General features: G+C 36.0%; 3 protein-coding genes across 5 annotated transcripts; all 3 read left to right on the forward strand.

Moving 5' to 3' along the window:
* Positions 1–397: 397 nt before the first annotated feature.
* LOC126810030 (MLX-interacting protein) lies at positions 398–49,386 on the forward strand. 3 transcript variants are annotated; one of them, XR_007675033.2, is made up of 7 exons: positions 398–793; positions 43,756–43,920; positions 44,606–44,693; positions 45,253–45,352; positions 46,165–46,282; positions 47,203–47,332; positions 47,984–49,386. XR_007675033.2 is itself a non-coding variant. In XM_050534949.2 (7 exons), the coding sequence occupies exons 1-7, from the start codon at positions 34,798–34,800 to the stop codon at positions 48,166–48,168; spliced, it is 936 nt and encodes a 311-aa protein (XP_050390906.1). In that variant the 5' UTR covers positions 34,615–34,797; the 3' UTR covers positions 48,169–49,386. The 3 variants fall into 3 exon arrangements, 1 of the variants encoding a protein (XP_050390906.1); XM_050534949.2 differs by lacking the exon at positions 398–793 and adding an exon at positions 34,615–34,947; XR_007675034.1 differs by lacking the exon at positions 398–793 and adding an exon at positions 43,550–43,637.
* A 13,671-nt stretch (positions 49,387–63,057) lies between these two features.
* LOC126809493 (acetylcholine receptor subunit delta-like) lies at positions 63,058–67,414 on the forward strand. The gene is made up of 3 exons (XM_050534106.1): positions 63,058–63,265; positions 63,761–64,000; positions 67,406–67,414. The coding sequence occupies exons 1-3, from the start codon at positions 63,131–63,133 to the stop codon at positions 67,412–67,414; spliced, it is 384 nt and encodes a 127-aa protein (XP_050390063.1). The 5' UTR covers positions 63,058–63,130.
* A 1,718-nt stretch (positions 67,415–69,132) lies between these two features.
* Positions 69,133–95,920, forward strand: LOC126810021 (guanine nucleotide exchange protein SMCR8). The gene is made up of 26 exons (XM_050534932.2): positions 69,133–69,246; positions 71,395–71,627; positions 72,327–72,415; positions 72,855–72,924; positions 73,419–73,501; positions 73,668–73,713; positions 73,924–74,008; positions 74,491–74,627; positions 74,842–74,980; positions 75,204–75,268; positions 77,100–77,216; positions 77,462–77,519; positions 78,881–78,947; positions 79,272–79,332; positions 79,467–79,570; positions 80,725–81,179; positions 81,733–81,769; positions 82,765–82,829; positions 84,132–84,294; positions 85,083–85,200; positions 85,697–85,753; positions 86,230–86,306; positions 87,888–87,965; positions 89,718–89,817; positions 91,824–91,884; positions 93,550–95,920. The coding sequence occupies exons 2-26, from the start codon at positions 71,418–71,420 to the stop codon at positions 93,606–93,608; spliced, it is 2,601 nt and encodes an 866-aa protein (XP_050390889.1). The 5' UTR covers positions 69,133–69,246; positions 71,395–71,417; the 3' UTR covers positions 93,609–95,920.
* The last annotated feature ends 48,259 nt before the right edge of the window (positions 95,921–144,179 follow it).

Genomic DNA, 144,179 nt, shown 5'->3' on the forward strand with positions numbered 1-144,179 from the left:
TTTAAAATTAAGATGGCGTGCGTTTTTATGTCATTAGTTTGATTAAAGCATCTACTGAATTTCGCCGAATAATAACTAGCACACCATTTATTTATTTTGTTTCCTGTATCGAGCTTTGTACAATATAATGTAGGGTCTTTTAATACACTATTCCCTTACTAAACGTGTAAATGTAATCGCTACTATTTATAGTAAGATAATATGTAGATTCACATGATGCGTCCACTCCAAACACGAGTGCAGATTTTTCCCCCCCGTACGCTAATATCACAAGACGTTATCTTTGAACTTCCGCGCTATATTTATCGGATTTTCCCATAATCCAGATACAACACTGCCAATAAGACAATCTAGTCAACATTTATTACTGTATTATACCGTGTATTATATTTTACATTTACTGGGAATTACAAATACCGTTATCATTTGCATTGTATTTATAATCTACCAAATATATCTATTGTTTTTATTCTCACGAGAAAGGCGGGAAAAGTTTTTGGTATAAGTAAACCAAAAAGTGTGTAAATTGGAAATAGTTTTAGACTTTGTTGTGCAAATTATGGAATAATGTTTTCAAAATTAGTGTGATCCCCTTTTCATTGGCATTTGTGTATTTTTAAAATGAGAATTGCCTGTAAATACCTAGTGACAGTGTGATTCTATTTCAACACTGCTGCCCACGTGGGTGTCTCAATTTGAAAGACGTTATTTCATAATATGGATTACCACTGAAGAAACGCAATGGATTATATTTGCTGGATACTATACTAATATTAAAATGAGACTATTATTGGTAAATATACTATTTTATATATCATACAATGAGAAAGACAATACAAATATCGGAAAATACTTTAGAAGGTATTCAAGTCTCCGTAAAACCTAGCCGCCGTAATAATTTCTTATAATGTCGAAGGATAAATATATTTGTTCTTAATAGATGCGGTATAAAAGCCCAAAACAGCGGAGACGAATGCTGCATATCTCACTCGACCAATTCTTCCCAAATTTTTAAATATATATCCACCCATTCAATGTAAAGGTCAAAATAGTTTGAAACGCAGGCGGGGATGCTCTCCGTCAGTCCATCACACACCCGGCACCGTCATACAAGATATTTTTATACCCTTCGTTTAATGTCAAGGCCTCGTACAGCATCATATAGCAATACCCAAAGGGAGTTATATTTGGTTCTACAACTATTATCTTCAAGTTTCTTAAAAAATTGATTTCTGCCAACGGTTCGACAAAGGTTCTCTCATCTTTATCTTTGCTTGATGTAGACAAAAGAACCCTCGTCGAAATGTCGTCAGAAATAAGCTTCACTAGTTTCTTGTATTCTCCCGCGGAGAAATGTTTGAATCTACAGTCCCTGAAATGCCATTTCCTAGACTTTGGAGGAAGATTTTGCAGAATTCTGATGGCCAGAAAACATTTATAACGTCTTAAAACCTCCATATATGGAAACTACACGAACTTTTAGCGCGTATTGTGAATTTGATACTCAATCAAAGCAATCATACTTATACACAGATGTATTCATTAAGTATTTGGGATTTTTTCCTTCTATTTTGGCATTGTTTGTTTACCTCATTAATTCATTTAGTCACCCATGCATAATTTGGAGACGGGCAGCAGTGACTGCACTTACACAGGGACCGCGAAAGGGCGAACCGGGCCCTGGGACAAGCAACTCGGTGAGGTGGGGAGGGGTCTCTCCGCCCGGGTTCGAAATTGTATGAAAGATACATGGTCTGTGGCGTCATTTTGGCGTATATCTGGTGTAACTGGGGGTCACTTTGCTAAAACACAGAAACTGAGGTTTAACACAATAATATAATATGACTACCAAATTCATGTACTACGTTTTGGTTTTACTGATGTAATAATAATCAGATGCACACGACTTTCACAGGAAATTTTACGCAAACAAACAAATGAAAAAACAAAAAACGTAACCATCACATATTGGATTAATATCCAAAATCATAATTCTTGTGTGGCATTTAGCGATAGAGTACGTTAAAAAAAACCATGTAAAACAATCACTGGTTTATACACATATAGCACGATACGTTTCGACAGTTATTCTCTTATCGTTTTCAAGTACAAATCATGTTCGACTGGATTCAAACCGAAGGGGATCGGATAAACCGGCGCTGACGAGGAACGAGAACCGGGGCCCAACAGCGCGAATTCCCGGGCAGGTGGAAAAATAGTTTTCAATTCAATAATTTTTCCCCAAAAAAGTGGACTGACAGAATCCGATTCTAATACTAGGTACCCACATTTACAAGGTTTCTACCCACATTCACCGGGTTTTTCTATACTTTACGAACCAATCTGATTATTGTTCAAAATTTTGTTTTACTTGTCTACACAACACTAGGATCTGAAAGAGTTGTTATATAACACGCGTTCTGGTCGGAGTGAGGAATTAGACAATAAAACGGTCTGTTCGGCCAGCTCTTGGTGTGCGATGCACGGAACTGTGGGTAAACCAATAGAAACGTCAATGCTGATTGATTAATCAATGCCTGATGTCATAGGGTCAAAAACCGCTGATACGACCCCTGACGCGACCTTCTACTAGAACTCGTCAGATCTGTATGTAGCGTAGGCCATCGAAAGTATAAAAAAACGAAACGGAATATAGATCAGTATTTAAATAAGATTGTTTACGAACAAGTAACAGTGGAATTGTTTCTTAATTTATACCAACAAATTTTTAAAATTAGGCCTATTCGGCATACCTCCGGGCCCTTCGGGATCCGGGCGCCTGGACAAGTATTCAAGCTACCCCCTCCCCTTTCACGGGCTCTGCACTTACTAATACCACTACTATATTACTAGTGTTTTACATCCGCCCCCGTCTTGGGTGGTATCACGAACATAGAAGCGCCAGAAGAGTGGTTAAATCATTGAGCACCAGTTTCCCCAAATATAGCGGAGGTTCGCTTTTCTAGGTACCAGTAAAAAAAAACCTTTGACCTGTGCGTGGGTCTTTTATGTCTAATATTGTTCGTTTCATTTTAGTTATGGACTACAATCTGTCGATTGTGGCCCATCCGTTCTCTTAAATGAAATCTGCAACTAACTTTAGTAACTTTGCATTTTACTGAAAAATATAATATCCATTAGTTTACATCTAGAAGAAGTCAGTCATCATAGACTTTTATGTATTGTGTTACATTAAATTTACCACCCGTTACCCCCCCCCCCCTGGATTTGTCAATATTCTTTTCACTTATAATTCAACAAGAAAATATAGAGTTGAACAAAAAACTAAATGAAATAACCCTTCACTTTTATGATTGTATCATTATTGTTTATTACTTAAAATGCCCGTTTGTGTCTTGTCCACGGGTTTGTCTTCTGAGTTTGGGCTTGTGGTGTGCTATTATTATTGTTATTTGCATTTTAAAATAATAATGTTGAAAAAAGTATTTCCTCTTTGTCGGTTACTTTATAATGGTAGAAATGAAATAGCGTTTAACGCCCTGCTATTCGGCACCATTATGGTAGAAATAAAATGGCATTTAACACCGTGCTGGTCGGCGCCATTATGGTAGAAATATAAACTCAAATTACTGAACAAAACAGTTCGTGGGGGTAAATTTACTTCCGTAGAGCTGTCATGTGGTAAACGGGACGAAAAAGTGTGGGGTTTATCCAGCTCTATCCGAATACTGAACATTAGTCTTTATTGGGGCATGTGAGGCAGAACTTCATATAATTGCTTGAGACTAGAAGAAACATACTCCTCGCAGTGTTTCGTTTGATTAGAGCTAATCCCACTCAACACTGCTGTAATGGAAGCAAATTTCTGTTTAAAATTATGACTGGTCAATAGTCCGATAAACAACCAATAGCTGACCGCGTAACAATATCATTACGCTTTAAATATGTTTATATAACGTTACGTCATAAGTCGCGTTTTTATTATACCCAATTAACCAGTGCATAGCAGAATATTGCATAAAAACTAATTGCGTGACAAACGAGGCTATCAATACGTATACAATGTAAACAATAGTGTTTGGAAACGAACAATAATTTCACCGTTTTAATACCTTAAATCAATGTCCAAAGTTTTAGGAAAGACCTCCGATCAAACGAAGGGCTGTCGTTTTGATAGATTTGATTGAACGGGAAGAATAGACACACTCCCTCAAAAGCTCAAGTATCAGAAGCCAACCCAGCAATGGCCAGAGATGAATTTCTCGGGCCATTGCTTCAGGAATATCAGAAGAAAGGGTCTTAAAAAGTTTTTTTTGCGCAACATTTACCAGATTTATTCATTGAAATATATCTGGAATATTTGTTTTAAAGACAAATCCACATTATATATTAATTCTCATTCGATTCTAATCATTTTTGTGGGGGTAGTGTGAATCCATATTGACTTAATGTTTGGTATACTTTGGCGCATCTATCAGATATGTTATATGTATTTTGCTAAATTCAGTTTTTAATCGCCTCTCATTTTGAAGCAGAAGAACATTATTTTTTTTTTAATTGTTTTTTTTTTCGGGGGGGGGGGGGGGGCGTTAAAATATTTATGGGCAGTTTATAAAGAAATGAAAATAAAGATGGCAAGACTATGAGTTGACGTCACCACGACGCGACTTAAAAAAATGAAATTACAATTTTGTATCGAAATAGTGTTGGACAGATATTGGTCGTCTGTCCTTTTATTTTGGGTGCCCATGGTAGTGATTTGGAAAGGATTCTGTTTTAGTTAACATTTTCTTTCAACAGGCAAGTGAAAATCCTGAGGGACTGCACATTCACAACGACACACTCCTGATATCCCGACTTCTGTAAAATACCTCTCAAATATTTCAGACGTAACATAATTAAGAGAAGAACAAGTCCATACAAATAAGTAGATACAAATAACACCGACTAAAGCAGGCAAATTATATTACAATAATAGGGAAATTGAGGTAAAGGTCCAATTTTTCTAAAAAGTTAAATAACTAAATCTATGTCGTCTAGAACCTTATTTCGGAAAAATGTTCATATTAACAGTTAGGTTATATACATATGTTTGGCAATATCAATACGCTTTGATCATATTGTTGTTATCGCTGAATATGAAGCGCTTCTATGTACACTATTCTCAATTAATTGTTGAATAATCTGAAGACTGAAAGACCGCGTTTGTGACAATTTGTAGAAGTTACGAAGACTTATACATTTGATGTTTTTTTTTATATTAAAAATATGTGCCCTAAATTACAAATACAAATATTTACAGTCTGAGCCGGATAGAATGTTTAAAGGGCGTATGGCTCCATTCTTTGGAACCTTGAAATAGACGAAAATGAGTCTAAAACCACATATTAATGTAATATAAATGTATATAAAGTGATTTACATTCAATTTTTTAAAGTATTATTGTAATTTCTAATTAATTAGAATACGTCAACAGTCCAAATTGAACGAGAATCGATTATGCCTACTTTTAAAGTCCATTCCACAGGGGTTTTATCATATTATTATTTTATCATTACTAATTACTTCCGCGTTGTCTTGTAGGACATGTTTTGTGTTGTTCATTACAAATGGCACCCGAAACCATAGAATACACGACTCGTGTACTGATTATATTTGTTTTTTTTTATGTCTTAACTATTGGATATTTTCACGGAATGATAATCACATCAATATTGATTGAAATAGACCAATATTGAATTCTAATTCGTGTTTTTAATTTCCAATATTATGGAGAATATTGAGTAAGAAGTTTGGCTCCTTTAAAGTACTCAAGGCAAAGAAACGTTTCATATTTCCGGTAGACTTCAACAGAATAATATTTCTTTAATGTCGTGTCAAATACCTCAAGCGTATAATTTCGTATAATGTAACTATATTTTTGTCACTATAAACATTCTATAAGGATATATTTAATTCCTTGGTCGATAGTAAAGAGCCCCCCCGCCCAAAAAAAGTTTCGTGAAACCCGATCAAACTTATTTAAATATACTTATTATGTGAAAGCCATAATTATGTCAATCCTTAAATAACATACGCATACCAAAGAAGTTGTTGGGTTCTCTATTTTTTTATTATTTTTTTTTTAAGATAAACATAACATTACTTTTATAATTTTATTTTTTTTTATTTATTTTTTTTTTTTTTAAGATACACATAACATTAATTGTATAATTATGTTTCTTTGTGGAAAATGTAACTACAGTGTGGTATTGCCGTGGTAAAATAACATTTATTTTGAAATGAGAGTAACCCCGTGACTGAAAGTATATTTTTAAAAATTCTAATATTTTAATATTGGGATCCTATAGACAATGTCATTTCGCACAAAACTTTGCCTGTAGATTTGGTTGGATGTTGACTATTGTGATACACCCAGTGATCTGTGATTCACATTTCAAAGATAATCATAGTCATTTTCTCTTCAAATATGAATGACACTGATATTAAACATAATAATAACTTTCACATATCTCTTACTACACTCTATAATAAATAATCGCAAAGTTATTAGTTCATTCTCCTTTAAAAATAAGCTTATATAATAATACATTATTTTGGGTTAGGTGATTGCTGAAACGGGAGTTGCCAGAAGACGTAATTTAAAGATGCATTATGTAAGATTTAGAAAAAGAGTTGATAGTTCACGCTATAATAGTTTAAAATAGATAATGAATAATGAATATAAATATTGAAAATTTCAGTCAAATTGCTTCATTCTAAGCGAAGTTATGTAGTCTCGATTTTCATTGCTACCGCTGTTACGACAATAAATGAAGTCTCGATTATCTTTTTCTAAATTAAATCATTAAATGAATATCTTGTTTCAATAGATTAAAAATCACGAGCATACGTTGGTCTAGATAGTTGATTATGGTCTTGCCATGTTAATGTCTAATTACTAATTTCTATAACATTTGAAGGCAAAATAAAGACCCGCAATAGGCAAATATAGCTCTTACATAATGCATCTTCAATAGAAATCTTACATAAAATGTTTTTGGAAGATTTAAATAGATGAAAATGCATATTAAAATAACGGCACATGTAAAGATAATCTTTCGTATTTTCTGACACACGGTAAGATCAGTTTAAAATATTAGTGTTATAATGAAATGTATTCCATCACACACATCTCATCAAATAGAACTGTACCCCAAATCACGGACTTCAGTCGATTTTCAACGAAGCGTGCAGTTCTATCATCTGGGGAGGTCTTCGAAATCTGGATTGGAGTTTTGTTTAGAATGATATTTAGATACTATTATAATAAGTTGACAAAGTTTCAAGCCAAGTTATAATACACAGGTTAATTATCTTATCCCAGTAATAAAGACAATAACAGCCTTTGAGTACTGAACGTAATAGATATATTCTAACACTTCTTGTCTGTAAAAAAAAAAAAAACCCAAAAAACGATATTCAAACGAGGGTGTATGCAAAAGGGATAAAATTTTGGATTTTCGACCTATCGAGTTATGCCCCTTGAATAAGAATCCGCGTTAACATTTTAGGGGGCCACATTTGGATAATAAAAATGTATTTCTTGTCCCATTTAAATGGTGGAGGATCCCTGTCGAAATTCAACGTGGCGAAATCTGTGGTAACGCTCCACATGCGAAAGTTTTTGAGATTATTTTTTCAAACTTGTTGAGATTGTACATTTGTACGGCTCGAAATTCAGACCTGCCCATTCATTTTGGTTATTATCACACACTTCGAAAGCTACCATTCACATAGGAGATTATATTAGTAACTTGCAAAACTGTCTTTTTATTGCTTTTATTTAGTATAATGAAATAGCTGTGCACTGTTTAATGGGCACTAAGATGAACCCTAGTTGCACTTGCAGTTACTTTATCGTTGGTTGTTAACGCCACATTCTCAACACATTTCATCATAATGTAGACACTCATATTTTATCACTTAAAATTAAGTAAAAATCATTGGCAATTATTTATTCTTTGAGTTAACGAATTACAAAGTATCGAAGTGCATTTTTCATATTATGTTACTTTTTTTTTAGTTTGGTTTGCTGCTCATTGAAGTTGATACACGTCTCCAATTTTTACATAACCGGCTGATTACAAAATTGCTTCAAAACTTGAACCCGCAATATTAATACAAGATTGAACCGAGCGTAACTTTGGGATCAATTTGTTTCCGTTGTAGAACAAAACTTTTTAGTAATAACAGGTTTAAAAGTTTTCCACTATCAGATCTATACAGACGCTTGATGCACTAAGGAATCTAAAGGAAAATCTCCTTGAATTTATTGATGGCTTATTTATAATGCTCATCACCCTACCTATATAATATCTAACTTCATTCCCATTATAAGAGTCGTGAACGCGATACACATGTACGTATGGGTATTTAAAGCTTTAGATTATGTTTTGAGATGTTGTTGTATAAGTTATTCAGGTATCTGAAAAAGATAAGATTGAAGGGAGACAAATCTCGACTTTTTACAAAAAAATTTGAAAAGTGTATCCGATTATAAACAAGGGGGAGAACTCATTTGATACTCTTTGGTAACTTTAGTTTGTACATAATGGGGCTTACCAGTTATGTGGCACTATGTCGATTTGCTTATTTCGATTTGATCAGTTTGTATCAATTACTATCTAATGAGGTTATCAGTTCAGTATTGGCCAACGCACAATTGTTAGTTACTTATTGCATATTTTGCGCTCCGTTTTACTCTTGTCATATTATTTTAACTATTTTATAATGATTGTCCAGAACATAAATTGTACGGCAAATTATATTATAGGATCTTTCCATTAGAGGGCCACGTCACTTTTTTTTTGTCATTTTGAGCAAACAGAACTCATGTTTTGAACAATGAATGTCGATTTTTGGAGTATGTAATCAGCAAAAATAATACATTTTATCCGCCTATTTGTTAATTTGGTCGTATACTGTCGTCACCCCCATTTACTTATCCCGAGTCTACAATTTAGTTCTTGGCAGATTTTAGGGAATAGTGAGTATTTGGCTAACGATATTCCCTATTTGTTTTGGCAATATCTTATATGATTACCTGTAATCGTTCTACAGAGTTATGTGCTTGGCCAAATTTCATAAACTTTTCTGCCATTGTCAGTATCAAGATAAAGATGATTACTATCGATTTTGGAATTTTCATACGTCCATATTTTACTGCAATGTTTTCATTTTTTTCTGCCACAGTAGTATGTTTGTTTTGTTTTTGTATTTTTTTTTTTATAAAGAAGACGACCCTTTGACAAAAATATTACAATTTTGTTGAATTGTCAGTTAAAGTTGTCAAAATGTATCTTTGTGCATTGAGCACTTTGTTAATAGTTGAACCTTTACAGCCATATTTGAAATAAATCCAAACATTGATGTAAATGCGAGAAAAAAAATTAAAATAAGTACCTACCTGTCATACCGCGACGCGATTTTGCAATCCGTGTTCCGGATTGCCTCTGCTGTCACAGTTGCCAGAAACACGGTGTGAGTATACCGTCCCCTATAACGCTAAATTTTGAGGCATAAACACGGGAAACAATAAAAATCATGACATAAAACAGTGTGGACGTCAAAGTCGCTGATGGGCTTATGTTTCCTTGACGGGCAAACTATGTTTAAATTCTAGTAATGTCCGAAATTTCAAAAGATTTATGTTACGAATATCTAATACAAGAGAAACGCGTGAATTTTTAATTCATCTGGTATAAATACTTCGGAAGCTAGACACAACAAATTTTGTCTCATACGAAAGGGTTCATTTCAGATTTAATTGTGTGGATTGGTATATATCTGCCAAAATGTATTATGAAATGTTGTCGGGTATATCATAATAATCATAATAATTATGTGATGTGATATCTTGATGCTACCTATAGTAAAAGTCGTTCACGGTAGATTACTTCTGCATTAGGAGATCAATGTTCGATACATCTACATTGACCTCATGTATTCAAAATTACCATCAGTTGAGTCTTGTTCTTAACAGATTTGGAACACACATATTTGTCCGGTGGTTTTAATATAATTTTCAGCATATTTAGGATTTTGACTATTGACAAAAACGAAAGAATATATCTTTAAGTAACAGATGTATATTATTATTTGCGGGCTCAGTCTGGGTCATTGATGTCGTTCCGTTCACCGAGAAAGAACTAAACATGCCAAAACTTTAGTTTAGGTGTCACATGGTTTTATATCTAAGCAATCGCTTACGTCTTTAGGTTTAAAGGTTATAACGCGAATTATAAAATAGTAAGTAATTGTATACTGGAAAATTTTCGAGAAGTTAAAAAACCCTTGGGTCATATCTTGAAAACGAAAAACATTTAAAATATTATGACAAATTCTTTCTTTTTTAAAGCTTTTTTATTTGACTTTCTTCTAGAATACCCAATTAGCCATTTTTGCACACGTACTTTGCTTATTTGCACCAAAAGCAAGTGTCAACAGAAGGCAGCGACCACAAAATGTACTTTGCAAAGGGAAGATTTTTCTATACAAGGTTCATTATCTACTTTGAGAAATATTATTTTTGTGTATCAATATTCATGAAATAATTCAGTTACCATCATTAAGAGGAATGTCTTTCTTTAACGATAACACTTCAGTTTAATATATATTCCACACATCCATAGCTTAGCTTAATTAGATTTCATTTCTATTACTTTAGAATTGCATTGACCTGTTATTAGCTTGGAATTCCATTGACTTGTTTTTAGGTTAGAATACCATTAACCTGATTTTAGCTTAGATTTCCATTGAACCGTTAGCTCAGAATTCCATTTACCCGTACTTAATGAAATGGTGTCTTGCCTTTCTACACCAAGCGGCCTAATGAAGATATGTCCCGAGAATGTGCTACAGCATACTCTTGTTTCGATCTCCAATTGTCAGGGAAGTTTTAATGTGCTCCCTATGGTATACACGGGACCTCGGTTCTTCCGTCCAATCCGAACGATTGAATCTTTTCGTTGTTAGGGTGCACAGTGCTGCACCACTGAATGGAAACCTGGGTTGAACCCCGGCTCACCTGGTTAGTGAGCCACTGTCATACTCGCTGAGCAACCTTGCCTATACCTACCTGGTTAGGTTCAAAAATTAAGCCAACGGCTAACTCTAACCCCAAATCTAGCCCTAACTCTAACCCACGATCTCGTCAACAGTCACGTGCCATAGCCCTGTTCACGTCTCGCGACCTTGATGAAATCAGCAGTTGGCTCACTGGAAAATTAATTCAGTTTAGTGCAATAAATGATATCGTGTGTATACATATGGATACAACTAGAATATGATGTTACCATTGAAAAACTTTTGTTCGGTCATTCACTTCATAGTCAGACTAAAAATCAGTAATTGTATCACAAGTGCATAAAACTTTATAAATCAAACCAGTTTTTAGTTTAATATACGTGTGTGGTGTACGCGTGTGGTATCAAATGTTCTCCATAACATTCATATAATAAATGATATTATATTTACAATGTATTTACAATAATACACATTATAATTTATGGAGTCATATAATATCATCTATCTCTGATTATTTCTACCGATTGTATCTTTGTTGGTTTTCTATAGAAACCGATGTAGAGCAGTTGGGTAAAATGATATATCAGGCATTTGCCACAATAATATGATATGGACATTTAGAACTCCCTTTCATAAGGAGTTGTGAAATATGGGAAACCTAAAATTATAACCACATGATATTTTAAATGACTTTCGTTTGAATTCCTAGCAGACATGCTGTATTTGTGTTATGTCATGGAAACCCATTAAGCATTTAGAATTTTAATATTACTATAACTTGTATTGATCTTCTTATTGTAAGTCAATTACGTTTAAAATACATTATCGTTGTAAATTACAATAAGGTATTTTTGTAATTACGGTAATGTATTTTAAACGGCATAGTAATATAGTAGTAATACATACTAAGCAAAAACACACTTTTATGGATAACAATTACTATGGTTTATTTCACTGCGACGTTTCAACAAGGTTTCACAAGTCGTTATCAAGCATACACACAAATAGACAAAAAATGATTCGTTCGTTCGTTTCTGGGCAATAATGCTCCTTCCCAAACACAGAATTGAACCCAGGAAATGTTCTCAAAAACGCAACCTGACTTCTGAGATAGTAATGTATTCTCCATGATTTTCATGTAACTCATGCTGCACCTGCTGTTCACAAGGACCAGCCCTATAAAATGCATCCCCATACCTGGTTGAATTATTCACACTACAACGTCAGCAGCATGCCACGACTCACAACAGCTCAGAGGAACCAGGCGCTTGATAGACTCGACGCTGGCCACACTGCCTAAGCCGTTGCCAATCACTTCCAGGTCAGTGTTCGGACCATCTACAGGCTTCAGCAACGCTTTCGAGTCACCAACACCACGGATGATCGCCCCCCGAACTGGTAGACCAAGGGATACCACAAGGCGACAAGACCGCCATGTTGTGCGACAGCATGTGCAGAATCCCTTCACACAGGCATCTGAGACAGCACGTCAGACAGTGCGAACACACGGAAGACCCATCAGAACCGATACAGGGGGCCGACGTCTCACCAGAGAGGACATCCATTGCCGCAGACCTTATCGTGGACGTGAACGTCTACAGTTTGCCCAACAACACCAGAAATGGCGACTCAGGCAATGGAGAACTGTTCTGTTCATAGATGAGAGTCGGTATTGCGTATAAATTGCAGATAGCAGGACCAGAATATGGCGTCGACGTGGCCAGCGTTATTCTGACCAATGTGTCATGGAACGAGACTCATGGAGAGGTCCAAGCATAATTATTGTTTGGGGTGGACTCGGCCTGAATCAGAGAGTGGGTCCTGTGGTGTTCCAAAATCTTGGTCCATGGCGAGGAGGCGGCATCACAGCAGTGCGCTACATCGATCAAGCTCTCAGACCCCACGTCATACCACATTTCGCACGTCATCGAAACAACGTTTTCCAGCACGACAACGCCCGTGCTCACACCGCCAGAGTTACTTGGGACTTTCTACAGCAGAACGGTGTCAACGTTATGCACTGGCCGGCCCTTAGTCCGGACTTAAACCCGATTGAACATCTTTGAGATGAAATTCAGAGGAGACTAGTCTAACGTCGTACCGAGACCAAACACAGCCGATCGATTGGGCCTAGCTTTTCTGAGAGTGTGGTTCCAGGTGCCAATGGCGTTCATCAATCGTCTGGTCCACTCCATGTACAGACGCTGCGCTGCTGTTATTGACACTCGCGGTGGACACACCAGATACTGATGTGTAGACTGTGTACAGACTCTAAGCCTTCTCGTAATGTCTTGGAATTGTGATGAATTAATCACTAATGTTCACAAAAAATTGCTTTGGTCCATTTAGTAAGCCGTTTTCTAGAATGATTTGATTAAAGTGCCTCTCTGATTTTGAAATCGTACTGACGTTTTTTCTTCTTTTTTTTCTGTTTAGTATATATTAACATAGGAAATTAAACGGGGTTTAATGCTTTAATATTATGACATAGGAAATTAAACGGAATTTAATCCTTTAATATCTTGACATAGGAAATTAAACGGGATTGAACGTCATCTCTTTTCTGCACCAACCAGGATAAAGAAGATGAGCATACGCCATGAAGTGAGCTGTGTACTCGTGTTGGATCACTGCGTTGTCCGAGAAAGCTCATCGGGAATTTTCCGGTGTTATTACTCTTTACAGTGGTACAGGACGGAGGGCCTGGCAGGGAATAACGTATATGCTTTTGGATGGGACGAAAAATCGAGGTTCTGTGTACATATTAGCGAGCACGTAAAAGACCCCCTGACAATATAAGATTAGGCCGTAGCGCCGCTATCCGGGCAAAGTTTCCCTCACAGTAAACTGTATAGCGTATGCCCGTCTTCATTAGCCCAGTCAGATCAGAACAGTAGGACGTTAAACACAATTCCATTTCATTCAATTTTCCTACTTTTCTGCACCAATCGGGCTATAGAAGATAGGCATAGGCTATGCAGAGTGCAATGACTGAAATTTTCAATGGACCGTGGCACTTCGTCATCGAAATTCAACTGTGAAGGATTCTTTTATGTGCACAACAATGTGTACACAGGAGCTTGTTTTTTGTCCCATCTACACAACTAGACACTGTACTTTGCCAGACCCTTTGCCCTGCACTACCGACATTGACAAACCACGCTGAAAAATCCCGGGGAACTTTCTTGACCAACACCAGGATCAGTAATACACATAGTATTGAGAGGAATATGGCCGATAACCCGACACCACGACAACCCGACATCACGACATCCCGACATTTTAACCCGACAATACGACATTTTTAATGCAGTAACAATACGTTTTTAATTAGTAGGCAAATGTTTGTTTCTTAGTTGAAGTATTTTCCCGAAAGAAGGCAACTGGAACCCGATTTTGGCGCGCACGCACCCATATGAATTTTGGCCCAACGGGCCTGCTCGGTGCGTTTTGTAGACACTTTTCGAAAGCGTAATCGTTTGCATTTCCACATAGGCGTTTTCGCCATTACTACTCCAAAGCTAGCTTTAGAATCTGTCCAATTAACCCCACTGCACGTTCCCCGGCTATGCTTTAGAATCCTAAGCTAAAAGTCTTAGAAGAATTCGTAGACATGACTTTTGATATGGTTTACATCTCATATGGAAAAACTTCAATCAATAATATGACCTGTTTAAATAGAGATATTAACCTTTAGTAGTCATATTAACAAGAAAATGTTTGGTGAATACTCGGCGATTCTTTAGATATAAACAATTATTTTAATCCCGCGAAACGATAATCGCTTATCTGATGTAACCTTCGACACCTTCACAGCTGGTTGCTGTTACCAAAATAACCCAGTCTTCTATTTTTGGATGCAGCAACATTTAATAGGGCTAAATTAGGAAAAAATCTGATACTGATAACACTACTTTTAAACTTTAACAAAAGACTCCTAGAAATTGATATTTTTATTATCTTATTTATAGAAACAAGATGTATAGATATACATTTAATATAGTATTGATATTGTAAAATGGATTATTTATGATACCAGAAATACTTTTTGAACTACATTTTCACGTCTTTAACAATCCCGCTACTCGTGACTCGTGACATTCCTGGGTTCTACTTCCTCACCTCACTGATAATAAAATCCCGAGTAAAAATTAATGCAAAAATAATGGTAAATGGTACAATAGATTACAAAATTTAGATAAGTGACTTTAACTAGTTTGGACCTCTTTTTCGGCCTTACCTACATAGTGTGGCAAATATGGTGTACGGAAAAGGCCTGATTCCTCTTTCCTTTAAGTTGTCTTTTGGGCTGGTAATGTATTGAAACTGTTGACGTCAACAGAGCTAACCACAATGCAGCACTTTGTGTGTTACCATCAGTATGCTATTATCTGTATCTGTATGTTTTGTTGTGCAGTTTTCACATTGCCTTCAATTTTATTATTTTATATTTACCGCCAATCCTTGCATAATCCGAAAAAAAACTATATAATAACCTATACTGCACTACACTTGTCAAATATAAGCTTGTTTGCAGTAAATATCAAGTAAAAATAAAGAAAAGGGGTTATGTATTATTTTATTTCCATTCATTTAGATTTAAATTAATAAATAATATACAAGGAAAGTAACAAAATACATTAAAGCTGTTGATCGGAATTTGCATTTTCGGGCAATATCTAATTTATCAGAGCTAACTCGACCTATTGCAGGTGTATTGTTGGGCTTTGAATGTTATATAAATCATTATTTAAACATGTATTAACAGGACGAGCCCATACTCAGCTCCCTGGGTCTTCGGATGGCCATGGGTTTAAGTAGATTAAAACACCGTCTTTATTTAAAAGGTTAACGATGAAAATATCGTTTCATAGATAAAAAAAAATAAAAATATAACACATACTCATGGAAAAAAACAGCTACTGATTTATTTAGGCGACATTTCGAAGTGTGTTCTCTCAACGTTATCAAGCTAATACAATATAACAAAATGTGAAGCAACATAATATATAGCCAAAATTGAAACCATGCATTATCTACCCTGTTACTAAATGCCGCTAAAAGAATGATAAAATAGATAATCAACATTTATTTTCGTTTGTCGAAAACCGTTTCAACGATAAAAACTTTATAAGCTACATTTTGTCAAAACTTCAAACAATCATAACTTTGCACCAAATAAAGTAATTTGACTGAAAGTTTTCAATATATTCATTTCTTTTTGTATAGCAAGAATGAAAGTTTTCGATATATTCATTATTTTATTAGCTATTTTTGTACTATTATAGCAATAACGACTAGTCCTTTATCTAATTCTTACATAATGAAACTTAAAACCACGCATAAAAATTGTACCAAAATTGATTATTTAACATTTACTGAAGAAGAACAAATCGATATATCAACTGCAGGTAATTTCTGGTCTTTGATTTATTTACATTAAAAAGACGCCCATCAAAAGGTTTTAGCGAAGATTATAGTGATTGCTGGTTTATACCATATCCATTTCTATCGTCTAGAGAGGATGCTGAAAGTTCACAAATGTAAATACTGACAGGGTTGGATCATTTTTAAACTAATATTCATTTTAAAGATTGATCTTTCACGTCATTGTAGTTTGCATGTGGGTTAAAAAAAATTCCCTCAATTGACGACCAGGGGCTTGAACAAATATCGCACTCAGCACATACAAAATGACAATTTCTTATACAGACGAATGACTGTTTATTACAACTGTTATAAAGTCCAATACATTATTTACGATATCACGAACATGTTGATTTAATTACGTTTATTTAAATATGAAGGAAGCATATATGTATGTAAATATGCCACTTTAAAACACGGTGTCAAAATTCGCTGTCTTGAGAAGAGCGGGTGGCTTCTTCGTCAGAATAAAATAAAATTAAAACGCGGGGTGCAGCTTCAAGTTTTTAATCCTGTTAATTAATGTTTAGTCTGCTCTAATATGAATATACCCCAAGGTTCTGTTATAAGCCCGACACCTTTTAATATCATGATTAATGACATTCAGTCTAATAACTACATTAAGTAACTGATTAACGTCGCAGTTTATGCAGAGACAGCTCAATCTGGAATGCAACGAATACCTATAGCACGATGAGGACAAGAATCGTTAGATAAATGGTTTGGTGGCTGGGGATTTCAAATTTCTGATAGTAGAATGGTAGGTATGCTCTTCTGTAGATAACATAGGGGGGGGGGGGGTGCCATCTATGCAACTGGAATCAAACAATGTCCGAATTAAAGTCAAAGATCAGGCAAAGCTTCTAGGGGTTACTTTTGTTCTGATTGTAATGAAATGTCTAACAGACATATCGTTGGGGGCAAATAAAACTACTATGTTAATGATATATGCTAAGATCAACAATTGACTATGACCATGTTGCCTTTATAAGTGTAAATAAAATAGCCCTGGCTAAAATAGACAGTTTACGGTATCAGGCAATAACAATAACAACTAAATCTTCATTTGTCACAAGCAAGGAAAGCTTGTTGCATGAAGTAGGTTATATGCCACTCCGATTGGGGCGGAATGAAATGACACTAAGATGCAATATCTTGTTCAGCATTCAAGTGCACAAAATCAACAAGAACATTTTTAAAGAGATTACATCACTATCAACAAAACAACATATAAACGGGAAAACGTTCAAAATTGTTGATTCATCTTCGAAATACAACTGAAACCGGTAAGGTTACATGGATACCATGTAATGTGGGCTTTTTACGAATAAGTCTGCAGACAATTTTGCTCGAAATAGAGCGTCCAGGAATTTAATAAAATTAAATAAGAATAGAAAAATAAATTGGCAAGAAAAATGAATCGTGAGAACGAGTTTTACAAATATCTTAATAAATTAATAATAATGCATGGAACTACATAATATCTAGTTACACAGAAAGAATCCATCGTGGTGTAGAACAGTACGGCGGTTCAGCCTGCTGTGTGATTCAATATAACAAAATATATAACGTTAGTAAGCTCAGTTAAAACGGATTAAGCAGCATACAAAAAAAAAATATATCGACATATCAAACGAAATAGTGAAGATGACCCACCCGCTCTTTTCACGACTTGAATTTTAACACAGTGTCTTAATGGGGGGGGGGGGGCGACTGGTTAGCACGTGCGCGCTGAATCATAAGGTGTGTCATTGAGTCAACTGGCGTGGTTTCCATTCCCCGGTTGTACGTGACAAGGAATAGGGTCGCCTGTCTAACCTGGTGGGTTTTCTCCGGGTTCTCCAGTTTCCCCCCACTGCTAAAGACCCCTATGCGCAAGCGAATTATTGAAATAAATTGAACCATGTGCTAGTCCCGGAATGACCTAGTTTGTGTCGAGTGGACATTAAACTCTCTCTCTCTCTCTCTCTCTCTCTCTCTCTTAAAGTGATAATTTTACATACATGGTTTTACATTCTTTATGTAATTAATCTTAATTAAAATCAATCTGTCCATATATTAGATGTCATTAATGTAATAAACAACAAAAACCTCACATGGCCATTGCATATAATTTGGCTCAATGTGTGTAATGGTCTTGGACTTTGGTAATTATAACTCTCTTTAATATCCAGCTATATTTTTTACCTGATTTATCAATGCTTAAGTTTAATTGTTGTATATAAAATGTAAGCCAAAGTCTGATAGCGGATCACAATAAATCGTTGATCTGTTTCACAGCCCGTCAAATGACCCAAATAAACGTTTTATAAATGTAAAGAAAAAAGTTTTAGATTTCTCGATGTATGTCAAATATGTCACGCTTGTTTAGCCTCTAAAGATGTGTTGTTGATATTAGTAATTTTATCTGACATTTTTGTTCTTTTTCTTGGATTAGGTAATGTATATCAATTATTTTATTTGACAGCATCCTTACTTCCCATTTACAAGAACACCTTGTTATATACTATTCAAAAAAAGTAGGGGATATTTGATTTTTAAGTGTTATTAAAGTCACCTAATGAAACTGACGAAGAAACAAATGACAAAATGAAATGAAGTTCACATTCATCGATTTATTCCAAATGATCGTTAGACTAAGTAAGGCACAGACTGACCATTATAAGGGTAAAATGATACCCGGGGTCAAACAGCAAAGTTACCACAGCATCACAACCAAGTCAGTAACGGGTAAATCCTCCTCTGTTTGCCAAACAAGCATTGATCCGACGTGGCATACTCCTAATGAGACGTCTAAGGTCATTTTGGTCCAGATTGTCCCATTCCTGTTGCAACGCAGCAGCAAGTTCTTGGACATTGGCAGGACGTTGTTGACGTTGACGTAACCTCTGTCCAAGCATGTCCCAGACATGCTCGACGGGGGAGAGGTCGGGACTCAGTGCTGGCCAAGGTAATGTGGTGATGTTCTGTTGTTGGAGGTAACCTGTAACGATCCTGGCCCTGTGACATCTTGCGTTGTCATCCTGGAAGATGAAACGGCGGCCATGACGTCGTGCGAACGGCACAACATGGACTGCCAAGATGTTGTCCCGGTAGTACTGGCCTGTAACACGCCCTGCAACAACATGTAAAGCCGTTCTTCCAGCAACAGTGATGCTGGAAGAACCACCCCCAAATCGATCATGTCTGATGACGTTAACGTCTTGGAAGCGCTCGTTTCGACGACGCCACACCCTCCTACGTCTGTCCAAAAAATCAACAGTGAACCTTGACTCATCTGAAAACATCACATTGCTCCAGCGTCGATTATCCCAGTGTTGACGATCCCTACACCAACGACGTCTTGCCTGAATGTGATGATCTCTCAAACAAGGGATCACGCGAGGACGTCGGGCGCGAAGGTGACCCCTATGCAGTCGATTCCGAATCGTCTGGCCACTCATTCTCACACCAGTGTCTGTTTGAAGACGAGCGCTGATCTGATTTGCTGTGATGACACGATTTCTCAAGGCCAAGGTACGGATAAATCGATCCTGGGCTTGAGTTGTCGCCCTTGGTCGACCTGAGCGTGGTCTGTCCTGTACAGATTGTGTATCACGGTATCTGGACCATAGCCTGCTTATGACAGACTGAGAAACATTCATCGTCCGCGCCACAACCGCCTGTGTTGTGCCGATCTGTAGCATGCCAAGGGCACGTAACCTTTCATCTTGGGTAAGCCGACGCATATCAAAATTTGTTTTCTGGTCACTAAAACAATTAAACTGATGTTTCCACCCTGGAATTCAATGCCACAATGACTGTAACATTCAAAGTCAGAGTCGTGCAAATCTTGGGTTGGACCCCCATGATGATCCCAAGCATCACCTGCATTCCATGCGGTAGCTATTGGTGCGTTTGGGCGTCACATGTAACTGGAAATGTTTCTTCTGTTAGGTTCTATAGTGACTTTTTTCGTAGTCATTTGCATATTTTAGTATTATGCCCCCAAAATCAAATATCCCCTACTTTTTTTGAATAGTATATTATGTTTTATATTAGTGGCCTTGTACAATAAACTAATTATTTCGTTTTAACATAAGACGACAATTTTCCGCTCGTCACCATACCAAAAAGCAAAATAGCTACGGTACCTAACCCAATTATGATATCAGCTGTATTTTGATTAGGGTGTCTTATCTACAGCGAGTCAATGGTATTTGCAATTTGTATTGTATTCATACACCAGTTGTTAGTATAGTAACTGTTCAGACACTCTTACGGGCTCGACAAGACTACCTCCCAAGATCCTACGTGATGTCGCTGATATACTTAAAGTAGCTAAGTCTCTAACTCAACGAATTATTTGTCAATTTAAATCAACATTGGTGTCGTGATCTTACCAGAAAAAGATGGGATTCTGATATCCAATATTTAAGACGAAATAAACATTTTACCATTGGTATACGAATCGTGTACCATTATGCGTTTCAGCGTCATTTGTAACAAGGGACTCGAAGAATGAGGCTAGACACATTCCACGGTGACGCCATATTCTTATCTGGAGAGCATGCGAAGATATACTATCGGTGTAGACTTGAATAACCAGAAGCTAGAGACTGTCATTCGATTGAGAGTTCTGGTGTATTTCGCCGAACATAACTGATTTGAAACAATTGGATGTGGGTAAATTTATATACATTCATATTCTGACATATTTCGCCGAACATAACTGATTTAAAACGATTGAGTGTAAATCAGTTTATATACATTCATATTACATTATTATACGCGTTGCGACCCATTTGTGTCAATTTCTAGGTTCCAAATATGAGCGATTTAGCTCCTTTAAATCAATTGTAGCCAGTCTGTTTGCCCTATTATGTCTCTCTCGGCCTGACGAGGGAACCGATTTCAAGATCTCTCCACCACGACCTAAATAATGAACTAATATGGCAACTGCGTGTCCATTTTTTCTCAGAATTACCTGAGCGGGGGCTGCTCGTGGCCATTGATGGGTACCAAAATCCATGACCAAATTTGTATTACCTGACACTGGGCGTCACAGACCCAGTTATGTTCTAGGTCATCCAGACAGACCTCCCATATGCATGAAGGGAATTGTCCTAATCAATTACAATGATATATCTATCTATATTATATACCCAGTTCAGCTGTATTTGTATGTGTAGACCACTTGTGTAACGACCCTGATGCATAAAGTAGATAAGTGTATGCACAGACTTGATAACGATAGTACTATACAATAATCTGAGGAAAAAGATGCATTTTGCTTTAAACCCCAGTTACTTAGTGAGCTTAAAATGTATCGCGAGCCTAATTTAAACATACATTATGCAAGAGCTAAATCTGTCTATTGCAGGTCTTTCTTTAGGCCTGAAATGTTATCTAAATTATTAATTAGACATTAATTAACCTATCCAGGCCATAATCAACTCTAGATGGCAGCGCTAGCCTGTGATCTTTAGTGGATTGTGAGCCGATTTACTGCATAACTTTCCTTCTCGATTTAACGATTAAATGGATAATCGAGACTATGCTGTTTATTGTACTGACTTTAGTAATGATGATCGAGGCTAGGGGGAAATTTCAGTCGCTTAGTTCTCGGTTCTTAGTGGATCAATTTGAATGAAATGTTCGGCAAATTCCTTTACATTATCTAGTTTTTAACTATTATAGTGAGAACTGCCAACTCGTTACCGAATCTCCCATAATGTATCTTTAAAGGGACAATAACACTCTTGCTGGCTTGACAGCTCCAGAAAATAAAAAATAGCCTTATTCTAAGTACTAGATGTGTTAGTGTCTTACCTGTTGTGTAAATTATCCATTAAATCCTATTTAACTTGTCCAGAGGGTTCAAAAATATTTTTAAATCCAAGTCACATTTGAAAAGCTTTACGTCAGGCTTTTCAAATCATTTATTTGAATTTTTCCAATATTTTAACATTAGGTGTGTCAAGATGAAATTTGTATCATCAATTATTTGGAATATTGTAAAATAGTGCAATTTATTGACCAGAATAAAGAATGGGACATATTATTCAGTTACAACAAGAGTGGTATTGAGCCTTTAATGTTTAGCGAGCGGAGTGCAATTTTTAAAGATTTCATACCGCCGTAGATGCAATTGGGAACGTCTACCCGGTTTCGTCCTGTGGTAGTGGGGATTTCACTGGCGTGATACTCGCCCTAGGGAGAGGTGGTTGTGCTACGTACATATCTTTCAGTACTTGCACACGGAATTACTCCGACCTGTTTCCAAATGATTTGGGTCTATCACACAGCGTGAACGATATGCACACATAATTCCAGCTTTAGCATTTGCACTTAGAATTCTTTAACTTATTTAAATTAAGCCCCTTAAAAACGTTTGTATTATCATGTTCATAGACTGTTTTCCCAACAAATTTGAACAATTTCAAACTTGTATGATGTTCAGATTTTAAACAGCCTGTTTCATCTTCCCAATAAATTTTCACAACATTTAAAGCCATTAACCCATACATGGCCGGATTAAGGTGGAGGCTGACTGGTCTGCAACCAGGGGCCCCAATATTAAAGGGAAAAACAAATTAGTTCTGAAATGAAATGAAATGAAATGAAATGGGGTTTAACGTCCTACTGTTCTGCTCCTAACCTGGGCTAATGAAGACGGGCATACGCTATACAGTGTGCTATGAGGGAAATTTTGCCCGGGCAGCGGCGCTACGGCCTATTCTTATATCGAATTCCAACTGCCAAGGGATCTTTTACGTGCACGCCAATGTGTACACGGGACCTCAGTTTTTCGTCCCATCCGAACGACTAGACAGCTGCCCTTGTCAGGCCCTCCGTCCTGCATCACTGACAAGGGGAAACCACGCCGGAAAATCGAGAGAACTTTCTCGGCCAATGCAGGGATCGAACACCCGACCTCCAGGCTAGCGAGCCAGCGTCTTACCCACTTAGCCACGTACTCCCCCAAATTAGTTCTAATATTGTCATAGGTTACGGTAGAGCTAGTGGACGTAAAATTAGAACAAATCTTGATATGATCACATGAAAATATGGGACTTTAAAACATTTACACGAGATCGTGAAAATAATTCTTTTTTGTATAAAAGCTTTTCTTTTCTTTTTTACTCGTCTACCGTGTTTATCAGATAAGGTAAAACAGATATCATAAGATTATGGTTAGCATTTGATTTTAGTTGAACTTTTAAGCAACACACGTAAATGTGTCTATATTTACTATAGTAACACACATATTAGATCAAAGTACGCTATCGTTTTTAGATTTATAAAAGCACTTTTAAATAATCTGCACTATTTTTAATATCACTATTTTGAATTTCGTCTCCATTTATTTAACTTATAGATCTTTTAAGATTTTTCGTGATGATCATTTTGAGGTGACAGATAGGTTAATGTAAACAAATGTGATTTGTATAAACAATTACATCCTACTTCTACTCTTTGCCGCTGGCAACCTTTGACAAAACTGTCCTGTTTACTTGCAATACATGCATTAAATGTACCCGTGTATCAGACATGTACAGAGAGAGTACTGTTTATTTCTGATACACGAATACTTTTCAACCGTTTTAGATACCTATCAAGCAATAGGTAGCGGACGTTTAGTCCGACCCAGATCGCAATTGATAACGATGGCTCTATGTACATGAAACAACTAGTCAAAATCATAGTAACAAAACAAAATGGGGGGAATTACATGGCAGTTCAAAAACATATACAATGACATTAAATTAACATAACAACAATTTACAAAAATCAATTATTACAGATATCAATTGGCATCTATTTCATAATTTGGTTTGATTTATATTAATATGCAAAATATATAAATTAGAATATTGAATAATTATTTTAATTAATTGTGATGATAGAAGACACAGTTCTCTTGCTGGACACTTCACAGGCATTGAAAATAAGCAGGATGAAAAAAAAACCACCTAGAAAGTCATAAACTTTATTACAAATAAATTTCAACGGAAGAACCATCTGCCGATGCATACTTTCACCAGGAATGACCCACGTTTCGCATTTCCTTTACACTACATTTAATAATATCGCCGTCCTTTACGCCATAGACTAGTTATTTTGACGATGTGGTCTAAACAAACACGTGATTGTTTTACGCTCAGAGTATCATAGCAAGACGCACGTGTAAATACTACTCAGGTCGTCTCTCCACTGCGAAATCATTCTACCATGAAATGTAACGTGAGGCTCAGAAAGAGATAAATAATGAAAGAGCAGAAAGTATTTGTCACTTTTCGGTTGAAACGACTCGATAAAAAATACTATTTTTCACATTTTGCTTCACAATACTCTATAGAAATGTGATGTAAGTAACTTATTAGCACACTTTTTCCGAGGTGTATCGGTGAATATCAGGACAGTTTTGGTCGGGAGCCGCCTCGGCTACGCCTCGGCCTGGCCCCTCGACCAAAACTGTCCTGATATTCACCGATACACCTCGGAAAGTGTGCTAATAACTACTACTTACCGGTACATTAAAGCTCTGACTTGCAGTCTTTGGCCCTATCCCTGGTGTGAGCGTATAGGAGCTGGGGACGATTTTTCAACCTCCTGGGTGTACTCCGGGTACTCTGGCAGCGGCTTAAACGCACACGAAAGACCCCTGCGCTTATGTTGAATTTACTAAAACAAAAAGTTTTCTGCGATATTACCGAAGTGTTGTGAGTCGCGATATTTAAGACTGTAAAAGTCTTGCTATTTTCATTGTATATTCTAGCTTTTGACGTCAATTGTAACTCGCTGGAAACTAAAAACTACTTTTAAATTTAATCAATAACATTTCGTAAATTTTAGTTCAATTGGTTCAGATGTAAAAGTATGAACTGGCTATAATGATGTATTATGTAATATGAAAGTATATTGTAGCAAATGTATTTTCTGATTATTTCAGACTTTTAAAGTATGAAATAGATATTATGTATTTTTTTAATGTTCGTATAATACAAAAAATCGTTAATCTTGACTTGTTCATTAAATTACATACTAGTACGCCATGTTGTTTTGCATTTTATATCGTTTTTTATTCATTACAATAATCTTAGTATTTGCGCAACAATTAAACTTGAAGATGTGCTGATAACCTTTCATTCAGAACATTTAACACCAGAACAACTTACACCGATAGTAAAACACAAAGCTGAATCCTATCTGATTTTTTGAGGACAATTAAAAGGTAGTGATGATATAGCATAATATTGCGTCAGAAATGTCACGTCACAAAAATTACACTTGAATATATAAAAAATGTAGTATTATCAATTGACTATAAGGGCTTAAGCTAGGCCCTAGTTGCCACTTAACCTCTCCATACCGTTTACAACACTTGAAATACCCCAATGATAACGTTTAATACCACCTATATCTCAAGTATTTAATCTCCATTAAGGGGTTTTGTTTCTGAGGCATGTAATTGATCTATAGTCGTGTTTAATTGTTTTGATCTTGAATATCCAGTTATTCCATCGCCTATAATTTTAATATTTATAAATATCTATGCTTTTTAAAAAAAATGGTTATTATTTGTTCTTCAGATATTTCTGAGAAGAAATACCCCTTTTCCTTGGTCGTTAGAGCTATTTTAGTTTATATCATTGCTTCTGAGCATATTGGGTGTATATGGACGGCGACAGTATAAAGCTATGTGCAAAGCAGCATTTCATACCCGAACTTCCGAATAGGAATGAATTTTTTGAAAAAAAAAACAACCCAAGAATAACGAATTTTGGTGGGGGTATGCAACTGAGAAATGACAAGTGTGATGCTCTAGACCAACAAAAGCGAAGGAATATGAATGGGAACTGATCCAAAGACGTTCCTTTCTGTAACAGGACAGAAAAAAGGCATGTCTGAAATAAACCTAAGAATGGAAAACATTATTACAGCTCAGCAGATGTTTTGAAGACGTAAAGGAAATGAAATGGGGGTCAACGTCCTACTATTCTGCACCAACTGGACTGATGAAGACAAGTGTCTTGGATATACAACAAAAACCATGACCATATGTCAATTTGGATGGTCCGATCAACTTGGATGGAAACTTTGTAGAAAATGGAAAAGTCGCCCTATCTGGGTAATCTCCCATAAAATGAGAGAAACTGACAAGAGAGAGAGAGAGAGAGAGAGAGAGAGTTTAACGTCCACTCGACACAAACTAGGTCATTTCGGGACTAACATATGGTTCAACTTTATTTCAATAATTTGCTTGCGCGTAGGGGCCTTTAGCAGTGGGAGGAAACCGGAGGACCCGGAGAAAACCGACGAGGTTGGACAGGCGACCCTACTCCTTGTCACGTACAACCGGGGATTCGAAACCACGTCAATTGACTGAATGACAGACTTTATGATACAGCGCGCACGTGCTAACCATTCAGCCATCCAACCCCCCAAACTGACAAGGATAAAGCACCCAAGATTTGGATAGCTAGTGCTATATTCAATCAATTTCAACCAATAAGACACGTCCAGGCAAACCACACGCATGGAACCCTATGTGTTTCAGACTGATAGTCAGATTGCATCCAAAGCCAAGGACGAACCACAAGAAAACGCACGTTGCAAGGAATCGGGCATACATGTACCTTGCATCGCCTTCATTGAAACATTACACGTTAGGCATTTGACTAAAACCGTGGCCAAGCCGTTTACTGACTAGCGTGCACGTTGAAAAACAAAATCTGGGCGGTTGGAATATAGAGAAAAGTAGGCAGAGACGTCGCTGTCCGGTCCGATCCTTTTACTTTGATGTGGCATATATCTTATTAATGCACCTGTTTGGTTCTTTAATTGTAATGTTGGGTAAATAATCAAATCTCGAACCGCTGTATCCTTGTGATGACATATTTGATATCCAAACAGACCTATGATTTTTTTTTAATTTCAACATGGGATACGAAAGATATTACCCATGTTTTTGTTGGTAAAGCCGTATTTGTAAAGATCGGCTAGGCGGGGGAAATTATTGTACATGTACCGATAACTGATATAAATCATACATAGATAAAGGTCTGTCATACCATATGTATTCAAAGTAATCTTTGTATCAATACATTCCAAGGTAGCTTGTGTGATAAATTCGGGTTTTATCCACCCCCTTGGCAGAAGTCAATGATTTATGTCATCATTATTTTACAGAAGTGAGTTCGCCAATACAAATGTAGGGAACGCATGCTTAGTGTAGTCGTACTGTTATCGAAATGAAATAGGGTTAAACGTCACACTGTTCTGCTCAAGACGGTAGTATATTGCTGTATATCACGAGAAAACTAAGGCGGGTTTCAAAAGTTGCGTCTCGGATTTTCAGTCAGCAACCCAGATTCTAAAATGATGAACCATGAATGAATTTAAATAACCCACGGTTTTATTTTGTCTATGTTTTTTTTTAAAACATAAATGTTTTACTTTTGTCATTTAATATGATTCATAAAAACACCGAATAGGATACAACTGAAATAAAATATTTAATCTGATTATTATTACAATGTAATTTGATTTATGACATAGTAAAGCATAGTGGCATCCGCTCTCAACGTCATTAATGGTTTATTTTTTTTTCTTCTATTTCTCTCAAAACCTTTAAATGATTTAGTGTAAAAATTTTGCTTAGTGACACCCTGGGCTGTCTGAACGATGCTTATTCATATTGTTTCAACAACGTTGTTCGTATCTGCAAGACTATACTGAAAATTTTAAATAACCAGTAACTGTCGCACCAGTAAACTCACTAGTTTAGTCATATGGCTTTTAATATCCAGATTTTGCCTTGTCGCTGTGTTTTTCCTGGCTCCAGTATAATTGTTTGGTAGATCAACAAATTGCTTTAGAAACAGAAATAACTCGGGACTTATACTCAACATTTCAGAAAATGTCCGATCGCGGTGCGAATAGGTTACGAGTCCTTTTTGCCAATACCTTGATTTTATTATGTTGCCTCATATTAATATGCTTCTTTATCTTTGTCTACTATCAGTAAAAAGTTTAACGTTGCCCTTGACGGTGATCCGTGTTAAGTTATCAAGGTTGACATGAAATCTAGAACCTTGCATTGGTTAGTTAACCGAGCAGTACTGCTCAGTGACGCATCAAGGATTTCCGAAAATATACCGGAAAAAATCCGAAAAATACCGAAAAAACTTTTTTGATACTAATTATCGAAAAAAATCCTAAAAAAAACCATAAATACCGAAAAAACAAACATAATTACCGAAAAACATTAGACCACACATAAAAATTGTTAGACTTTGCCACGCATAAAAATTGTGGGGAACTCTAGGTCACTCATGGAAATGGTACACGCTCTAAGTGGGTAATGCGTCACGCTAGACCACGCATAAATGTAGTTGGTCACGGATCGAGCATAAGGCCTGTGGGGCACTGCAGGTGGGTCACGAGTCAGGCCACACCACTTACAAAAATTGTGGGGCACTCTAGGTGGGTCATGGGTTAATGTTTTTTTCGAACGGCAATTTATCCCGTTTACACTATTCAGCAAGGCATTTTCTTTCTGAACTAGTTATAAAACATCCCAATGCAGGTTTTAAGAATTCTTCAGCGGCTTTTGATCTTTTAGTTTTTAGTCAACTGACCGTCGATATGCCACATTTGAAAGTAACAAAGTTTATCAAACAAGTTTCAGTCTCCTTCTGGTAAAAGGCCATGGCCTACATGTAGAAAAAAACATTCTGCAATCACTATGTGCAAACGTTGGTTTCATGCGCACATATTAAAGACCTACTTCCCATCTGGGGAAGGTGGGGATATTTTAAGTGCGTACATTGTGCCTTTATTGATGACTTTACTTACAACTATGATCGATCATTACCTAGGTGAGTAGATTACTACTAGTTTCATTTGAAACTTTAACTCAGATATTAGCTTTAAAATTTAGCTGAGTACATTACTACTCCTATATGGTCGTTTCCGCATTGATAGGGGCCTAGTTGTGGAAATAATATGGACTTTTACAGTTACCCTACTCACCCTGATTTTAATTATGGAAGCGATATTCAGGCGAATTCATCATCTTTCAAAATCAACTTTGACCTTAGTGGATTGGATTATATGCAATCAGACTACATGTATACCTCCAATTATTTATTTTCCAATTTTGCCAGGAAGCGATGATACCAGTGGTGGATTATGACACAATAGATCATCAGTCGTGGATTGGGCCACAGGCAATCAGTGGACGACTGGTCCACATACCATCGGTGGTGGCCTATGAAACAATAGACAATCAGTAATAGACCATCAGTGGCGGACTTAATCCAGCTAAATTTTATGGCTAATATCTGAAACTTTCACATAGTAGTCGTAATGTACTCAGCTAAATTTTATGGCTAATGTCTGAGCTAAAGTTTCAATTACGGTGAATGCAGTCCTGATCCCCTGTACAGTTTTTCTGCATGTAGGACATGTCATTTTAACAGGAGGAGACTGAAAATTATTTGATAAACTTTTAGGCTTCTCAGACTTTCCTCTCCTTTTCTTGGTTACTTTTTCTCTCGTGTTCTCTTATCTAGTGACATTTTGAATTGTCAGATATTCTCTAACAGTCTCACACAACTAATTTTGGTCTTCGAAGGAATTATTAGTGAGCAGAATTTCTCCCGTTCATCTGTTATCACTCTTCACTTCAGTCAGTTATATAGAGGGATAACTGTTGTTTCCCTTTTGCGTTCGTCACTTCCGATTGTTGAAACCTTCATTACGCATCTATCGTAACAATGATCTCTGTATTAAAATTTGGAACGTGTTTAACGAGTTCTATCACATGTGATAATGGCTGACACCAACATTGTCCTTTAAGTCCCAACTCTTTCTTTATTTTGGATTAAGACCACAAACAACTATGCCGTATTACGGACTCTGGGGTACGGTCATAATTTCATTATCAGTCTGAATAGTGCTCTACTCTTTAGTCTTAACTCTTTAACTTTTAAGAAGTCGTTTTCTTCCTCCCGTGAAACTTCGTCTTAAGAGATTGGTGAACAATTTATAATCCGGACAAGCTCCTTAATGATACGACTGGTACGTCATTCCTCCTGTACCACCCATCATTAAGAAAAGCTGAAATGGAATGAAATCGCATTGACATGAAATGTTGTTAGAACCTTGGAGGCTTTAATTAACTGCTTGGACGACTTAATTGATAGTGGACGTATGTTTCGTCACCTGGCAGCTTTATCTTTCGCAAACCGTTTTAGTCCACCTGAAGATGTCTGCATTGCGTATCTCGACAAACATTATGTATGATCATTTAATTCGATGTTAGTACGCAACAACTGACCGACTTTTAGCATCATTATAAATGTTAGTATTACAGTAAGTCGAACAAAAGTACCCATTGCTAATTTATGGCAACGATTGCTTTACACTTAAATCTCTCGTAAACTTGATATTGTAACGAAATCGCCATTATTGCTTTAAAGTAGCTAAGTCTCTAAGTTAGTATCATCCAAAGTCTTCGACATTGAAAACACAAATTATTTGTCAATTTAAATCGACATTGATGTTGTGAACTTACCGGGAAAAGATGGGCTTCTGATATCCAATATTTAAGACAAAAGGTTTACCATTAGTACACGAATCGTGTACTATAATGCGTTTCAGCACCATTTGTAACAAGGGACTCGAAGAATGAGGCTAGACACATTCTTATATATGGAGAATACTATCGGTATAGACTGGAAAAAACAGACTTTAGAGATTGCCATTCGATTGAGACTTCTGACGTATTTCGCAGAACATAACTGATTTAAAACTAGAGTAAAAACGGAAACGATTGGATGCAAATCAGTGTATAGGCCTATATATTCATATTACATTATTATATGCGTTTCAACCCATTTGTGTCAATTTCTAGGTCCCAAATATTAGCGATTTAACTCCTTTAAGTAAAATAGGTGAAGTGCTAAACTACCTTCCATCTAATACGTATATATCTTCTCGTTTCTGTTCTATGTCGAATCTATTTATAACGTAGTGCGCATTTTTGAACAACTCAATTATACGGAATTGCCATGAACCCACACAAAATTATCAGTATTGATCGAATTGCACAATCTCGTTTTAGGGTTGATTTCGGCACCAAATTAGAAAGGAATAAACCGGGGCCACAGAGCCAGTTCTAGGACCGAGCTTATGATTAATCTAGCAATATAACCTCGTTTCCATATCTACTTCCAAATTCACATAATTTAATTTTCGTTGTTACTTTTGAAACATCCTGTCTACCTTATTAGACAAAACAACAACAATATATTACCTTAAAGTTGTTAAAACAGTCAGCGCCTTAAGTAAAGCTAGCGTCCTTTAAATGACGATTTTGAAAATATCCCGCATAACGTGATACGCCGTGCGCATGTCCGATGTCGAACTTTACCACAGAGTGTCCAAATTGATTTTCCGGTATGAACACCCACTTAACCCCATGCATTCCTAACTGGTCTTCTAGACGTTCGATGTGTTCTAAGTGTGAATGATTCCAAAGACCATTTGAACGGATTTTAAGGATTTGCATATATGTAAACATTAGGACCTTGATCTATCAACATTGGCCAAAATGGCATTTATTCTTATGTTGTGATTCATTCGTACCTGTTACTTCCACTTTTGATTTGGAATACTCGATTAATGTTTTTCAATTTAGATGTTAATTTAAAATGGAATAGTTGTGCAAAATAAAGTATTGCATGAAGTTTTCATAGCAGAGTTTTTCAGAATTATGCCTGCTTTACTCTGCTGCGAAAGTCCACAGTTTCATAATATTTTAAAAACCAGCGTTCCAGTTTATTACCTTGAAGGAACCGAGGGAGTAGATTTCAAATTGTCTTTGAACCATAAATGTTTCGAAAGGTATCGAAAATAGTGAAACCGCCTGCTCTTCATCGTCAATGGTCCGTTTTCGTGTACGTCAATGAATACACATGCGACCTTGGGTTTTCGCCACACCCGACTGATTAGGCGCATATCTTTGTCACGTCCTCCGCCCTACACCACTGACCATATGAAACTAGGCAGAAAAAAACCCGAGGAGCTTTCTCGGCTAACACTGTGTTTGAACAAGTGGCCGTCTGGCAAGTTAACCTGTGACATACACAAAACCACCGTGTCTGATGTATCCTTTTTTTTTTTAAACTGCCTTTATACTTTTTTTTCATACTTTCCTTTCAAATCTGATTATAATGTTTAAGATTACTTGACAACATCTTCATACATGGTTACCCATTTTATTTTTTTGATCAGATATAAAATGACAGTATAAAGGAAGTTACAAATTACTACAGCTTTTCTACGCTACGGTTACATTTACCACTTTATTGTATCCATCATGCAAGAATACTGAGCTTTCACTGCCCTTGATACCTATATTTTATCAACGTATCACTATAAGAACATAACCAATTGTACGACTATCATTGAGCTTAAAGTTTAAGGATATTCTTACGCCTGTGCCATTTGTTTACAACTATTCGACCATTCTGGCAACCTATTTAAGACATCATCCTTGCATGTAATGATGCTGCTTATAGCGTCATGTGCTCACAAATCGCTTAAAATGGTTCGGTTTCCGTTTACTGTACTGGTGGGACTGTTACTACATAGAGCAGGCGTGTTTAGGGGCCAACAGCTATTGTACTATTTTGGAATGTACCGGTTATATCACAGGTGATGCCACGGTGGCTCGCTAACCTGGATCGAGGTTCCGTGTTTGATCTCTGCGGTGGCCGAGAAAGTTCATAGAAATTTCCCTCCGTGGTTCCTCCTTGTCAGTGGCACAGGACCGATGGGACGAAAAACCGAAGTCCGGGCAAAATGTCCCTCATACACGTTAAACCCCATTTCATTTCATTTTATTTCATTTCTATATCACAGGTAGAATTGGGATTTAGGAATTACATTCCTATTGATTTGGATGTATGAAGGGTTTTTGTATGTTAAGAAGTTACAGCAAACAGTTCACGAAAACAGGAAATTTGTGATGATCTGTCAAGGAGCAGTTACTTAGATTACGATGCTGTCTGAGAGGGTCTCGTGTTGGGTGGCCGAATGGTTAACGCGTGCGCGTTGGATCATAAGGTCTGTGTGGTTTCGATTTCTCCGCTTGTACTTGGGTTTTCTCCGGTTCCTCCCCCTGCTAAAGACCCTACGCGCAAGCGAATTATTGAAATAAAATTGAAATGATCTAGTTTGTGTCAAGTGGACGTTAAACCCATACATAATATATTGCAAACGGTATTGTTTTATAAGTTTAATGTTTAAAGAGCTTAGATAAATATCTGAAGTTGATTGGTCATACCTGTTTGATAGAATGTTTACTCAAAATTAAATGGGTATTGTAGTACGTAAGTAAATGGAATTTACATACGTAAGCTGAACTCCATAACTATTTGGTCAATCTATTATATTAAAGAAATTGTAAAGCTCTATAGAACTGAAATCAGTTATATATTTATTGCACATACTAGTCAATAGATCTGTAAACGATTCATACGAGAAGTGATATCGAATATTTTAGAACGTTCGTATAGACTCTGTTGTGTGCTAAACAACCAACAATATTGTACAATCCGATAACATGGGGTATATAGTCAACTGGTTTAAAAATCAAAAAAAAACTACAACAAAATGGTTTAGCTAGATGAACTTCTGAGAGGCGGTAGCCTAAAATATAGTTAATAAAGTGTGTTTATATTTGTTGATCACGGATGATCCAGTTTTCGGCATATTTCTCATTTTAATGCGATATTTGTAAGACTGTTGATCATGGATGATCAAGTTTTCGGCAGATTTGTAAGACTAGAGAAAACGAACCCAGCACGTCGAGATCATTGATAAGGCGTTAGCGACTGATAAATTTTAATGATATTGACAATTAAAAGATCATAAATACAGATTCAAACTGTCCCCCGACCCCCAAATAAGGATATTGATATTTGAGTATATATATACAAAAAGTTATCTAATTGTTGCATGTTATACACGTTATTGACCGGATTGCCTATATAGTGAAATAGTAGGGAGTCGTATTGTAGACCCCTGTTTACTTTTATCTCCTGACATAGGGTCCTGTCAATCAGTCTAGTATTACCTTTGGGTTCGCTTCTCCCAGTCCTACACAGGTTGTTATCAGATTTACTAAATTATAGGTAACTGGTGTCTTATTTTATTGTTGTAAGTTTAGAGGATATATAGTACGTTAGTTTTTCTTCTACGATTACTTACACCAACGACATATATAACAGTTTCTTTTAGACATTGCATTGTGGGACGTAAATACGTCGCTCCTAAATATCGAAAATGGTTCCGTGCGCAATATCAAAGACAGTTAGAAAGAAATGCTCACAAGATAACATAGCAGACTCCAACATGAATGGGGACATGTTCGCCACCCATCTCACATTGTTTGATGAATTCAATTTCGACGAAGAAGACTCGACTTCTACAGAAGTAAGTTTTTTTTAAATGTTATATTATCTGCGTTTTGGTGTGTTTGTGACGTAATAGTTGGTTAACTAGGAATGGAATATTTAAATTTCGTTTTTTTAAAAAATAATGTTATAGTGTTGTAGAAATTTGATTTTTATATTTTTCATGTTTTTTTATATATCTTCCCTAGACAACAATACCGACGGGATACTTTGAAATTGAGAGAAAATAATATCGTCTATTTAGAATGTTCAGACAATTCGGTTTAATAATATTTGTGGTATTTCCAAACCATTTTGTAAACTCTTGAATTTTACTATTTATTAATTGTTTATCAATATATTCATATGGGCCGTAACATGTCATATCCAAAGACGATAACATTAATTATACGATTTAGCTCTAGGGGACTCAGGATTCCGACAAGAGCCGCCGTTGTCGAGTTTTCTTGTGACCCGACTTATTATCAATGCGTTTATACGTTATGTTACTGTACAGTTGACGAAACAACTGTTTAAAATTCTAGTAATATATACAACTATGGACTAGGATATATAGCCCGTGCGTTTTTGATTTGTTCTTACATCGCCTGACGTATTTATTATTATTTCTTTTTAAATTTTTTATATTAGTTTATTTGTATATATTTACTATATTTGTATTTTAATTTCCTACATTTGTTCAGGGCACACTTTGACTAAATGTCCTATTGACGGTGTCAATGTAGTCAGACAATAAGAGCACTGACTTTGAAACGGAATGTGATGGATTGCTATCTTGGGTGAGATTTTGCGCCGTATCATTATGTGGCCATAGAAAAGAGTAACAGTGAGCCAGTCTCAAAATGAGGAAAGTGAGGTGTTGTGTTTCAAGGGACGTTAAAAACCATTCGTTTCTGTTCCTTTCCATCTTTAGGTAAGCACTACCCCAAAATGTCAGATTTATGCACGGATCATCACAATTGATAAAGCCCAAGGTTTGTCACATTTGACCCTTTTCACAAGCAATTTGCACAATATAGATATTGTGAATTTATTTCCCCCCATTAAGGATCAAAGAATTTGTTTAAAGATTATAGCAAATCTTCAGTGCTAGTGCACCAAGATTTACAGGCTTGTGTTTTCATAAAGCATATCTCACGAGTGATCCACGTTTTTGTCTTGGGTTTTATATAGTTTGTTTTAGAGAACAAATAGTATGGATGGTTTATCTCTTTGTGAAATATATATACCCATGTTGGTCAAATAATGATAAGCGTTTTACAAATAATCCTGATACCCAGCAATTTAAAAATGTAAATAATCGTTCCTGTGTTAATAATGACGACAGATCAAGCACGTGCGGTCAATTTCGGATGTCATTCGTCTATCGTCTGATTTTAACAATTTTATATATTTTCTGTTTTGCTCGGAGTTCTGGTTTGTTTGCTTTGGGTTCGTGGTTTGGGGTGGGGGTGGGTATTTTTATGCTTATTTCCGATAAACAATACCAAGCCATAAATTTCAATACCACATTTAAAATTACTTTTATATATAATTAAAATGTCTTCATCTATATAAATCGTTAATAAAATAGTGACAAGGACATAGCCCTGTTTTACACCACGGTATACTTCAAATTCATCAGGGGGGTTGGATGGCCGAATGGTTAGCACGTGCGTGCTGTATCATAAGCCTGTCATTGAGTCAACTGGCGTGGTTTCGAATCCCCGGTTGTACGTGACAAGGAGTAGGGTCGCCTGTCCAACCTCGTGGGTTTTCTCCGGGTCCTCCGGTTTCCTCCCACTGCTAAAGACCCCTACGCGCAAGCGAATTATTGAAATAAAATTAAACCACTTGTTAGTCCCGAAATGACCTAGTTTGTGTCGAGTGGACGTTAAACCCCATCTCTCTCTCTCTCTCTCTCTCTCAAATTCATCAGTTAGATACCCGTTTATTACATTTATAAAAGATCTATTATATTCATATAGAAATGTTATATTATTATAAGACTTTCCTTTCACGTCCAGTTTCATTTGGGCCAGAAGTTTACTCGTTGTCTTAAACTCTATACCTTATCAGTTATTTCTGTGATCAGCAATAGCCAATAAGATAATGAATCAACAAATGCTTTGCAAAAATACATAAATTGCCATGTATATTAATAACCATTGACTCAATGTATGGAATAACAAAGAAGTACACAGTTAAACAGCTGTGTACGGTAAAGCACACTATCATAAATGAGAAAATGTTATTTTAGAAAGTAGAACATAAACTGTATTTATTACACAGGTGAAGGTATGTCGACAAAAAGTCAAGAATTACGAACAAAAAATATATTGACCTTTAAATTTATGTCTTTTAACAAAGAATGTAAATTTATGGATTTACAATTGATCTATATGTATAACAGCAATGGGTACACCGCACTTTGTACTGAATTATAGTACATGAGCACTTCCGTCAAAGGAAGACGCCCAAGTTTATCTAACACTCGAGTCTTTTATTACATTTTAGAACAAAAGTACCAAAATAAGTATACCAAATAAGTATTTAGATTAAAGCCAAGTTGAGCTTTTGGATGTTGAGGTGGAATGAAACACGGTGACATATATGCATGCATTTCAAGAGGGACAATTGGGGATGACACTAACGTGGCCAAAAATCCTTCACCCACGTTTGCAACAATCACATAAACTCATCTATAAATATTTCAAACTTTATGTACGGATTTGCCAAATTACATCCGTATGTGATTTTATTTGATTACAATATTCACTTTAGATACTTATGTGCGATTTTTAATTGCATATATTTCATATCCATTAACAATTAATTTTGTTATGGAGTATACTTTTGTATGTAAATCACCGGGCGGTTGACTATGCTGGTGATCTTTTCTCCGTGACTCTCTTGATCCCCGTAGATTCTGAAATCCAGGTACAAAAATGCGCTTCAGATAGCTCTAAAGATTTTTTTGCAGAGGGAAGGCTAGGCTTATTGGAACATCTTATACCATTTCTTGTTTAAGGAGTTGTATTTTTGTATTGTTCATAGATAGGACTGGATTATCCGTTGTATAGTTTACAAATTTATTTTTTCAGATTATCTGCTATAGATATTTTATTTTACATTGTGTAATCCGACATAGTCGGTGCATTTGACTGGGTTATCCTCCATAGATATCTGTTGTCGATTCATTTGATTCGGTTATCCTCCATAGATATATGTTGTCGATTCATTTGATTGGTTTATCCCCCATAATTGTCTGTTGTCGATTTATTTGATTGGGTTATCCTCCATAGATATCTGTTGTCGGTTATTCTCTATAGACATAATAATAGGCCTATGGTATCGATTCATTTAATAGGGTTATTTTCTACAGACTATGTTATGGATTCATTGGATTAGGTATCTGGAGTCAAAACATTGAATTTGGTATCTGTTGTCGATTCATTGGTTTGGGTATCTGTTATCCTTGGGTTATCCTTTATTAGTAAGTGCAGGAGGGCCACACTACACGCAAAACAAAAATCCACAAGATAAACTTGCGAACAAGACAGAATATAGACATTGCAAAAAAAACAAAACAAATATCAAATCAAGTGAATGGATCCGGGTGGCAGCCGTAAGCATGGTTTACAAAATAGACGTAACAGAAAAAATACGACCGATCTTGACAATGGTCGTCTCTTCTTGTCGACTTCTTGTTTTAATTTAATGTGAAATTAAATCTAAATATTGAATTTAGATATATAGATATTTTTATTATCAAAGTATTTAAAGAGTGATGCTGTATTTGATTGGATCATACTCAGTAGATATTTTCTTTTGATCACCCGATTAGTTGATACACTATATACCGGGTGACAAAAAAAAAACGTTCATCAATAAAAATCGAATAACTTCCAAAATTTTATTTAGATTAACACAAAAATTCAGCTACATTAGGTTAAGTCTATGTAGCAGCAGACATCTCCAAAGTTTCAAGTGTGTACCACAAAAACTCTTTGTTTAACTGGCGCTCAAAAAATGTGCTCTAAATGAGCTCCACGGTGCTGCAAGCACATTTTTGGATCCGGCGGGCAAAGTTCTCGATGACCCTGCCACATTCTTCCCTTGAGATCGCTTTTATTGCTGCTGTGATTGCTGCCTTCAGATCAGGGATAGTCTGGGGGTTGTTGCCATTCACACTCTCCTTAAGGTATCCCCACAGATAAAAATCTGTGAATGCGGCGGATCAGTCGGTCAGGGAAACACTGCTGTAGCCATGCACATGATTCGTTTGAGGTGTGGGGGTGGCACCATCCTGCTGGAACCACTGGAGGTCCCTGACGACCCCTCTTCGTCGACCAAGTTTAGGTGATGAACGCTTTTTTTGTGTCACCCGGTATTTCTTCTTGAGAGAGAGAGAGAGAGAGAGAGAGAGAGAGAGAGAGAGAAATGGAGTTTAACGTCCACTCGACACAAACTAGGTCATTTCGGGACTAACACCTGCTTCAATTTTATTTCAATAAATCGCTAGCGCGTAGGGGTCTTTAGCAGTGGGAGGAAACTGGAGGACCCGGAGAAAACCCAAGAGGTTGGACAGGCGACCATTCTCCTTGTCACGTACAACCAGGGAATCGAAATCACGCCAGCTGAATCAATGACAGACGCTATGATATACAACGCGAACGCGCTAACCATATTTGAATAGATTATCCACCCTAGATATTTCTTAACAATATATACGAATATATAGTATCCATTAAAATTTATAATTATGATTAAGTAGACATGCACTATATATATTATTTTTCTGATTAAATACTTATATATTCAATATTTCTTATTTCACTATGCCCAAGGAGCCACAATGGTACAGTGAGGAATTTCTTGCGTGATTTCCCCATGTCAGTGGTACAGGGCGGAGGGTGGCAAGTACTGCGTCTAGTCTTTCGGGTGGAACGAAAAAACTAGCCCCCACCCCCATCCCGTATACCTTGGCCTGCACGAAAAAGAATCCTTAAGCAGACCATGACGCTACTGCCCAGGGTATTTCCGTCTTCATTAGCCCACATAGAACAGAACAACTGGTTGCTAAAGTCCATTTCATTTTCATTATACTCATTCCAGTCTATACGTGGCGCCAATATCCACTTAAAATTATTCATTTTTAATAACTCTGGAATAACTAGACAGTCATTAATGGTAATAAAATCTAGACACAACATATGTACCACCAGCGTCTGTTTTGCTTCTTTTTTTTTGTTTTCTAAAACCAGAAGATCTATATGTATGATAACCCGATTTTTTCTGACCTCGGATATAATAAATATTTTATTTGAATACAGTATAAATTTGATATTTATTCATAATGTCTAAAGTAATCATTTTAAAATCTTGGATTACATTTCATAAGTTTTGGGGATCATATTCATTGTTAGATCATGGTGAGATAATGGCGGAAGCTGTGGCGACCAATATTGTTTGGCGTATGTTAAATGGTAGGAATCCACAGTGCGGGGTTTGATCCCGGCTCTGATAAGTACCATACTTTGAATTCATAGGGTTAAGGTTAATGCCAATTATCATATATCATGTTTATTATATATTAGATATTATTCCAATATGTTACAATTCTGTATTTCACTTATTCCACTGATATCATATCCCAACCCTTGTTTTGTTACTTCAAAAGTATTAAAACTAATCCTTATAATTTTAGAAATGGTGAATATATTTTGAGGTATAATATTTTGGGCCAGTATCACAGAAAGTGTGAAGCATTAACCAAATAACAGTTTTGTTATGACAAGATTATAATTGTATAAAAGTTGATTTAATAGAGATAGGGAGCTTCGCTACTCTCAGCTTCAATCTAATAAACATCAAGATATACATATCACATTATAATTTATATCACAGGGGTTATAACACCTTTATGTCGCACGTCCATGGATGTCAGACATTCTAATACATTTTATTTACCACGTTAAGTAATATAACCGAGATTATATTACGTATGTTTTATATGGTAACCATGACAATTAGCAATAATACTACGTCATTTAGTTTGGATTTTTAGAATGAATTGTTATTAGTATCATCAGTAATACTCATAATACCTTGATGGACATACTACACGTACTTATTTTATCAACTGGCGTAGTTTCGATTCCCCGGTTGTACGTGACAAAGATGTAGGGTCGCCTGTCCAACCTTGTGGGTTTTCTCCGAGCCCTCCGGTTTCCTCTCACTGCTAAAGACCCCTATGCACAAGCGAATTATTGAAATAAAATTGAACCATATGTTAGTCCCGAAATGACCTAGTTTGTGTCGAGTGGACGTTAACACACACACACACACACACACTCTCTCTCTCTCTCTCCCTCTCTCTCTCTCATAAGGTTAATGAATGAAAGTAAAAAAAAAAACAGGAAACGATTTTCCCCCGTTAGTCCGTGTAACCCTCAAGTACCAATAGAGACAGACAACTGATACAAATCTCTATTTACATTTAATAGGCATATAAATTATGACCAACAAATCAAATACAGGGGTTTAGAATGGTTTGGTTCTGTCTGACCTTGTTGTTTTTGAGTACGGGGTTTGCTGAAAAACAAAAAAAATAAATTTCATAAGATAAATTAAGTTTTAATAATTTCAAAAGTCCACGTGGTTCAGTTTTATATCCTTAAGATTTTTGCTTGTGTAGTAATGATATGACTATTGAGAGGGTTTCGAGCAGCAATTGTTTGAGCTTTTCTGATTTATATAATTAATCGTTTTCTTGTATTTCAATACGTCAAGCTGCTCACGCAAAACTATTGTATAACATAAACTTGTCATGTTTGAAAAAATGTTTTTCACTCTGATTCTGTTGTGCGTATGTTTCTATGTTGGTCTAAGAAATGTTTCCCCCGAGGGAAAAAATAGTCGATCTCAAAATAAGTGCTCACTGCAGTCGGTCTCAGACTAAATGATTTAATGAAGTAAAACAATTCCGAAATAGAAGGGAAACATTCCAAAATCCGTGCACTTTAATTGCATATACGTCACCCTACTCACGCAAAACTATAGTAGAGACTTTGGGCATGCGAAATTTTTCCCATCCGTATCACGTATCCGTAAAGTATACGTGATACGTTGCGTCAATGCAGTTTTTGAGTTTTGGCAGATTTTCGCGTACGTTTGCATCGCTGAGCTGAGCTTAGTTTTATTACAGCATGATGGCAGATATCTACCAAGATCATAATCTAGGAAGTCACGATCAAATTCGGATTAAAATTGTGAACTCTAGAGGGTCCACAACCTTGATATACCATGTTTTACACTATTTGCGTACGAGGAGCGGCCATTTTGGTGTAACGGTGATATATTCGAACCTTTTTTTTGAATAGGATAAAAATTGTGTTCTGTAAAGGGACCACAAGCTAAAAACGCGATTTTTCATACAATCAGGGGTCATTATCCAGGAGGTTTCGATCCGATATGCGCGAATATCGAAAGGGACTAGGATCTTTGGGTTATAAACATACATTTCATGTTTCATCATAATCGGATGAAAATTTTGACCTCCAAAGTGTCCACAAGATAAACACGTGATTTTTCGTACAATCAGAGGCCATAATCCACAAAGTTACGACCCGATTCATGCCAATTTCGAAACGAATTATGATCTACGGGAGATAGACCTATATTTCAAGTTTCGTCAAAATCGGATAAACATTGTGACCTGTAGAGTGCACACAAACAGACGTCTGGACGGAGAGGGGCGACGACAATATACGTCAACATGAAAATGTGGATGTATAAAAAATATTTAAATTATGAAATGTTAAAGCAATCTAGTGAACTTATGAATTTTTATTTGTTGCATATTCAATCCCAGTAGAAATATTAAATCGTATTCTACTTATGTTATAAATGTTTTCTGTCCATCAGAATTCTGCAAAATCTTCCCCCAATGTCCAGGAAATGGCATTTCAAGGGCTCTAGATTCAAAAAATTTCGGGGGGGGGGGGGGCCTCTAGAAAAATCGCACTTGCGGTGCTAGGCTCCTGACAAAGTTACTCGTATTAGGGGCAAGTAGATTAGTCGTCGCAATTTTTGCTACCCCCCCCCTCCAACGAAATCGTTATGTACGCCCCTGATCCTTACACATGGATTTCAGAAGTCTGGACGATTTCATTAATGACCACAAGCAGAGACACAGGTCAAGGTGTATCGATAGAACGTACAACAAAAATTATTATCCATATATATATCGTATCTGGATTCGGACCAAAGCTTAATGGGTTGTTTACGGGGTTGACTTATCATTAAAAGAAACATTGAGGGGTGTCCAGTTTGCGAGGTGAATAATTATCTTAAAACAATGTCTGGAGGTGCTATGCCACCAATCACGCCATGTCCATAACAATGGAAGGACGCAATATCATCGTGATAATCAACTTTAACAAACGTCATTATTCCACTTTTTCATTAGAAATATTACCCGACTATCGTTTAATCGGTATAGTAACATGATATCTATTTCACCTTCCGTGTAGATTGAGCCACCTACAGTTGGCTTTCTTATACATGTACAGGGTTAAACAATACGACGTATTTCATGAAATGGGATGAGGTATAGTTTTGATAAAGACGCGTACATATGAAACGCGACCATTGAAATAAAGACAGTTCACATTTATCTTAATATAATTCAAGAGCATGGATACGTCGTCTGGACAGGAATTTATGGTTTGTTAGAGTAACACTATTCTTATGGAGAGAAATTTATTTTTTGGAGACGGTGTCAACAGTCAAGTTATACTGATTTCAAATCTTATATTTATTTATGTATTTATATATATTTTAGGGACAGTTACCCCCGTCTGTGTTAAGTGGGTGTATGAGGACAGATGATAATAAAGAGCAACCTGTAAAAGTTAAACGTAAATGTGGTCGACCTCGCAACCCAATACCAAGACATAAACGTGTTTCACACATCAATGCTGAACACCGAAGACGGGGTAAAATTCAGGTAAATTCGATAAATATGCCAGTTATGCAATATACGCATAAGAAACAAACGAAATAGAACGCAGCTATGGCCAACCAATAGGGCCAAGAACACCGAAAAGCTGACATATAATTAAATGAAATGCGGTTTAACGTTCGACTTTTCTGCTCCATCCTGGCTAATGAAGATGGGCATACGCCATGCAATGTGCTATTAGGCAACTTTTTCCCGAACAGCGGCGGTAAGGCATACTCTTATCTCGAATTCAATATGTTAAGGGTTCTTTTACGTGTATGCCAATGTGTACACGAGGCCTCGTTTTTTTATCCATCCGAACGACTAGACACTATTTCTTGCAAGCACCCCCCTCCCCCCATCCTGCATCACTGGAAAACCACGCCGGAAAATCCAGATAACATTTCTCGGCCAACACTGAGAGAGAATCCAGGAATTCCTGATTACTAACTGCGCCACCGCGACTTCCGAAACATAACGTAGTGACAAGAACGCGGAAAAGCTGACACATGAACACCCGAAATGAATGTCTCCAAATATTTAGTGATCGGTGAAAAACAGAAGAATAGCATATCATAAGAGAAACCATACAGAGAAACTGTTCCCTCTGAGGAGACTCAATATCCAATCTTGATTCGTAACTGATGTCTGTATTATGTATGATATAAAAAATCTATTACATTTATTTTAGAATTGTTTCCGAACGCTTAAGAATATGGTACCAAAATATGGCGAGATCACGTCCGGTAGAGACAGCAAATCAGATATTTTGTTCAAAGGTAGGATAAAAATTATATAATTTACAACCTTAGTTCAGTACCAAACAGGACAACGTTCCCACCATCGATAGTACTTGTATTACTTGCAGTGCTGTGTGCGAGGATGTGTTTGTCTTGTAGCGGGAGCTACGGTGGCTAAGGCGCTGTGGGTAAGGCGCTGGCTCGCTAGACTGGAGATCGCGGGCTCGCTTCCGGTGTTCGCCGAGAAAGTTCATTGTGATTTCCAGGGTGGTTTCCCCTTGTGAGTGGTGCAGGACATGGGGCCTCACAAGGACAGATTTCTATGTCCCGTGTACACATAGGCGTGCACGTAAAATATACCTTGGCAGTCGGCAGTCGATATAAGAGTAGACCGTAGCGCCGCTGTCCGGGCAAAATTTCCCCTGGAGTATTAGCCCAGTTGGAACAGAACAGTAGGACGTTAAATCCCATTTCATTTCATATTTTCATTTTGTCTTGTAGGCTTGTCCACTGGGTTTCTATTCGGTTGCTATCTCTGTACTTATTATTGGAAACATTATATGTAAAGACTATGATTGTTATCTTTGTTTTTGTACAGCTATAGACTACAGTAAGAAAATATTAGCTGAATCGGAAGAACATAAAACCTCCATTGAATCCCTAAAACAAGAAATCGCCATACTTAGTACAGAAATAGAGTAAGTATTAATATAACACAAAGCCCTTAATGGAATGAACTTTTAATGTACCCTATGTTTAAATGTACAATAAAATAATTTGCGGACACGGTTGATCCGGAAACATTTAAGCAAAAAACATGATTTAAGTACTTCCTTTGAGTTTTATGCTTTTGGATGTTTCATATTAAAGGGACAATAACACTCTTGCTGGCTTGACAGCTCCAGAAAATAAAAAATAGCCTTATTCTAAGTACTAGATGTGTTAGTGTCCTACCTGTTGTGTAAATTATCCATTAAATCCTATTTTACTTGTCCAGAGGGTTCAAAAATATTTTTAAATCCAAGTCACATTTGAAAAGCTTTACGTCAGGCTTTTCAAATCATTTATTTGAATTTTTCCAATTTTTTTTAAATAAGGTGTGTTAAGATGAAATTTGTATCATCAATTAATTGGAATATTGTAAAATAGTACAATTTGTTGACCAGAATAAAGATTGGGACATATTATTCAGTTACAACAAGAGTGGTATTGAGCCTTTAATGAGCCAATAGTGACAGCGAACCATAAGGGGGTTGACATTACATTACATAAATTTCTTTTGTGTCAGTGTAAACCTTAGCCAACTGCGAGATAGAATCCTATTCTTTATATAATCTGCATGTATATAGTTTGTTATGGTATTGAAATATCCCCCCCCCCCCCGAGCGATTTGACTCGTATACCCAGTACCACAACTATATTACTTCAATTACCGAAAGCAGTGTTTTGAATTGTCAATTTTGTTTTTAAATAATGTTAAATGTTAAATGTTAAATTATTCCTTTTGCAGAAGTTACCAAACATTTTTACCAGAAGGAAATTTATTTGACGACAATGTGTATACTTTAAATGATAGATTAGAAGATTATATTCAACAACGAACTCGAGATAATTGGAAATTTTGGATTGTATCCTTCCTGTAATGAAATATTAAAGGCAGTTATCCCCCTTTTGGTGTTCGTTTTGCCAAAGCTTTCTATTTCGTGTTTGTCTTTAACTTTTTAACTATTTTTACATGACCGTTTTGGGGCGTTTCTTTGCCTTTTTAGGGTTTAGGTCGGGGGAACATAATTATCCAAGGTTACCATTACTAATTTAACTGCCAATCCCCAAGGGCGTGTAAAAGCTGTAACATTTCATCTCGGTTATATTAATTGCAAGTAACTGTGACCTGTGGGCAGGCGATACAGTGTAATACTATTGTCCTTGCAACCATATTGTAACTAATCATTTGGTTCACGCTTTCTTTAGAGTCAAATCAGGCGTACTTAATTAATTGAGTGATATATTTATATATAAAAAACAGTGCTATTACGGTAAATTACTTACCATCGTCAAAATATCCATCCAATACCATCTTGTTTATGACATGTGTTTGGTAGACCAAATAAGGTAATGTTCTCCCCCCCCCCCCGCGTTCTATGGGAATGGAAATGGAAATTAACGTGTTAGAGGGGTGTTGAGCAAAATTCATCAGAGCTCACCCAGATATTCCGAGCAGCTATCATGTATGCTTTATTGAGAACGAGAAACATCGAAGCTAAACAGTTTAATAATAAAATTCTAGAAACGAACTAACCTGTAGTTTTAATTACGATCACAAAGGAAACACAACAAGGAGGTCCGATATTGCTACAACAGTCACTTCAAATTTATGGAGCGGGGTGGACAAGTATAGACTAAAACGTACGCCTTAGATAATGGTTGATCGTGGTTTCACCTGCGCTAGCATGAGAAAATGGTTTAATGATATACAATACGTTATTCCCTAGTTTGGATAGGATAGGAGTGTTTTAAATCTTAATATTTTTTCTTAACATTTGATCAGTTCAGTTTTTTCATTCGACCCTTGTTCGATTCATTTAAAAATTCCGTGATAACCACCACGATGGATGGGTTCTATCGTTCTGTTATGGATTGGTCGTGTGTAAATCTGTCTTTAGCTAATTTACGGACAGGTAAGTGTTTACGATTATTGTAAATTATACCATTCTGATCTCTCGGTTCTAATACCGGTATGAAAGGCGTGTCTATAGTCGTTCAAATGTGATCAAAACGATGTCCGGTCCTCAAGTAGAAGTGTATGTAAATGTTCCATTGACAGTCAGAATTCGAAGTACTGTAAGTGGAATCACCACTGCCCGGACCCAAATCAGCCCATTTGCATTCGTCAACAGTGAAATACCATATTATTTTATGCCTCAAAAGGACCGAAGGAAATCCCTTCTCGCATAGCAAACAATTAATAATGATTTATCATTCAGCTTATTACCTGATACAACAATGTATAAAATATCATGGAGGTGAATATTTTCAGTGGAACGGGTAAACGCAAGGCATTGTTTCTCACCACTTTATCTAGGCGACATTGCGGATAAAGCATAAAGCACCAAAGGGCATTGTTATAATATTCGTGGTATAGTGGTATGGAATAAACTACTGTAAAGACTCAATAATCGTATATCACGGTTCCCACCATAGTTTTCATTGCGAAACACTTGTTCATTGTATTGCAGAGATAAATTACTAGAAAAGGGTATAACGTATAGCAACAATAGGTCACCGTACTATCTGTCCTAATATAACAATGTATTTGTTTTTATTTTCAGTAATGTTTGGTGCTTTACGTCAGATAAGTACAGACACATCTATAATGACTGATCCAAACTATATACCACATGAAGCTCTAGCACAAACAGGAAATATATTTGATCAGAACGTTTATGATCTTAATCCAAATTTGAACCCTGATCCCGATTTTGGCCTTATGCAAATGTGTTATACATCTTTGTAGCATTGTACATATGGTATGTAGAGCGTATCATTATAAATATGTAAAACTGAATGACATAAGTTATAATTATGTGTTTCATTGTGGCAGCAGGAAAGAATGCAGTGTATAAGGATGCGTACTCAATTGTGATTTTCATATGTAAAACACTTAAAATCATGGTGCAGTTTGTCCATGCAACGAATCTGAGACCTGTTGAAGTCAATTCTGTGATCTATCTATATGGTTACAAATTACCGGAATCCCAAGAATGGCAATTTGATTAATGGATAATATTAATAAATAACAATGGTGACATGATACTGTGAATCACGAATAAACATAGTAAAGAACCCTTTCGCAAAATGTGACTACATGTTTATAGATTGTTCTTGCCTTATAAGGAACAATACCAAGAAGAAATTGGAGACCAAGATTTAATATGGACTTTATAATGTTTGGTCAGCAGTGCGTCTGTTTTTTGGTCCACTGCTATTGAAATTTATTTGATGGCTCGCGAACCTCTGCAGTGCAGTGGGACATAAAAGAGTCATCTGTCCAAATTTTTAATTTCTTCGATCACATTTCGGGATGTTTTCTCCCTTTTCAGAGTTTTCAATAGTTTTATTTGGTGAAAAGCTCTTTAATAGATCAGCATGAAGTCCAAAACAATTACTAGAAATTTGCTACTGATGGTGTATATAAGTAGGATAGTATGTTGATTGAAAGATATGACGCAGTTGACATGAATATTGTTTTTTGGGATTTTAAGTTATGGAAACTACTTCATATCGCTGACAGTTTCTACAGCTGTTTTATTAAAGTTAATTAAAACTTGATAATGATCTATATAAATCATCCGAGGTGCATCTTCTTTTCCCTTCGGAATCATTCTTATATCATAATACTCCACATATGAGTAAATAAAACCATTTTTTTTTATCAGTGCCAAAGGGAGATAATCTATACTATAATTGCAAATACGAATTTCCAAGACTTTATTTCATGTCTTACTTAGAAATTCTGGTATTTTAAATTCAAAATTCTGTAAAGTTAATATATTACTTACATGCACGCTTCTCAAGTCCATGACTAATTAATTGTATCTGTACTATTTGTGACACTATTTTAATATGTTGAAGACTATTGAATTATATTTTATGCATTTATATATTTACATACTGATATTTATCATCATTAAATTTATCATGATTGTTTTGTTTTGATATCATTTATTTTGTTACCTACACATATCTACTAATAAATTGTTAAATTTTACATTCTGTTTCGTTAGTTTTTATGCTGTAACAATAAATAAACCAAGGGGGGGGGGGGGAGTTTAACGTCCACTCGGCACGGACTAGGTCATTTCGGGACTAACATATGGTTCAATAATTCGGTTGCACATAGGGGGTCTTAAGCAGCGGAAGGAAACCGGAGGCCCGGAGAAAACCCACGAGGTTGGACAGGTGACCCTACTCGTTGTCACGTACAGACGGGGAATCGAAACCACGCCATTTGACCCAATGACATACCTTATGATCTAAACCAGTGGTTCTTAACCTTTTTTGCCAACGGCACACCTTGCAACACATGAAAAAATAGCGGCACACCTGGGTAAATATACTGTATATGAGAGAGAGAGAGAGAGAGAGAGAGAGAGAGATGGGGTTTAACGTCCACTCGACACAAACTGGGTCATTTCGGGACTAACATATGGTTCAATTCCATTTCAATAATTCGCTTGCGCGTAGGGGTGTGGGGGACCCGGAGAAAACCCACGACGTTGGACAGGCGACCCTACTCCTTGTCACGTACAACCGGGGAATCGAAACCTCTTATATACATTTTTAGTTTGTGGACTCTCTAGAACCCACGGTTTTTATTTAATTGTAAAAACCGTTCAAATACATCACTTTAATAACGTTTGAGTGCCAATTTCGTGCAAATCGGAACCAAGCTGCCAGACAAAATGGCCGCTCTTCCTTAAAAAAATGTAATACCCAGGTTCATTCAATTTGATATATCCCAAAGGTCTGGGTTCCTTTCGATATTGGCGCGTATTGGACTGTAACTTTATGACCTCTTATTATACGAAAAATCATTCACGTTTTGAAGAAAGCAGGGGACTGTTAAAATGGGTTCGTCCGTCTGTCTCTCTGTCCGTCCGTCCGTCCGTCTGTCTGTCTGTCCGTCACACTTTTTGGGACACAATAACTCTCTTTCTAATTGAGCTAGAATGTTCAAACTTGGTGTATGTGTTTATTAGGTCAATACCTTGATGGTGTTCGAAGATTAACATTTTCCGCTTGTAAGCGGAGATAAGCAATTTGATTGGTTGATGCTTTGGGACACGATAACTTTAGTTCTAATTAAGTGAGAAAGATGAAACTTGGTGTATAGTTTCATTACATCAATACCTTGACTAAGTTCGATAATGGGCATTTTCTGCTCAGGGTAAGCAGACCGAAAAGCAATTTAATTGGCCAAGATTTTGGAACACAATAACTCTCCTTCTAATTGAGCTAGAATGTTCAAACTTGGTGTAGGTGTTTATTGGGTCAATGCCCTGATGGAGTTCAAAGATGAGCATTTTTGCTAAGGGTAAACAGAGATAAGCAATTTGATTGGTTGATGCTTTGGGACACGATAACTTTAGTTCTAATTAAGTGAGAGTGAGGACTCTTGGTGTATAGCTTTATTACATCAATACCTTGACTAAGTCCGATAATGAACATTTTCTGCTGAGGGTAAGCAGAGCGATAAGCAATTCGATTGGTTGAGACTTTGGAACACAATAACTCTCCTTCTAATTGAGGTAGAATGTTCAAACTTGGTGTAGGCATTCATTAGGTGAATCCCTTGGTGGACTTCGATGAGGAACATTGTCTGCTTACGGTAGGCAGAGATAAGCAATCTGATTGGTTGATGCTTTAGGGGCACGATAACTTTGGTTTTAATGAAGTGAGAGCGATGAAACTCTGAATATGGATTCATTATATCATTACCGTGACTAAGTTCGATTGTGCGAATTTTCTGCCTGGGCTAAGGAGCGATAAGCAATTTGATTGGTCAAGACTTTGGAACGTAAAAACTCTGCTTTTTAATTGAGGTAGAATGTTTAAACCTGATGTAGATGTCCACTAGGTGAATGTCTTGACTGATTTCAATGATTAACATTTCAAGCTAAAGCTAAGCAGAGCTAATCAATTTCATTGGTCGATGCTTTGGGACAAGATAATCTTGATTCTATCTGATAGAGAGTGATAAAACTTAGTGTGTAGTTTGATTGCTCGATACTTTTGAAAAAAATAAATGTGCGATTAATTAATATGTGTCATCTATTTATTTTGGGATTTCGGCGGGGGACATCAGCCTCACTGTTGGCTTGTAACTCTGTAGTAATATCGGACTTCCTTGTTGTGTTTCCTTTGTGATCGTAAATAAAACTACAGGTTAGTCCGTTTCTACAACTTTATTAAAACTGCTGAGCTTCAATGTTCATCTATCATGACTGCTCGGAAAGTCTGGGTGAGCTCTGATGAATTTCGCTCTACACCCTCTTTTATAACTACATGAAGATCTAACAAGTTGTACTCGAAGGTCGTGTCAGGGGTCGTACGAGTGGCTTTTGACCCTATGACGTCATAAATTGATTAATCAATCAGCGTTGACGTTTGTTGTGGTTTACACACAGTTCCACGCATGGCACGCCGTAACAGACCGTTTCATTGGCTTGTCCCCCACTTCACGCAAAACGCCGGTAGTATAACAACTTTTCCAGATCCTAGTGTAGTAAAGACAAGTAAAACGAAATTTTGAACTATAAAAAACGAAAGGAAATAGGATCTGTGTTTTCATCAGATTATGTTTTTTCTATAAATATATAACTAAATTTCAGTAAGTACGTGTGATTTGGCTCTATAGAAAGTGTGAACCAAATAATAAGTTAAAGATACGATGTGGTTGCAAGGACCATACATATAGTATTACAGCTTGTGGGCCATCTAGAGGTCACTATTTTTATCTTATTTTCAAAACCGTTCAGAAATAGGCTTATCACCGTTACATAATTATGGTTGAGACCGAATTTCGTGAAAATCCGACCGACACTTTCAGTCAAATGGCCGCTCCCTTTTACGCAAACAGTATAAAAGCATCTAATTCCCAGGTTGTGGACAATCTAGAGGTCACAATTGTCTTGAATGAAGTTTGTGGACCTTCCAGAGCGATGATTTTTGTCCGATTCATAAGATTAAACTTAAACTATGTGTTAAGGATCAAAGTTCTTGGATGAGTTCGACTTTGGTACGCAACAGACTTTACTTTCTAGAGCTATATCTGCTTTTTACGCAAAATGTGAAATGTCTATGAATTTTGTAGACCCTCTTAGGAAACTTAACAAACATGTTAAGGATCAACAAATCTTGAATGAGAGGATGAGCCCTATTAATTTTACCTCTAACATTTTTTGCAAAATGTGCGTGTATGGCAATCGCGTGTTTGAACTTGTCATAACTGATAGCATTGAATTATTTGATGGATAAGGGGCACAAGGAAAGAGTGGAAAAACTCTATCACGTCGTCTTTTTATTTAATTACCTAATCTGTCGTAGATACAACGGAAGTGAGATGGGGTTGAAATAAAGATCGACTGTTCTGTTAACTAATAGTGACCCTCGCAACTGGGGGGGGGGGGGGTCTCTCAACTCAGGGATCAAAATAGAGCATAGCAGGGTATTCTTCCGAAAGTCTACGTTCTAGAATCAGGCGTTGTTGTATCTAACCGCGTGCAATAACCTGAAGAAGAGTAGTTGCGCCCCCCCCCCCCCACGCCGCCGGGCCTGTATTTTGATGAAAATGGCAAAGTTTAAAATTCCGGGCAGGAGAAGGTACAGGACTATATCACTATAACCAAGGGTTAAGGACGACAGAGTTTGAAATAATATTTGTAAATCAAAAGTGGATAGATTTTGAAATCGCCTCTTCTTTATTCACCACATTTTGTATTACGTTTAGTTTCCATTGAAAAGTGCCATTAAAAGTAATTATATGCTTGGAAAACTGGACACACTTCGGGTATAATAGGTTTATTTGTACGGTGCATAAAATGGCAGGGGCGGTTTCGGGGGTGGGGGGGTCCAAACGCCACCCTGCTCAGCTGCATAAAACAACATTTTATGAGAAAAGTGTAACAGTCGTGTGCTTTATCCTTTATCATCAGATGGTGGGATGGGGTTGAAATTCAAAGCGCGAAATAATGATATAGACATGTGTGATTTCACAATGAATGCTTTGCATCAATGAAATTGAATCACAAAATGATCCTATTAATATATTATAAAAATTGGCGTCAAACGGGGTGTTGTTGGATTTCTCTCTTTAAAAAGCTCAGTATATATGTATGCCTACGTAATTTGGAGACGAAGAGTCAACTGTCAAATTTCCTTAAAGGGAGTCTTGCAAACCTCCTGCAATTCCTTTACTTACTTACAGAAAATAACAGATCACTATTATGATTGTAACAGGGAAAAACAAAAGCTATATCTGAACTAAGTTTTTTTTTTATGGTTCTAAAAGGTAGTCAATGATTCTACAAAATGACTAAAGGTAATAACTCTTGACGCAATGAAAACAAATATCAGTGGTGTCATCGAATGATAAATGTTTTAGTTGAAGTGTCCACAAGATTCTACAATATTTCCAGAAGTCAAAAGTGGAAATTGATGGGATCGCCTTTGTTGCTGGAGAGTTCTTTGATTCTCTTTAATCTGAACATATATCAAGCCGATCGGATGATAACTATTGCTGCTACAGTCCGAAATCTTTTTGTCGTTATTAAACTATTCTGGCTAAAGCATTTACAAAACTATTGAAGGATGGCACCAATATTTGTGTTTATTTAAATGACGCCGCTCATTTGTTAGACAATGTTCTGGACGAATTCAAGACAGAACTCGATACCGGAAAGCATGTAGAACTCCATATGGCTTATATATTTTATTTAACTGTAATGTTTCTCACAAATTTCTAATATGGCAGTTGCTAGAATTTGATATTCGTCTATAGTATTATAGATATGGGCTGAAATTCTCACACATATCACACCTTCTATACACTTCATGGGCACCTGGAAAATAGAGATCAACATTATTGGGATCTATCTGAAAATAATTTTGTAAACACATAATATATGAAAGTTATAAAGACGATGTCGTAACTAAATATGCTTTTAAAAAGTCTGCATCAAAATATTTATTCTTAACTTATAAAAGATGTATTATGTAAAAGCTAAATCTGTCTGTTGCGGATCTTCTTTTGGCCTCAAACGTTATATAAATTATTAGACATTTATCCACATGACAGGTCCATAATCGGCTCTCTATGAACGGATTGAAACACGATTGCAATTTAATAATTTAATTTAAAAACGGATAATTGAGACTTTAATCGGTATGAACGGATTGAAACACGATTGCAATTTAATAATTTAATTTAAAAACGGATAATTGAGACTTTAATCGTTAGAAATTAAAATCGAGACTACGCTATCCTTTAAACATGTTGTGAACGATGTAATTTGACTGAAATTTTCAATATTATCTATGTTTACACTATTATAGTGAGAAGTGTTAACGCTTTATCTTAAATGTCTCACACAATGCATCTTTAAATTCCAACATTTCCAGTAAATAAAATCTGACAGTGTGTGTTGACCTTTACCTCTTAACAGAACCATCGAACTTTCCGGCTTTAGGAAACCAATAACTCACCTCGATATTGTAATCAGTGTATAACATATTTTGTATTGTTTCACCATCAGTATAAGTTAAATTCTTGCTTTTGTTGATTTTCCATGGTAACTTTACTAGTGTCATCGTGCCTTTAACATAAAATACATCCAATACAAATTTTTCATTATTTCTTTAGATTCGATACCATGGCCATAAAAGAAAATCCTCTGTAATAATGAGATGTCATAGTCAAACAGTGATAACCAGATTGATAAAAAAAAACCGGTTAGTTTATTGTCCCCCGCCTTTCGAAGAACGCAGGGGACTATTAAAATGGGTTCGTCCATCTGTCTGTCTGTCTGTCCGTCACACTTTTTGGGACACAATAACTCTCCTTCTAATTGAACTAGAATGTTCAAACTTGGTGTGGGTGTTTATTAGATCAGTGCCTTGATGGAGTTCGAAGATGAGTATTTTCTGCTTAGGGGAAGCAGAGATAAGCAATTTGATTAGTTGATGATTTGGGACACGATAACTTTAGTTGTTAATAAATGAGAGTGATGAAATTTGGTGTATAGTTTTATTACATCAATACCTTGGCTAAGTTCGATAATGAGCATTTTCTGCTCAGGGTAAGCGGAGCGATAAGCAATTTGGTTGGTCGATAGTCTGGAACACAAAAACTCTCCTTCTAATTGAGGTAGAATGTTCAAACTTGGTGTAGGCGTTCATTAGGTGAATGCCTTGATGGGATGGAGTTAGATGATAAACGTTGTCTGCTTACCGTAAGCAGAGGTAAGAAATCTGATTGGTTGATGCTTTGGGGCACGATAACTTTGTTTTTATACGCCCACATTTTCATGTGGACGTATTATGCCGTCGCCCCTGTGGTCCGGACGTCTGTCTGTCTGTCTGTCTGTCTGTCTGTCTGTCCGTCCGTCCGTCCGTCCACAATTTGTTTGTGGACACTCTACAGGTCACTATTCTTATCCGACTTAAACGAAACTTGAAATATAGGTGTATCTCCAAACGATCTCGGCTGCTTTCGATATTGGCATGTATCGGATCGAAACTTCATGGATTATGGCCCCTGTTTGTACGAAAAATCACGTTTTTGGCTTGTGGACCCTATAGAGGTCACAATTTTGATCCGATTTTGTTGAATCTTGAAATGTAAGTTTATAACCCAAAGATCTCGGTTCCTTTCGATATTAGCGCATATCGGACCGTAACTTCCTGAATTATGGCCCCTGATTGTACGAAAAATCGCGTTTTTAGCTTGTGGACCCTATAGAGGTCATAATTTTTATCCGATTTAAAAAACCGTATCATTATATCACCGTTACACCATAAGGACGACTGAGTTCGAATTTCGTGAAAATCGGCCTAAAATTGACAGACAAAATGGCCGCCGTTCGTTCTCAAATAGCGTAAAAATATGGTATAACAAGGTTGTGGACCCTATAGAGGTCACAATTTTTATCCGATTTTGTTGAAACTTGAAATGTAAGTTTATAACCCAAAGATCTCGGTTCCTTTCGATATTCGCGCATATCGGACCGTAACTTCCTGAATTATGGCCTCTGATTGTACGAAAAATCGCGTTTTTAGCTTGTGGACCCTATAGAGGTCATAATTTTTATCTGATTTAAAAAAAGTAATATTATATCACCGATAGACCCTAAGAACGACTGAGTTCTAATTTCGTGAAAATCTGCCCAAAACTGACAGACAAAATGGCCGCCGTTCGTTCTCAAATAGCGTAAAAATATGGTATATCAAGGTTGTGGACCCTATAGAGGTCACAATTTTTATCCGATTTTGTTGGAACTTGAAATGTAAGTTTATAACCCACAAAGATCTCAGTTCCTTTCGATATTTGCGCATATTGGACCGTAACTTCCTGAATTATGGCTCTGATTGTACGGAAAATCGCGTTTTAACTTGTGGGCCCTATAGAGGTCATAATTTTTATCCGATTTAAAAAACCGTATCATTATATCACCGTTACACCATAAGGACGACTGAGTTCGAATTTCGTGAAAATCGGCCTAAAATTGACAGACAAAATGGCCGCCGTTCGTTCTCAAATAGCGTAAAAATATGGTATATCAAGGTTGTAGACCCTATAGAGGTCACAATTTTTATCTGATTTTGTTGAAACTTGAAATATAAGTTTATAACCCAAAGATCTTGGTTCCTTTCGATATTCGCGCATATCGAATTGTAATTTCCTAAATTATGGCCCTTGATAGTTCTCTATCCATCTCTCGAAAATGTGGGCGTATTCTGCCTGGCAGCCGCTGGTTATTAAGTGAGAGTGATAAAACTCTCGAAAACTCTCGAATATAGATTCATTATATCATCACCTTGACTAAGTTCAATGATGAGAATTTTCTACTTAGGCTAAGGAGCGATAAGCAATTTGATTGGTCAAGACTTTGGAACATAACAACTCTGCTTTTAATTAAGGTGGAATGTTTAAAGGTAGAATGTTCATTAGGTGAATGTCTTGACTGAGTTCAATGATTAACATTTCAAGCTAAAGCTAAGCAGAGCTAAGAAATTTCATTGGTCAATGCTTTAGGACAAGATAACTATGATTCTATCTGATAGAGAGTGATGAAACTAAGTGTATAGTTGATAATCAGTTTGATTGCTTGATACTTTTGAAAAAAATAAATGTGCGATTGTTTAATATGTGTCATCTATTTATTTTGGGATTTCGGCGGGGGACATCAGCCCCACTGTTGGCTTGTCCATTATTGGCATATATTTATTGAGTAACCCCACATCCCCCGGGAATTTTATTTTATTTTCAAATCGGTAAAATGAATAATAACTGTGTAATGTCTACAGACTTTGCGAATAGATTGATGTATAGCTATTAAAGTCTCTCTCGGGTCCTCATGTTCAACCACTGTAATATTGTGAAAAATGACTAAATCCTCTTTATTATTTACAAAGATATTATAAACTGAAAATATTCGGCATCCTCCGCAGAAGAAATAAGCGGAAAATGGCCAATGAAACCCAGCGCAGAAAATACTTGATGCATCGTTAACACGACTGAATCCAAGCTGAGAGAATATTTGTCGTTGACATCGTTTTCTTAATTAAAAAATAAAACATTAGAGTACAACATATGGGGAAATTTGACATTTTCTTAAAATTGCAATTGACCATCAGTGGCTTGAAGCGCGTATAAAAAACTGCAAATGAAACACTGGCGAATCTGAACTATAGATGACGTTCTGTTTACTGCAGAAATACTTCAAATTTAGACAATGGAGAACGACATTTGGTAAAAAGTATATGCACGACAGAAATCTTGGTGAAATTCTTGTCAGTCATATCAACGTCCGTTTTCATTACTCAAGTCGGAGCAGAACAGTAGGACGCTAAACCCCATTTCATTTCATAGTAAGTGTATAGTACTTACCAAACATTTCTTCTGGTGCCATTAGTTCAGTGTCCCAAGCCTTACATAATAATCTACCTGACAATTGTAAAAAATATAGATACAGCATAAAATAAGTCGGACAGGGACCTATGGCGAGAGAAATGTCGTGAAATAAAGATCATCATTCCAGGAATTGCTGTTTTAACAGATTAAAATTCTTATCATGCAAATCATGCAATAGTTTTTACTTAATTATTTACAATTTACCTGCTTTCTTGGCTAAATCCTGATTGTGCTTGAGAACCTTTTCAAACCCTACTTTTTCCCAAAATTCTATAACTGTTAGCAATGCCAAGTAAGAACTATAGTCGTGTAACCCTGCAATATAGAACATAACGGTATAAGATCAGATTCTTCTACACGTACACTATATTTTGTCTGGTCCATAATAAAGACAAAAAAACATTTAAGTTTAGGTTAAAGGGGCATTAGGTAAGATTAGATAAAGAGCTGACAGTTCTCGCTATAATAGTTAAAAATAGATAATGAAAACAAAATATGCTGAAAATTTCTTTCAAATTGCTTGACTCTGAACCGAGATGTTAGCCATTGAATTTTAGGCTAGTCCCGGTCGCCATTACTGACGTTGGTGTGATAACAAAGTCTCGATTATCCATTTTTACGTTAAATTATCCATCACAAAATGTTTTCAAATCCAGTAAATATCGCAGTCTAACGAGTTGATTATGGTCTCGATGAGTTAGTTAATGTCCAATCAATAACTTAGATGCCATTTCAGGCTCAAAGAAAGGCCTGCAATTGACAGATTTAGCTCTGACAGAATGCATGTTTAATGTGATTGTGTTTTTTAGGTTGTTTTTTCTTTAAGGGTCTGATTATCATTTGTATTAAATGTTCTGCAGAGAAACAATCAAGCTACACTGGTTTATAGCCGCGATCCAGTCATTTTAAATTAAAATGTAAGAAAAACTCCAGATAACAAACCTGACCAGATAAACTCTGAATTAAAGCCAGAACCAAAACCATGGGATATAACTAAAGGTCGCGTAGACGTCTGGTGAACAGGTTTGGCATAGAGAAAAGCAGCACCCTTCGGGCAACAAAACCACTTATGCGCATTGGAGACATAGAAATCAGCATGTAAAGACTTCAGATTTAAAGATAAACTACCAAGTGCGTGGGCCCCATCTATTAAAACCTTTATGTTCCTGAAATGATAGTTTAACCAGAACATAATGTATATCATGGATGGTTAAAGGATCTGTATTGGGACCTCTACTTTTTCTTCTATACATTCTTCCGATTGGTCAAATCATAAGTAAACATGGGGTACAAAACCACGGCTTTGCTGATGACACAGAAATATATGACTATTTTCAACACAACAACTATCTTGCTTCCAAGGATTCTATCAGTAGACTTGAGTCTTGTCTTAATGACATTCGAGGATGGATGACCAGAAATAAGCTAAAACTTAAGGATGACAAATCTGAATTTCTTATCATATCATCAAAATCACAATCCAGTAAATTGTTTAAAGCGGATTCCATTCAGATCGGTGATTGCTCTATATCTCCCAAGAAGCAGGCTAAAAATCTCGGCTATGTTACTGATGAATTTATGTCCCCAGTTCCCCAAATCAATAGTATCATACGAAAAATGCATCATCAAATGAGAGCTATTTCGAGAATACGCTCTAATCTTAATACTGATGCTTGCCAGAGTGTTGTTAGAGCATTAGTAACATCGCACATGGATTATGCAAATTCTCTTCTTTTAGGAGCACCAGAAACAGCTTTAAACAGACTACAAATAGCGCAAAACAATGCTGCACGTCTTATAACTAAAACACGAAAATTTGATCATATATCAGCTAAGTTACAGAAACTCCATTGGCTTCCAGTTCGAGCGAGGGTTCAATTTAAAGCTCTTGTGAATGTGTTTAAATCAATTTATTCTGACACCGCACCCAGTTATTTAAAAGAACTATTTGATTTCTATACTCCCCAGCGATCCAACCTTCGTTCTTCAAGTGATCGTAGCATATTGAGGATCCCCAAATATAATAAGCGTTCTGGTGAATATGCTTTCTCCGTCAAAGCAGCAAAAATGTGGAATGATCTTCCAAAAACTCTTAGAGAGTCCTCTTCCATCCAGAGCTTTAAGACTAACTTAAAAACCTACTTATTTCAAAAATGTTTTTGAACTGTTTTGTTGTGAATGCGCTTAGAAACACTCATGTGTAATGAAGCGCTATATAAATCGAACAATAATAATAATAATAATAAATGGTATCACTGAAGATATTATAAACAAGGGAAACTAACTACAATAATTTGTCAAAGATTTGGTCTCCCTTTCTCATATGAAGGGCAGTGAATGTATACAGATAGAAGTAAGGTAGTTAAATGTATGCAGATGGCATTGATGTCTGGTCTAATCAGGAGAAGTACAGTTACGCTGTTTAACAGGACTGGCCTATGTAAATTCTCTAGTTATGTGTATTAAATATGGAATAATTTATATTTATTTTACCTGGAATGACAAAGCTTGATAAGTTCTTGTACAGGTAATATAATCGGTGTATTACTAGGTATGTGATCAAATATAGCCAACTTTATTTTATCATCAACTATTTCTTTCTCCACCAGGTCAATTAACTATAATATAATAATTCGAGCGTTAGTTGGTTTTACCACTAAATCATCTTCACGAACTTAGCTGCAAGCAAGACGTACTTAGCGATAATGACATGTTTATGATTCTGTTGATTGAAAAGATATCCGGGATATTCAACAAAATTTTTCCCTCAGAGGAGCAACAATATTTCAAAGCTAATACATTCCGAAAAATCAGTTTTTAATTTAAAAGAAACGTTGTCAGGCAACAGAACATACCCATGACCGGTAGACCATACACATTGGTACACTGTGCTTTTTTATATAGATTAAAATCAAAACCTTAAAAATCAGAAGGTGAGCAAATGCCATAACCCTAGATGTAATTTATTATTTAGTGGTGATAGCTATTGCCTATGAGTGTCTCGGTTATAAGGGGGTGTGCAAACTGACTGATTATTTCAGGTGAAATTTGGCCTTGAAGTCTGCTTCATAAATACTTAATAACTACCTGCTGTTCTCCTGTTACAGGGAATGTCACTTCTATTTCTTTTAAAACTGCGCCTGTTTCTAGAACTATTTGTTTTAATAACTTTTTAACAGCCCCTGTAAACAGAATACTTATCATATACAGCAAACCAAAGTAGACGATTGTCTTTAAAAAAAATACACAAATCTCAAAAGAAAAACTCAGTGTTGAAGTCTTTTAAATTATGGGCGATAATATTACCAGAAAACTCAGAAATAAACAAAAGCAATCATGCAAATAACAGCAATAACCACCTCGGCTCAAGTTGGTGATACAGCTCTAAAAGTGGGTAGAGGGAGGGTGAACAACTACCCAGCTCGACTGGGAGAGTAGAAGGAATTAGTAGACTTAACTATTTTAAAAATAAAACAAAATGAAGCCAAGACACGGTTAATGAAACATACCATAGGTTATACTTAATATAAGAATGACGTCACCAGTTTTGATTGAGGAACTACGGATAACTGTATTAATGGCTGTTGTAGCGTTATTAATTAATACCAAGTCAGTTGGATCACAATCTGAAATCACATTATAATCAGAAAAAAATTCATTTTGTCACTACGAATTCAGTAAGAGAAACATTTTTTACACATAAGCAAATCACTCCTTTGATATTAACTGACTGGAATGGCGTGTTGTCGTTAATGCTATCGTTAAATTCGGACATTGGGCATTGTATTTTGAATATCGCTAAAGTGCACATCCCTATACCAAGATAGACCAGTAAGTAGTAAGTGGTCCAGAAATTTCAATTGTATGGAACAGATTAAGTTTATCAGGACTACTAATAGTGGTTAAATGGGTTCATCTCATATTGCAAGACTCAAAGGAAGGGTTCAGTGTATTTTAAAGGCAGTTTAGAAGAGGCTTCATGTAGAAATGAAATCGACATAACTTGTGGTAAATTCAGAAATCCGAAAAAACGTTATTGTAGAATGCCAGTGACACAGATCCTATTTTGATTTATCGAAATTATTCTCTGTAACGTAAAACCAAATAAAACGGAACTTTACCTATAAATTTAGCGAGACATCTTGTTACATCTGTTAATAATGGCAGTAGTTCTCTGTCATAGAAGCGTAATGGTTGTCTTTCAGCGTATATTTGCCATTTCTAAATTAGTATTTAAAAAAAGAAGATATTTTCAAAATAAAAAAAGTTTGTGCATTAAATAAATACATGAGTTACACAGCAAGCGAGCGTTAGGTTATTTTGCAAAATTTTGAAACGTTAAGGGGCTGCGCTCAATTTAAGTTGGAATTGATGATAAAAAAACCCATTTTTTCTATATTTGTTTTCTTTTTGAGTATGGCCTAATTGTGTTAATGTATCTATTTTCAACGTAATAATTAATACCGCTTTGGCTTCACTTTCAATCAAAGACAATTCGATCTGACCATGTCCCATGTATTGAAATCTATATCAAACTAATGTATTGTTAAACAATATTACATCCATTATTGAATAAATTCACCGGTTTATTATCTATACAGATCACGAAGTTTATACATCGTGGTAGCTTCTACTTTGTTCGGTATCTAATGGCTATTAATTAATCAATATGTAACATTAATCATAGATATAATACCAGGGGATTGACGGAAATTCTCGAAGATTACAAAATAAAACAGTTTATATCAGGTTGTTAGAATAGACGTATGTCCATTCTTTTTAAAAGATGTTGCTAATTATGTTAATATTGGGTTTAATAGGAATGTCAGCTTGTACAGATACCGTCATCAATAGCTTGTATAAGAAAATATTCGAAAATTATAATCCTGATGTCAGACCAATAATAAACGCATCAGCAGCTGTGAATGTTGAAACTCGATTTGCCTTACAAGCTATCAGAAAACTAGAAGCATCTTCGGAGACCATGGCAGCGACAGTTTTGTTTCAGTTGATTTGGAAAGACGATCTTTTGATATGGAATAAGAGTGAGTATGACGAGATCGAACATATTACAATTCCCGCTAAAAGGATATGGGTTCCAGATTTATACATTGAAAATAGTATGTCTATACAATCCGGCATCTTAACACCTGGAGATTACAGACTTTCTGTTTATAGCAACGGCACAGTAATTTGGTACGTAGGTAGAACAACAGAAACACGCTGTAAGATGAACCTAGGAAACTTCCCATTCGACACACAGATTTGCTCCATCAATTTGGTACAATGGGCAAGTAAGGCGTGGGAGGTGAGACTATTAAAGAAAGGTACTCAAGAACAGATTCTGTATGAAGCCAGTGGCACATGGAACGTGGAGCATTTTTTGACCACTGAAGAATTCGTATATGACTACCAGCAACAACGAATAACACTCCAGATTACATTATCAAGATACCCTTTGTTTTACGTACTGACCATCATTTTACCAATCTGTCTTTTAGTGGTTTTGAATCCTGTTGTTTTCCTGGTTCCGGCTGAATCCGGAGAAAAGATTTCTCTGCCAGTTTCGATTCTCTTGGCCTATTCTGTCATACTTTCTGCTCTATCAGAATTGTTACCGGAAGTTTCAGAAAATATTAGTATTTTAGGCGTCTATGTCTGCACAATGTTATGTTTGAAGGTTGTATCTGTTGTGGCTTCTGTCGTTGCTGTGTCGCTTTATCACCGTACGGAAACAGTGCCTGCAGAAGGAGTTTACCACTGGTTGGGAAAAACGGAAAGGCATGGTATCAAATATAGAGATGAGGAAATCATATTATCCTGGCAGGACGTGTCCAGAACTTTCGATAGGATTATGTTCTATATAATGTGTGCTGTGGCATTGTTCATCTCTGTTGTGTGTGCAAGTTTTATTTTTAAGTAAATGAAATGGAATTTAAAGTCCTGCTTTTCTGCACCAATAAGGATAATTAATGAAGACGGGCATACACCATGCTCTTCATCGAATTCCAAATGTTAAGGTTTCTTTTACCTACATCTCAACGTGTACACGGGGCCTCAGTGTTCGCCCCGTGAACGACTAGGTGTTGTTCCTCACCAGGCCCAACATCCTGCACCACTAACAAGGGGAAACCTCGACGGGCTTGAATCCGGGACCCTATGACTAGCCTTATTCACTTAGTCACCGTGGCTCCCTATTTTTAAATAAGTAATCAAATCCAGCAAGGCTTCGTATACCCTCTGTTTTGCTTCGATGTGAAGATTGTTTTTACAACACTTAATGGTTTCCTGAGCATTCCACAAAAAGTTTTCCACTTTATACTCGGACCAATAGGTAAGAACTTTGAACAAAAACGGAGTACAACGATGTTAGAATAATATGAAAATTAAACGCCATTTCACCGGTCAACAAAGTACGCAGAAAAGTTGAAATGGGGTAGATTAATGTCACGACTATAAACATATCATTTGGTAATGCAACATTTTCCTCCGGCTAATTTCATTAATGGTTCTCAATAGATTTATGTATGATTTCAACCACTTTACAGACTGTGTATGAATACAAGGCTAAGGTTGGTAGGCAAGGAAACATACGCCAACAGCAGCAGGGTGCTGGCCATGAAAGTTTCTCTGGATTTTTGTAGCGTGGTTTCCTCTTGTCAGTGGGGCAGGAACAGTATCTAGTCGATCGGATGGTCAAAAAAACATGCACGTAAAAGACCAGTAGGATGTTAAATACCATTTCTTTCAATTTCATTTTATTTCAATATAATCCAGTGTTATTGGCATTTAACATAATTATGCACAGCCAAAATGCCATTTGAGATGTTCATATTCACAATGCTATTCACAATGCTATGTTGGTATTCACAGTGTTATTCTTGTTTTCAATGTTATTTACAATGCTATTTTAGTTTTCCATTTATTTACAATGTTATACTATTCTTGACATTTTAAATTGCAATCTAAAAGTTAAAAAAACAAAACAAAGAAAATGAAAATCAGTATTTCTTTTTGAATTCAGCAACAATCAAATATGTTAACTTCATCGGGCTTACGGTAACAGTTTTTTAGGCTACACCCTATATTTAAAAACAGCGCCGAATACTTAAACGAGCTATAATCTCTATTTTGTTGGAACCTAAAATGGAAGAAATTGGGTCAAGAAAAACACATTAATGTGTCTTAAATACTGGATATAAGGAGTCCATATGTCCACAGTAAGATAACAACATCACTATTATTGGAATCGACCAATAAATCGTGTTTTTAATGTCGAAAAGTCTGGATAACATTGAGTTAGAGCTTTACGCCCTTTAATTTGTTGGAAATTCTACAGGGTTGTAATTGTGGATGTGGAATGGGGGCATATTTTGGTGGACAAATTATTAGAATGACCGGTAACTATAATAATAAGGTATAGGAACGCTGTATTAAGTAATGATGTATCGATAGAGGATCGCGGATTTCTTGTGTGTTTATGGTAAGCTCGGGAGGATAGGTATGGGTCCAAAGCATTCAAGCATGAAAAGGCAAATAACAGTATTTTGTCATAGACAGGGGTAAAATACGACGAGGATTTAGAAGTTTATCTGTGACTTATAAGTGGAAGGCCTGCAAATAGTTGCAGTTAGCAGGCTTTCGGGTTAAAAATAAACTGTCAAAAGATCTAGTTTGTGATGAGGGTGATATGAGCATATGATATATTTGGCTTTATTTGAAACGATTTCAGAAAATAGAGGTGATTGTTCGGCGTGTTTGCCAAGAACATCGTTATAGAGTATCTTATCTCACACCACCGGATTGTCATGTTAGAATGTGCATAAGTGTTTATGAGGTAACGGGTACTTATTACTGCGGGGGGGGGGGGGGTGCGTTTATTTCGGAGAGGGCTGGGATCTCTTTCATGAAATATTAGCAGACATAAGGAACAAATCAATACCATTCGTTTCAAACATCATCACCGCCAATTCTAGCCTCTTGACGTTTTCTTCGAGAAAAAATAAGCAGTGACATAACTATACTAATAGTAAGTGCAGGGTGATCATACCACACATAAACAAACACTCATAAGACAACCCCGCGAACAAGACACACAATACACAAACATTATAAGTAATAAACAACAAAAGTATAATTATCAATTCAAGTGAATGGAAGAGGGGACCAGCAGTAAGCGTCCGCTGTCCTTTACAGTTCCGGGCCTGTGCTGATACACGCTACTCAAAAATGAAATAAACCCACAACAAGAGAGACAATCCACAAATTCTATTGTACGGTAAGGATTGACTATTTTGAAATAAAATGAATTTTAAAAAAGCATGTAGTTAATTCCTGCTAGAATACAATACATATGTGTATCGGAATATTTGATATATTAGTACTATTCGTCTTTATAATACTACCTGTGCTACTTCTTGTGCTGGTTTCAGAACACCTCCAAATGCTCCATGGTTTAGAAACACACACTTACCCTTCAAAGATATATAACAACAAATAATAATACACAATCTTTATTCATAAGTGTATGGGGAAATATGATGGACACATTAAAAGGTCATTGTTAAAAGGAAGGTTAATAATTTACGTGTTCATGATATATTAATGTTGTCTAAACACAAACTTATGGAGTTCCTAATACACCCACCAGCGGCAAGCCTTCCGTGCTAACCCCAAAGGCGAAATCAACAAATCACAAAGAAGACATTTTAAAACAAGTTTAGAACAAAATCTATTTTGGGCTGTGTCAAAAACATTTCCAGCAATCAGAAAATTCTCAAATCCGGCAGGGTTTAATGCTTTTATATCTTGACATAGGAAATTAAACGGGGTTTAATCCTGTCAATATTATGACATAGGAAATTAAACGGGGTTTAATCATTTAATATCTTGACATAGGAAATTAAACTTGGTTTAATGTCATCATCTCTTTTCTGCACAAAAAGAAAACGAGCATACGCCATGAAGTGAGCTGTGTACTACACTTATTTCGGTTTCTGTCAATGACATACACGGGACATTGTTTATTCCTCCCATAAGATAAAAACTACTGAATTGAAAGTTGACATAGTATACAGTAATCGTCTGGGTGACAGGAGCTACTATCTTACATCCATAATTTGTCATGGTGGGGTGGGACGACTCTAGATTCTTTCATAATTATTATTATTCAAATTTCCTTATCTCTTCTTTTCTTTGTAATTTTCCGAGGATTAAGATTACGTAATTATTAAATCTCTTACCTCTAACATAAAATACGTCTCCTTTATATTCTTGTCAAAAACAATATTTGATAAACCATGAAAGTTTGGTAAATCAAAAGGATATTTAGGTGGACGATATTCATCCTAAAGTCAAAGAAAGATTTCTAAATTGTGATAAACAATTAGGTAATTAGACTATGTAGAATTGTAGATAATATATTATCATTTCCACTTATATTGATGCACTACTAAATTAGAGTCAATAAACTTAAACGTGACTAATTATCGAAATAAGTATAGTGACTTTTTCAAACTAATACCTTTTTCACAAGAATTTACAAAAGTAAAAACAAAAACAAAAAAAACTCCCCAAAAACACTAAACAATTTGTCACGTAAATAGACTAACTGTAATCAAATCAGCAAGGACCCCCAAAGTGCTAATACATGTATACATGTATCTTTAGTTTAGAGATTCAGTTAGTTTACAAATCGGATACAGGACTGAATGGAAGGAAGGGGGTGAGGGTATTACCTCTGATAAAGCCAGTAGTTCTTGGACATTTGAAGAGTGGAATGAACCAAAATCTCTTGTATGTGCTTGTTTATCCATTAGAGATTGAATTGGTGTGTATCTGAAATGAAGTTTAGTATTCTATAAAGCTTGTTATTAGGTGGGAAGTGTTCTCAGGGGTGCTGTAAAATTGACGGACAATGTATATCTATTGTTTTTTATGGTCGACATTTTCACGGGGGGGGGGGGGACTTTTTGCACCCCCTCCCCCGTCCCAGTTACGGGCCTGAGTGTGCTATGAGGGAAATACTGCCGGGACAGTGGTGCTACAACCTACTTCTATATCAAACTGCCAAGGGATCATTTACGTGCACACCAATGTGTAGGCCTAGGCTACACGGGACCTCGGTTTTTCGTACCATCTGAACAACGGCTAGACAGCTGCCGGAAAAAATTCAACCAAACACCGAGCAAATTAAATCTTTTTCAAGATTTGTGACAGTCCATCCTTTGCCATCGAAAATACTCGGCCTTTAAAAGGTTATTTAAACTTTGGTCAAATTAGCCCCCATCAAATTGGCGTTCGGGAAATACATAGGCCCTACGGTCTTCTTTAAAGTCCAAGTCCGCAAACTACTAACTAGACTAGTAGTAAAAACCAACACGAATCATGACCAGCATCGACCGAAAGTCGAAGATAGAAATACCGTTTCTGACAGTCCACATCCTTTGCCATCTAAAATACTCGGTCTTTGTTGATTACGTTGGCCAAATTAGCCCCCATTGTCGTTCAGACATTCCGGTCTTCATTAAAGTCCAAGTCCGCAAACTAGATCAGTTAAAATAAACACGAAACGTGGCCACCATCGACGAAAGTCGAACATTGAAATAAATCTCGTATCAGTGGAGATATAATAAAGAATTTGGCGATTATCATCGAATGTTGGTTTCTTTTATTTAGTTGACGTGGGTTAAATCGGTTCACGTAATCTGTATTTGCAGTAAAGTTTTTTAAAAGCGATGAGAAACAATCAAGTATACCGTTCACTGCAGGCTGATCCATGTCCAAAACTTTTATACAGACAGGTGGCGCTTTGATCTGTTATGATCCTTCTTCACGAAACATTATTTTAGACTGTCTAGTATCTTTTTCATAGGCCACTTCTGCTATGAAGAGTGTATAAATGTACGTTTCGTGTAGATGTGACTATCTATATAAGATGATGTTAACATTACATTTTTAAAGATCTATCATACATTACTCCGAAATGCATAACCGTATCATGGACGACTGTTAAATTTTGGGAGCCAGCAGACGCAGGCATTTTATTGTAACTAGCCCACTACAAGTTGTACATGTGACATGTCTCAGATCCAGCTCCCAGTATTTTCAAATTAGAATATCCAGTAATTCTAAGAACATGTATTTTCAGTTTGTTATTTTAGAAATAAGAATAATGCAAGACACATAGATGGTCATATAACTAATGTGACATGATAATATATATATACTATTCAAAAAAAGTAGGGGATATTTGATTTTTAAGTGTTATTAAAGTCACCTAATGAAACTGACGAAGAAACAAATGACAAAATGAAATGAAGTTCACATTCATCGATTTATTCCAAATGAACGTTAGACTAAGTAAGGCACAGACTGACCATTATAAGGGTAAAATGATACCCGGGGTCAAACAGCAAAGTTACCACAGCATCACAACCAAGTCAGTAACGGGTAAATCCTCCTCTGTTTGCCAAACAAGCATTGATCCGACGTGGCATACTCCTAATGAGACGTCTAAGGTCATTTTGGTCCAGATTGTCCCATTCCTGTTGCAACGCAGCAGCAAGTTCTTGGACATTGGCAGGACGTTGTTGACGTTGACGTAACCTCTATCCAAGCATGTCCCAGACATGCTCGATGGGGGAGAGGTCGGGACTCAGTGCTGGCCAAGGTAATGTGGTGATGTTCTGTTGTTGGAGGTAACCTGTAACGATCCTGGCCCTGTGACATCTTGCGTTGTCATCCTGGAAGATGAAACGGCGGCCATGACGTCGTGCGAACGGCACAACATGGACTGCCAAGATGTTGTCCCGGTAGTACTGGCCTGTAACACGCCCTGCAACAACATGTAAAGCCGTTCTTCCAGCAACAGTGATGCCTCCCCACACCATAACAGAACCACCCCCAAATCGATCATGTCTGATGACGTTAACGTCTTGGAAGCGCTCGTTTCGACGACGCCACACCCTCCTACGTCTGTCCAAAAAATCAACAGTGAACCTTGACTCATCTGAAAACATCACATTGCTCCAGCGTCGATTATCCCAGTGTTGACGATCCCTACACCAACGACGTCTTGCCTGAATGTGATGATCTCTCAAACAAGGGATCACGCGAGGACGTCGGGCGCGAAGGTGACCCCTATGCAGTCGATTCCGAATCGTCTGGCCACTCACTCTCACACCAGTGTCTGTTTGAAGACGAGCGCTGATCTGATTGGCTGTGATGACACGATTTCTCAAGGCCAAGGTACGGATAAATCGATCCTGGGCTTGAGTTGTCGCCCTTGGTCGACCTGAGCGTGGTCTGTCCTGTACAGATTGTGTATCACGGTATCTGGACCATAGCCTGCTTATGACAGACTGAGAAACATTCATCGTCCTCGCCACAACCGCCTGTGTTGTGCCGATCTGTAGCATGCCAAGGGCACGTAACCTTTCATTTTGGGTAAGCCGACGCATATCAAAATTTGTTTTCTGGTCACTAAAACAATTAAACTGATGTTTCCACCCTGGAATTCAATGCCACAATGACTGTAACATTCAAAGTCAGAGTCGTGCAAATCTTGGGTTGGACCCCCATGATGATCCCAAGCATCACCTGCATTCCATGCGGTAGCTATTGGTGCGTTTGGGCGTCACATGTAACTGGAAATGTTTCTTCTGTTAGGTTCTATAGTGACTTTTTTCGTAGTCATTTGCATATTTTAGTATTATGCCCCCAAAATCAAATATCCCCTACTTTTTTTGAATAGTATAGAACGTATGTCTCATTACACTCGCCCTGTACTGTAGCCATGTAGCCTAGGTTCAGGTCACAGGAACCGTCCTATTGAATCCTTGTCAACATTAAAAGCGTTCCCAGTCAATTTTAATGGGCAACTTTTTACTGCCTCTATTAGCTAGGCCTACAATAATCTGCACTGCAGGTGCTTTCAGCACGCTACTAATTCATATGGCACAATTAACTTAAGATGATTAGTCCTGTGTAATAATATTTGGTCTCTTAAATTTAAATATTTAATCAGTGATATTTCCTCGTAAATTCCAGATTCCATATGAATACCATTAAACATGTTTGGAGAATATGCTCAGGTAGCCAGTTATTTTGGTCAGACTGAGGCTGTTGAAGGAGATGGAAATATGTCTTATCCACCATCTTATTTATTACCAACATTTAATGCTGCTAATCCATGGCGTAATGAACAAAATAGCAAATACGGAACACATGAAGATTTTATTATTATAGCAGAATTCTCAGAGATAGAGGGACCCAAACCTTTGGTAAACAAAAGCTATTTGCATGTTGTTGTTAAAGACAGAATGTGTGGGACCACCTTGTTTTGTTTATCTGCAGTTCCAATGATAGGAAATTTATTCAAAGGACAATAACTGTTTAAAAAAAACCATTCAATTTTATTCACTAACTAATTAATGGAGATCCATGATCATTGTTATGAATTTTCATAACATATGACATACACGAAAGATTTGACAATTTTCAATCTTTTGGACATAATTTTTTTTTATGTGATTTGAAATCTATCCCGATACTGCACATAAAGGAGCCCAGAGATATCAAACACACCACAACATCTAAGGTCACATGTTTATATTTCTGCTGCACTTCTCTTCCCAAAACTACAAGAGAACCGTAAAATATATATTTCTTGTACACCCCCCTTATATATACATTATATATCTGATAATAGTGATTTTTATTTTTAATTCTCATAGAGGTCTAAAATAAAGCACAATTCTCTGCTCATACTTACCCCATGTACATATTACAAAGATACAGTATGCTACATTGGCAGTCCATGGTACCTTAGTTGACCTATAAGTTACAATTAGAATTGTTATGTTTGGTAAAATATTTGAAAAATTGAAGTTGTATTGCTAAAATGTAAGTGACATGACTTGTTTTCATGTAGATGCCCAAGTTAGAATATTGACCTAATGTTTTAAATTTTACATTTTAAGTTGACAATTCCTAGTGATGGTGGACATGGTTTTGACCATAATGCTTTCTCTGTTAAAATTATGGCAGTTGATCATCAAACAAGTACAACGTAAGTTTCTTATGTTAATTTTTCCCTGTACAATAATTATAGAATTTTCCTAATTGGTGCTCAGACTTGTGCTGTGTTTAGTAACCAGACTTCTGTTCGTATTATATTTAGATACTTAAAAAAACATGAGAAGCATGTCAATAATCAAGTCAAAATCGTGCAAAACTAATATGAAATTGGTATACTTGTCAATGAGGTTAAGAATTTGAGGATAGAACATTCTAAAATCTTTATCCTTTAGTAAAAATCATCTGAAATTTATATACTTGTCAATGAGGTTAAGAATTTAATATGGGATAAAAAGGTTCCAAAATCTTTATCCTTTACCCCCAAAATTGAAACTTTAAAGTTAAGTTATGGATAAGCCTAAAGTAACTGTCTAAACACTAACCCGATAAGCTTATACTGTCAAAGAACTTGTAATATATTTGATTTTTAGTGGATTTAGTATATCAGAAGATACTCAAGTTATATTAACAGATTCCGGAGAATTTCAAGTGTGTGCCTTTGTAAGTATAAAATATTGTATTCTAAAACAGTCAATTAAAGTGGCAGCTTTTATGAGGTATTTTCAGTTTGGTAGAAGAAACCAAAAATTTAAAAATATGATATATTCACCTTGGTTCACTCAGTAATAGAAACCATGGAAATTCTGCTTAAAGGTGTCTTATCTTATGATAAATAAAGAAATTTATAATTCTTTAGTATCTTATCTTATCTTGCATTGTATGTGTTATGTCCCCTTGTCAGTGATGCAGCACGGAGGGCTGACAAGGACAGCTGTCTAGTCATTTGGATGGGACGAATAACCAAGCACCCGTGTATACATTGGCGTACACGTAAAAGATCCCCTGGCAGTTGGAATTCGATATAAGAGTAGACCATAGTGCTACTGCACGACAAAATTTCCCCCATAGCACACTGTATGGTGTATGGCCGTCTTCGTTAGCCCAGTCAGAGCAGAACAGTAGGACGTTAAACCCCATTTCATTTCATGTTTTAGGTGCATCATTTTGCATTGTATGATCATGAAGCTAGAGGATTTGTACGACCGTTCTGTATGGCTTATGTTACTAAAGAAGAAAGGTTAGCATATATATATTATATGTATTTGATTAAAGCAGATACATTATTTTTGTTATCTTCTGTGTCACAAGAAATCTGTAATATTAAATTATTTATTACTCCATTTCACTACATTGTAACATTGTTCTACATTTCTTATTTCAAATATCTTTTGTTTTAATTTTAGAAAGTTAGTGAATTTCTATGAAGAGTTTTCTTCACAATTTCGGAAGGTAATATTTTATTGATCTGATCAATGATATCAAACTAAGTAAATGGAGACTGATTAAAATCTATTATATTTCACAAACCTTCAAACTAATAAATAAATGTGTACAATGGGTTTTTTCGGGTCTGAAATGAAAATTTTGAAACATAGAATCTGTTGGTGTAGCTGTTCGTGATGCCATCATTCAAAATTTGTTTTTTTTGTGTCTTTACAGGTGGCTCAGTTTTTCAAGTATGGCAACAGAATGTGTTTTGTAAAAGACTTAGAACGCTACTCTAAAGACTTAGAATACACAAAAGGTTGATAAAACAAAATTGCATTGAAAATGTCATTTCTAGATATCAAGCAACATATACAATCTGATTAAAATTCATTTTTTTTATACTTTCGATGGCCTCTACTACATGAAGATCTGACCAGTGGTAGTGGAAGGTCACATTGAAAATATCATTTCTAGATATCAAGCAACATATACAATCTGATTAAAATTCATTTTTTTTATACTTTCGATGGCCTCTACTACATGAAGATCTGACCAGTGGTAGTGGAAGGTCACATCAGAGGTCATACACGAGTGGCCTTTAACCCTATGACGTCAGACATTTGATTAACCAATCGGTGTTGATGTCTCTAGTGGGTTACCCACTGTTCTGTGCACCTCAGATTGAGCAACATATAGTTGCGTATGAATTGATTAATCATATTAGTCATGGAAGTTGTAAAATAATTCACACTTACAGAAGACATTAATAAATAATATAATTTTATTTCTTTTATTAAGGTGTTCTGATAGGACGTTTTAACAAGCCTATGCCTGAGCAAGGATGTACCGAAGAAGCTATTTATAAAGATCTACAACACATACAATCATCATTAGCTGAAATAAGAGATATTCTTGATATTCTGAGACCATTACTAGTATGTTGATAATTTTATCTAGAGGGTATTTAAAGCCTCAGTGCACCATTCCCTTTATTTGAATTTAACAATGAGAGGTCTGAAAGGTGTTCCTTAGACAATTTAATCTAAACAGGTGAACTGTAAGACTGATGTCCCCTGCCTCAATCCCAAAGCACCAATACAATCCTTAATGTTTATATATTAGAATATTTTATGGGGTTTTATTTTTTAGAATGATAAGCGACTAGAAAGTAGGTTTCATACATTAGAATCAAGGGCATGGCGAGAATCTAATAAAAAAGATAAATTAGATAGTTTGAGTTTACAAGAACAGTGGTTTACAGAACATGGTGATCAACCAGCATCTAAATGTAAGTACAAACATTTAATTTGTAATGAAAGTGGGACATCAGATTTCTCCTTAATCAAGGCAAACAGCCTGACACATAGTTTTAAGTCCAACAATAGCAAAGGTCAACTAATTTTAAAACAGCTTAAATTGTTACACCTTTTAAGAATAATACTAAGTCTATCTAGGGGTATTTAATTTTATGTAGATGTTGATGAATAATGATGAATGTTTTCTTTTTCCAGATGGGTCTTTTAATGATGCTCCTGATAATCCCCTTCATTTGTTTGAAAAAATTCATGCATATTCAGTAAGTAATAATAAATATCTATCTACCTACGTTGTTTGACATACAGACAAATGAAGGTTGCACATTATACTTTACACCAGTAGATTTAATTTAGACCCATCTTCATTAGCCCAGTCGGTGCAGAAAAGTAGGATGTTAAACCTCATTTAATTTACAGTTTATCTCAAATCTATGCCAATACATTTATTTAAAGTTGCAATTTCATATTTTTACGTTATATTTTTAAAATTTATTAAAATAAAGCCTTAAAATAGATGGTATCTATAAACAGTCCTACCTTGTTAAAGAATAATCCTATTAATCCTATAATTCACTATTGCCAGTTCAGAAATTTGCAAAAACATCATTTTCCTCTTCAAATTCAAACGTTTGAGGATAGCTACTCCATGGTGGAGAATAGAAAACAAGGGAGGTAACTGTATTATTATTTCCGGTGTAAATGAGTTTTAAGTGTGAGAATGACACCTATGATCGTATAATAGTGAGTTGACAACCTATTGAGCAAAAGACATAGAAATAATTATGTTTTGACTTTCTTAGAAAATATGAAATTGTAACTTTAAGATTTTACTTTACTCAAATGCATTTACTTTGCTAATTTACATTAATATATTCACTTTAAACTATACGTTTACACATACAAAAAATGCCTTGACTTTACCACATCACTAAAAAGCAAGCAACAGTGCATTTAGTTGCAAGAATACATTTAATTTAAGTTAATTTATTTACTTTACAATACATTTACGTCACAACTATATACAGTAAACTTCGCATAAGTCGGATCTAAATGGGCTGACCAATTTTATCTGAGTTATGCAAAGATCCGAGTTAGCCGAAGACCTAGTTCAGCTCTGAGCGTAGGTCTCATTATCGCCCTGTATGTTCAGGAACGTCCTATTGAATCCTTGTTGAAATAAAATTGGTTCCCAGTCAATTTTACTGGGCAACTTTTTACTGCGGAACGCTCATGTGTCAGTCCCAATCAAATTTTTTCAAAAATTCCAATTTCGTTTCGTCTTATATGGCCGAGTTGCTCAAATTTTTGCGCTGCCCTGTATTTGGATTTCAATGGCATCAGCCAGGCCGTTTGCGGAGGGAGACATATTTTTAACAGCATGTTGTGAACATACTGCCAATCTGATTTAGGCGAAGGAAAAAAGCCGGAATTAGATCAAATGGACCGAACATTTTGATCGGAGTTGAGCAAAGATCCGACTTAGGAAATCCAACTTACGCGCAGAAATTTAATAAGAAAAACATGCAGGATCATAGGGTCCAAACGATTTTCTCCAACTTGAGCGAAGATCCGACTTATACGAATCCAACTTATGCAAGGTTTACTGTACTGCATTTACAAGAATGCATTTAATTTACAACAATGCACTTCATTTACAACAATGCACTTCATTTACAACACTTCATTCACAACACTGCACCTAATATGCAACAATTTACATCAGTACATTAACATTAGATCATTACTTAACATACATCAACACATTTACTTTACATTATCACATTTACATATAGCATTACATTTACATATAACAATATATTTACTTTACATCATTACACTTTACATCATTACATTCAAATGTACTCCACATCATTACATTCACATTTACTTTACATCTTTCCTTATAACAATATATAATAACTTTACATCATCACATTCACATATAACAATACCCTTGCTTTACAATACCTATGAGTGAACCTTGGATTTTCATGATATATATCATGCAATTGCTTTAGAACTGTGGATTTATCTACCTATGCTCATAATGCATATAATGTATGGTACAGTATTTTACAATTTTATTTAAAGCCTAAACTGGTAGAGATGAAGAAAAAAAAGAAATTTGATAGGACTTTAAGAGGTCTGCATGAACTATGTTCATGGGGTGCTAAGGAGGGAATGAAGAAGATGCGATGGATTTATGAGGTCAGTAGCTAGAATGATAGCAAATTGTTCGGTTTTTACAGTGGACATAATACCTAACAAGACAATTCTGTAGATAACAACTACTGGATTTATTCATGATTTGTGTGTTTGTCATCTAAATGACTCAAGTATTTTTTCTTGATCAACAATTCTGAAAATACTTATATATAAGTTCTCTATATTTTCAGTTATGTGAAATGATATTGTTAAAATGATAAAGTAATTAAAAAATGCAATACTTTCAGCATTTTAAAAGAGAAGCAATGATTTTAGAGTTAGAAAGAGAAGAAACTTCCTTATTAGGTAAATATTATATTACATACTAATATTATCATTTATTTATTATAAAAAGTATGTACTTGTATAGCGCATCTTTTATCCCAAAAAGTGACAACATAGGAGTAGTCAATGATTATGAATGTGGATAATATAAGAACAGAATAAAATACAAAAACATAAAAAAAGAAATAAAAATAGGTAAATATAACAATCATGTGAATAAAATAACTTTTGACTTAAAATTTGATCCAGTGACTAGGTATTCGATTTTCTCACCATTCAGTTCGAAAGTTAGCAGTCACCCAAAGTTTCATATCATCAATGCACCTTTTGATGTTAAGCCTTTATTTTCAAACTGATTTTGGGCATATGGATTAAATAAAAGTAATTCCGAACTGAGAGATAAACCATTATGTCAAACATTTATTCCCTGCGGAGATACGTACATGCTGAAGAGTTGGTCCAAAACAGTGTTTACAATTTGACAAGAAAAGTTTTAAGCCAGCAGGACCCGCTGGTCGATCCAATTCATGAAAGTTATAGGTCCTAACATTAACTTATAGGCCCAATAAATATGAACAAAACACACACACTACAGTCATTTTTGGACAGGTTAAAAGTTTTAAAAATATGTGCCATGGATTTGTAATTCATATCTGTTAATTGTCCATGTGAAATTTAATGTTAATAATCTTAATTAATTCTATGAATGATTCAATGTTAATAAATAACCAAAATAAATTAATTCTGCCAATTTTTAACCTCTGACATGATGTTTACATTTTCTGTTATAAATACATATTCATTTCTAATACTCTTAGTGATTAGGTATATTTATAGTACTGCCTAGTATCTCGAAATTCACTTCACATGAAATCTGATTAACCGATTACATGACCCATAAAACTCTTCGAAAATTTGCAGAAAATATTGGTCTTTTATTTAATAAATCAATAGGGTCAATATAAATAACACTGGCCCCAAAACAGAGCCTTGTGAAACACCATATTGCGATTTTTGAGAGAAACATCCGGTGACACTAACACATTGTGTTCGACTGATATATACAACCATATAAACTGAAACACAGTTCCAGTGATATGAAAAGTCGAAGTCGGTTTAGTAGGGTGGTGTCGTCTACAGTGTCAAGTGCGGCCAACAATTCAGTCAGCATTAAGTAGCACACATTTTTGATTGTCCAGATATAGCAATATAACTAATCCTGTAAATGATCTTGAATGGTTCTAGGTGTCGGCCTAGAAACAACTCATCAGTTATGCACTGACAGAGTTAAGAATTGCCTTATCCTAAACTCCACAACTGATTTATCAGCAACAAATGTTATTCTTTACATTAATTACAATTTTTGTGTTTTTTCTGCACAGATCCTTCAACATCAGTTTTGTCATGTGGACAATGTATAACACATAACTTTTTGTCAGGTTTATCACTGTAAGTATTATCAACACACTTATCAAAATGTATAGTTGTATTAAAGAACATAGGATATACCGGTATATTGACAATACAACAATATTGTTTCTGGTTAGGACGTCTTTCGCCCAAGAATTAAGAATTGACTGAAGCCAGTTTTATTTTGGCAGATTTATGAATCAGTTCAGGGACGAGTAAACATCATTCCCAGTAGCTTTTTAACTGAATCTTGGCCTGAGATTTAAGAAATATTTTATCTCTCATAATGTCACTAATCATGAGCCACAACCTCCACAGCTTCCAAGTGCCACAGATCAATAGATATTTATATTTTGTTTCCAGTCGACCAGCTGATTGCCCAGCTTTGTCTTTTCCAGCAGAATTATTACAGAAATGGTCTTCAGTAAGTATATAATTTACATTGTGATTCTATTATTTTATGGAAGGTTATTCAAACTTTTATCTACTTAATAAATTTTAAAAATACTATTTAAAAATTTTCAATTAATATATTATTGCTCATTGCTTTTATTACAGATTGACACTCTAGAAGGTTCTGTTGGTTCGTTTAAATCTGTAGTCAGTGAAAGTTCATTAACATCAGCTCAATCTAATGACAGTTTTATGCTAGCCTCAGAAGGGTATGTACACATATATAGTAGATAGTATTAATTCCTGGTGAAATTTACCTGTTTTATGGCATGTACATTGACGTATAGGTCCCGAGCACATTCAGTGTTTTTTTTAAGAGAAGCAGCCAAGATTAAATCATCCTGTTACTGGTGGTAGTTAGTTGATATTTACTGTATAAATAAACTGAGCTTAACAAGGTTTTCAAGTGTAAAGTTGTTTTGCGTTCTATTTAAAATAAAATGTACATTGGACTTAGCGAGAATAAAAGCCATTACCAGGCCCGTAAAAAAATTGTCGACCATAAAAACAATAGATATCCATTGTCCGTCAATTTTACAGCACCCCTGAGAACACTTCCCGCCCCGCTCATTGCTCTGAGCTAGTTACGGCCCTGGCCATTACATTTGCAGCTTACATTTGCAAGTGTATTATGTGATTTATACTTTCAAACTTATATCTAAGTTATAATTTTTATATCATGTGAAAGTCCTTTCATATTTCTACAAAATAAACAGTAAGCATTTGATATATGCTTTCATTTCATTCATATTTGGCAAGCTTTGTTTGACTAGCTGTGACTTTGACCGGCTGGAGAACATATCTGTCAGTCAATGTACATGCCACAAAATTAGAATTTTAAAGACAATAATGTTAAAAATATAATATTCTTTGGAATAATTATCTTGCCATCCTCATGACACCATACCTGTCATTCTCGTCTCGTTTCACATCCCAATCATACAATGAAGCACATAGTTCTTATTTCATATATATATCTATATTTATTGTTGTTGCTTTCCAGATCATACGATGCAGCACATAGTTCTTATTTATCTATATTTATTGTTGTCATGTTGTGACCTTTACTTGAAGAATAAATAAATAAATGCATATGTTAACAAAATAGGTTAAAAGTGTCACTGGCAAAATTTTGAAGTGAAAGTCTTGTGTTATGATGTCTATAGTAAAGAAGGTTAAATGATTTTCTTTGAAGTCTTCTTATACACAAGCATGTTATAAATAAAAATAGAAGACTGTATCTGGAGAACAATGCAATAAAAATGGAGGGGGAAAATGTGTACTACAAAAAAGCATAATGTTTTATTAAAACTTGTTATCTTTTCGTCTGATAGAAAGATTTGTCAGCTTTTATATGTTGTAGATTTTGTGATGATGATACCCTGTTTACACCACCATTTGATGTTGATAAAACTTCACCAAGTGTTGTTAGAGCTGATAGTAACCTGAGTGGTAGTAGTTCAATGACAGAGTCAGACACCATGCCTAGTGTGTATGAATCATGCTCCAATTCTCCAATGAAAACACCTGACAAAACAATCAATGAAGGCATAACACTGGATAATGTTGAAACAAGTAGCCTGGAATACACTAGTGATCTACAAGATAACAACAGTGTGATAACAACAGAATCAGGAATCACAATAACTACTTGTAACAGTGAAAGTCAAAATACATCAGAAAGTGATTCTAAATTAACAGACTCATCTGTAGATAGTACACCGGATACAGGCCAGATGATTAATGGTGTATATATAGATCCACCATCCAGTGATGAAAATTTACTACGACAATACTCAGAACCAGATGATACTACTGGCATGTAGCTCATTTCATATATATAAGATAATATTATGTAATGTAATTAAGAATTTATAGTGCATCTGAAATCTGACATGAGGTTATGCCTCCTATTGATACCATTATAGTTTGCATAACTGAGATTTCAGTTAACTTGTAATCCTTATTCATGCTCCCTTATTAAATTATTCATTAATGTTTTGAGAGTAAATATAAATGTCTTCCTAAAACAGGTTTCGAATCTCTGTGTGGCTGACAATAACTTACAAGATTTCACAAATCAGCTGTAATACTTTCTGGAATGGCAAGAATAGTCGTTTGATTGTGATAAAACACCTAGTCCCTTTTACACATTTGTAGTACATGTAAAAGATCCCCTTATAGTTGGAATTCATTGTTGACTGTGTGGAAATGCCACAAGCAGGGCAAAATTACTACCCTATCATTGCACACATTAACATAAATAAAAACAATTCCATATATATGGGTCTCAAAAATTTTCTTGAAAAAATGCTACACGATCCAATTCTTTTGTTTCCAAACAAATGTTTTTGTTTTTTTTATTTCACAGATACAACTCCCAGCAGTGAAGGGACAAGATTAATCAGGTAATGATTATTACATTATTACTGATCACTGTCTGGTTTCATATTGTCTAAAAACATAATCTTTTTTTTTTGTGTGTATAAAGAATACATCTTGTATAATTGAAGGTCCTGTGTAATTCAGTCAACATGTATAATATTAGGAAACCAAAGATTTACCCCAAATTACTATACTAGTGCAAGATTATTAAATTATAATCATATTGATGCTTTAAAAACAATGTTTATGTTGTGCTTTTACTATTGAATACTGATGTGAGATAGAATGATGAATTGCTATTTAAGAAAGTAAGAATTAGTGAGTATTGTGGTTGATGAAATGTCTTGTAGTGGACTTTGATCCAACCTTTCGTTAGCAGTGTGTTTCTCACAGATCCTATTTCGTTTTGTTTTTTGTAGTTCAAAATTTTGTGGGGTTTTTTTTTTGTTTTTTTTTTTTTGTCTGTACTACACAAGGATCTGGACGAGTTGTTATATAACCTGCGTTCGGGATTAGCCAATGAAACCATCTGTTACGGCGATTTCTTGGTGTGCGATGCACGGATCTGTGGGTAAACCACTAGAAAGGTCAATGCTGATTGATTAATCAATGCCTGACGTCATAGGGTCAAAAGCCGCTCATACAACCCCTGACTTGACCTTCCAGTATAACTGGCAAAATCTTCACGTAGTGTAGGCCATCGGAAGTGTAAAAAAAAAAAAATTAAATATAAATCTGTATTTTAATCAGATTGGTTTCTCACCTTGATAGAGAGTCAGTTTCAGATGAGTTACTTGCCCCTGAATTTGATAATCTCGCTTAAAAACAAGAATGTAAGATGTTAGACAGTATACTTAGTTGTAGTTTAATGTTATTTTTGAAAAAGATTTTTCATGTTTAAGGCACTTGTGCTATAACTGACAAGATTATGACTGCACATAAACTGATTAATTTATTTCACGTGTTGATTAAAAAATAACACTGTAGAATTTAATTAACTTTCTATATTTGTATACAGAAAACCTAGAGGTGGAATTTATACTGTTGGTGATTTACTTTTTAATTTACGATATGACAGTTCAGGTAACACTTACCTTTTCTTTATTTTTAGTATCCTCTTATCACATTTCAAGCTGCGTAACCCAATTGATTATTGATGTATAATGATTAATTTTTAAACAGTGGTCAGGAAATTAAATACTTGTAAATTGGACACTCGTTACCAAAGTTAATCAGTCAGCTTTAAACTGGAAACAAGTACAAGTTAGATGATTTAGGGTGATTTTAAATAAAATTTAAACAAAAATTTAATATTAAACGAATGTGAGAAATATTAGTACTAGATACACAAGATTAAATGATACTGGAGTACACTGTTAGTTACAGTGTATTTAATTTCAATAATTTCTGTTAATTTATTCTGGAGGTATGGCCCTTGTTTCACTTTGTTGGAACTTATGAATGTTCTAGAACAAAAGTTGTTATCTAATCTGTATAAAATTTATATGCATCATTTGAATTAGTAAAAGAAAGAAGTCTATTAAATTTCAACAATTTCCATTAATAACGTCTAGAGTTATGGCCCTTGTTTCACTTTGTTGAATCCTGTGAAGACTCTAACAACAAAGGTTATCAACCGATCTACATGTATATAAAATTAATATGCACCATTCAAATTAGTGAAATGAAAATACCTATCGAATTTCAAAACTTGCAGTAAATTGCTTCCAGGGTCAAGACCCTTGTGCGCATTTGGAGAACCTTGTGAACCCTCAAATGACGAAAATTATAATCTGATCTGATGAAATTGTCTTGTAAATGCCCCCCATTACCTACAAAAGAATAAATATATGACAACCGTTTTGGACGGCTCAGACAATTTAGCTGCTGTGGGTGTATGTTTTGTTGCCTGGCAACCTAGCTTTGTATTAATATTTCAATATTAAAATAATTTCAAGCATTTGCATGTACAACCTGTGATAAAATTATTTTTTTATATTAACAACTGACATACCACTGGCTGGTATGTTATGAATGGAACAGTCAGTCACTGTTTAAAAATTAGCTGCACACAAAATCAAAAATTTATTTTTTTGAACCATGCTTAGACCATGTTTATTTAGACTGCCTGACAAGCTCATTATACTTCAATTTGTATGTTGATAAAACTAATTTACATTCAATACTAGACAATGAATTAAATATAAAAATACTTCAAAGACTGGTATTGTCTTCTGAAAAAGAAATGCTTATTATGAAGGTGTATACGATTCCCTCCATATTTGTAAAACCATATTTGGAGATGGTTTCCCATTAATATGCTGAGACAAGTACATTATAGTCATTTGGTAGATTGTAATATTGTATAATGTTATATTTGTCTAGGTATTGGTGTATTACAAGTATTAAATAAGTATAATAATATACAACATATTATATACAGTATATTGACTGGTAGATTAGTATTGGTTGTAGGTCAAGCTAAACATGAAATGGAAGTCATTAAACTAGTCACAGCATTATGTCTTTTTCTTCCTAATCACAGAAGGTATGGCTTATTTTTACTTTCTTCAAGGATACTTACTCTTATATACATGTACTAGCACTGATCAGCAAATTTATATATTTTTTTCCCAAGATACAATAGTTCCAATATACATATAATATATAAAATAAACATATTTATACATACAACAACAGTTTCATTCATAGTTATCAATATTAGCGTATTTATAATTTACTGTGGTCGATGATCTTTGTTAAGTATTTCCATTTTTCACAAGAATCCTTGTTTAAATTAAATTCTCAATTTGCTCTTATTAAAAGAAACGATAAGTAACTTTCTTTACATGCAAGTTTTTTTGATAATTTTGATTTTAATATTTTAGTATTTTGTTAATATGATTGCATGATTCAGGAATAGTATTTGGTTAGGATTATTAATTTTAGATAGGTGGTCATGTGATTCGTATAAGCCAAGATGTATTTCAGGGAGACAAAGATTACTAAAAATGTTATTTATAATCAGGATATTGTTAAACAATTTTATATGGTAACACTGACATTTTATGCATAAGATAATTATGTGGGCATTGAAATAGTGTAATGTTTGATGAAGTACCTACATAAGCAATCTGCCCATTTCACATATTTTGTTAGTTTAGATATCCTTTTAAATGATGTGATCGGCGCACTGGGATTATAAAAACGGTTGACTTTTCATTTTTGTGAGATGGCTGCCAGCTGCACAAGTAAGATTCAACAAGTGGTTTGTTATGGATTTTATGAGATTCTATTCAAGATTGTCTTATAATTGTATTTATGCTTTGTATTTAGAAAACACCATGCTATAGTAGAATGGTCATCTAAGCCGTTTAGATTAACAGACTTACCTAGAATTAAAATAGCTGGTGTATGTAGAACAGAAAAACGTTCTATAGAATCAGTTGTTAAAGTTAGTATTTACTTAGATTTTTTAAATTTTATTTGTTTGCTTGGTATCATTAATTCTAGAAATCTAATTGTTGAAAGTAAAGTGTACATTTTGATGATTATGTGAAACAATAATTTAAGCTTTGATTTAGTAAGATGCTGGCTCGCTACCAATGGTCTCGGGTGTTGACCGAGAATGTTCCTCAGGATTTTCCGGCATTCCACCTGATCAGTGATGCTGGACGAACTGCTTGTCCAGGTGACTGTGTAGTCATTCGGATGGTATGAGAAACCAAGATACTGTGTACACATTTACGTGAACTTAAATGAACTCTTGACAGTTGGAATTTTCAAAAAAGACTAGGTCGTAGCACGCTGTCCAGACAAAATATTCTTCATAGTACACTTTATGGCATACACCTGTTTTCGTTAATCCAGTTGGAGCAAAAAAGTAGGACGTTAAACCCTATTTCATTTCATTTATTTACATATAGTAATTTAGAGTTTTTGTATTTCAGAAATATTGTAGTATAATAGATGTAGATAAGAAAGTAATAATAGCTCCAACATATCAGGTAAAAAAATATATACATACATTTATAAATATTTATATATACCTTTTAAGAATGACACACAAATTGTGCTATCAAAGAAAATTGTTCATTATTGATATATGGTTCTACCACATAACATTTCATATTATAAAAATTTGACATCAATATTTTCACTATTTAAACTCTGTTTTCAAATAGCCCATTGAAGTTTTTGTTCTACCACATAACATTTCATATTATAAAAATTTGACATCAATATTGTCACTGTTTAGACTCTGTTTTCAAATAGCCCATTTAAAGTTTTTGTTTCTTTAATTTAATTATCTAAATATACCCTTTTCATTTAATTTATTCTAATTCTAATATCTTACCTTGTGAAGTGCTCTGCACGCTGACAAATTGTTCTGCCTAGCCCTACTATGTATTGAGTATGTATAATTTATGTAATGCATATATTTGAATAATGAATGAATCAATCTCAATATTTCTATCTTCAGGGTACTCTAATACATAGTATAATATCTAAAAAGAAATGTTTTAAAACAGATGCAGATTTTATAGCTTTTACTCATTGGTAAGTAATTGACCTATGGGTTGATCAAATGAAGGAAAACAGTTCAATTTATATTTTATTTTATGCTCACATTTTATGTGGGTGTATAATGTCTAAACCTGGTCCATGCACAATTATTTTAAGAGCATTGAGTAGTCTAAGATACGGACTAACTTTTCAACACCAATCTTATTAAGACTTTGCACACTTGTTCCATGTGTAAAATAACCCAGAGGACAAATAAGTCTGACCGTTTGTTTTGTAATAATGGATGTACAAGCAGAAAGAAAAAAGCTATTTATAGCAATGCGAAGATTTCACCAACCTAGATCTGTACTTGAATAAATTATGACATCGTATGCACTGTTCACGTCATCTGCTGTAAACAATCATGGTCGTGTCCAGCAGCAGTTTCACATTTGATCATTGAAGTCTGTCTAGATATGACATCAGAAGGAATTCCCTCTAAGACGTAATTATCCAGGCCTACCATCTATCGCGACTGGAACATGTCTGAATTTCATTTTTTGATGGTCGAAGGTTGCCATTTTTGAATGTATAAAATGATTTTTAGAGCGGCGGAGTAGTGCACTGAATTAAATATTTACTTTTTACGTCTGAATTGTTGTACTTTAAAACTTGGACGTATTCAAAGAATTAACCCAAAATTACAAAATCTTGTTTGAAGGTAAATAATGAACAAGGATTTTAAAATACTTTGAGCAGGGGCCTGTTTCACGAAATTTTAACTAAGATAAAATCCAAATTTTAATCATTTGATTGGATAATATTAGATTGATTTTAGTCCTTAGCCAATCAAAATTTAAGTATCTACTAAAATTTGGATTTTATCCTTAGTTAACATTTCGTGAAACAGGCCCCTGATATTTTACAACATTTTTTGTGTTGAAATGTAGCTTATAACTTCTATATTCCATCTACTGGAGTGTTTATCAATATCTCATTTTAGCATGTACTAATATAATTTCCATGAAAACTCATTGTTTTTTTGCGTTTTCCATGTATACCAGACAAACCACAGCCTATAGCTAAGAATTGTCAAGCAGCTTTTTTGGACTTGAAATTAGCATTGTTCATGCCAAATTTGATGAAAATCCATGCAGGCATAACTGAAAAAATTTGACTTTTGTTTTTATCAGCACCCTTTATTATCATGCTTTTGGGCCAAGTTTGGAACATAGTTGGTAAATAAAATTTGTATTTTTTGGGTGATTAATATGTAGTTTAGCACCCAAAACAACAAAAAATGTCATATCTTATCAACAAAAATTACAGTGCTAGCTTTAAAATGTACATTTTAGACTTCTCAACGCCCTTAAGCATTCTCGGGTCAGAATTATTTAACCCTATCGAAATCCAGAGTGGGTCATTGTGTTACTGCCCCTGTCATAGAAGCCTTGTAAAATGGCAGATTTTGTGTTGATAATCATAAGGAGAAACTCTATCAACTCAACAATTTTATGTATTGTTATTGTTCCCTAAAAGTCACCCTTCAAAATGTTGCTGGTGGGTACATTTTGTTGATTGCTAATAATTAATATAGAATAGATATTTATATTATGTATGTTATTTATATTTTAGCTGGTTCATGGAGATAGCTGCTAAAGCATTTATATTTTATCATTCCTTTTGTCTGGGTTCGACAAATATCATTAGTCAGTAAGTTGAATTTGTATGCATCTACACTTGCTACTGGGGAGCAACTTGCCGCATCTGAGAGGATACAATCATCAATTACCAGATTGTGTCGATGTATGGATACGTGCGTCTGGAAAATTGCCAGTTGACAACCAGTTGCTACTAGTTGCTCATCTTCTATATTTCCGGCAATTAGTAGGGTGCCCCATGCATCCAAAATTTTCCCTACTGAAAGTTGATCTCAGTGGCTTGTCTCAAAGTGATTTCTGGCCAGTCATGCAGTGCGATAGCACTCAGCACAAGCATCTATAAATCTATAAATAGCAATCGTACATGAAATTCTCTACACACTTTCAACTATTAAAGCCATAAAAAAATCTATTGTTGTCAGGCAGGGTAAGCTTACTCTTCCGGACACCTGTTACCACTGTTTGTCGTGTATTTTGTACATGGTGAACAGTCCATATGCTGATTACACTATTTTGCCTTATTACACTATTTTGCCTATACATGTTTTTTTAGGACTTCGAATTTTGTCTAATGGTTTGGATTGTTCGTACTTGGTTTTATTTTATTAAGATTTTTGGTTGTTACTGCAGCTTCAGAAATTATGTTTATCATTGCTTTATCATTAACTATACCGTTAGGAGCGGGATCTTTTGGTTTAGTTCAAATAATATCTATGAAACACTCGAGTAAGGCAAGAACATGATAATAGCAACTAGCAGTAGTTTCATTTTACTTTTACAAGGTTCTTAAAACAATTGTTAAGTTGCCTAACATGTGTGTTTCTAAATTCAATATCTTGTTCCAGCCTTATGTTATGTTTCGTAAAAAAAGTAGTCTTGATTTTCCTGGCCTGTCAATCAGACGGAGAACGGTCGGTAGACTGGTCAAGCAAGACTAATTTCAAAACAAGACACGTATGATAAAAAAAAGGAAAAAACTGTATTTTTTTAAAGTGGCTTTTCATATAATTATATAGGCTTACTGATTTACCTTTAGCTAAAACAGTAAAAGACTGTCAGATAAAAACATGATTCTGTTAAATATTTGGTGAAAATTGGATTTGAATGACTAAATTCTGAAAATCCAAAATGGCCACCAGGTCACATGACCAGAGCATGTAATATTTTTGGGGGCAAATTTGGTCCTATTATCCCCACAAGAATGTTTTTCATGGAATTTGATTCAAAATCTCTTTTTTTTTTATTAATAATATACATCTCGTTTTACCTGCGGTAAGCAATGTCATATTTTGCTTATTTTATCTCTAGCATTATATGGTACAAAAAACTTAATTATCACTGAAAGGGTTAAATCAGTTCATATTAAAAATACTATACAGCTTATCATAAAGACAAAATTGATATTTCTCGACAGCTGAAAAATCACATGAACTTGTTTTTCTGTTTTACCAATATTGATGTAAGTGCATTGAATTGAGCAACCTGCAAGTTGCTACCAGTTGTAGGTAGAAGTGTCGATGTACACTCAATGCGTAAATCAACTGCAAATTTTAATGATCATTTGCGTCACCATGTCGATGTACACCATGCTTTATGCACAAAGAAATTAAAAATAATTTTTAAAATCTTTCTGTGAAAATAAAAAAAGAAAAAGGTTATTGCCAAAACAATCAGTTTATATATTGGTATAGCAAGAAACCTCTCCTTACAAATAAGATAAATGATACTGAGTGGTTTTTGGGAAACTATAGGTATAGCCTACCTTGTGTCTGACACTCATTACTAACTAATGTTTTTATTTCAGTCATTCCAGTGTAGCATGCCATAAACAACAATACTGTAATTCTGTTAAAGGTTTTATTACTAAACTTGGTATACATGAGGGGGATTCACCTATTATAGAGGTAATTTGCATTCTCATACTATAACATTGATTTATTTCATTTTACAAATTATGTATACAAATATTTCTTGGGTGACCAAAGAGATGTACTGAAGAGAGTAGAAGTTCCTCCATAATCATTCTAGTGTAAATATTTTCCCGAATTGTTTAAAACATTTATCGTTAAGAGATGCCCAAAATAGAAAGAATGGGGCTCTAAATTGCCATGTTTTCTAAGGAGAACGAGAAATTCAAACAATAAACAGAGCTGGTCACTTCATTTTTACTTCCAGAATTAAGATAATTGACCCTTTAAAGATGCATATAAATGCAAGAGCTATATCTGCCTATTGCATTTATTTTTTTGACTTCAAATGTTATATAAAATATTATTGAGACATTTATTCCTATCACAAGCCCATAGTCAACTCTATAGTCTATCAATTGGCTTAGATATTGAATGGATTAGAACATTCACACCATACAATATTTTAGATTTAAAATGGAAATTCTAGACTTTATTTTTTATCAAAATAATAGTCCTAGAAAATCAAGACTATTTACTTTATTTCCTGTCAATACTTCAAACACTCAGCATGAAGTAATTTGATTTAAAAGTATTGTGTTTTTTATTCTCTACACAGTAGTTAAATTAACATAACATGCTTAAAACAACAAATATATCTATATAAACTCCTACTCAAAGTTGAAGGTGACATGATGTTTGACTGTTAGTTTGTAAAAGGGTTAATGACAATAAATGCAAATGCATTTAATTTTAAGAACAATTTTTTAAAATTTGGTTCAAACCTTTCCTCACCACATGTTTAATTTAAGTCTTTGTCGACAGATGAGTGAATGAAAGCTTGATTTTAGAGACTTTCATCTATTTAATCTGAATTAATGCACATCTGTTAATGTCAGTTACTAGTTTATAATTGCCTTTTGTTAAACCTCTTTTTTTTCTATTGCATCACACCTAATAAAGAACCCCATTAATAATTTATATATTTATATAAATTTGTTTTATTTAACCATGGCCTTGGCATTAAAACACTTTTATCCCTTGAACTGAAAGTTTACTCACTTTTTGATAATGCTCATAAAGTATTCATATATTATGTTGAAAGTTCATAAAGTATTCATATATTATGTTAAAAGTAAGTTAAAACATACAGATATTTGTCCATTTGGCATATACATGTATTGTTATTCATGTACCGTGTCATTGGGTCACTTGAACTCCTGGGTTAATGTGGTATAGTGTTCAACACCAGTTAGATCAGTGTAGCACTAGTGTAACGCTGTGCTAACTTAACCTCAGACCCCCTCTGTATTTGAAATCAATTCGAGTTAAGGACTGTGTTGTTGAGGTTGTGTTAAACATGGATATATTTACACAACATGAACTGGTGTTATCAACTCGCTTTCTTTTGTTATTCTGAGAGGTTTGGAATTTCAATATTTTGAAATGATGTAAAGCATGCTAACATTTCTGATATATATATCATTCGCATGATTAACTCTAGTTATCAAGTGAAGACATCAAATTGACCCATTGTATACATTAAGATGTAATAATGAGTACTAATACTACTATAAATCCAATAAACACATACGAAAATTAGATAACTGATTCTTTTGCACTTGAGTCCATGACCGAGTGATGAAGAGAGAGAGAGAAATGGGGTTTAATAACGTCCACTCGACACAAACTAGGTCATTTCCGGACTAACATATTTATGGTTCATTTTAATTTCCATAATTTGCTTGTGCATAGGGGTCTTTAACAGTGGGAGGAAACCGGAGGACCCGGGGAAAACCCACGAGGTTGGACATGAGGCGAGCCTACTCCTTGTCACGTACAACTGGGGAATCGAAACCACGCCAGATGACTCAATGACAGACTTTATGGTACAGTGTGCATGTGCTAACCATTCAGCCATCCAACCTCCCACAAGTGATCACACCCAACAGGGTTCTTATAGTAATAAATTAGATATATTAGATAAACTGTTATATTTTCAGTATTTTGCTGAAATAATTAAATTATTGCAGATAGATCAGACCTCGCTTCCTATTGATGAAGGTAAGGATAATTGTAACCAAACTTATTGACCTTATATTGAATTATGTTCAGAATACGGTATATGTACTAAGTCCAAGTCTAAAAAGTTTTGTTTTAAATTTTGATTTTAGTAGCTAAAAACATATTCTTTATTGTACAATTGCTCTATGTGATTTATTGTCATTGATTTTAAATTTAACAGGTATAACTTTGCCCTATGTATTAAATGAAATGAAAGAGTATTTTAGGTTACAGATTTCTGTATCAACGAATGCCTTGCTCATTTCTTGTTCGATTAAACTTGCTGTTTACGGAAAATTTTGACAAAAGCTTTCAGTTAGGTTGAAAATAACAAAAAATGAAATCAGACTTCAAACAACTACCAATTGTTCATGAAATGTTTCTGACTCTTGCCCTAGCCTTTGTATGGGTTGACTGTTAATCATATGGGTATAGGTCCTTCAGTTCAGCTGGTCCAAGATTATGGAATGAACTTACACAACAGATCAAGAATCAACAGACTTTTAATCAAAATTAGAAATCTGTGAGTGGCGAGTAGTCATCCCATAAAGTGACTAGTTTCGTTCATGAGACAGAGAGATGGGGTTTAAAGTCCACTCGACACAAACTAGGTCATGGTTCAAATTTTATACGCCCACATTGAAATGTGGTTGTATATTGTCGTTGCCCCCGTCCGTCCGTCTGTCGTCCACAATTGCTTGTGGGCGCTGACTCAATGACAAACCTTATGATACCTCAACGAGAAACCGAACCCAGAGTCAAACATTACCTAGGGAGAGGTAGATCCCTTACCGAAACAACTCAGATAGATTTTACATCGGAAACATTACCGGAGTATAATCTGCCAATCAGAAAGCGTTTGTTCTGATTCCAAGTAGATCATCACCTTCGTTTAAACCGAAAAACCATTCTGGTCCTTATACGCCTTATAAAAATATGTACACTCAAATCCAAGTGAAAACTATTTTTACCGCACCAAAATGAAATTTGATCATTTATATAACAGATTATGATCCCACTATTGTTCAATTTAGTAAGTCCTCCCAAGAGAAATGGCATCTATTATCCTATTCAGAAGTAGCCTGTGCCGTATACTCTGAGTAGAAGTATTAACATATAAATAATTGAACTTTTCACGACTGATCCCGACAGAGACATAAATCATAATATTTGAACCATTTTAAATTGAGATGGATTCACACTTAGGGGCTTTTTCAACAAATGGCTATACAATTTCATAAGATTTAGTCCCGAAGGATCCCCACATTCTTCATATTTATAGACTTTTATTCAATTTAAATCCACACTAAAGACTTCCCTGTTTCGACAGCGTTACCAGTAGAGTCATTACTAAAGCATTTTGAACATGTGTCAACACAGGTCAACATGAAGAAGATGCTATATAAAACCTCATTATTAATTATTATTTAGTGGATTATTACAAGAAGAAAATCTGTGTGGTAATTCTCAAAAACTAACAACAAATAATAGGTTCTTGTCAATTAAGTCTTTATTGGTTATCAGCCTAGACATAAAAGGGTAGGTAATGATTTTGGACTAATGAAAGATTCCCAAATGCGAGTCAAACAGTCAGAATACTATTGGTAAAATTGGGGATTACAATTATAATTGTTGTAATGACACTGTGTATATTTGTAATTTCAGGTTTTAAAGTATCACCAGTAACATTATCCTATCAGTCATGTCAAATGTTCAGATGTTAACTGCTGTAATATATCCAGAACAAATTCCTGGAATCTTTATAAGACAAATAGAGTGTTGGAATGTTTGTAATACTCAGTGTTGATAGATTATACATGTATTGACAGTAGAACTGTTATAAATGCTAGAGTTTATCTGATGAACACATCATCTTTAAGGCTAGTAATCCATACCCTTTTTTCATCAAAGTGTAGTTGAAGATTTTTTTCATTTGCCCAGTATATTATCACTAGGACCGCTAAAGAACCACCTCCCCATCAGGAATACATGTATATAAATATATGAGTTTGATGGTTTCACTGTCTGTGAAATGTTCACGAATGGTTTAGTTTGGAAGACCATACCTTTGAAAGATTGTTAGAATCTGAAATAGTTTTTGGTGATTGATGTTCATGGGGGTATGAGAATAATAGTAGTGCCAATCTGAACATGGACCTTAGACCAGAAACATGACACTATCAACTGTAGATCAACATTTTGCCTGCTATCAATGGACATAACTATTCACACAAATCATCAACTGCACAAATAAAACAACAATATATAGATTGTTTCAGTGTTGTAGAGTGACTGGTAGCAGTGCTGTAATGCTGAGTGACCCAGGAGTATTTCACCCACACACAGTAGACCTCTAACTTCACTTTCTGCACCTGCATAAAAGGGTTATTGCCAATACCGCCATTAGAATCAGCTGGGATATGCTATTAGATCATCTATCACACAATACATCTATTATTATTTGAAATGTGTCTCGGCCCTTCTGATGAAATTTGTTGACCAAGCATGTATGAAAGAGATTGACAACAACGTATTTGTCAACTGATGCTCTTTTCTGATGGGCATTTTACAGCCTTTTTTCTGGTAGATTGAAGAATATACATCTATCTAAAGAACTGTCAATGGAAAAGTGTGACTTTAAAATCTGAACACAGTTTTGCTTTACAATGTTTCCTAATATAATTTAGTCTATCTTCTTTGATGGTCAGCTTAGTGGCACTTGTAAATGCATAGTACTCTTGTGTGCGTGGTCCTTAAGGAAATTATTGTATCCATCAAAGTTAGGACTCTGTCTTTTTGTTAGTCTAACCCTTCATCCCGATTTTGTTTCCAGAGAATTTCTCATTCACTGTTCAATTATTTTTATGAAACTTTGTACAAACATCAACCTAATAGTAGCTGTGCCTGCTGGTAATTAGAAGTTTCTTGGATTCAATAATAAAAACAAGTTTGACTTAGTTTTAACTCTCTACATTATTATTGGCCGGAGCATAAACCATTTAAGATATATTTATGAAACTTTGTATACATAACAATCTATTATTTATATTAATTATGCAGTGTGCAAATTTGTAAATTCTCAGTTGAATAATTCTTGTGTTTCTATGGTATGCAATCATCTAGAACTTTTGATACTTGGGTAGTGTACCAAGGGTTATAGTAAATTATGTGCATTATAAGCAGGTTGCATAAATGGGATATCTATACATTTGGCCTGTCCAACCTCGTGGGTTTTCTCCGGGTCCTCCGGTTTCCTCCCACTGCTAAAGACCCCTACGCGCAAGTGAATTATTCAAATAAAATTAAACCATGTGTTAGTCCAGAAATTACCTAGTTTGTGTCGAGTGGACGTTAAACCTCATTTCTCTCTCTCTCTCTCTATACATTTGGCTATACAACTTGTCTATCCCTGTATCTTAGAAACATGTCCAGGGGTGCTCAATGTTCATGAGGAATTGTTGTTATTATTATCCTCCTGGTAAGTGCAATACTTGCAGCATGACCCGTAGCTTTACTCGCAAGAGTATCAGTAATTTCATTACACAGTTTTTGCCACTATATTATATTGTACTAGACTCAAAAATAGAATGCATTTGAAAAAGTAAAAAATTGAGGTCATAGACCAGATTAAAAGAAAAAAAAATCAAAATATTCATGTAATTCTATTGTTATTAAATTTGGTTTAAGTGTGAAATTTATAAAAAAAACTTATTATATTATCACTATTGTTGTTACTATGATTTTTGCTAAAATATTATATTTATTTATTCCTGATATAGTGTATACATCTTAAAGGTTAACATTCAGTGACATTATTTTTCTAGTCAAATCTTTTAAAATAATTTATTTGTTATGTCTTTGAAACATTTGATTTATATGTCTTTGAAACATTTGATTTATATGTATATATCATGAATTTAGCTTAATTTACATGGTGCCATAATATCATATAATTTTGAATATTTAGATTACGGTCTGCAGTTCGGTCATTCTGCATGTAGGCTTCATAATGTGTAATAAAGATATATTCAAAATCTCATAAATGTGTATTTCAAGTTATTTTACGCACCATTATTTAATGTAAAATTATGAAGAAATATGGGTATTTGGCAACAGGGGGACGGATAACCCTGGAAAGTCTCCAGAATGCTGAATATCGATAGGGTCGTCCTCTCATGATAGCCATACAAAGTGTGAAAGCGTGTCTCAACAAAAGCTTAAACGAACGTAAAACGTGGGTGTAGACCATATTTGACGAGGACCTAGTAGATCCCTATCGTCTTCTCAAGCTTTTAAGAACACATAATATATCTCTGGAACAGAAAGTTCAAGATTACTGATAATTAACAGGGTTCATCATTTCCGATTCCAAGGCTTCACACCAAATTTAAATATCAATAGACTTACTACCCGGTATTATCAAATGACACCCTATAGCTGCGATAATTTGCAATAAGGAGAGTAAAGTCTTCTGTGTATAATAATTTAATCATTGTATAGAATTTTATGAGTGAAATCAAAGAACACTAAATAGTTCTTAAAATGTGTAGGTCTATCGTATGATCGTATCATGATATAAGATGGCTATCAGTCTGATCATCATATACTATTCAAAAAAAGTAGGGGATATTTGATTTTTAAGTGTTATTAAAGTCACCTAATGAAACTGACGAAGAAACAAATGACAAAATGAAATGAAGTTCACATTCATCGATTTATTCCAAATGATCGTTAGACTAAGTAAGGCACAGACTGACCATTATAAGGGTAAAATGATACCCGGGGTCAAACAGCAAAGTTACCACAGCATCACAACCAAGTCAGTAACGGGTAAATCCTCCTCTGTTTGCCAAACAAGCATTGATCCGACGTGGCATACTCCTAATGAGACGTCTAAGGTCATTTTGGTCCAGATTGTCCCATTCCTGTTGCAACGCAGCAGCACGTTCTTGGACATTGGCAGGACGTTGTTGACGTTGACGTAACCTCTGTCCAAGCATGTCCCAGACATGCTCGATGGGGGAGAGGTCGGGACTCAGTGCTGGCCAAGGTAATGTGGTGATGTTCTGTTGTTGGAGGTAACCTGTAACGATCCTGGCCCTGTGACATCTTGCGTTGTCATCCTGGAAGATGAAACGGCGGCCATGACGTCGTGCGAACGGCACAACATGGACTGCCAAGATGTTGTCCCGGTAGTACTGGCCTGTAACACGCCCTGCAACAACATGTAAAGCCGTTCTTCCAGCAACAGTGATGCCTCCCCACACCATAACAGAACTACCCCCAAATCGATCATGTCTGATGACGTTAACGTCTTGGAAGCGCTCGTTTCGACGACGCCACACCCTCCTACGTCTGTCCAAAAAATCAACAGTGAACCTTGACTCATCTGAAAACATCACATTGCTCCAGCGTCGATTATCCCAGTGTTGACGATCCCTACACCAACGACGTCTTGCCTGAATGTGATGATCTCTCAAACAAGGGATCACGCGAGGACGTCGGGCGCGAAGGTGACCCCTATGCAGTCGATTCCGAATCGTCTGGCCACTCACTCTCACACCAGTGTCTGTTTGAAGACGAGCGCTGATCTGATTTGCTGTGATGACACGATTTCTCAAGGCCAAGGTACGGATAAATCGATCCTGGGCTTGGGTTGTCGCCCTTGGTCGACCTGAGCGTGGTCTGTCCTGTGCAGATTGTGTATCACGGTATCTGGACCATAGCCTGCTTATGACAGACTGAGAAACATTCATCGTCCGCGCCACAACCGCCTGTGTTGTGCCGATCTGTAGCATGCCAAGGGCACGTAACCTTTCATTTTGGGTAAGCCGACGCATATCAAAATTTGTTTTCTGGTCACTAAAACAATTAAACTGATGTTTCCACCCTGGAATTCAATGCCACAATGACTGTAACATTCAAAGTCAGAGTCGTGCAAATCTTGGGTTGGACCCCCATGATGATCCCAAGCATCACCTGCATTCCATGCGGTAGCTATTGGTGCGTTTGGGCGTCACATGTAACTGGAAATGTTTCTTCTGTTAGGTTCTATAGTGACTTTTTTCGTAGTCATTTGCATATTTTAGTATTATGCCCCCAAAATCAAATATCCCCTACTTTTTTTGAATAGTATATTATGGGTTGAATGAGCAATTGACATGCCAAAAGCAACTTTGTCTCTGATTTAAATTCTATAGGGTTAACTCAATTTTCCTATTGCTGTTAGTCGGTTGGAACAGCGTTGCTACTGTATTTCCTTCCGATATTTTGCATACCCAGTCATTTGCCCATTCAGAGTATTTTAGCCAGAGTATTAATATTGTTATCTAGAAACACTCTCGTCTATAAAGTAGTGATTCGACATTTTGCCTACCTACCAGAGCTTGGCATATCATTTATCAAGATATTAAAAAGAATTGGACTGATGGTGAAACATTGAGACGTCCCGTTTTCCAGTGCGACTTTTGCGCTTATGCAGATTCCTACCCATACTCTAATGTGTATATTGTTTAGAAAATCTTCTATCCATTTATACATGCGACATTTGATTTGTATTTTGTAGATTTTTGTAAAAGACCGTCAACACATACTAAGTCAATAGTTTTGGTCAAGTGTACGAAAATAGCACATAGATCATTTTTGGTTGACAAATGTGTAAAACTTTGTTAGCAATATATAAAAATGCACATTAAACGTTTGTTTAAATCACACCTTACTTGACAATGATATAAAAATCTGGTATAACTTATAAATTACATGACTATAATAACCTACTAATAAATCCAATAAACATCAGACAAATTACCTTTTAGATCTGAGTTATTTCCATTTTTGTTCAAAATTATTTTCTGAACAAGATTAGCCTAGTATTTGGATAGCTTTTCTACAGATCATTTATTTTCATGATATTATAGTACATTTTCCACGATGCTAACAGTTTTAGTGCTATTTGTGTTAAAATTGGGTCCATAAATCGAGAAACCCCATAAATCTACTTTGTTTATTTTCTGAAAACGGTAAGCGAAATATACAATCTATTCGCAAAAACAGTAAATTTTCCATTATGCTATTGGTTTTAATGAATGGCTTGACACTTGTTGAGATTAACTTAAATTGGCAGAGTAAAATCACAGATAGTCATGATATAGTCCAGATAAAACCCTTTTAAATTAAAGGTCACCGGAAAAGGTTCATAAATTTTTTAAATAATGCAAGTAATTATGTCAATATATCCTTTCCATAAGTATAACACGAACCCGAATGTTAATATTACCAACGACAGGTAAATTTCAACATTAGTATTTTCCGCCATTCTCCGTGGGTAGTCGTTACTTTCCGTAAATAAACATCATTTTAATTTTAGTCCTTCTGCTCATATTCTAGTCTATATTTCTATGTGCAGAAGGGCTAAAATGACGTCACGGATTGCTTGTTGACGGAAAGTTCAAAATTATCTGGTAGAGACCCCCCCCCCCCCCATCCCGAACGTACTATTTTGTGCCTTCGGCATTGGATGCCACGACGGAAATAATTTTTCGGGCACTCCATATCTCCATCTAGGGAATCGGGGTGGCATAGTGGGTAGAGTGCTCTCATACTGGCCGAGAAGTTTCGTCGAGATTTTCCGCTTTGTTACTTTCTGTCAGTGATGTAGGATGGAATTCTAAAAAATCTAAAACTACCACACTTTAGATGGGTGTTGTCTTTACCATTGGGGCCCCATGAAGTGTGTGGTCTGGAACTCTGGAATTCCACCTTTGATGACAGCATTCGAAGACTTGTTAAAACGACTGGAAGCCAGCGTATGAAACGTATGCAGTGGACTCAAACGTCCACATGCTGGTTTATTCAAAGCTGTGGAGGTCCGGGATTTGGAATTTTAAAAGTTACTTTGCTTCTTCAAAGAAATGAATCCTGTTTTACACCTGTTTTGAAAGTATGTAATCGCTCTACATGTCAAAAATTTTCTGAACTATAAATGTGCAAGTAGCTTAAAATGTATGCCATATATTTAAGGCGGTGGATACGTTGGCTTGTCTTTCATATAGATTTGTATAATAGATGTCACGTATTCTCTTTATTAAAAGTTATGTTATGTTAATGTGTTTCCCAATCGCTAACTGCCAGTTAAAGATTAGGTTATATAAAATTGTCAGTGACGGTGACTACTGACCCATTTCTCAAACCATTTACGCGTCTTGTAAAAATTGTTACACAAAAGTATGTGTTTACGCCGACATAATTTATTCAAGCCTCTGGCTGTATTGTGTTCCAAAACCACAATGTCTTATAAAATGTCACCCAACGTCCCAATCTGTCACATTAAAGTTTTTTTTTTTTTTGTTTTGTTTTGTTTTTTTTAAAATCATTATTTGTTTTTTAACAAACATACAAATATTTTTTAAACTTTGTTTAATCTACATTCTACATCTTCGTATTACATCTAGCTTGTGGCAAAAATTATAGTCCATGCTAGTTTTGAATAGTCTGAAAATAAATTGCCGCACTGCTTCGTAAAATAAAAAGGAGTGAGGCAACACCGGTGATACTATGGTACTATTTGACAGAGGGAAAGTAGAATATTTAGGCAAACATCATACGAGTAACACAAAACATGCAAGGGGTTCAAATAACCAACAAGGTATGCAGATTCAATAATTTCCTCACGCCCGGTGCCTCATATTCCTTACACAAATACCCGTGAAAGCGTTTAGTTGATCATCACAGTCCCCAGTTTTCTATTCATTTATATTACGTTTAGCAGTGGAACCGATATCTCCAGGTTTTAACTGTTTACATCCAGCTGTAGATAATATTTAATGTAAACTAATGTTGAATTGTGTAAAGGGTTGATGAGGTAATATACATAATATCGCACTTGTCTCGGCTTCAGTGCCTACAGGCCTGACAGCAGTGCCGAAATGGACGGAAATACATGTCGTATAAAGTCTTATATTATTACATGTAAAGTAATAGAGTAAGAAGCGAACATTTTTCAAGCATAATATGTTTTGATTAAAACAATAGCAGATGTTTTAATGTTTATTACATTCAATCACAACATACAACCCCGATGTCTTATTTATCGGAGTTGAGTGGGGTATGTAATCTGGTGTAGCTTTCTCCCTTCTCCCGGATATGTATACCAATACATTGAAAATACTTTTATCGACCATTTACATTTTTACTCATGTGAGTGGTTGTGTAGGTAGGGGCCCTAGTGCATTGCTTTGCCCGAGGGCTTAAGCAGCTGTTAGTACGGCCCTGGGTTTAGTCGGTTCATTGTTTTACTTTTTGTTCCAAAGTATAACATGTCTTTATCTCTGTTATCGTCGATTTATTTCACCCAACTAGCGTAGTGGCAGATGTCGTACACGAGGCGGAGGTAATATACTTATCTTTCTTTTTTTTCAAGACACTTGGTCGTAACTTCGGAGCAGTTACTTTGAAACATTCCCCAGGTAAAATATACTATATAACTAATTTGTACTTCTGTATATGTATATGGAAATCGAATCTGTTTGCCTTTTTGGGTCGATAGCACTATGTTTACTTTATTATTGGTATACGACAAGCAGTGTTTTATAACTGTAATAGGGTCCCCTGATACCCAGCTGATACATCTTCGTCATTTTTCGGGCATTTTCAATCAAGTTCAGAATAGGCGGCTATATTACCCAGGGTTGAAGCTATCTGACTGCACGAACAATCTCAAACTACAACCAATCATTTGTACTAAACTCTTCACACTGATATGGAAACAGAAAATTGGTTAATCGAATGATCTGATAGTCTGGAGAACTATTAACGAGGTGTCATGTAGGTCTTTCGGACTTGAGACGAGTACACTTGAACGATTGTTTTGTTTCTTAAATGCGTCTAAATGCATCCATTAAACTTTTGTAATTTTTGTCCTAGCGACAAAATCGATTTTGCTTCTCATTATTATGGTTCTTTCCATGTCAAATTAAAGAAATGTTTTCTCTAAGTATAGTGTCTCTTTAAGACTTTTAGCTGTGATCATGGTGAGTGTTTGATAGTCTTTAATAAATGTCAGAAATTCCGTCCACATAATCAGCATAAAACCAATAAAACGTATATGTCTACAGGCGCCGTTTTCTTATGTGGTAACCGTTAATTGGCGAATATTTCCAGTAATTATTTGATAAATGTTCATGTTTACTACGGCTGTCAAATATAACGGGCCTGAATGTCGCCCTATTGTTAGTAATATCTACGAGTTATTGTATTATTTAAATTACAATAGCCAAGATAATTTATAATCACTTATTTCTCTTATAAAATGGAATATGACGTATAATAAACACGAGAACGGACTAGAAACTATTTTAACTTACTAAACTTAAAACGGTCGTTTCTGGTGTTCTAAAAGGATTTAGACCGATGTGGGAACAGGTGTTGTAGGATATAATGACATTAGATACTAATTCCAGGGGTGAATTCCAGCGAAGAGAAAACTATCTGAAATATTAATTGGATCGAGAATAGAATATAATATAATTGTGATTTCCTCCTCAGCAAGCTATTTTACAATAGTTATAGGGTCGTCAAAACTGTGCCGCGTCGTTATAAAGTCGAAGCAATGTAAACGCACATTCCCTAAAGGGTATACAACACATTTTTGAAAGAAAGAGTCTATATGAGGGTTCAGATTATTTCAAAGCGGTACGAGTAAATAACTGGGATATATTTCTTACTCATTCTACTACAAAAATTTGAGAAATAAAATGAACTGAAATGAGATTTAACGTCCTACTATTATGCTCCGACTGGGAAAATGAAGACGGGTATACGCCATACAGTGGGCTAAGAGGGAAATTTTACCCGAACAGAGGCGCTACCGACTATTCTTATATCGAATTCTAACTGTCAAGGGATCTTTTACGCGCATGACAATGTGAATATTAGACATATGTCCTTGTCCGGTCCTCCGCCCTGCACCACTGACAAGAGAAAACCACGCCAGAAAATCCCGAGGAACTTTCTCGTCCAACACCGGTAGCGAACCCGCGATCTCCAGATTAGCGAGCCAGCGTCTTACTCACTGGAAAAAAAAACAACGGTTGCCAGGCAAGATAGCCGACATTTTGCAAGAAAAGCGATTTATCGTACAATCAGGGGCCATAATCCAGAAAGTTATGGTCTGAAATGCGCAAATATCGAAAGGGACCGAGATCTTTGAGATATAAAAATGTATTTTAAGTTTCATCAAAATTGGATAAAAATTGTGACCTTTAGAGGGTCCACAACCTTCGTATTACATACTTTTACACAATTTGCGTACAGACTTCTAGAGGGTCCACAACCTTGGTATTACTTTTACACTATTTTCGTACAAGGAGCGACCATTTTGTCCGACAGTTTCGGTCCGATTTTCACGAAATTCGAACTCAACTGACATTGTGTTGTAACGGTGATATATTCGAACTTTCTTTTAAATCGGATAACCACGCCAGAAAATCCCGAGGAACTTTCTCGTCCAACACCGGTAGCGAACCCGCGATCTCCAGATTAGCGAGCCAGCGTCTTACTCACTCGAAAAAAAACAACGGTTGCCAGGCAAGATAGCCGACATTTTGCAAGAAAAGCGATTTTTCGTACAATCAAAGGGCATAATCCAGAAAGTTATGGTCTGAAATGCGCAAATATCGAAAGGGACCGAGATCTTTGACATATAAAAATGTATTTTAAGTTTCATCAAAATTGGATAAAAATTGTGACCTTTAGAGGGTCCACAACCTTCGTATTACATACTTTTACACAATTTGCGTACAGACTTCTAGAGGGTCCACAACCTTGGTATTACTTTTACACTATTTTCGTACAAGGAGCGACCATTTTGTCCGACAGTTTCGGTCCGATTTTCACGAAATTCGAACTCAACTGACATTGTGTTGTAACGGTGATATATTCGAACTTTCTTTTAAATCGGATAACAATTGTGACCGCAGTGGGACCACAAGCTAAAAACGCGATGTTTAGTACAATCGGGGGCCATAATTCAGGAAGTTACGATCCGATATGCGCGAATATCGAAAGGAAACAAGATCTTTGCGTTATGAACATGCATTTCAAGTTTCATATTGTGTCCTCTAGTGTCTCCACAGCCTTATGGTACCATATTTTTACAGTTATTTGCGTACGAGGGGCGGCCATTTTGTCCAGCAGTTTTGGTTCGATTTTCACGAAATTTGAACTCAACCTACATTATGGTGTAACGGTGATATATTCAAACGGGTTTTAAAATCGGATAAACATTGTGACGTCTAGAGCGACCGCAAGCTGAAGGAACCAAGATCTTTGGGTAATAAACATGCATATCAAGTTTCATCAAAATCAGATGAAAATTGTGACCTCTAGAGTGCCTACTAGCTAAAAACGTGATTTTTCGTACACTCAGGGACCATAATCCACGAAGTTATGGTCAATACATGCCGATATCGAAAGGAACCGAGATCTTTGGGAGATAGACCTATATTTCAAAAAAAAATGTAACCTGTGGAGTGTCCACAAACAAATTGTGAAGGGACGGACGTCCGGACGGACAAGGGCGACGGCATAATACCTCCACATGAAAATGTGGGCGTATAAAAAAATGATATTATGCATTTTGGGGTGTATAAATTGGGGAATGTTGCTTAAAACCAGTCGTGTCAAAATGGATTCAATTTAGATTTATGAGATACACGGTATTTATTTTTATACACTTATGTGTTATACTATAAACTATACGTAAATCCCCACCATAAGCGTCAGTTGTTTACCGAGAATCTCTTAAAAATTTCCAAGATTGACAATGCCATTGTCAATTTAAACGACTGTGTATTCATCAGGGAATTTGTTTGACATTTTGTGATCCCCCGTAAAACCAATTTAATTAAATTTCAAGGCATTCAAAAATGTTAATATTCGAACTCACTTGTCAAGCTGCAATGACAATTTCTAAAAGTATTACGTAAAAGCTCCGGTGCACATACATTCGTCAGCGGTAGTTGCCATTCTATAGCTATGTACATAGGTATATATATTACGTACTTTTATAACAGTATAATATTAGAATATTAATTTATGTGCCATACCCATGAGAATCTTTATTTCGGACAGTTTTCTTCTTACTGTGATATCCATACACAGATTTTGAAAATTACATTGTTTTCCATTTTCAATTTGCTATTTTATTCCATGTCAAACTGCGGAAATGCACTGCTGTTTTTATTAGAGGTAACCAGTGTATGTTAATAACAGGCCAATTGTCTACACATGAATATAAACAGTTCATATTATGGGCAGCTTATCTGACGGCCCCATTTCACTCGCAAAGAGATACACCGTCAAAAGTGAAAATGGACGTTTTTGATTTTTGTCTTAATAATGAGTAATTGCTCCAGCAATCCTTAGACATTCAGCAATTCGTCGTGGCATGCTCCTAATCATCCGCCCAATCACGATTTGGGGCAATCTGACCCACTCCTCTTGCAGTACCACGGCCAATTCTTGCAGTGTTGTCGATTGACGTTGACGTCGACGAACACGTCTCCGAATCAAATTAAACGTAACACACTAAAGCAAAGATACGCTAAACAGTAAATCTTATGCAAGAACCGATAGGAAAGCAAACATGGATAGATAAACCAGCACGCGGCAGTTTTCAAATTTGACAATGAACCCCTCCCACGTGTATGGCGCTATTGCGTGTCGCATGTGCAGCTCAGTGGCTCTGTTTGGGCGATTTGTGAACATACTCTCAAAGCATGTCAAGTGTCTATGACTATTTATCATATCACATCTTGCATAGGTATTTGCATTTCAATATCGCCTACTTTTTTTGAAGAGTATAGTTATATGTGTTACTATCGTAGTCTAGTTCCTGTATAGTTTAAGTTCCCGTATTGTTGTTGTATGTATGTAACTGTAGCAGTTTTATATACCCAATGTAAATAAATCCTATATTTACTAAACTGATCTCTGTTATCACTAAGATAGTGTTACACATAAATTATTGATACATATTTTGTTTCGAAAAATTATCGGTTACTCCTAAAACTCAAATGCCCGTATCTCAGTCAATGTTTAAGCTACAGACCACAAATTTTGATCAGTTTCTAGTTTTTGCATGTACAATAACATATATTTTTCCCAGATCTTTTCGAGGGGGGTCGATTTCCCAAATTTCTGAAAATTGACCCACTTGACATGGAATGACCCTATGTCGTTCCTCACCGTACCTTTTGGTGTTATAGTAAAATTTATATCTCCGAAGATTGCAAGGTCGTAGGATATTTAATTTTCACTTATGTTTATATTTTACGTGCCGTGCTCACGAAACGAAATGAAATTATATTTAACGTGCTGCTTTTCTGCTTTATCCGGGCTATTGAAGACGGGCATATGCCATGCAATGTGCTGTAGCGGATATTTTGCCCGGACAACAGCACTACGGTCTACTTTTATTACGAATTCCAACAGTTGAGGATTCATTTACACGCCGATGTGTACATGGGACCTCGGTTTTTCGTCCCACCCAATCGACAAGACCCTGTTCGGATTTCAGTGTTCCTTGAAAGACCGTCCACCCTGCACCACTCACAATGGTAAACCACGCCAGAAAATCCCTAGAAACTCTTTCGGCCAACACCGTGATCGAACCCGGGACCTCCAGGTAACCGAGGCAGAGTCACACAGCCACCGCGGCTCCCCTTGCGCTCATGAGAATCTTGATTTCAGATTATTTCATGGTTGTCAATAAATAGTATCCACACTCAACCGATATAGTAGTTAGTACTGGTAAACGTGATTGCTGAAAAACATATTAATGTTAAGACAATTGTTTGTTGTTTATTGTTTAGAAAAATGATCGATCTGCCCTCCAGACTCTGAGCCAATTATTGTTCGCTGATTGGTTATAAGTGGTTCAGCTAACATTGGACAATCATTTGCAGGTGCTTATCAAAATACAATTAAAATTATTCTAGTACTAATCTTACGGATATACACAAATACAAAGAATAGTCCCAACCTTATCCGATGCCCTTTGGGACTAATCATTTAAAATTCAATGACGCACAAAACCGATTTTCAATCTGAATATGTTCTTTGAACTATGGTTGAAACAAGTTGTCATTCAACGAAACAGCTCAGCTGCAATATTCGAAATGGATACTTTATGTCTTAAGCTTATGTAGAATATATGTTACAATACATCATATTAAAGCACACCAAGTGGAAAATTATATTAACAATACAACCTTTTATTCATAAAATAGCCACTTTTCCATAGTTAACAATGTAATTAATTATCTCCCTTGAGTTTAGCAGTATCAGTAAACAGCCCTTTAAATTATTTTAGACTTGAATAAGCTTAAAAGTGTCCATGTGTGTTTTTAATGTTACCAAGAATCATTATTCGGACAAAGTATTGCGATATATCCAGGATGTTCTGTTGTATGCATAATTTCTGCATTTTCAATGGTATTTCTAATAAACCACAAGTGAATACCATCTCAGTTAGCTGAATTGTTAATTGGAAAACAGTGCACGACCTGAAAAAGTCGCCGACGAGACTTAATTGAATCCTAACTTTGGATCCTTTTTCATCGGCCAATGAATCATAATTGAAACCAATCATCCAATTTCCACCTACCGACAGTCTCTTTGAACTTAGAATTTCATTAACAATAATCTACAAATCTCTTAAATATCGGTCGACTGAAAAAAATTAGACCAAGATGTGGTCAAGAACTACTGCCCAGCCCAGTCAGCAATCTTAGTTACATGTCGAAGCCTATTGAAAAGTGTGTGCTACTCTATACAAATTTCATATCACTAATACATCATTCATCAAGATAAGTAGTGAGGTCAAAAAAGCAGCAATGCATTGTTTTACTAATACTTTAGCTATCCTACGCTTTCGCACACCATAGACACCACATATCTAAAAGCACTGCGGAATGAAGCAGGGTTACGTGGAACCGCCTTCTGGTGGTTTGAGTGAGTTCTATCTGTCTAACCATAAACAGCATTTAAGATTGACGGAACAAAGCCAGAGTCTGGACATGCTTTGTCCTAATAGGTTCAGTTCTAGGTTCCGCCTGGTTTATCGTGTTTATCATCTTTAACAAAAATCAAACCACTGACTAAACCGTCACCAAATATGGATTGTATGCATCTGTTTTCAGCTCATGACTCACAATTATATATTAACTTTGATGCAAAGTCCCAGTAAACATAAATGGAACCAGATCTTCAAACATTACACTAGTAGATGCACTTAGATGCAACGGAAACCCGTGTTGCTATTTGACATCCGCTAATCATTTCGTAGCAACGTTAAGCATGAAGTTCTTATTCAAGATACACTCCAATCTGTCTGTTCAACAGGATTTTATCATCTTTTCAGAATATTGCATATTAATCCAGAGCGGTTCTTTTATGCGCGTTAAATCCTTGGACTTCCACGTTCTACACAATATCTTTATAATATTTAGAAAATTTAGAGGAAGCCATAGCTTGTTGATAGGCATTGAATTTTGCTTTAAAACAACAGTATGTATTCTTCTTAAGGGGTTCTCTTTTTTGTTTCCTGCATCGTACAAGTGACAAAATACGGTGGCACCACCTACTGGAATGCAATGATCTGCCCAGAAAGTTTTTAAAACATTCTCAAAAAATTCGACCTGTGATAACTCTGGGCAGCTTCTTCGAATAGCCATATACTGTTTATTATGATGCTCGCTTAGGACAGTTCATATTCTGTATTTATTCCTTATCATGAACAAATGAAATGAAATGAAATGGGGTTTAACGTCCTACTATTCTGCTCCTATACTGGGCTAATGAAGACGGGCATACGCCATACAGTGTGCTATGCCCGGGCAGCGGCACTATCTTTTGCCAAGGGATCTTTTACGTACATTCTAATGTATACACGGGACCTCGGTTTTTCGTCTCATCCGAAAGACTAGACAGCTTTCCTTGTCAGGCCCTCCGTTTTGCACCACTGACAAGGGGAAACCACGTCAGAAAATCCAGATGAACTTTCTCGGCCAATGCAGGGATCGAATATCATGAACATCATTACAGACTTGTTAAAATATATTTAGATCATTCATTATTATTTATCTCGAGTAAAATAAACAATATGACAAAAAAATATTTTCAACTTTGTCTATTTAAACGACCGAGGTACAGGGGTGTCGACAATATACGACACTTGGGAGTATAATAGAAATTACTAAGACAGTTATAATTAGATTATTATAAATAGGTTTAAGAGGTCAGAAAGTAATGTTACTCTCGGAGGAAGACAGATATCCTTCGAGAATAAATTGGTTTCGATGCTTACAAAAATTTCCATATTTATTGCTTTACAATCGACCTTTAAAGATACTTTTTTCAGTTAAAGATAGGAATTGAAGTGAAACACCTTATAGATACATTTGAAAAATGATCTGGATATAACTGAGTTTGTCTTAACTGTTACCCAGTACAACTAGACGACCGAGTCAAATGGCTGACATTTTCGGTTACAAAAAACGTCCTCCTTTGCTGCTACATTTTGATGCAGTAATTTGTTGCTGGTGTTAGTTTTAACATATTGTAATGTTCATTAAATTACAATAGGATGAGACACAAGTTTTGCAACTTATAAAGTCTTCTCATTTACATAAAGTTATTAAAAATAAAACAAATTTCAACACCTCCCTTAGTACTTGTATATAGTGCTGTTATAATCTAATGATAGTGTATATAATGGTTTTTATGAATTGTCACGTAATATGGTTGATCCAATATTTGTTAGACACAAGTTTTGAATTCGAATACATGTATACACATACATATAGAAGTACTTGTACCTGATCTACTTAGTAATATACTTGAATCTAGACACACAATATCTATATTTAGTTAATTGAGATCAACGTACATATTATTAAAAGCAAAGGAAAAGGAAATTATTTGTAGTTTCGTTATTGAAGCAGCATAAACATTTTGGATCTGGAATCAGATTTGCATTATACAAATCAGATTTGAGTGTGTTACATCTGTTCCTTAGTCTCCTTTGTAGAATAATGCTTAGGATTGCGACCAGCACTAAAACAAAACTTTTAAGTTTTCGTTTAAATACTGATACTGATGTTATTTCCTTTAGGTTAACAATTATATCATCTCCAAATTTGGATGTAGATTGAAGGAAGATTCTTGATAAACTGAAAATCTGTTAATTTCTGGGCTAAAATTATGCCTATTCCTAAATTGATAATATTGTGTTCGTTCTGGCACAGTTGGAAGAAGTAATTCAGTTAGAAAATCAGGAGCAAGGCTATTCTTAATTTTGTAAATAAAACAAAAACAAACAATAATCTTTTATATTCTCTTTTTTGTTTCCAACCTGTTTCTTTATAATTTTTCTTGACCTCTGTAGAATATTCTACAGTTGGCCGTATAAATCTTTTCTTGGTAATGCCTATTTTAATTCTCTTAGCACGTTCTATTACTGAAATGCTATTTCTATAAGAGTATCCAAAATGTTTGGGAAATTATATCGGTTCAATACAAATTTGATTAAACTGAATATTAAAGTTTGTATATAGCTTAAGCTTATTAAAGATTAAAAATTCTATTTTGTTCGGGTCGAACATTCATTAACCATTTTTTTTTACCAAGAGTTTAAATTTCCTATATCATTATTTATCATGTAATTTAAAACAAATTCACTGACCGCTACATGACCAATAGATGTTTCATCGGCAAATAATCGAGTCAAATCATTCATATTGTCCGAAATATCATTTATAAAAACTAAAAATAACAATGGTCCCAGAATCGAGCCTTGTGGTACTCCAGTCTGTAAGAGTCCAACATTTGATAGCGCATCCTTTAAAATGACTCCTTATCTTCTATCCAATAGATAATTAGCAATCCCCTCTAATATTTGCCAGTGATTCCATATTTTTGTAATTTGTAAGATCTCTTATCCAAACCGTGTCCAAAAGTGATACAAACGCAAACAGTATTCTATCACATAGTTCAATTAATTCGTGTGTGGTCGAATATCCTGGTATAAAACCTGACTGAGGTTTATATAATAGATTATTTAGATTTAAATAATGTTTTATATGTTTGAAAACTAACTTCTCTATAATTACTCAGCCAAATTAAAAACTTGACACTCGGGATTTTTGGGACTAAATTTTTAATATTTGGTTTAAGGCAACTATTTTAGTGTTAAGTTGTGCACAGACGACCTTGACATCAACGGAAAGCAAGAATACGTCTCGCCGAAAGTCCTTGACATTGATAACGTTCGTGATGTCACAGTACCCCCCAAAATGAAATTCACAGACTTGGAGAACAATCGGAATAAAGTGTTGTGGCCTCCTCTAGCGTCTCGTACTGCCACACAACGTCTTCTCATGGATCTCAGAACATTAGTAAACACTACCCGAGGAAGACGTCGCCACTGCTCAGCAAGAGCATGTTGAAGGTCCTGCAACGTCAGTGGTGGATTCACTTGCTGACGAACACGTCGACCCAGTTCGTCCCAGATGTGTTCAATAGGATTAAGGTCGGGGCTAAGCGACGGCCAATCCAGGACTTGGACACCGGCATTTCTTAAAAAATTCTGGGTAGCAATTGCTGTATGGGGTCGAGCATTGTCTTGTTGAAACGTTAGTCCAGGCCCATGTCTCTGCATAAACGGAAGAAGAACAGGTTGCAAAATCTGATCCCTGTACTGGACAGCATTTAAGTTCCCTTGGACAACAACAAGAGGAGAACGTCCATGTGCACAAAAAGAACCCCAAACCATGACGCTGCCGCCACCAAATCGGTCAACTTCTCTGACGCATACTTGAGCGTTACGTTCACCTCGTCTGCGGTACACTCGGGCCCTGCCATCGTCAAATCTCAAAGTGAATCGAGATTCGTCACTAAAGACAACCGAATTCCACTGTCTTTGAGAAACACTTATGTGTCTTGTGGCCCACACAAGTCGGTTACGGCGATGAAGAGGTGTCAATATTGGTCCATTATAGGGCCCCCGAGCTCGAAGACCAGCAGCCTGCAAGCGATTTCGAACAGTTTGTGCAGTTACCCTTCCACCAAACATCTCTCTACATGTGGGGGTTGCAGTGACTAATCTGTTTCTAAGATGACGTAATCATATTGCTTGATCTTCCTGGAGTGACGTCACACGTGGCGTTCCCGCCCTTGGGCGGTCGGCAATAGTTCCAGTTTGAAGCACTCTCATTCTAAGATTAATTATTGTCTGGCGTGAACAATTAAAGGCTCTTGCAACAGTGACCACAGACTGACTAGCATAGAGCCTACCTATAGCACGTAGACGTTCTACATTTGAAAGGCGCGGCATTTTCTAACAAAGATGAAAATAACAATTTTAATTTGTTTTTCCAGTTCAAGTTACGTGTCCGTGTTCAGTTTAAGTAAACTTGCATCGATTGACCTCACGAGTTTGTGTTTGCACGTGTTTTTCAGGTTTTTCATCTTTATATGCTCAAAATTCACGTGATCCACGTGACTTTACAATTTTATGAAATTAAAGGCTTCTTACTACTTACTATCGTTAGAAACACTTTAACATTTATTTGACTTACCAGAAAAAAAAATTGTTGAAATTCATCAGTGTCAAGTTTTTAATTTGGCTGAGTATATATATTAGATATAATGATCCATCTCAAGCTTTAAAAAGTGGGATAACGTGTGCGTTATTGCATGCTTTTGGAAACTCTTTAGTTTCAAGGATTTATTAAAGAATATACACAACGGTTTCGCAATTCCAGACTTGACAGCTTTCACCATGCGATTGCTTATTAAATCTGGACCTACGTAACTGCCTTGCTTATATCAAATGTTGAAATAATATCGATTATCTCTTGTTCGGTAATTGATATATGTTTTAGCGTTAGTTCTTTTAGCAGCTCAAAAGGGAAATTTCTTTGTTTTGGGGTGGTTTTTTTTGTGTGTGTTTTAGAGAAGAAAATGGAATAAAAGTACGTATTTGGGACTTTTTCATTAGAATCACAAAACAGTTCACAAGATTTTTTTGGAATTTCTAATCGGATGAAGGTCATTTGATGTTTGTTCACCTTTAAGTAAAGTATTTATGATTTTCCAATATAGTTTGCAATTTGTTGTCTTATTTAGCCCACTTAAACTTTCATTGATACTCTCAGAAAAGGCTTTTTTGGTTTGTTTTTTGTTAGATAATTTACTATATTTCTCTGTTTAGTAAATTTTGGATATCGATGGTACTCCTAGTTTTAAAAAGGATTTGTCTTAGTCTATCTCTTTTACGACATCTTCGTCTTAATCTCGAGTTCAACCAGATTGTGTCATCTTTCCTGATTGTTACTTTCCGTGTAGGTATATAGGCCTTTGTTATGTTTATAAACGTATTTGTAAAGTTTGTGCATAAGTATTCCATGTCATAGTCATCACTTTTAAAAAAATAACAATTTGTTTTGCGGACCTTTTCTTTGATTAATTTGAAAGTTTTACTAAATACAGTCGAATTGCAATAAATAATGTTCCATCATGCTCGCTAAAATTTACAGCATCAGCATCAATTTTAACGGAATCTTTAATTAGAATAGGATGTAGTAAGGAATTATATCCACTTCCAGAATTAAAATAAGTCAGTTTATTGATCACATTTACTAGACCACTGACTAAAAAGATTTGTAACGGACGTTCTCCCTGGAAACTTTTCTTTAGATCACCAAGACAAACAATATTAGAACTTTCGTCCAAGCCTTCAAAGTATTGCCAATAGTAAATGTGTGATAGCCTGTCTTATCTTTTATTAATAGTAAGCAGATTTCTTTTTCGATTTAGTGGTTTATTTAAACCACATACTTTCCACATCTATATATTCCACTTTTTTTTCCGATTAATAGTAATATAAGGCTTATAATATAATATTAATCCCCCACCATTTGCATGTATGTACTTCCAAACAGGCGATTGAAAGCCTTCTATAAAAATCACTTGGATGTTTATTGATTTATCTAAATGTGTTTCTGAGAAGAATACCAAATCAAAATCGTCTATATATTGCTGATGCAATCTACTTTGTTTCTTATATTATCATGGAAAATCGATATATTCCTTTCATTCCATTGCCGGTATTAATTTGTATCAATCTTTGTCAACATACCCACAAGTAGGTAAACGCGTCTTTCCCCTGCCATGGTATATTTACCTTTTTTGGAACCCCTGGTGGTATTTAATTACCCAATATATATTATTCAACCTACTTACAACTGAGTGTTATTTTGCCCCGTGTATTCTTTTGGCCATTCTACTCGTATTGACATTTAGAGACAAACTTTATAAAGAAGTGCTTTGTTTATTAATTCATCTTTCTCTTACCCATTGGATATTTATGCAGGGGCTGATTTAATGAAGCTTATAAGCTTCAGCGCCCCTGATCTAGAAGTGGACCCAAAAGCGACTTTTGACGACATCGTTTAAAATGTTTAGGTTTACTGTACTGGCGAGACCATTACTACACAGAAAAGGAATATTTAGCTGTCCAAAACTACTGTACGATCTCATCCTATTAATACCTTTGACCGCCAATATAAAATGTTCGAGATATGGTCTTTATTGGCGTCATATTAACCAACATTTTGTGGAATTATCTATACCATTGGTGCATATTAAAGTGTGTTAGTTAGATAAGTATACTGTCTCTAGAGGTACGTACACGTGTTACTGAATGAACCCGTTGGGGTCGTGGGGTACTAAGAATGGGTTTATGATAAAACTTGAGATATACATTCATTATAAAAGTAATCCACAGCAGTTCGAACATCAACGCCATCCCTGTATATTTAATCTTTAGCCTACTACAACCTGATTGGTTGATTCTTTGAAATGCAATATACATACGCTTAGCATTATTTAAATTGACAAATCACTCTACAGAATAGACCATGGTCAGAATAAGTCAATAGTTGTGGTGTCGACCAAAAACTTGTACGTGACAAGGAGTTGAATCGCGTGTCCAGCCTCGTTGGTTTTTCTGTGGGTCCACCGGTTTACCTCCAGTTCTAAATGAACCTTAAGTAAATTATTGAAATAAAATTGTACCATGTATGTTAGTCCTAAAATGACCTAGTTTCTCTCTCCTTCGTCTCCTATGCAAATTGTATTGTTATACAACCCTGTAATATACAATTTAATTTAACTATATATGATTTTATTTCCAAGAAGCTAGATTCATGAATATAGAAAATGAGCTTGACGATAAAAACATCATTAAACAAACCCAATTTTAGCACATTTTCGTAACCAGTATGTATATTCTCTGTATAAACTGTATGCATTATAACAACTGGAGACACACCTATTAAGGACAGACAATAATCTAGTGATTTTATGTATATCAGAATAAAAAAAATTAAAGTTGTTGATTTACTTGGAAGTATTTTATCTTCCTTAAACACAGAATACTGTGCTTCCTTCCTCAAGATTTTAATTGTTATATATGTCTTTGTTTATGTAGATGTTTTCCCACATGGTTTATTTGCCCCATTTCAGTCTTAATTACTTACTAATGATGACCTCGTGAAGAAACTATGGTGAAATCATGTAGGAGTTCAATACGATTTAAAATCTTTCTTTCATATTCCTTGATCAACCTGGCAATCCAAATCGAGGTTTTCAACTGCAATGATTTATGACATTTCTTTTAGTTTATAAACAAAAAAGCACACATTCCTTCCTTTATAAGACAAAGGAGTTATCAAAAATGTATATATCACGATGATATATGACGTGCGTGAGAGGTGGGTCATGCTACTGTGAATAATAAACTAAACATTCTTACTAATTTTCTTATCATTTTTCTTGAATTTATTATACAATGTATCTTGTATTCCTGTTTCAGGAACTAACGGATATTAGTTAATTGGGGTAATAGTATAGCCTATCTGGATTAGATACCAACATCTAAGCTTGTTTTTAAATGTTAGCTGTCTGTGTATAGGATTATTGTCAACTTAAGGTAAGAATGTTTCATTAGAGATGTGACGTTTAGAATCTCCTGTCTTTAGTATTTAATAGAATTTGTATATATTTTTTTAGAGCCTTACATGGTAGCATTATCAATCAGCGATATTGTCATCAAGCTATCGGCGTTAGACTAGAATATATAGTTGTATTAAATATACAAATATCGAGTTCCATTAAACTCAGCAAATTGAAATCCAAACGTGTTTACACGAAATCAAGGAAATGATCAGCTGAATTAAGTATTGTTTAATGGTCGAGATCGAGACATTAAGTAATACAATATATTACGCAATGTCTTAAGCTCGAGACCATTAAACGACTTAAAATACAGACACTCCGCACGTGCTTTTACAGTGAAATACGTCACGCGAGTCCAATATTTTACTAGTATAAATAATGTACGATTGGCAAGTTGCCCGTACGATTATTTGAAATAATGGTACGCCAACATCAAAGGTTGACGAGGGGCCATGGGCTGCCTAGGCCCCGGAAGCTCCCGGGGGTCTAGGTCGTCGGAGACGCTTTCTACGCGATTTCTGGCTAGTAAAATTACTCAGCAATGAAGTGAAGTTTTAATTCTTTTTCAAATCCCGTACCATGTAAGCACTGCAGTCGACGGTGCTTCGCTGTGGTGCTGAACTGGACACTTATATGCATAATAATACCATGGTTGTGGACACTCTATATGTCTCAATTTTTATCCGGACCGATACTTCCCGTCGAATGGCCGCAAAACCTTTTACGTTAATAGTGTGGACGTATTTAATACAAAGGTTTAGATTTCTGATTTCGATAAAACTTAAAACCAGTGTTAAGTATCACTAGTTCATGGATGTGTTCAAGTTCAGTGTGTATCCGTCCTGGACTTATGGCTCTGCCTTTCACGCAAAATGTGAAATATGAATGTTTGTGAACCTTCCAGAGGCGACAATTTTAGTCCGATTAACGAGATGAAAATTAAACTATGTGTTAAGGATGAAAAGTTCTTGGATGAGTTCCCTTTGGTACGCATCAGACCTTCTATTCTAGAGCTATAGCCCCTGCTATAGAATGTGAGAAAAACTCTATCCCGTCGTGTTTTAATTATCCAATCTGTCATAGATACAACGGAAGTCAGATGGAATGGAATGAAATATTTAAGATCGACTGCTAAGTTTACTAATCGCGACCCTCGTAAATGGGAAGGGGGGAGGGGAGTCTTAACCCAGGGGTCAGTATAATGCATAACAGGTTTTTTCTTCTGAAAGTCTCACTTCTATGTTAAATGTTAAAATCGGGCCTCGTCCAGTTACATCACTGTATATAACTGAATAGTTACTTGCATGCAATAACCAGGATAAAAGAGTTCTTACGGACATATTATTCTGGGGGTTAAAGCCCCCACCCCCCCCCCACCCCCACTCCGCCGGGCCTCGTATTTAGTAGTGGTCAAGCACCCGAATATTTTTTCCAACAAAATATGTCTGGCAAAAGTTCGCCAATGTTCATTGTTAAAATGGGGATATTTTTTTTAGAGATCTCCCATTATATGAATCTTGTGTAAGTTTCTAGTACATTATTTCAAAGTAAAATCACGATAGGAATGACAATTTTTCTAGAAATAGATTCAATACAAACCATAAATTATATATATCATCATTTAATACTAAGGTGGAGTCACTTTTTTTACATGCCTTGTTTATATTTGACTGATTGAGAGTGACATATCCTATCCGGTTGAATGATTATTATAGATGTCAAGGATGTCTTGTTGATAGTGTAAAAAACGTTATTCCACCTAGAAAATATAGTTGTCAAGCTGCAAATCGTCAGTCATATCATTATAATATGGTCAGAGTGCCGATGTCAAGAACATTACAGCTAGATCCCACGTCGGAACATGTATGTACTTTCTAGTTGGCGTTGACAACTAACGCAAAGATCCCTCGCAGACGGTCACGTCGCTGTCACGTCAAAGAAAGGACATAATGATGAACTTGAAATTGGAAATTTATTATGTTTTATGGTTGCAACTCATCCACACCTGGCTATTTGATACCGGTGTGTCAAAATATGGCCGTAACAATGCTAAGACCAAGTCCGATAAATTCGTTCTAATACAGATATTTAATACGCATTAAATTATAAGTGGTATTCAAAGGCAAAGAGATCATTAAACGAAAGACATAATCGGATTAATAGTATATAATGCTGCGTTCACACTGCATGCGCATTTAATGCGAATTCCGGAGACCGGCCTCCGGAATTCGGATTGGTTTGTCTAGGACTAAAAGCGGTGCATCCCAAACTTAGGCTGCCTATCTACAGCTAGCTCCGGCTGAGAATCCCAAACTTAGGCTGCCTATCTACAGCTAGCTCCGGCTGAGAATAGGCCCTAAGCTAATTAACCGACATTTAAATTCCTACATCGACGATTTTAGTCGAAAACACTGAGTATGCTTTTAGAAATTTTAAAAAGTATTTATTTCTCTTCTATTGTATGAAAAATGTCAAACTAATCAAAGCCGAATCACAAAATAGTCGTCTAATTATTCAATATGGCAGCGCCCATGAAACATAATTTCACAGAGGCGGTTTTATTTGCAAAAACAAATTTAGGATTATCTAACCTTGTTTTGAAAGATAAACAGATTGAAACTCTAAAGACAGTTTACAATGGTAAAGAATTTATTGCAATATTACCCATAGCACATATTATATATCGCTTTTACGCGAGTGTCAGCGACATGCCGTGTTTACATAAACACACGTGCGTGGGTTATTTTTACTCTGTTGTCTAAACAAAGCAGTCTCGAGTCAATAAGTCCCGCCCCAAAATGATCACATGAGCGTTTTAAATGGCGGATAATCAGTGCAGTGTCACATTCTGGGAAGTATGACGTAGATGACGTAGACGTCTGATCTGAACACACCATATCTTTAAATTTGGATTTTTAACGGGTTATGTTACCGCAGTATAATTGTTTCAGAGAGGTAGGGCTACGTATGTGTAGGCTATACCACAACTGATTTGCGTTTGCAATATTAATTTTTATATATTTGTAGAATATTGGCCCGGAAAATACACACGCTTCCCTCCAAGCGATAAAACGGGAGTAGAAGTGAACATGCGCGCAAAGTTATTTGGTTCCGATAATCCCGTTGATCTGAATCAAGCGCGCCACCTGAAATTTTGACTGCGAATAACCACATTGGTAATAGTTGTTCCAGATTGAATTCGAAAAAATATACGGATTCGTTGTTTCAGTTCAGTTCGGATTTTATCGAATTGAGTGTGACGGCTAAATACGGAATAAGACTTTATTCTGAATTCTGAGTGTGACGGCTAAATACGGAATAAGACTTTATTCTGAATTCAATTCAGATTAAACCCCCAGTGTGAACGCACCTTTAGTGTCCGTCTCCCTTCGCCCAGAAAGCTTCTCATTCTGACTGATTTATAAGTTGGCTCACTTTCTTTATAAAGTTTCGAATATTCAAAAATATTTTTTATATTGTTGGTTGGCTCTACGAAACAGTATGTGGGGAGTGAATTGAAAGAGTATGTTAAAAGGACATTATGTTACATGTATGTGCACAGACAAGTCAGACAAAAGAAATGAAATGGGGTCTAACGTCCGACTTTTCTGCGTAAAACTTGCTAATGAAAACGGGCATAAACCTTTCAGTGTTCTAGTGTGGGAGTTTTCGTGAATTATGCCAAATCCTTGAACTATATTATAGCCGCGTTTGTATAAAATAGTCATATAGTTACTTTCGCTAGTTAACTTTGTGATTTATGAGCATGGATGACATCTTAATAACATCTGAAATATTTACGCATATAATAGGTGAATAATTGAGAATAGTTAAAGCATTTTCTTTGTTATAATTAAAACTACTCATGTTTACAACTGAAAACAGACGGAATTTAAAAAAAACCATCTTAAACTAATTTACATTGACTTATGTGGGTTAAAAGTCACAAGGTCGAAAGAGAAGGGATGGATTTCCGAATGAAATTTCCATATTTGAATTTGGGGTTACGCTTCGTCAAATTCACTTCCGTACAAAATATATCGTCCTTCGCGGATTTTTGTTCTCATCTTCGTCTGAAATATTTTATTTACTTTGTTCTTCTTGGGCCATAACTCCCACTGATTGAAATGTACAATTTCACAATATATAATATTATACACCATTCTAACAACTTGGAAATTAACCATAAAAAAGTTTGGTTGTAAAAAGTTTTACCAATATTATCGATTAGTATCCATCTATTGTCGGATTGCAATACACTGTCTTAAACTGACATGATAGATGTTAGGCATGATTGATAGACGACTAACAGGTCTCCCCTAAATGTCCAAAAGAAGGGTTTACAGCCCCAAGGGCAGATCGACGTTTTGATCAACATTTTACCCTGTATTCGGGTATTGTGTCTATACAAGGACAATATGTCGCTCATGCATCATTTACAAGGAATATAATGAGGTAAATACAATAGATATTAAATACATTCATGCTGGCAAAGATATGTTTACCAAAAATGTTAAATATAAGATTAGTTTTTTTAAACTTTAAGCCCATCATTATGACTTATTTTGGCCAATTAGTATAGTTTTATCTGTCGTCTAAGACACGTTTCAATCAAACGGCATCTCATTTTATTTCGTTTTTGACCTCCAGTACGCCGCGCATATTTACATATTTCGTGTGCGTTTTATGTCAATTACATTCCAAATGTTGACAAACAGATGCATAATTAGATTAATCAATATGGAAGTTCAAATGTTAGAATTAAATTGCATTAGATTTAAAGACAATGTCTTTCGATGTTACGGTAATTTGGATTGAAGGAGGTTTCGTTAGATACTATAGAATGCACTTATTGCGCGTACTAGTGCCAGTGGGAATCAGACTTAAGATTCATTAAAATGCACAAACCACTTCCAAACAACCAGAATAAAAGAAAAATATTTTCAACTATAATGCTATTTTTTTTTATAATTTTTTCTTCCCATGCATTTTTATTTCATGTAAAGAAACGCTGGTGATAATCGTACGTCTGCAGGTGGCAGATGATAGCGCGCGCGCATGAATCCAAGTTTTTTTGTTGTTATTTTTTTTTGCTTATGGAGGCGGGGGGGGGGGGGGGGGTGATTGGACTCTCCGCGGCCTAACAAAAACTTAGTGGTGAGCTCATTGACAAATATTTTGTTTATATTTAATTTTCTGGTTGCAATATTTCTATTTTTCCACATCGATTTACACTAAGAGACACGGTGGCCTTGCCTGCACGCACACCCTTACCTCCTGGCTCAGTCTGTGAGATGTAGACTCTCTAGCCTGGAGGTTCGATCCCTGTATAGGCCGAGAAAGTTCATAGGGATTTTCTGGCGTGGTTTCCCCTTGATAATGGTATATGACATAGGGCCTTGTAATGGTCGACGCATAGTCGTTCGGATAGGTCAGAAACCCGAGGTCCCGTGTACACACTAGCGTGAAACGTAAAAGAACACTTGGCAGTTGGAATTCGATAATATAGGCCTAAGAGTAGACCGTAGGGCCGCTATCCGGGCAACATTTCCCCCATAGCCCACTGCATTGTGTATGCCCGTGTTCATTAGCCCAGAAAAGTAGTAGGTCTACCTTAAATAAACGCAGACAACGGAACATTTGGCCGAACATTCATTGTTCCGACAAAATGTTCGTGAAATCAAACTTGTTATATTTCCAAATTGTTCGTCGTGCGCCTTGCAGCCGAACATCTAGTAACATTTTATTCAACGCATCACCTATCAGCGATCACATACATATAACATGACACATAAGTGCATTCTGTAGGATCTAATGAGACCCCGTTCAATCCAAATAATTACCGTTTGAGAGACCGAAATTGTCTTTAAATCTAATGCAGTTTAATTTAAAATTTTGAACTTTTATATTGATTAATCTAACTATGCATCTGTTTGTCAACATCAAACCACATTTGAAATGCTAATGCTTACATGGTGGCAATCTGTTTCACAGAGGATTACGAAAGTCTTCTAATATCTCTGTAAAAGATGACTACCTTCATCACGGGGCGTCAATCATTTGCTCAATGGCGCGTGCATTGTTTACATAAGACCTTACTGGTTCGGACGGAATGGAGCCTTTTACTCATTTTAATGCCCATTTACACTAAATAGGAAATAATTTTTACCTACAAATACGTCAAACGTCTTTATTTATTTTTCTACTACATAAAAAAAATGTTTTAGAATTTAGTTTGTCGGAGGAAAAAAGTTAATAGTGAATGTCGCGGCCTAGCGAATATTCACTGCTGATCAGTGTGATGTGGTGGTAGCAATGACGTATGTGGCGGTAGTGTATTGTTCGAGCGAAAACATTCGTTCGACTGCGGGGCCATGTTCATCGTCTGTGGTGATTGTATGTGGCACTAGACTTATTGTTCGACCTAAAACGTTATTCGTCTGCGGGACCATATTCGTCGTCTGCGGACAATAAAAGCAAAAATATTTGTTCGGTGTATTTGTTCGTCGACATAAATATTCCATCATCTGCGCTGGGCTTTAAACCCAATTTCATTCATGCCTTCCTTAGATTTCAGGATGCGCAGTAAGCACTGGACCTGTTATTGATGAACAATTGCTATTGCAAATGCTTGATAAAAAATGTAAATTAAACCTCCATTAAAATATCAGTTACGGACAGTAGGGGAGATCTATTTTGCTTTACCCGGTCAGTAGCAGGCGATATTGTAATTTGGACATTATGCTGAAGCACACAGAAGTTAATTGTAACACAATTACAATGTTATGGTTCATTTATGTAGGTTTTCATTCAACGGATTATAGAAGGAAATAAGTTCTCTTATTAACAAAACAAAACGTAAAGAAATCATATGACATACTTCCCGTTGTGTTCAATATTGTTAGTGTCAGATATCATAAAATGACGTAAAGGGGTCATTTATTTGTCGAAAACCGGAGATGGAATAACGGTTGATAACCGACTGTCGTAATAAATAACCTGTTAATCATTTTGTGTGGTAATAGAAGATTTGTATTATCTGCCCTTCGTGTACAGGGTGTCAATACAGTACATTCAAATCGGCTGTTGATGCGTTTTACAAGTATCGGTAAAGACATCAGACTATCGAATAAGTGTCAGTGTGACTGTAATAACAGATAATTGCAAGAAAAAGAAAAAAAGATGAAAAAAAAAATGTTTAAACTGTCTGCATGGCAGGAATCCAGACGTTTTGTTGTATTATTTAACTTTAGGGGAAATATAGAATGTTAAGTGTTATTTAGATAGTAATTTAGAAGATTAAAACACAAATTTGTAGGTCAGGGCCCTGGTTTCACAAAAACTTAAATCACTAAAATAGATTTTAACTAAAAGCAAACTGAAATTTTAAATTTTATGCGTTTCACGAAGATCGATTGTAACTTAAAATGCAATTTTAATAGATTTTAGTTAAAATTGCTTGCGCTCGCGCAGTGCACAATTTCGGCGAGGGCACTTAGAGTGTAAGCATACACGCTTCGGGACTGAAAACTGTTGCCAGGTTAAACTAACGGTTACAATACCAATGACGAGAGTTTCATACGTTGTGCCTGCACATGGTCAGACAGTCGTAGGGAGATGAAATAAATAAGTTTATTGCGTGTTATTTGTTTTGAATTGTATCAGTTGGTTGGCCTTGAACTTGCATGTCGCTTTCGTGACCTTGGCATTGGATTTACTCGGAGGCTTTAATGGAAATAATGCTTATCGATAAACTAAATGGCTTGAATTTCGTAGTTTTGTGGTATTTTGGATAACAGAAACTATTGAGAAATTGTCACAAACATGTGATATTTCTGACTCAAACGATTAATCTAGACTAAAGTATTGTCGAATTTTAAAAGTATTTAATAACTTTTAAACTAATGCACGAAATAACCAATGTTCCGATGCCTAAGTGCCACACTCCTTATTGGATAATGCCTATATATCTTATGAAATTAAAATGATTTTTTCGCAATATAAAATACCCTTGGCTCCTATGTAAATCATCATAACCCCAAAACCATAATTAATACTTTGCATATGGCGTATCTAGTATTATAGGACTGACGGGGATTGGATTCCCCGGTTGTACGTGACAGGGAGTAGAGTCGCCCGTCCAACCTCGTGGGTTTTCTCCGGTTCCTCCCAATACTAAAGACCCCTAAGCGCAAGCGAATTATTCAAATAAAATTGAACCATGTGTTAGTCCCGAAATGACACAGTGTGTGTCTAGTGGACGTTAAAAACTCTCTCTCTTTTGTGAATGAAAGTATGTTTAAATTATATAACCCGGGCCATTGGCAATATTATCATTATTCCAAATATATCTATTTGTCGCAATAGATCCCACAACGTAGCTCTAATTAATGTTTGTTAATGTCGTGATTTTAAGTTAAGAGAGGGTGACGGCTGTCCTAAGTTACAATAGATTTTAGTTAAAATTGTCTATAAAATAGTTTTGTGAAACGCCACTATTGTAAGTTAAGATATAATTTTAACTTACAATATTATTTTAGTGGATTTTACCTAATATGCTTAAAATCGTTTTGTGAAACGCATATATCTCAAGTTAGGATGCAATTTTAATTTAAGACGATTTTAAGGAGATTTAAGTTTTTGTGAAACAGACCCAGAACAACAGACATCAATATGACAGTGTAAAATAAATAGAAACTGGTGCAAACTTCAAATGGTCATGACTAACATTAACATTTAAGCTAAATAATCTCCGGCAAAAATGTGTTTGACTAGCGTACTTAGATGATCTAGGGATATCTGGCCCAGAACGGTTATTTATTTTCGGTTGAAACAGTTTGTTCCTATTCATTCAATTGTTTTACAATGCCTGTCCATTTTCTGCATGTGCTGTTTAATGCGATTTGTAATACGCTTTTGTAATTGGTTTGGGGTTTGTTTTTGTTTTTTGGGGTGTTTTTTTTTTGGGGGGGGAGGGGTTATAAAATTGATTAACTCGTAACCAGTGTCACAACAAAATGTCACAGCCAACCAACCGGAACTTTATGATGCAGACGGATTAACATGGATGTCATTCTTCCTGTGTTAGTAAGCTAGAAATAATGATATCGAATTGAACTGTGTCTGATTGGAAACGACAAGGTGAAGATGATGTATTCTTACAGAAACTGTGATCTTTAAGTCGTTTTAATATTTTATACACAGCCGCATGAATAACCACCTTGACAGATTTATATATATTCTTTAAATGTCAACAGATTTATCTCTGATTTTCTGGGTTGTTTTTCTTTGGGTTTTTTTTTTCTTAAAGGCTCAATACCACTCTTGTTGTAACTGAATAATATGTCCCAATCTTTATTCTGGTCAACAAATTGTACTATTTTAGAATATTTCAATTAATTGATGATACAAATTTCATCTTAACACACCTTATTTAAAAATTTTGAAAAATTCAACATAATGGTTTGAAACGTCTAACGTAAACCTTTTCAAATGAAACTTCGATTTAAAAATATTTTCGAACCCTCTGGACAAGTAAAATAGGATGTAATGGATAATTTACACAACAGGTAGGACACTTAAACATCTAGTACTTAGATAGAGATATTATTTATTTTCTGGAGCTTTCAAGCCAGCAAGAGTGTTATTGTCTCTTTAAAAAATTGTTTTCCAAGACACAGAAATCGTCAATTTGCAACAGTATGTTATTTTTGTATATCTCTTATCAGCTCAGATCTAGTAAGATGTAGCCACCGTATGATTATTTGAATGAAAGGTGCAAAAGAACGAACATTTTGCTCCAACTAAATATGACACATTAGGAGAATTATTATTTCATCATTTATCCATAGTCGAACTCGACACGGCGAATGTGCACGCTTCAGTGGCATGTCTCCAAGTGAAATTCTCTACACATCTATCAACTATTACAGCCATAAAAAATTTATTGTTGACTATTCTGAATATCAGTGATATTTAGCTTTTTGGTCATTACAGCAGGCGGGGGGGGGGGGGGTGGTTGAATGGTTAGCGTGCGCGCGCTTTATCATAAAGTCTGTCATTGAGTCGACTGGCGTGGTTTCGAATTCCCGGTTGTACGTGGCAAGGAGTAGGGTCGTCTGTCCAACCTCGTAGGATTTTCTCCGTGTCCTCCCACTGCTAAATAAAATTAAACCATATGTTAGTCCCGAAATGACCTAGTTTGTGTCGAGTGGACGTTAAACCCCATCTCTCTCTCTCTCTCTCTCTCTCTCTCTCACTCTATCTCCCTCTCTCACAGCAGCTTTAGAAATCACGTTTTAAATTACTTTATCATTAACTATACCGCTAGGAGTGACATCTTTTGGTTTAGTACAAATAATATCTCTGAAACACTCGGGTTAGGCAAGAACATGATACTAGCATAGTTTCATTTTACTTTTACAGGGTTCCTAAAACGATTGTTGATTTGCCTAACGTGCGTGTTTTTAAATTCAATTTCTTGTTCCAGCTATCTGTTATGATTATCCCGGCCTGTCAATCAGACGGAGAATGGTCAGTAGACTGATTAAGCGAGACTAATTTCAAAACAAGGGCACGTAACCTATTTTTTACTGAAAAGTGCTCGGATGCTATGGCCGACATCGTAACCATTTGTCAGTCTATTATTTATTGATGGTTAGATGGTCATAGCTTATTCAGTACAACATGACCGTTTATTTAGTGACTATAAATGTGCAATATAGTTAGATAATCTCAGAAAACGTCATGGGCTAAATCAGGACTTTTACTGCAGATTGTTACCAATGTTCTCTAATTTAGACTTAGAACCAATTGAATTCGGTTTACAAAGAAGTGTTTTAATGTTATTTATTTTAAATTTTGTTTTATCAATACAGGCCGTTCAATTAATTTAAAGACTCCGGGTGGACACCTGTGACCACACGCTAATTCACCAAAGAACAGAATTATACAATGCGATCTTTCGGCGCTCTTTTGAAACAGTACGTAGGGGCAAGAGAAATGAGATGAAATGAAATGTGTTTAAATGTCCTTTTTTTCTGCACCGACTTGCCATACGCCATGCAGTGTAATATGGGTACATTTTGCCCGGGCAGCGGCGCTAAGGCCTGATCTTATATCGAAATCCATCTGTCATGGGATCATTTACGCGCACGCCAGTGTGTACACGGGACTTCGGTTTTTCGTGCCATCCGAAAGATTAGATACTGCCCTTGTCAGCCTCTCAGGCCCTTCGCCTACGCAACTGACAAGGGGAAACACGGTTTTGTTGTTTCCTTCAAAGACCTCTGCATAAACACCGTTAACTAGTTGTTTAATGTCAAGTAGGCGCTGCACTGGTAAACATGTCGATTTACATATTGAAATAGAGGATACTGAATAATGTATAGTTTATCTTAGAAGGTTGTATTTGGATAAAAGCTACTTTCAAAAGATCTACACGAAGTCAGCGATCAAAATAATGTACGTTTATCGAACCCCAGCGTGAATGGTCGTTTACAACACTTTTAACTGACAAGTTGTGTGAAGATGATGGAGATTAACAACTCGTCTCTAGACTAAATCATGCTCTTCCGGAAACCCGACCTTCGATACCATGCGCCACAAACGTGCGCTTTTTCAATTAACCCAGCCAAACTTGTTTTTTTAGGGTTAAAATCATCTCAACGATCACAATATGTTGACATATTACCTTATTGATATCGCGATATCTTCCACGTCATTGACCCCTATACGCTTCCATAAGTGTTGGAGTCCCGTTTGAGAGAGAGAGAGGGAGAGAGAGGGAGAGAGAGAGAGAAATGGGTTTAACGTCCACTCGACACAAACTAGGTCATTTCGGGACTAACATATGGTTTAATTTTATTTCGATAATTCGCTTGCGCGTAGGGGTCTTTAGCAGTGGGAGGAAACCGGAGGACCGGGAGAAAACTCACGAGGTTGGTCAGGCGACCCTACTTCTTGTCATGTACAACCGGGGATTCGAAACCACGCCAGTTGACTCAATGACAGGCTTTATGATACAGCACGCACGTGCTAAACTATCGGCCATCCACCCCCCACTCCCCCGTTTGAGAGGTGAATTCAGTGTCCCTGCTGCTCCTAGAATGGAGACCACATTTCTATGATTAACACGATTGCCACAACTGACCTCAAGATATGATAAGGCCTGATAGGATCCCCACGATTACTCCGCGATTAAAACCACGATTTCAATCGCAGCGCGAATCTTGATAGTGGGAACCTAGCATAATGTTTAAAATACCACATAATCGCCAATGCATTATCACACCAAACACTGACAAATTTTGGATTCTAGTTCTGAACTTGGTGTATGGGTAGTGGTGTACATACAACTTTTCTGCCATTGGATTGATTGTGGCAGCTAAGTATGGGAGAGGTCTATTGACGTTTACATTTGTATATTTTGTGTTCACAGTTTGTGGACTCTCTCTCTGTTTTAATTATTTTCTGTTGGAACAGTTTTTTTCCTATTCATTCCATTGTTTTCCAATGCCTGTCCATTTTCTGCAGATATTTTGTTTAATGCGATTCGTAATACGCCTTTGTAATTGTTTTCGATTAAACATATGACTACCTGGAAATCAGTGTCACAACAAAATGTCACAACCAACCGGAAGTTTATGATGTAGACGGATTATTAATACGCTGGAGATAATGCTACCGAACTGCACTTAACATAAATTCATATCTCTGACACAATCGGCACAATACAAACATCATTTAATGCTTGTTCCGGTAAAAGGCACAATATTCCAGATTAAAGGCCAAAATTATTGAAATCGAGCAATCATAACGTACGTTATATGGCCATCTAAAGTGCCCATTAGATTTTATGACATCGTCAGTCATCTCCTAAAGATTGCCTGTTTCTATCCCCTAACCTCAATATCAAGATGGCATCTGGTCTATGGGTTTTTTTTCTTTTAATCATCTACATTACTAACTAAAGAACAACTATAAGTTTACTTAGGTCTCGAGTACACGGAATATGCGTAAAAGAACCCTTGACAGTTGGAATTCAACGTAACACTGCTGCTCAAGCAACATTTCCTTCATTTATAAACGCCTATAACATAAAACGTATGTCCTGATCGGAATCACTGTTGTAGGGTCGAAAAATAACTACAGTGACGTATCTATGCTCGGAAAAGGGCCACGACACTTCTTCAACATACTATCATCTTCACCATGTTAGTGTATTGCGACATTTGTCTGATTGGAGACGAATGACTAATTTCTTGACATTTTGAAGATGATATATGCTTGCAGAAACTGTGATCTTTAAGCCGTTTTAATATTTTATACACAGCCACATGAATAACCACCTTGACAGATTTATATATATTCTTGGCAGAATCATAGTCTCATTGCAGGAGTAAATGTCGACTTATCCTATACTAGTTCTTTTCTGCGAAATCACTACTGTGGTTACATCAGTCAGTTGGGAAACGTCAGTTAGTTGTACACATGAATACGATAGGTTCATTAGAAAAGTAACCCGAAATGTTTGGTAGCCGAACCAGGAACACGACAGCACCTCTCTTACAGAGTAGCCCAGTGCTAAATTGGTGCTATTTGTTCTCGTAAGAGTTGCAATACTATAAGTGTTTTTATCGTGTATCGTGCAAACCGTTGATAGTTAGATTTATGCTAATTGGGTGTCCTGCAAATAAATTCGATGAATGACGTCACCTGCCTGGTAATCTAATTTGGTCAAAACCTTTGGCGCCCATCATTTGTCTTCCTCTGAACTCTTTCTTCGGAAACTAATACGTCGTGACTTCCAAATGTTCAGTCTATGACTAATTCATCTATCCCTTTAAATGAGCTAAGGGGCTCCAATATGTTCGCAACAATTGTGTGATAACAAAGATGGATCCCACACTCAGCCGTTGAGATGTATTCCGCAATATAATCAAATATTACGAAAAACAGTTTTGTATCAATAGAACGCAACGTGAAGTCAGAATATTGAAGTCGAAATAGTGAAGTTCGTGATGAAGGATAGTCACAACATGACACGTGATAGTGTCACAAGAGTAACCATATCAATCTCGTCTATGGTACCCTTCGCAACTTGTAGATGTAAGGCATTGACCGACCAGAGTATATGGAGACAACACCACTTTATCTCTTATATCCCTAATTTTGATGTAGCGGTTTGACCAGGTATCCTAATTGACTCGAGTACATCTGCATAGGACTATATTCGAATCGCCATGTTCATACAGAACCTAACTTATTTGTCGTGTTGCTCCACGTTATTGTTTTCATTTCCGTTATGAAAAGCTGTTGAAGAACTTTCCACAGAACGTACTGTAATTGTTTGTGTTGCCTGGTGTTTTTCTTATATATTACATTTTTCTGTTTTATTAGGTCTAATTAGGTACTATGTTTAATATTATGTATGCCCACCCATTTGTACTCACAAAACTCCCCAGGCTAAACTGTAACTTAAAATGAAAAGTCAATCCGCTACACAGTTCCTTGAATACAACCACAGTAGATTAATAGGACTTGCGATGCCACAAAGAAATGTAGAATGTGTAGTCACTATAACTTTACATAGTATTTATTAGTGGATATATAAAAATACAATGAACTGAAGACGACAAGTCTTATTTTCACTTTGATCACTATGTTAAAGTCCATTTCCTTTTTATACGCCCACATTTTCATGTGGACGTATATTGTCGTCGCCCCTGTCCGTCTGGACGTCCGTCCACAATTGTTTGTGAACAGTCTACAGGTCACAATATTATCCGATATCAATGAAACTTGAAATATAGGTTTATCACCCTAAGATCTCGGTTCGTTTCGATATTGGTACGTATCGGACTGTAACTTCATGGATTATGGCCCCTGATTGTACGAAAAATCACGTTTTTAGCTTGTGAACACTGTAGAGGTCACAATTTTTATCCGATTTATTTTAAACTTGAAATGTATGATTATAACCCAAAGATCTCGGCTCCTTTCGATATTCGCGCATATCGGAACGTAACTTCCTGAATTATGGCCCCTGATTGTACGAAAAATCGCGTTTTTAGCTTGTGGACCCTATAGAGGTCATAATATTTATCTGATTTAAAAGAAAACGGATTATTGTATCACCGTTGAGCACTAAGGACGGCTGAGTTCGACTTTCGTGAAAAACACCCCAAAACTGACAGACAAAATGGCCTCCCTTCGTTCTCAAATAGTGTAAAAATATGGTATGTCAAGGTTGTGGACCCTATAGAGGTCACAATTTTTATCCGATTTTGTTGAAACTTGAAATGTAAGTTTATAACCCAAAGATCTCGGTTCCTGTCGATATTCGCGCATATCGGACGGTAACTTCCTGAATTATGGCCCCTGATTGTACGAAAAATTGCGTTTTTAGCTTGTGGACCCTATAGAGGTCATAATTTTTATCCGATTTAAAAAAAATTTTAATCCTATTTTGATGAAACTTCAAATGTATAAGTTTATAACCCAAAGATCTCGGTTTCTTGCGATATTCGCGCATATCGGAACTTAACTTCCTAAATTATGGCCCCTGACTGTACGAAAAATCGCGATTTTAGCTTGTGGAGCCCATATAGGTCATAATTTTTATCCGATTTAAAAAACGTATTATTATATCACCGTTAGACCCTAAGGACGACTGACTTCTAATTTCGTGAAAATCGGCCCAAAACTGACAGACAAAATGGCCGCCCTTCGTTCTCAAATAGCGTAAAAGTATGGTATATCAAGGTTGTGGACCCTATAGAGGTCACAATTTTTATCCGATTTTGTTGAAACTTGAAATGTAAGTTTATAACCCAAAGATCTCGGTTCCTGAATTATGGCCCCTGATTGTACGAAAAATCCTTTTCTTTTTAGCTTGTTCTCTATCTAGCTCTCGAAAATGTGGGCGTATCCTGCCTGGCAGCTGCTGGTTGTATCTTCCAACGCCCAATTTCGTGTTTGATGATGATCAGTGGGAATTAACGTCGGCTTCCACAAAAAAGTGGTTAATGATCGTTTCCATTTAAAAGAGCTCAACAGCTTTGATTTAGTCATAATAAAGTGTTGATAAGGCTTGATCTGATTCGTTGGTCGTGGGCAAGATCTCTACGGATGGTGTTTTCTTGAAAGGCATGATCCTACGTTGACATATTTTTGGGTTACGTCGTCGAACGCCACAACCCCACTCTACATAAACACCCCACCGGATTATGTCTTTATTGTCGCAAAATTGTGATTGAAGACATATTATAGTCCCAAATCAATTATAAAATCTAAAGAAATCCAAGGAGGTCTACATGTAGTTAGTTACCCCTTTGTCAAAAGCTTTATGAGATTAACCAATCAAAGGTTTAATTTCGTACTTTTAGGACAACGCTGAAATACGAATACACTAATGAAATTACGTGTATGTACGTATCTATCGCCTTTCCAACCGAGATCCATTTTCCCGTGCGGTTTCTCAATGTGGCCCATGGTCTTAATAATAATCTTGACGATCCATATTATATGTATCTATATTGGCTACAGCAAGTGATTTGCTTTGCCTTGTAATAAAGTAAATCGGTGTAACTACAAATTCTACATCCCTTAGGTCACACCAATTTGAATTTTTGTTCTTCGGGGACACCTGTTAAAATTTTGCTTTTTATTTCGCCGGGGAAAACAAAATTGCTGACATGTTATGTACACCTTTTAAATAAATTCAACCACCGTGCTATAGAACAAAGGTTGATTTTTGTAACCGTATTATACAATACGTGTATGTTGTGAATAAATTGTTCGCTGTCTCTAATTAATGTAATTCTGTTCCAGTAAAAGCTGTTTTAAGGTGTCGGGTCCGGTTGATCAAAACCCAGTTATTTTAACGATCGGTTAATTGTTATCTTGCTAACGTGTCGTTTGTTAGCTAACGGACTGATTAAAGTTAGTCCAAGAGAAGACTATTTGGTAATTTACTGAATTTGAAATTTTTAAATTCAATGTAAATGTATAACAACTTCATGGAAGTTAGTATTAACAAGAAACTGGAAGTGGGACAACTGTGCAGTCTGTTTACAAAACTTGAATGAAGGCAAAAAGATAACTAGAATACTAGAGTAATTTCCTATATAAATTTTACCATAAATCTGTAGGACAAACTATAGGATTTCCACTGTAGAAACTGTAGAATATTTGGGCCTGTTATTTCCTACAGGCCCCCAAAATTTCATCCTATAGAAAATGGGATCCCTTTCCCCTTCTAGAATGTCCTTTACAATTCAAGGGAAAACTACACTGTTATTCTACATGACTTTCTACTACTTCGACTGACAGTCGACTAATGCCATTGTTAAACCGATAACGGAGCTGCACATCTTTGTGAAATATAACGGAAAGTTAACCCCATGTTATAGTTAACGGTGCTTCCAGCAACAGACGTTCTCTCCGTTAAAGTTAACGATCCGTTAATTCCTTGTTAACGAGTCGTTATAAGTTAACGGAGCTTTGAACAACAAGCCCCAGGCCATCAACTAGGATTGCAACCACGCGTCGTTTTCTTACACCGTTTCCATGTCTGGGTGGGTGTGGAGCGGTCGATGAACTATATGAAATGAAATTATTTGGCACCAACCTCTCTGATAAAGCCGATATACGTCATACATGTGCTATGATGGGCATTTTTCCAGGACAGCGGTGTTTATGTCTACTCTTTGTCAGGCCCCACCTTCTGCACCACTGACAAGGGGAACCAGACTGGATAATAGCAAGAAAGAAACTTTCTTTGACACCACCCGGGTCGAACCCTAAACCTCCAGTTTAATGAGTCTGCGCCTTGCTCCCCAGAAATAAATAAAGTCGGCAGATAACTCCCTTGATCTCTTCATCTCTTCTCATATTCTATCTATAAATTTCTTTTCACATTGTTGATGATTCGAATTTCGTCAACAAGTAACGTAGCATTGCTTCTACTGTGGGTCCTTGGCTAGTTAAACATGCAGCTACTTTTTGGGGTTAGCCCATGCAATTCTTAAACCATGTTTTGAAACCTGTGGTGGAATTTGTTTTCTTCAAAACTAATCAAGACAAACCGACGATCGACATACCATAAAAACATTTGCAACCCTGATAGTTTTAATGGTTGTACATAAATTTCTAACACAATGGCGGCGAAATCTTTTCTTTATCCGATACCTTTGCATACAAATCTGCGATGTCTGATACCTTGGTTTGTTCTCTAAAAACAGTGGCTCGGTAATTATAGAGCTGGCTCACTAACAAGGAGGTCCGGGGCCCGATTCCGCTGCTGGTCGAGAAACACCCACGGGATTTTCCGGTGTGCTGTCTCCTTGTCAGTGATGCGGGACGGAGGGCCCGACAATGAAACGTGTCTGGTCGTTTGGGTGGGACGAAAAACCGTTGGTGTGGAAGTAAAAGAAGCCTTAAAATTTGGTATTTAATTGTTGTCCGAGGAATTGTTCTCTCATTAGCCAGGTTTCATTCATTCATTCTCTTAAAGGCTCAATACCACTCTTGTTGTTACTGAATAATATCTCCCAATCTTTATTCTGGTCAACAAATTGTACTATTTTACAATATTCAAATTAATTGATGATACAAATTTCATCTTAACACACCTAATTTATAAAATTGGAAAAATTCAAATAAATGATTTGAAAAGCCTAACGTAAACCTTTTTAAATGTGACTTGGATTTAAAAATATTTTCGAATCCTCTGGACAAGTAAAATAGGATGTAATGGATAATAATATACACAACAGGTAGGACATTTAAACATCTAATACTTAGCATAAGGCTATTATTTATTTTCTGGAGCTGTCAAGCCAGCAAGAGTGTTATTGTCCCTTTAAAACGTGGTCATTAGTAGGGTTGTCAATTAATTCACAAGCCATTTAATAATTTACACCAAGTACAGATCATCAACAACTTTACCTTGCGAATATCGTCAGTGGCCTGACCATGACTCTAGGTTTACGTAAATGTTTTTTTTTATGGAATTAAAGGTCGATATTTTTAACACTTTCTGTCTCAGGGGTGATCGGCCTTAGTTATAGCCAGTGGTGGCGCCAGCCGCCTGTAGTTGGAGGGGCAAAGCTGGTGCAAAGTTCAACTAGGGGTAAGGTGGACCTCCCCCAGATAATTTTGAAAAATAGACTGCCGGAAATGCTATCTGACATTATTCAGTCACACACCGATCGTCGAGATAAACAGAGCTGACCAGATACCGTCCTTCGCCTTATCACTAGTTTATCCGGCCAGAGAAGAAAGTGTCAAACGAACGGACTTGCGAACTTCAAAGAGTCTCAAAATAGCGAGCCCTTACGGAGGGTATTGGGCCTTCCCCCCCCTCCCCCAAGAAAATTTTGTAAAATAGATTGTTGGAAATGTTGTCTGACTGTATTTAGGCACGGATTGTTGAGATAAATAGAGCTATCAGATACCGTCTGTCGCCTGATCACTAGTTTATCCGACCCGAGAGAGGAAAGTGTCAAACGAGCGGACTTGCGAACCCCAACGAAGCCCCCGAAAATTTGAAAAATAGACTGTCGGAAATGCAGTCTGGCATTATTTCAGGCACTGATCGTCGAGATAAATAGAGCTTACCAGTTTACCACCTGTCGCCAAATAACTAGTTTATCCGACCAGAGAGGAAAGTGTCAAACGAATCAAAGTGAATGAATATTTTCGCCACGATATTTTGAGAAACAGACTGCCAGAAATGCAGTCTGACAGTATTTCTTTCAGAGACTGGTCGTCAAGATAAATAAAGCTGCAGACCAGATACTGTTCGTCGCCAAATCACCAGCTTATCAGAACAGAGAGAAAGGTGTCAAACGAACAGAGGAGTGAATCAAAGTGAATGAATATTCTCTCCGCGTTGAACTTATACCCAAAAACTTTGAGGATCGCGAACAGCACTTCTCAAGTGGTTCACGTGTTATTGTTTATAGTAGGTTTACAGCAGGATGGGCTTGGTAGGAAATCACTCAGGCTCTACAACATGCAAGTCTATGACTAGTTGGGAATATGGGATTTAATCACCGTAGAAGGTATTGATTACCAAAAGGTATCACAGACACTTTTTTTGTTTTAAATTATGGGGATTGGGGGTGCAAACAGTGCGCAGACCCTTGCCCCCCCCCCCACACACACACACACTTTTGCGCCGCCACTGCCCACAACTTTCAGTCCAGCACCCTTTACGGTTCGGATTTTTGTCAGAACCCGGATGCCGTAATTTCAATTCTAAATTTCAGAAAAGTTAAAATAAAGGGGGGAAAATGTTGAATTATGTATCTTCGTATTTACCCATACCACTGTGGCCGGACATCTATTGCGTCTCGGAAAACTATGTATGGGTGTTGTAAATACTGGCCCACTTAAAAAAAATGACTTGACAGACTTCAATGTCTCCGTTAATATAGGTAATTTATCTTGTGTATTTTAAAAGAAAGTCTATATATTTAAGTATTGTGTTGTTGGAAATTACTGGTAAATGGTATAGAAACGATTCCATCAGTAATAAATGTCGTGGGGATGTATCTATTGTTAGACGGCGAGTGTGGGCGATACAACCATATGCTAGTTTCTCGACCATTATGCTACCGAGTCGTCCTATTATTCACATCTTCTAATGACAATGCCGTAAACTTACTTCGTCAACTTAAAGATTTAAAATATCTGGATTCTTCTTTAACGAGTTTCTGCATTTAATTACGATTAGGGTAAGTAATTATTAGTTATTTTTTTTATATTTGATAAATAGTACAATGAAACATCTCGGTTTATACTTAAAGAGTTCTGTAATGGCAAGCGTATAGATTTTTGAAAGACCTCAAAAGATTTTCATTAACATTTTAATATTGACAACTGCGAATCAAATTACATCTTGTAGATAATAATCTCACTATATAGACATTTTTGTATATATTAGCATCAGTTTTGAAAATCAAAATATTGTAGATAATATGAATGAACCACACAGGAACTGTAGAATACACAACTGATAATTCCAATATATCAAGCGAGTTTATTTTTATTCTCAATTTTACTGTTTTATTTTATTTTATTTATTTCTTTTTACATTTTATGTCCACCGTGTCAACGTTTAGTTGTATTTTATTTTATCTTGGCTATTTTTTGTTTCTCCTTTTCATAAATAAACAACATTGGTCAAATTGTTATGAAACGATTGTTTTCATACAGAACCTTTAAAGACGTCTAAGAGAGAGAGAGAGAGAGGGGGGGGGGGGTTAACGTCCACTCGACACAAATTAGGTCATCTCGGGACTAACATATGGTTCAATTTTATTTCAATAATTCGCTTGCGCGTAGGTGTCTTTTACAGTGGGAGGAAACGGGAGGACCCGGAGAAAACCCACGAGGTTGGACAACCGGGGATTCGAAATCACGCCAGTTGACTCAATGGTAGACCTTATGATACAGCGCGCACATGGTAACCATTCGGCCATCCACCCCCACCCCCTCAATGACGTCGAGGAATGTAGAGATTTATCTAAAGTATATATATATAAAAAGATTGTACTTTTGTAGTATAAGCAGGAGTGTTTTTATCGAAACATTTGTCAAAGAAGTAAGGAAAATCGCAAATTTTAGTTGAAAAGGCATTACAATTTTATTGTATATTTATTATCACCGGAGACATTAATGTTACAGAAAAAGCATCAGAAAACCTGTTCAATGACCATTAAGGATATCGAATTAATACTTCTAGAAATGATATAACCCGTAGCAATATTAATAAGACTCTGTGATCTAAGATGTATTTAAAAACTGCTTGAGTTTAAAGGTTAAAGTCATTAAATAAAGAACTTTTTAATGATTGTGCTTTATTACATAATGCGAATTCATCCCAAAAACATTAAAAACACTTTACACAGAACTGATAATCGTTTGTATGATATTTCAAGCATGTTAAAGCTATGTTAAATCTTACTCGAGGGAAAACCTAAGAAGAAGAAAATATTAAACAGGGAAGTCTATTATTATATAATATAAATTTGTAGGAAGTAATCGTTTTTCTAAATTTTAAAAATGTCGATATTTTTATGCTAGACGTCAAAACGTAATTTTGAACATGACATAAACCATGTGTATTGTGTTGACAATTCTTGAACAGAATCCATTTATAATTACACAGAAGCGCAGACACTTTCAGCTCTTTTTTCTCGATATTTGGTCGATTTGGACAAATCAGTTGACAAATATGTATGTGATGTTTGACGTATGTATTACTTAAAATGATTTATAGTAAATTTGACTGCGTGTTTAATTGAGTCTTTGGTAGCTTTCAGGTGAAGAATATAAACAATCCTATACCTGCGCCACTAGGTACCAACATTTACCTAATATTTCCAAAAAAGGACTCCCAATCCAAATGGCAACTATTGAGGCTTACTATGTGTACATTGTATTCATAAACACGACATAAGCACGATTGCGCACTGAAGAAACCATAATATTCAACTGATGACATACTTATTATTTTTCGTGTAACTGCATTCTAACTTATTTTGTGTGTAATTATAATGTTCTTCCTATATTTTACGTGTATATGTTTTGCAGTTTAGGAGTGACTTTCTAACCCAAACTTCTCACTTTAAAATGCTATTGCATTTCAAATGATTTTGCATTTATCCTGATATTACATGTATATATGTCTTTGTAGCTTAGGAGGGACTTATGGAAGATTAGGTTGGTTTGTTTTTTTTTTTGGGGGGGGGGGGGGTATTATTTTTATTTCAATTTTGGTGTTAACAAGTCCCTTGAATATGTTATACAAATTTTGGAAGTGATAGAATTTGGCTTGGGATGTTCAAATATTTTCAACAAATATTATTAAAATCGAAATATCTCGATAAAATGCACAATTTAATTTTGTACAGCCTTGCTGTAATGATGTTTGGAAATTCTAAGCTGCATGTGACAAATGGTTTAGGTAAAAGGCTATGATTTGGATGACTTAGTTTAATACTCTTATTTCAATTCCAAATAAATTAAGTTTTCTGGAATGTTGAAATTAGCTATAAATTGATTTTTATCGACGCACCTACGCAAAATAGATATGTTGTAAACATCTGCTGATGATAAGGGTTGGTTCGTGGAATGGATCTTCAACAATTTTATTCGGGAGTAAATATAGGCAACAATACAACCTATAAGTGACCATAGATTGGATCCCCCGGCGGCTGTACTCTGGTTTCCTAAGCTGAGTCTCTCCAAATAATCGTTTATCTAATACCTTAACGTCTGCTTCCACCGAGAATGATATCGCAGAAAATCATGTGTCTAACATACATTTGTCTGTCTATACGGGTTGATTTCGTCGTGCGGCGACTTGTCGCCTTCTTCACAAGGCGACGATTTAGATTCATTTGAATGGCCGCTAACAGCCACCATACAAATGTGGTACTAAGGTTATTTCCTGAGACATTTATAAGAAATAATAAAAGAGAACAATAAAATGATCAATCACTTAGTTATAATTAAATCAACTGACAGATTAATCACTATCTGTCGCTAATGAGAGAGAGAGAGAGAGAGAGAGAGATGGGTTTTACGTCCACTCGACACAAAGTTACTAGGTCATTTCAGGACTAACAAACGGTTTATTTTTTTTTTATTTCAATAATTCGCTAGCGCGTAGGGGTCTTTAGCAGTGGGAGGAAACCGGAGGACCCGGAGAAAACCCACGAGGTTGGACAGGCGACCCTACTCCTTGTCACGTACATCCGGGGATTCGAAACCACGCCAGTTGACTCAATGACAGGCTTTATGATACAGCACGCACGTGCTAACCATTCGCCCCCCCCCCCCCTGTCGCTAATGACTAATTATGAATTATAATAGACTTAATAATATATCAGTAGTAAATGTAGATTTGAAATTTAAAAAAAGCAACATAAAATGACATTTTTCAATCAAATAATTCAGCTGTAGATATTTTATATTATAATTGCATGGTATGAAATGAGCTCTTTAAAGAGTTCATATTTTATTTCCACAGAGATTGTTCCATATCTTATCAATATAAGAAAGTTTTCTGGTTGAAACGTTGCAGTCTAATAAACCATAGTAATTGTTATTCCATAAAAGTGTGTTATTTGATAAATATAAAGCGACTGCAAGTGACTTTTTAAAATAGAAATAGATTCTTCAGACGCTCGCTTCTTTGACTGGCGGTGTTAAATGTACTTCGAGACTAAAGTGAGTAGGGTGATATATTGAATGACTACAGACAGACTGTATTCATGTAATAAATTATTCAAAAAGTATACATATTCTAAGACATCGTTCTTACATCTTCAATATAACTTACGTCCTAGGATAAGACACGGTTATTTTACAACATATACTAACAAAAACCACACAATGATTTTATCGCCTACGCAATCGCCCACAATTATATAGTCTTACGAACGAAAACTCGAAGATAAACAATTTAAATACCATAAGAAATGTCCAATCACTATACAATATTTATTTTTTATTTAATTTCAGATATGGCAAATTCGGATTACAACGGATTAAAGTCATGAAACTCTTTCAAATTCAACATTATTTTCTATTTTTGTATGCAAGTTTGATTGGTGAGTATGCATATTTATTATTAATCTTGTTGAGCTATAGTGTAAGCAGAAGCGTGCTAGGCGGGTAGGCAACCGACTACCCTGAACTCATAATTGCAAAAACAAAAGAAACTGGAAATGGTTCATAACGCGCGAATCCTATGAGATTTCTTACCAGGGTATAGTGTGTGTGGGGTGCGGGTGGGGGGGGGACTATGTGCCCTCAATGCAGAAAATGTGCCCTCTCCACAGGGAGATCTCCACGTCAATGTTATCATATTCCCATTGCCATAAAGACAATATTGTGCCTCTTTTCCAACAGCCTTTCCCTTATTCAAACCAAATCCAGAGATAGGCCTACTAAAAGCCAACCGAGCTCAATGTATATACAAGCACCATCGCTCAACCTCCTTGTCTGTTGGTCCTCGCTGCTGGTGATCGACTTATTTTGGTTGGTATACATTTTTCTCTGATTTCTGTTTCGATTTTAAAAGATTGTCAGTTTGAAACCATTTATAATCCAATTCCGCATGTCAGGAGCTCACTTTCTAGCGCTGGGCCCTCGGATCAACTGGTACATCGCGTTGAAGAATACGTGACATGACGAGAAAACGAAGCTAATTTGATTGACTATACCTGCGCCTCACTCATAGATCATTTTTCTCCTCGGATAGTGGCCATTATAAATTTCAGTGGAAATGAATATTGTGGCCATTGAGGCCCTCGGACCAAGGTAGAGAATACGTGACATGATGCCCTAACTGTTGTCTGTCTAACCTACTTCGGAGGTCCCAGCACGCTTCTGGGTGTAAGAGTTCTCTCCGGTAGAAGTGTAAACCCGAGCCCCTTATTCAGTAAATGAAATGAAATGGGGTTTAACGCCCAACTTTTCTGCATCAACTTTGGCTAAAGAAAAAGGTCCCTTATACGGATATTCAGGTTAGCAAAAGGATAACACTTAAAATTTAAAATTGACGCTTTAGGTCATTTAAAACACACCCACGTTTCATTCTAGACGTACTATACTATTCAAAAAAAGTAGGGGATATTTGATTTTGGGGGCATAATACTAAAATATGCAAATGACTACGACAAAAGTCACTATAGAACCTAACAGAAGAAACATTTCCAGTTACATGTGACGCCCAAACGCACCAATAGCTACCGCATGGAATGCAGGTGATGCTTGGGATCATCATGGGGGTCCAACCCAAGATTTGCACGACTCTGACTTTGAATGTTACAGTCATTGTGGCATTGAATTCCAGGGTGGAAACATCAGTTTAATTGTTTTAGTGACCAGAAAACAAATTTTGATATGCGTCGGATTACCCAAAATGAAAGGTTACGTGCCCTTGGCATGCTACAGATCGGCACAACACAGGCGGTTGTGGCGCGGACGATGAATGTTTCTCAGTCTGTCATAAGCAGGCTATGGTCCAGATACCGTGATACACAATCTGTACAGGACAGACCACGCTCAGGTCGACCAAGGGCGACAACTCAAGCCCAGGATCGATTTATCCGTACCTTGGCCTTGAGAAATCGTGTCATCACAGCAAATCAGATCAGCGCTCGTCTTCAAACAGACTGCATAGGGGTCACCTTCGCGCCCGACGTCCTCGCGTGATCCCTTGTTTGAGAGATCATCACATTCAGGCAAGACGTCGTTGGTGTAGGGATCGTCAACACTGGGATAATCGACGCTGGAGCAATGTGATGTTTTCAGATGAGTCAAGGTTCACTGTTGATTTTTTGGACAGACGTAGGAGGGTGTGGCGTCATCGAAACGAGCGCTTCCAAGACGTTAACGTCATCAGACATGATCGATTTGGGGGTGGTTCTGTTATGGTGTGGGGAGGCATCACTGTTGCTGGAAGAACGGCTTTACATGTTGTTGCAGGGCGTGTTACAGGCCAGTAGTACCGGGACAACATCTTGGCAGTCCATGTTGTGCCGTTCGCACGACGTCATGGCCGCCGTTTCATCTTCCAGGATGACAACGCAAGATGTCACAGGGCCAGGATCGTTACAGGTTACCTCCAACAACAGAACATCACCACATTACCTTGGCCAGCACTGAGTCCCGACCTCTCCCCCATCGAGCATGTCTGGGACATGCTTGGACAGAGGTTACGTCAACGTCAACAACGTCCTGCCAATGTCCAAGAACTTGCTGCTGCGTTGCAACAGGAATGGGACAATCTGGACCAAAATGACCTTAGACGTCTCATTAGGAGTATGCCACGTCGGATCAATGCTTGTTTGGCAAACAGAGGAGGATTTACCCGTTACTGACTTGGTTGTGATGCTGTGGTAACTTTGCTGTTTGACCCCGGGTATCATTTTACCCTTATAATGGTCAGTCTGTGCCTTACTTAGTCTAACGATCATTTGGAATAAATCGATGAATGTGAACTTCATTTCATTTTGTCATTTGTTTCTTCGTCAGTTTCATTAGGTGACTTTAATAACACTTAAAAATCAAATATCCCCTACTTTTTTTGAATAGTATATATTGTCGCACAATTCATTCTCGGCGTATTATGTTATCGCCGCACTATCCTTCGATTAGGAGCGTCCGTTAACAATTGGCTTGTGAACTCGATACAGGCTATAGTTTTTGAAGGATTAATCTTTCAAATTTGGTGTGGAGCATTAGGCTCACGAGAGGAGGAAGTTTTACTTTGTGAACGCAATTGAGGTTACAGTTTTGAACGAATGGTAGCATGTGGGTTAAGAGAAGGGAACCATGTCGGTTTTCAGCTTTTCGCGACCTTCCGATCCGGAGCCCGCCCCCCCCCCCACACACACACACACACCACCACCACCACCACCACCACCACACACACCACCACACACACCCACACACCCACACACCCTCCCACACACCCATACACACACATACATACACTTTCCGAAAACCTTATGAACGCGTTTGGAACTAAAGATTGTAACACATTTATAAGAAATGGGACAACAGAACTCCTGTTTTATATAATTTACAATGATTACCTGTTCAATATCGAATTGATTTTAAGATTCTATTACGTACTTTTATATGTTTAAATAATTTAGCTCTTGTTTACCTCTCAGATCTTTAAGAACTTTATACACCTGGCCGAACATTACGTACATCAGATAAACTACTTTTAAAGCCCAAAACTGTTCAACTAGTTTCTTGTTGTCCGCACTATTTTAGTTATCAAGCATCTGTTTTATGGAATAATCTACCATTTTATATGCTTTAAAAAAAACCAACCTAAAACACATTTATTTAATCAGGCTTTTAACTGACTGTGTATACAATCGTTCATGTCCATAATCTTGTGGTCCTCCGGTTTCCTCCCACTGCTAAAGACCCCTACGCGCAAGCGAATTATTGAATTAAAATTAAACCATATGTTAGTCCCGAAATGACCTAGTTTGTGTCGAGTGAACGTTAAACCCCATTTCTCTCTCCCTCCCCATAATCTTGCTGTTTATTTACGACTACATTGTCACTTTGTAAAGTGGCCCTGAACATGTTATATCAATGGGCGTATTATAAATTTACTGTAATGTTTTTATTGTATATTTGTGACCACGTCTCTAACTTTACCTAAGCAA

The sequence above is a fragment of the Patella vulgata genome, chromosome 2 (assembly GCF_932274485.2).
Source record: "Patella vulgata chromosome 2, xgPatVulg1.2, whole genome shotgun sequence".
In the NCBI taxonomy this organism is placed as follows: Eukaryota; Metazoa; Mollusca; class Gastropoda; family Patellidae; genus Patella; species Patella vulgata.

Excerpts from the sequence above, each read along its gene's own strand:
- LOC126810030 (XM_050534949.2), top strand. The coding sequence starts at position 34,798 with ATGGTTCCGTGCGCAATATCAAAGACAGTTAGAAAGAAATGCTCACAA. Across the intron at positions 34,948-43,755 it reads AAGACTCGACTTCTACAGAA|GGACAGTTACCCCCGTCTGT; the intron begins GTAAGTTTTTTT and ends TATATATTTTAG. Across the intron at positions 45,353-46,164 it reads ATACTTAGTACAGAAATAGA|AAGTTACCAAACATTTTTAC; the intron begins GTAAGTATTAAT and ends TTCCTTTTGCAG.
- LOC126809493 (XM_050534106.1), top strand. The coding sequence starts at position 63,131 with ATGTTGCTAATTATGTTAATATTGGGTTTAATAGGAATGTCAGCTTGT. Across the intron at positions 63,266-63,760 it reads TAATAAACGCATCAGCAGCT|CAACAACGAATAACACTCCA; the intron begins GTGAATGTTGAA and ends TATGACTACCAG.
- LOC126810021 (XM_050534932.2), top strand. The coding sequence starts at position 71,418 with ATGTTTGGAGAATATGCTCAGGTAGCCAGTTATTTTGGTCAGACTGAG. Across the intron at positions 73,502-73,667 it reads TATGTTACTAAAGAAGAAAG|AAAGTTAGTGAATTTCTATG; the intron begins GTTAGCATATAT and ends TTTTAATTTTAG. Across the intron at positions 74,628-74,841 it reads ATATTCTGAGACCATTACTA|AATGATAAGCGACTAGAAAG; the intron begins GTATGTTGATAA and ends TTTATTTTTTAG.